This window comes from Alternaria ventricosa, assembly GCF_023758065.1.
Source record: "Alternaria ventricosa strain BMP 2768 chromosome Unknown scaffold_4, whole genome shotgun sequence".
NCBI lineage: Eukaryota > Fungi > Ascomycota > Dothideomycetes > Pleosporales > Pleosporaceae > Alternaria > Alternaria ventricosa.
In genome coordinates, this window is record NW_026055684.1 from 10583 (window position 1) to 150065 (window position 139483).

At 46.3% G+C, this 139483-nt stretch overlaps 34 protein-coding genes across 34 annotated transcripts in view; 16 read left to right on the top strand and 18 right to left on the bottom strand.

The window, feature by feature from the left end:
• Positions 1 to 19434: 19434 nt before the first annotated feature.
• Positions 19435 to 21006, top strand: J4E93_002686 (uncharacterized protein; the record flags this gene model as incomplete). Its single annotated transcript, XM_049340627.1, has 2 exons — positions 19435 to 19894; positions 19964 to 21006. 2 exons carry the CDS (start codon positions 19435 to 19437, stop codon positions 21004 to 21006), a joined length of 1503 nt encoding a protein of 500 aa, XP_049201509.1.
• A 156-nt stretch (positions 21007 to 21162) lies between these two features.
• On the bottom strand, positions 21163 to 22446 carry J4E93_002687 (uncharacterized protein; the record flags this gene model as incomplete). The annotated part of the gene is made up of 1 exon (XM_049340628.1): positions 21163 to 22446. The coding sequence occupies one exon, from the start codon at positions 22444 to 22446 to the stop codon at positions 21163 to 21165; it is 1284 nt and encodes a 427-aa protein (XP_049201510.1).
• A 668-nt stretch (positions 22447 to 23114) lies between these two features.
• Positions 23115 to 24026, top strand: J4E93_002688 (uncharacterized protein; the record flags this gene model as incomplete). The annotated part of the gene is made up of 3 exons (XM_049340629.1): positions 23115 to 23532; positions 23586 to 23800; positions 23868 to 24026. 3 exons carry the CDS (start codon positions 23115 to 23117, stop codon positions 24024 to 24026), a joined length of 792 nt encoding a protein of 263 aa, XP_049201511.1.
• Positions 24027 to 24728: 702 nt separating this feature from the next.
• Positions 24729 to 26979, top strand: J4E93_002689 (uncharacterized protein; the record flags this gene model as incomplete). Its single annotated transcript, XM_049340630.1, has 2 exons — positions 24729 to 25020; positions 25298 to 26979. The coding sequence occupies 2 exons, from the start codon at positions 24729 to 24731 to the stop codon at positions 26977 to 26979; spliced, it is 1974 nt and encodes a 657-aa protein (XP_049201512.1).
• A 439-nt stretch (positions 26980 to 27418) lies between these two features.
• Positions 27419 to 28648, bottom strand: J4E93_002690 (uncharacterized protein; the record flags this gene model as incomplete). The annotated part of the gene is made up of 1 exon (XM_049340631.1): positions 27419 to 28648. One exon carries the CDS (start codon positions 28646 to 28648, stop codon positions 27419 to 27421), a length of 1230 nt encoding a protein of 409 aa, XP_049201513.1.
• A 2459-nt stretch (positions 28649 to 31107) lies between these two features.
• On the bottom strand, positions 31108 to 32299 carry J4E93_002691 (uncharacterized protein; the record flags this gene model as incomplete). Its single annotated transcript, XM_049340632.1, has 3 exons — positions 31108 to 31228; positions 31278 to 32015; positions 32067 to 32299. 3 exons carry the CDS (start codon positions 32297 to 32299, stop codon positions 31108 to 31110), a joined length of 1092 nt encoding a protein of 363 aa, XP_049201514.1.
• Positions 32300 to 36462: 4163 nt separating this feature from the next.
• On the bottom strand, positions 36463 to 39300 carry J4E93_002692 (uncharacterized protein; the record flags this gene model as incomplete). Its single annotated transcript, XM_049340633.1, has 2 exons — positions 36463 to 38780; positions 38832 to 39300. 2 exons carry the CDS (start codon positions 39298 to 39300, stop codon positions 36463 to 36465), a joined length of 2787 nt encoding a protein of 928 aa, XP_049201515.1.
• A 1016-nt stretch (positions 39301 to 40316) lies between these two features.
• Positions 40317 to 43693, bottom strand: CHO2 (phosphatidylethanolamine N-methyltransferase; the record flags this gene model as incomplete). The annotated part of the gene is made up of 8 exons (XM_049340634.1): positions 40317 to 40373; positions 40430 to 40520; positions 40577 to 41544; positions 41613 to 41828; positions 41893 to 42634; positions 42692 to 42763; positions 42816 to 43401; positions 43504 to 43693. 8 exons carry the CDS (start codon positions 43691 to 43693, stop codon positions 40317 to 40319), a joined length of 2922 nt encoding a protein of 973 aa, XP_049201516.1.
• Positions 43694 to 44426: 733 nt separating this feature from the next.
• Positions 44427 to 45392, bottom strand: J4E93_002694 (uncharacterized protein; the record flags this gene model as incomplete). Its single annotated transcript, XM_049340635.1, has 1 exon — positions 44427 to 45392. One exon carries the CDS (start codon positions 45390 to 45392, stop codon positions 44427 to 44429), a length of 966 nt encoding a protein of 321 aa, XP_049201517.1.
• Positions 45393 to 47629: 2237 nt separating this feature from the next.
• On the top strand, positions 47630 to 50857 carry J4E93_002695 (uncharacterized protein; the record flags this gene model as incomplete). Its single annotated transcript, XM_049340636.1, has 10 exons — positions 47630 to 47754; positions 47812 to 47856; positions 47917 to 48018; positions 48093 to 48214; positions 48427 to 48656; positions 48714 to 49845; positions 49924 to 50263; positions 50314 to 50588; positions 50657 to 50738; positions 50791 to 50857. 10 exons carry the CDS (start codon positions 47630 to 47632, stop codon positions 50855 to 50857), a joined length of 2520 nt encoding a protein of 839 aa, XP_049201518.1.
• Positions 50858 to 51683: 826 nt separating this feature from the next.
• Positions 51684 to 54677, top strand: J4E93_002696 (uncharacterized protein; the record flags this gene model as incomplete). The annotated part of the gene is made up of 3 exons (XM_049340637.1): positions 51684 to 52627; positions 52668 to 53522; positions 53837 to 54677. 3 exons carry the CDS (start codon positions 51684 to 51686, stop codon positions 54675 to 54677), a joined length of 2640 nt encoding a protein of 879 aa, XP_049201519.1.
• Positions 54678 to 59433: 4756 nt separating this feature from the next.
• Positions 59434 to 60548, top strand: J4E93_002697 (uncharacterized protein; the record flags this gene model as incomplete). Its single annotated transcript, XM_049340638.1, has 2 exons — positions 59434 to 60168; positions 60249 to 60548. 2 exons carry the CDS (start codon positions 59434 to 59436, stop codon positions 60546 to 60548), a joined length of 1035 nt encoding a protein of 344 aa, XP_049201520.1.
• A 499-nt stretch (positions 60549 to 61047) lies between these two features.
• Positions 61048 to 62589, bottom strand: J4E93_002698 (uncharacterized protein; the record flags this gene model as incomplete). The annotated part of the gene is made up of 3 exons (XM_049340639.1): positions 61048 to 61954; positions 62002 to 62513; positions 62572 to 62589. The coding sequence occupies 3 exons, from the start codon at positions 62587 to 62589 to the stop codon at positions 61048 to 61050; spliced, it is 1437 nt and encodes a 478-aa protein (XP_049201521.1).
• A 3771-nt stretch (positions 62590 to 66360) lies between these two features.
• J4E93_002699 (uncharacterized protein) lies at positions 66361 to 66730 on the top strand (the record flags this gene model as incomplete). The annotated part of the gene is made up of 2 exons (XM_049340640.1): positions 66361 to 66517; positions 66585 to 66730. The coding sequence occupies 2 exons, from the start codon at positions 66361 to 66363 to the stop codon at positions 66728 to 66730; spliced, it is 303 nt and encodes a 100-aa protein (XP_049201522.1).
• Positions 66731 to 67074: 344 nt separating this feature from the next.
• J4E93_002700 (uncharacterized protein) lies at positions 67075 to 68525 on the bottom strand (the record flags this gene model as incomplete). Its single annotated transcript, XM_049340641.1, has 3 exons — positions 67075 to 67287; positions 67348 to 68094; positions 68148 to 68525. 3 exons carry the CDS (start codon positions 68523 to 68525, stop codon positions 67075 to 67077), a joined length of 1338 nt encoding a protein of 445 aa, XP_049201523.1.
• A 1135-nt stretch (positions 68526 to 69660) lies between these two features.
• Positions 69661 to 71301, top strand: J4E93_002701 (uncharacterized protein; the record flags this gene model as incomplete). Its single annotated transcript, XM_049340642.1, has 1 exon — positions 69661 to 71301. The coding sequence occupies one exon, from the start codon at positions 69661 to 69663 to the stop codon at positions 71299 to 71301; it is 1641 nt and encodes a 546-aa protein (XP_049201524.1).
• A 774-nt stretch (positions 71302 to 72075) lies between these two features.
• Positions 72076 to 72579, top strand: J4E93_002702 (uncharacterized protein; the record flags this gene model as incomplete). Its single annotated transcript, XM_049340643.1, has 1 exon — positions 72076 to 72579. The coding sequence occupies one exon, from the start codon at positions 72076 to 72078 to the stop codon at positions 72577 to 72579; it is 504 nt and encodes a 167-aa protein (XP_049201525.1).
• Positions 72580 to 72892: 313 nt separating this feature from the next.
• J4E93_002703 (uncharacterized protein) lies at positions 72893 to 73902 on the bottom strand (the record flags this gene model as incomplete). The annotated part of the gene is made up of 2 exons (XM_049340644.1): positions 72893 to 73318; positions 73375 to 73902. The coding sequence occupies 2 exons, from the start codon at positions 73900 to 73902 to the stop codon at positions 72893 to 72895; spliced, it is 954 nt and encodes a 317-aa protein (XP_049201526.1).
• Positions 73903 to 93521: 19619 nt separating this feature from the next.
• J4E93_002704 (uncharacterized protein) lies at positions 93522 to 94535 on the top strand (the record flags this gene model as incomplete). Its single annotated transcript, XM_049340645.1, has 2 exons — positions 93522 to 93528; positions 93595 to 94535. 2 exons carry the CDS (start codon positions 93522 to 93524, stop codon positions 94533 to 94535), a joined length of 948 nt encoding a protein of 315 aa, XP_049201527.1.
• Positions 94536 to 94869: 334 nt separating this feature from the next.
• J4E93_002705 (uncharacterized protein) lies at positions 94870 to 97399 on the top strand (the record flags this gene model as incomplete). Its single annotated transcript, XM_049340646.1, has 3 exons — positions 94870 to 95017; positions 95066 to 95377; positions 95427 to 97399. The coding sequence occupies 3 exons, from the start codon at positions 94870 to 94872 to the stop codon at positions 97397 to 97399; spliced, it is 2433 nt and encodes an 810-aa protein (XP_049201528.1).
• A 2895-nt stretch (positions 97400 to 100294) lies between these two features.
• Positions 100295 to 102260, top strand: J4E93_002706 (uncharacterized protein; the record flags this gene model as incomplete). The annotated part of the gene is made up of 4 exons (XM_049340647.1): positions 100295 to 100298; positions 101073 to 101582; positions 101634 to 101794; positions 101844 to 102260. The coding sequence occupies 4 exons, from the start codon at positions 100295 to 100297 to the stop codon at positions 102258 to 102260; spliced, it is 1092 nt and encodes a 363-aa protein (XP_049201529.1).
• A 93-nt stretch (positions 102261 to 102353) lies between these two features.
• J4E93_002707 (uncharacterized protein) lies at positions 102354 to 103548 on the bottom strand (the record flags this gene model as incomplete). Its single annotated transcript, XM_049340648.1, has 2 exons — positions 102354 to 102734; positions 102793 to 103548. 2 exons carry the CDS (start codon positions 103546 to 103548, stop codon positions 102354 to 102356), a joined length of 1137 nt encoding a protein of 378 aa, XP_049201530.1.
• Positions 103549 to 103846: 298 nt separating this feature from the next.
• J4E93_002708 (uncharacterized protein) lies at positions 103847 to 105144 on the bottom strand (the record flags this gene model as incomplete). Its single annotated transcript, XM_049340649.1, has 4 exons — positions 103847 to 104282; positions 104330 to 104792; positions 104845 to 104977; positions 105025 to 105144. 4 exons carry the CDS (start codon positions 105142 to 105144, stop codon positions 103847 to 103849), a joined length of 1152 nt encoding a protein of 383 aa, XP_049201531.1.
• A 1218-nt stretch (positions 105145 to 106362) lies between these two features.
• On the bottom strand, positions 106363 to 107913 carry NMD3 (ribosome-binding protein; the record flags this gene model as incomplete). Its single annotated transcript, XM_049340650.1, has 1 exon — positions 106363 to 107913. The coding sequence occupies one exon, from the start codon at positions 107911 to 107913 to the stop codon at positions 106363 to 106365; it is 1551 nt and encodes a 516-aa protein (XP_049201532.1).
• Positions 107914 to 108408: 495 nt separating this feature from the next.
• ATP25 (ATPase synthesis protein 25 mitochondrial) lies at positions 108409 to 109656 on the top strand (the record flags this gene model as incomplete). Its single annotated transcript, XM_049340651.1, has 1 exon — positions 108409 to 109656. The coding sequence occupies one exon, from the start codon at positions 108409 to 108411 to the stop codon at positions 109654 to 109656; it is 1248 nt and encodes a 415-aa protein (XP_049201533.1).
• A 232-nt stretch (positions 109657 to 109888) lies between these two features.
• On the bottom strand, positions 109889 to 111207 carry J4E93_002711 (uncharacterized protein; the record flags this gene model as incomplete). Its single annotated transcript, XM_049340652.1, has 2 exons — positions 109889 to 110806; positions 110866 to 111207. The coding sequence occupies 2 exons, from the start codon at positions 111205 to 111207 to the stop codon at positions 109889 to 109891; spliced, it is 1260 nt and encodes a 419-aa protein (XP_049201534.1).
• Positions 111208 to 114186: 2979 nt separating this feature from the next.
• J4E93_002712 (uncharacterized protein) lies at positions 114187 to 115913 on the top strand (the record flags this gene model as incomplete). Its single annotated transcript, XM_049340653.1, has 2 exons — positions 114187 to 114326; positions 114380 to 115913. 2 exons carry the CDS (start codon positions 114187 to 114189, stop codon positions 115911 to 115913), a joined length of 1674 nt encoding a protein of 557 aa, XP_049201535.1.
• Positions 115914 to 120094: 4181 nt separating this feature from the next.
• J4E93_002713 (uncharacterized protein) lies at positions 120095 to 123732 on the bottom strand (the record flags this gene model as incomplete). Its single annotated transcript, XM_049340654.1, has 3 exons — positions 120095 to 121662; positions 121708 to 123489; positions 123537 to 123732. 3 exons carry the CDS (start codon positions 123730 to 123732, stop codon positions 120095 to 120097), a joined length of 3546 nt encoding a protein of 1181 aa, XP_049201536.1.
• Positions 123733 to 125701: 1969 nt separating this feature from the next.
• Positions 125702 to 126626, bottom strand: J4E93_002714 (uncharacterized protein; the record flags this gene model as incomplete). Its single annotated transcript, XM_049340655.1, has 2 exons — positions 125702 to 125881; positions 125934 to 126626. The coding sequence occupies 2 exons, from the start codon at positions 126624 to 126626 to the stop codon at positions 125702 to 125704; spliced, it is 873 nt and encodes a 290-aa protein (XP_049201537.1).
• Positions 126627 to 128031: 1405 nt separating this feature from the next.
• On the bottom strand, positions 128032 to 130901 carry J4E93_002715 (uncharacterized protein; the record flags this gene model as incomplete). The annotated part of the gene is made up of 2 exons (XM_049340656.1): positions 128032 to 129350; positions 129398 to 130901. The coding sequence occupies 2 exons, from the start codon at positions 130899 to 130901 to the stop codon at positions 128032 to 128034; spliced, it is 2823 nt and encodes a 940-aa protein (XP_049201538.1).
• Positions 130902 to 131407: 506 nt separating this feature from the next.
• Positions 131408 to 133796, top strand: J4E93_002716 (uncharacterized protein; the record flags this gene model as incomplete). The annotated part of the gene is made up of 2 exons (XM_049340657.1): positions 131408 to 132548; positions 132604 to 133796. The coding sequence occupies 2 exons, from the start codon at positions 131408 to 131410 to the stop codon at positions 133794 to 133796; spliced, it is 2334 nt and encodes a 777-aa protein (XP_049201539.1).
• A 435-nt stretch (positions 133797 to 134231) lies between these two features.
• On the bottom strand, positions 134232 to 135325 carry J4E93_002717 (uncharacterized protein; the record flags this gene model as incomplete). The annotated part of the gene is made up of 3 exons (XM_049340658.1): positions 134232 to 134705; positions 134761 to 135188; positions 135238 to 135325. The coding sequence occupies 3 exons, from the start codon at positions 135323 to 135325 to the stop codon at positions 134232 to 134234; spliced, it is 990 nt and encodes a 329-aa protein (XP_049201540.1).
• Positions 135326 to 136188: 863 nt separating this feature from the next.
• Positions 136189 to 137518, top strand: J4E93_002718 (uncharacterized protein; the record flags this gene model as incomplete). Its single annotated transcript, XM_049340659.1, has 3 exons — positions 136189 to 136220; positions 136375 to 136720; positions 136799 to 137518. 3 exons carry the CDS (start codon positions 136189 to 136191, stop codon positions 137516 to 137518), a joined length of 1098 nt encoding a protein of 365 aa, XP_049201541.1.
• Positions 137519 to 137621: 103 nt separating this feature from the next.
• The window catches only part of J4E93_002719 (uncharacterized protein), a gene marked incomplete at both ends in the record, with an annotated part of 3512 nt that continues 1650 nt past the window's right edge, over positions 137622 to 139483 (bottom strand). Inside the window, 2 exons of the mRNA XM_049340660.1 lie at positions 137622 to 138359; positions 138411 to 139205. Of these exons, the coding sequence (XP_049201542.1) occupies positions 137622 to 138359; positions 138411 to 139205 (1533 nt within the window). The remainder of the gene's footprint in view (positions 138360 to 138410; positions 139206 to 139483) is intronic.

Consider the following 139483-nt stretch of genomic DNA (forward strand, 5'->3'; position numbering starts at 1 on the left):
ATATAATAATACAAACCTCTTAACTAATCTATATATATTCTTAAGATATAGAAAGTTACACTATACTACGCCTTTACTCTTATATACTATTAAGATTATAATAGTTATAAGAAGTATAAATAAAAGTTATAACTATAAGAAGAAAATCTAAAGTAAAGATAAATAGTAATTATATAGCACTTACCTAGAGATTAAAGAAGTATATAGTCTTATTCTACTACTATATTATCTTTAACGTAAGTAAAAGACACTATAGATTAAGTAGAAGAGAATAGCTAGTAAATAAGTATACTCTTAGCTACTATATAATCTTTATTAAGAACGTAAGATTAAGAGTTATATAAGAAAAGCGTAAGTAGATATAAAGCTAAGAAGTATATAATCTAGTTTATATTACTCTAGGTATAGACAAAGAAAGATATTAATACTAGACTAATTCTAGAACTTACTATAGTAAATATAAGTAAGCTTTATATAAAGTAGATATTCTTGTTAATATACTAGTATAAACTCTCTTCTTATTCTAGAATAATCTATATAGTAATAGTAGTAATAGTAGATATACTAATAATAATTCTTCTATCTTCTATAGTAAAGATCTAGCACTTAAGAATAGAATTTTAGTTATTACTCTTATCTTAAAGCGCTATTATAATTCCTTAATAGTAGAATAAACTCTTAGTAATATCTATAACTAAAAAAAGTCTATAATTATTACTATATTAGTAACTAAAGATGCCTTTAATCTAGCTAGTAGTATTATCTTATAATTTAACAAAATCTCTAATCTTAAATATAATAGTCTTATAAGATAGACTATATAAGAGTTAATTAATAGTTTATAGAGTTTATCTAAGAGAAGCTTAACTTATAAATCTAAATACTTTAAGCGCTTTGTCTATTAGATGCTCTAGTATTATAAAAAATTAATATTAGGTATTTAATAGTTATTCTTATACGCGTTAAATAATATTTTATTAAAGAGATAAGAAGCTAGAAGTTTATAGTTATACTAAATAGCTAAAAGTTTATTACTTCTAGATTAACCTTTTAGTTTAATATAGACCTAAGCTTCTATCTTAAGATATAAATAATCTAATAATAGTGCTTACAAATTAATATCTAGTTTAGTAGATAGTTCTAACTTATTAGAGGTAGTAGTTAGATAGTAAAGAAGAGTAGAATATTTTACTACTACTATTTAGTAGGTATCTAGAAGAGCTAGGTAGGTATGTTAGAATATATTATTAAGAATAAGAATTATTATCTAACGCTAGCACTCTATAGCTATAAGCGTTTTAGTAATATATTAGTTATTTATACGTGTAATCTAGTTTTTAAATAAGCTATAACAAAGTTAGTATTTAAATATTATATATAGATACGTCTTTAATTAGCTCTTATATAAAAGAATGTAAGTTAAAAACTCTTAAAGTAAATAGAAAAAGATAATCTTACTTACTAGTAGTAATTCTTTTTTTAGAAGGTTAGAACATTTAAAGTAGATATATACTAGATAATAATATTAATAAAATAAAGAATAGAGTAGATATTAGACGTTTAGCGCTTTTACTTAAAAGTTACTTATTAAGTATCTATTCTTTTGCTTATTTTAGTAGTAAGCTAGATATTAGAGACTTTTTTCTCTTCTCTAAATATTATATTATTAGTAAGTATATTAGTTATATCTAATGCCTTACTATTAATAGAGCCTCTTCTAGGTAAGAAATAGAAGTAAGAGTTTCTAGTAGTAATTACTTAGTTAGAGCCTACTTAGCTAGCAGCGTGTATAGCAAAACTTAAGATATTCTAATAGCGCTTATAGCTTTTAATTCTAATTAACTATACCTAACTCTAGTCTACTTTATATAGCACTAGTTCTATAAAGAGTACGTTAGACTTAGTAATTATACTAAAATAGTAAATAAAAAAGTTAATACCTATATAACTAGTATTATCTTTATAAGACTCTAGTACTATAGTAATAGCTTCTAGGTACTACTATTAAATATAGATTAGAAAAAGCTATTTACGTAAGACTATAGAGATTATAATACTTACTTATCTAAACTTCTATATAGAGTAAGAGCTATAATACCTCTTAATATATAAGTTACGTAGCTAGCTAGATAGAGTTAGAAGCGCAGTAAACTCTTAAGTAAAGGCGTTATAGAAAGAGGTCTTTAATATATCTTTAAATAGATATATAATAACCTAGTATATAATACTTTTAAACTTACTATACATAGTGTCTAGTAGATAGAAATAAATATAGTTAAGAGTAGAGGTAAGAAGTAAGAGTAGTAATAGTTTCTCTAATAAACTAAGCTCTTAGAATATAATATCTTTCTCTCTTTAGCTCTTATCTACTATATACTAGCGCGTTTATAGTATTTTATTATAGTAGCAACTATTTATAATAATATTATACTTTAGGTTTACCTTATTATCTAATCTAATAAGATAAAATTAGTAGAAATATATAGCATTTATACTTTTATAACCTGCGTTAGTCTACTATTAAAGTATATCTCTAACGTATATAAGATAGAGAGAGTATATAGTAATTATAGTTCTATTATCTAGATTAATATTAATGCTAAGTTCTAGGTTAGCTAGATAAACTAGAGATTTAATAACATCTTTCTAGCTAGCACTAAATAGGTCTAGCGTTAGTAGAAATATATTAATCTATTTCTTGTAGTTAGCCTTATTTAGAAAGACCTATTAAAAGTACTTTCTAATAATTAAATAGTGTATATTACAATATAGGCTAAATCTATCTATAAAGGCTATATATAGAAAGCTTATAATATAATAGTTAGATATATATAGTTATTTAAGTATTTTATTATAAGTATACTTAATAATCTTAAGCTCTCTATAGTATAGAGTAGATAGAGTAAGCTTATAAATAGAGAGTAGGTTAGATTTAATAAAGACGTAGTAGATAATATATTTATAAAAGAAATGTTATATATATAGTATATTTATACTAAATCTATAGTTAAGAAAAATATCTAGTTCTTAGCGCTTAAGTTATATTTCTCTAATCTTTATTAGCTTTTTAGTCTTAACTAAGAAGAGCTCTTACTATATAAAGAGAATTAGAAGTATAGTAGATATAGCTAATTACTAAAGATATATAGAAAGAGCGCTAAGCGCATAGACATAATTAATAAGAAGTGTTACCTCTCTATCTATACTATTAGTAATAGCGTTAGCTATTCTGTCTTTTCTAATAGAAGTAACTTATTCTAATTATTACTTATTAGCGTTATTAAAGAACTAAATAAACTTAGATACTAGAATAGGCTGTAGAGATCTACTTACTTTATAGATTATTATAAACTTTCTACTTATTATTTAATTTAATACTATCTATAACTCTAACTTCTAGAATTCTACTAAGTTATTAATAATATTAGCTATACTAAAATGCCTATAGTTGTTAACAGATATTAAGTAAGCTATATACTAGAAGATATTCTACATATTAAATAAATAAATATTATCTATTTAGCTTAACTACGTAGGCACTATAGTTTAGTTAAGCTTTAACTCTCTCTTGCGCTACTTAAGAAGAGAAAGTTAATTATCTAAAGCGCGCTTTATAGTATCTACCTACTTTAGTAGAGTTAAAACCTATACTAGTATAGAGTTAAAAAGACTAAGAATATAGTGTAAGTCTTAATATATCTTATATAAGACCTTCTATTTATTAATAAAGATAGTAAGTATAAGAAAGAAAACTATTATAGTAAAAGGTTATAGATAGCGTAGAACTTCTATAGTTAGGTCTACTCTAGCTCTAGAAGAAGATTATAGTGTAGGTAAAGTATTAGATTCTAATTCTAGCTCTAACGTATTATTATTATATTTATTATTATTAAAGGTAGTATCTCTAAGCTCTTGTTATTTATCTTTAGGTATATTACCTATATCTAGATTATCTATTATATCTACATCTTTAATCTTATTATTAAGATAGATAGAGAGTACATCTATTATAACTTTATTAACCTTATATAGTGCTATAGAGCTTCTTAGCATATTATCTATTATTATAATACTATTAGAGAGTGCTACTATATCTACTACAAACCTATAATTATAGTTACTTCTAGCTAGTATAAGTAGAAGATTATTCTTATTAGATATATTAGAGATAAGCAATTATAACCGCGATTAGCCTAGAGATCTATTATCTCTATCTCTCTTATTATTATTATCTCTAGTATTATTACGCAATATAATATATTAATTAAATAGGCTTTATAGAACTATATTAGATATAAGAGAGGTAGAATTAAAAATTAGGTTTAAGGTTTAAAAGCTAAATTAGTAGATAGATCTATAGTATAAATATTAGCCTAAATATTTAAACTATAAAAAGTTTAGAAAATTATATTAGAGCTGTAATATTATATAATATAGAAAAAGAGAAGAAATCTAAGATTTATACAGAGTAAAAAGGTAGAAAATCTAATAGCTTAAATATTTAGATTATAGTAGACTTAGAAGATAATATCTAAGCTACTATATTATATAATATAGAAATATATTAGAAAATTATATAAAGCTAAAAAGTATAAATTCTAATAATCTATAAAGAAGTAGAAGAAAAAGAAAGAATTTAAGAGTAGAAAGAAAGGCTATATTAGGCTCTAGTAGATCTAGATACTATCTACTTAAGGTTTTCTAGAAAGAGAGTATAAAACTAATCTTTTTAGAATCTAAAGAGTATTCTAGATAATAGAGTATATTAATTAAATTAATAAGAGTATAGACCTAGCAGTCTAAAGAGTAGAAGAAGATATAGAATTATATAGTAGAAGTATTAGATGTTATAGATCGAACCTACGACCTCTATCCCGATTAGGCCTAGCGCTGTGCTAGCGCGTAGCCTGTGCGGGAATATTAAAACTTTAGCCTAAGATCGCTGTTTGTTTAATAACGTAGTATCTTATAAGTAATATAATCTTAACTTATATTTCTACTTGTTATACTATACTACGTTTAAAAGCCTACCTATACCTAGACTCTATACTCTGCTCTATTAAGTTGTATTGTAATTAGTTGTAATAATAATAACCGCGTACAACTTGTATAAGCTAAAGAAGTCTTAACGCTATTACAGTAATTACTATTGCGCTTAGTATACAAATTAGATATATATACTCTTTTAGGAACAATACTATTAAGGCGTAGTACTAGCAACTAAGCTTATAGAGCTCTACTATACAACTATAGAGTAGAACTTATAAGCTTATTAGTTAGGTACTACTAAGAGTGTACTAAAGTCTAGAGCTATAAAAATATAAGAGAGGCCTAGAGAAGCCTGCTAGAAGCCTGCTACTATAATAGTTAGTATTTGTTAACAGAGAATATTGTAGGAGTGTTAGGCTTAGTTACATAAATAATATTAGATTGCAGAGTTAGTAGAGAACTAGCTTATTTTACTAGTAAATATAAAGGTAGTAAACACTTAAGTAAGTAGACGTAGTATACGCAGTTAATAACGCAACTCTATAATACCTATCTACATCTTACACACGCATATACTAGGTTATTACTATATTAAACTTTAACGCTCTAGGCGCTTTTTCTATAAGCTTTAGCTTTAGCGAAGATGCTAGCTAATCTTAGACTATTATAAGTAATACCTAAGAAAGTAGTATATTGCTTCTGCTAGCGCTAACATCTTATTAGCAACGTAAGAGCTTAATCTTTCTACTTCTACTAACTTAGAACGCGAAGTCTTGTTAGCGACGCGAGAGCTTCTTCTAAGTATTCTACCTACAACTTCTCTAGCTATTAGAATTAGATAGTAGTTGCGAAGAACCTAAAATTCTAGATAATAATAATAAGTATATTTATATTAAGATTAGCAACATTACTATAGAAGTACTGTAAGATAACTTGTATAAAGTACGTATTCTCTTCTATAATAGCAACGCTAAGCTCTATAACTAGGTTAAGTTATAGTAATATAAAGACCTCTCTAATAATAGTAAAACTAATGTTAAGTTATTTATAATTTAGGTAGGTTAAGACTGCTCTAATAATAATAGTACATACTATAGTGTAATTATATTTACTATTACTAACGTAGAAAACTTCTATAAGCAAGTTATAGACTAGCTCTGCAACTAGCATTTCTACGTTACTAGACTTCTTACTATTCTACGCAACGCTGCCTATACTATTAAGCTTAAGAATTAGCGCATTAAGAAGCTATCTAACACTATTAATTAATCTTAAGCTATTAATAGAGTTAGTAGTAATATTTATTAGGCTAAGTATATAGAGCTTAAGCTTCTGCAGAAGGTAATAACCTAGCTATAGGCCTCTGTTGCCGCTAATATAAGTAAGATTAGTAGTAACTTAATATATAAGGTAATAGTCTTAGAGCGTAATGCTGCTCTTTTAGAGATTAATAAGCTAAAGAAACGTATTACGGGTATAGTTAAATATAGTATATTTAACTCTATACGCTAGAAGTTTACTAAGGCTAATAATAACACTAATGTATAGTATAACAAGTACTAGCGCAAGACTAAGAACCTTAACGCTATCTATAATAATATTAAAGACTTATGTAAGGCTAAGAACTAAGAGCTTTAGCGTCTCTAATAGTAGCTTAACTAGGCTGCACTTAGCTTATAGAGCGCGTAACGTAAAGCTAAGTAGTACCTTACTAAACTATAGCACTATAAGCCTAACTACAAGCTATACACAATTCTGCAGTATAACTACTAGAAGCGCTTAGACTCTTACTAGAACTACTCTAGCACCTTAGGTTAGAAACGCTCTAACCTAAACTAGACGCGTCTAGACTACTGCTAAGAGTAAGGCACTAAAAGCTATTATACTTAATAGAGTACCTTGCCTCTACGCGATCTTTATAACACACGCGTAAGTTATAACTACTTCTTCTAGAACCTAGAATAGCTCTTTTACTAGTCTACTACTTTCTCTCTATAAGCTCTAAACTTGTATAGAACTACTCTACTAGGTTCTTACACCTATTCGCTGCCTCTATTAGGCTCTCTAGGTAGTGTCTACTCTCTTAGAATAGCTTCTACTTTCTATAAGATACCTAATATCTCTAAGTTTTATAGTAACGCTAACTAAGACTATAAGTAGTAGTAGAAGACAGCTATAGACAAATATCTTACTATTTCTAATAAGGCTCTGCGCGTTAGCTACTTAAAGCGCTATATTATAAGTAAGGCCTAGCTTATTATTAAGAAGATAAAGGCACTCTAGTTTACTAATTACTTTAACGCGCTTAATAGTACCTACTTAACCTATAACTAGTTTAGAGAGGCTAAGGCTACTCTTATAGATAGTAGTCTGCGCTAGAAGCTAAGCAAGATATTTACTACCTAGCAGGCCTGCTTCTTAAGTATAGCTAATGTTCTTTACACCTATCTTATACGTACTCTTATTAAGAAAGCTTATAGTCTTATAAATACACGCCTTAGTAACGTAATAGCTACTATACTTAATAACTATAAGACTCTTGCTAAGTTCTTCTACTACGCCTGTAGTGTTAATAAAGCCTTATAGAATATTAACTTAGGTAAAACTACTACTGCTGTATCTACTATAACTAAGACTTGCTAATAAGCCTTAGGCGACTAGTTGCTAGAGCGTAAGTAGCAGTCTAACTATTATACTAAGCGTAAGGTTTAGAACGCTTATATAGTAGAAGATAAGAAGAAGTATAGAGATAATAACGCCTACTATAAGTGTAGTAAGCAAGAATATACTTAATACAATAAGAACGCACTATATTAGAGTAAGCCTATTACGCTGTCTAGTAAGATTCTGTTCTTAGCTACTCTTAACATTAATAGTAACGCTAAGAACGTTAATAATGTTGTTAATAATAATAAGACAGATAAGAAGAATTTTTAGATACTTCTAATTAAAATTGTAAATAGAAGTAAGACTAGTAAATATCTACTAAGGCCTTATAACGCTAAGTCTAGTAGAGTAAGGTTTAGAAGCTTACTGTCTTCTTCTGCATAGGTAGTAAGATATAAAGAATATATTATATTTTTACTGCTACTATACACGGCCTTTAGGCTAACGTTAGTTACTAGCTTAAATTCTGCTGCGGCTTAAAATAATAATTAGATTTCTAGCAGAGGAACGCTACCTTAGTTAATACTAGAGTAAGTGCTTGCTTTATTAGCTAAGATTAGATTAAGTAGTAGCGCTATACTATATTTACTGTCTCTAAGCCTATCTAGCTAGCTCTAGCTAATAGTAAGAAGGTTACACGCTTTACCTACGCTGCTAATATTACTATTAAATACAGTAATTATATTACTACTACCCTGTGTTATATTATAAATATAGAGAAGTACAACGTTATTCTAGAGATAAACTAGCTTAATTATTATAAGCCTGTCTTAGACTTTAGTTTATCTTACTTAATAACATTTAACTATAAGAACTACAAAGTTAATTACCTAAAAGATAGACTCTAGAACACTATCTATAAAGATTATCTACTTACTAGTTTTACCTATAAGGTTGCGCCTAAGAATACTTCTTCTAGAGACTTTAAGATCTCTCTTATTAGCGCTAACGCTGCATTACTTACTATAACTAAGAACTCTAGCTCTATTATATAGTTAGAACCCTATTACTTTAATAAAGTTAAGCAACTTAAGAACTCTTATACTAGTAATTACAACTTGCAGTTTTTTAAGAAGTAAGTTGCTAGTCTCGCCTTAGTTACTTAGGCTAATTTTAAGTACTATATAGCTAAGATAGAGCGTCTATCTATAACTAAGAAAGAGGTTTAGAAGCTAGTTCTAGCGTACATTCTTAATAAGTTTTCTAACTTGTTTAGCCTGTAGTTAGTAAATATTTTTTCTTCTTAACAACTAGGTGTTAACTATACTATTAATATTAAACCTAGTATAGCTACGCCTAAGCCTTATATCTATAGACTTACTTGTAAAGAGACTTTAGCTGTAAAGGTATACATTAATAAGATAATTAGAAAGAGCTTTATCTAGCTCTCTACATCTCTATACGCGTTACTAGTATTAGTTATTAAGAAGCTGTCTAGAGAACTTTAGATCTGCGTTAATTATTAAAAGCTTAATATAGTTACCTAGAAAAACTATAACGCACTGCCTGCTATTAAGAAGACTCTTGCTCGCATAGCAAAAGTTTAGATTATAATACTAGTAGATATTATTACTACGTTTAACTTAGTACAGATTAAGAAAAGTTATAAAGAGAAGACAGCGTTTCTTACCTAGTATAAACTTTATAAGTACCTAGTAATGCCTTTTAGCCTTTATAATGCCTCTAGTACCTTCTAGACCTTTATTAATAAGACTCTCTAAGATTACCTAGATATTATTTATACAGCTTACCTTAACAACGTTTTTATCTATTTAAATAATAAGAGTAAGTATAAAGACTATGTACTTATAGTCTTAGAGAAGATTAGTAAGGTAGGTATATACCTAGACACTACTAAATACACCTTCTCTATAAAACAAGTTAAGTATCTTAGCCTTATTCTTACTACTAATAGGCTAGAGATAGACCTAAAGAAGGTAGCTACTATGCTAGAGTAGTAGATACTACGTAATATTAAGAATGTTTAAGCGTTTTTTAGGTTTGCTAACTTCTATAGAAGATTTATTAAGGGTTTCTTATTAATAGCGAAGCACTTTATAGAACTTACTAAGGTAGATAGTAAGAAAGCCTTTCTTCTTGCTCTAGATTTAAAAGTACTAGTGTTCTTTTAGCGCCTAAAGAACGTCTTTAAGACTACTAGTATACTTACCTACTTTAATACTAACTTAGATATATAGTTAGAGATAGACGTGTCTAACTTTGTTATAGCTGCTGTGCTATTATAAATACATAATAGAGTTCTTTGCTCTATTGCGTTTGTCTTCTATAAGATAAACCTAGCTAAGTGTAATTATAAAATATATAATAAAAAGCTTCTAGCTATTATCTAGGCTTTTAAGGAGTAGCGTTTTAAGCTAGCAGAGATATTAGACCTAGTTAAAGTTCTCTCTAATTACTAAGCTCTTTAGACGTTTATAACTAATAAGCGCCTTAACTACTAATAAGCTTAATAGGCTAAGTTTCTCTCTAAATTTAACTTTAGTATTACGTATTAGCCTAGCTAATAAGGTACAAAACTAGACGCTCTTACATAGCGCTTAGATAACCTACTAGAGAATGCTAATAACAATCGCTGCTAGTACTAGTAGTAAGTAGTACTAAAGCTGTATTAGGTTAACTCTACTTTTTAGGTTGCTGCTCTTATAAGCTTACAAGAGCTAGATACAAGGCACGCTGTATTTTTTGTATATTACTACCTCTATCGCGTTAACCTCTCTACGCTTAAGGTTGCCTGCTGCATGTATAATAATAGTAAAATAGAGACTATTTATAAACGTAGCGTAGTTAACAACGCGCTATATCTTGCACTACTTAATGCACGCGCTAACAACAACGCTACGCCTAAGAGAGAGAAGAATAACGTAGATAATAAGCCTGCAGCGCCTAGAGATAATACTACTAATAACTTAACTAATACTATATAAGCTACTACTCTATATAATAAAACGCTTTAGGCTATTATTGCTACTAAAAGAGATAGTTTACGTTGTTTGCCTGCTAACTTTAGCAACTAAGACTAACGCCTACGTATTAAACTTAGAGACTATACTATCTATAATAACTTACTATACGTCTAAGAGAAAGTATATATCTCTAACGTTAATTAACTCTGCACTTGCGTCTTAGACTAAGTCTACTAATTACTATACGCTAGTAGATATAGAGGTAAGTATAAGACGTATACTAAAGCGACCTACTAGTACTATTAGCTGCGCATAACCTATAACGTAGCCTAATACGTACGCGCCTATCTTATTTATTACCGCGTAAAGTTATATTATAAAGGCAAGCAAGGGCTTCTCTATTCTCTTCTAATACCTAAGAGGTACTAGAGTTTAATTTTAATAGACTATATTACTTACTTACTACCTTATACTAATAATAGGCGCACGTATAAGAATATTCTTATTATAGTTAACTACTTAAGTAAGAAGAAGAAGTTTATCTCTATTACTAACCTCCGCGTTAACACTCTTGTTAGAGCATTTGTTAAATACGTATAGTAAGAGAAGAGCTATCTAGAGTATATTGTGTCTAATAGAGGCTCTTAATTTATATTCTACTTCTAGACCTGTCTATACTAGCGTCTTAGTATAAAGCCTAAGCTGTCTACAGCTTATTATCTAGAAATAGATAGCTAGACTAAGAACGCTAACGTATTTCTTAAGTAGTATCTCTGCGCTTATATTAACTATAAATAGAACAACTAGGCTCTACTACTGCTAATAGCAGAATTTAAAGCTAACGCTATAGTTAACGTAAGCACTAGAGTCTCTGCATTTATAGCAACTAAAGGTTATATACTCTAATTAGGTATAGAGCTAGTAAAAGCCTTAGACACGTAGCTAACTGCACCTACTTACTATAACTACCTTAATACTAATAAATTCGCTAACTACCTAAATAAGCTGTAGAACTACCTGCGTTACTAAATTATTTAGGTACAAGCTAAGTAAGTAGAGTATACTAATAACTACTATATTTCTGCCTCTAAATTTAAAGTTAGTAATTGCGTTATAGTTAACTTCTGTAACCTAAGAATAATACAACTTAATTAGTCTCTTAACTTTAAGAACTATAGGCTCTTTCTTATTACCTGCGTTATTAATAATATAGTCTATAAAGTAGCTCTTGCGCTAGGTATACGAGCTTATAACGTCTTCTATTCTTAGCTCTTACATTGTATTAAAGAAGAGCTATTATCTAGCTAGGTCTAAGATCTAGAAGGCCTTGTTAAGCTAGCAGACTCTAATATTAACAACAATATAGACTATACTGTTAAAGCTATTCTTAACAGCCGACTTAATAAACGCAAGAAGAACCTAGACCTAAATAATACAAAGAGCCTACTATAATACCGCGTGCGATAGGCAGACTACCTAGATAGTCTAGATAACCTCTTATAGAAGCTGTATATAAATCTTATAGACTCTGCTAACCTAGTTACTAAGTATTACTATTGCTAGCCTAGTAAACTAGAACTACACGTAAAGTTTAGCACACTAACAAGTAGGCAAGACCTCTTAATAATAGCGCTTTATTAGAATAATAATTGCAACTAACTGTAGCTGCGTAAAATAGTTACATTGTAAGTAGTTACGTAACACTCTAATACAACACGTTACTTGCGCATTAGAAAGGCTACCTCTACGTATTATCTTACTATATAACGCTTAACTAGAAATAATACTTATTCTATACAACTTACTATATAAGAGAGCTTACTAGCGTCTTTACTAAGCTTACTATATAACCTAATAATAGAGCTCTTGCTGCGCTATATTATGTAATATTAACTTAGAGATTGTAATTCTGCTAGACTAGTGTTAAGATAAAGGTAGTAATAGCCTATAATAGTATAGAAGTAAGTGTAGGCTACTATAAAGACGCTGCGCCTGCTAGTACGCTAACTTTTATAGAACCTAATCTCTCTACTTACTTTATTAACTATACTCTCTAAAACTAAAACTAAAGCTGCTTTAATGTGCTCTAATTAAACCTATACATAGTAATAAAGGATAGAGAATAGAGATAATAAGAATAGGTTAGTAGAAGCTGCTTTAGCCTATGTAGCTTTTGCGAAACAAGCGTCTTCTTTGTATTTAGATTATACTGCGCTTAAGTATAATATTGCTTTTATAATATACTAATTTTAAAAGTTATTTAGTAAAAGAACTTGTAGGCGTTAGAACTTACCTAAAAAGAGAGGGGGGGTAGTATTATAGATTGAACCTACAACCTCTATTCTAATTAGGCCTAGCGTTGTGCTAGCGCGTAGCTTGTGCAGGAATATTAAAACTTTAGCCTAAGATTGCTATTTGTTTGATAACGTAGTATCTTATAAGTAATATAATCTTAATTTATATTTCTACCCGTTACATTAGATAACCTCTAGTAATAGAGAAGAGTAGCTATAATAGAGATTAATCTAAATATATATATATATTAGTATATACTCTAACGTTTTAGACTTTAGAAAATCTATCTTAAAAATATAAGTATTAAATATAGCTAGCTAGATAGTAAAGGTTTAGAAGTAATATAACTAAGTCTAAGATATTTATTTAGTAGGCTAGCTAGATAGTAAAGGTTTAGAAGTAATATAGCTAAGTCTAAAATATTAGTAGACTAGCTAGGTAGTAAAGGTTTAGAAGTAATATAACTAAGTCTAATATTTCTAATACTAGAAGGTTTAGTAGACTAGCTACTTAGATAGCAACTTAGATTACGTAGAAGAACTAAAATATAATAGCTAAGTTAGAAAAGCTAGTAGAGAAGAAGAGTATAGATTTCTAGGTATTCTAATTAAGTCTATATATATAGCGTACAAAATAGGTCTATTATATAGCTATAGTATATAGGTTTTTATAGACTAATATAGATAGTAAAGATATTAAAGTAAGTTTAGTAAAGTGTTGTACGCATTTAAGTATGTTCTACTAGAATATAAAGTAAATAGATTTAATAAATACTTATAAGTTCTATAGAAGACGCAAATCTAGTAGTATTAGATTTAATAGAATTAGAGGCTGTATATAGACTATAAAACACCTATATTAACTATAGCGTAATAGTAAGTAGAATATAAATATTATAAAGATAAAGAGGTTAATATAGTAGACGCGTAATAAGTATAGAATATATTATAGAATTAGAGAGGTCTATAGAGTATATAATAGTAGAGTAGAAGTTATAGAAAGAGCTATTAAACTAAGTAGAGAAAGAGTAGCTTAAGCTTAAGTACAAACTACTCTATAGTGTATTAGATATATTATCTTCTACTAGTTCTATTCTTTAACCTTACTACTATAATAATTACGCTACTATACGTTCTCTATTACACGTGCTATTTCTTTAATTATTTCTTATCTATTTTTTTTTTCTTTCTCTATTTATTCTACATAATAGCTACTATAAACTCTTAGTAAACTACTTTACGTAAGTGTAGAGCGCGCTATTAGCTATATACTAACTTTACTAATAAAGCTATTCTATCTATTAAGCTTAAAGCTTAATCTAAGCGCGCCTAAACTAAAACTACTAAAGCTAGAGAAAATTAAAAACTATTTAGCAGCTCTTATAGCAGCTCTAAAAAGCCTCTTAATACTTAATTAGCTTTACTTTACCTAACTCTATATTATTTAGAAACTTCTTAATCTAAATTCTCTACGTCTATAACACTATACTTTAATATATAACTAGCACTATTTAGAGCTAGCGTATTAAGTAAGAGTAAAGATATAGAAGATAAGAAGATAAGTAGAGTTTTAGTTATTAAAAAACTAAAAGTAAGAAAGGCACTAGTATAAGAGAAGGCTTTATAGGTATTAGCTACTACAGAGTTATAAACTATATCTATTTTAAGTTTTACGCAAGAGTTTTCTCTACTACCTACTAGTAATAATAATACTAATATTACTACTTTACTTAAGTTATCTATATCTTCTAAAGTTAAAGTAAAGCCTAAGAAGCTTAAGAAGAAGGCTAGCACTATATACGCAAAAGGTTATAGAATTATTAGTAATATTTATAGTATTAAGACTATTAGAAGTAGTACTAATAATAAGAATAATAAAGAGTTTAGTAGTAAGCTAAGTAAAAACAACGCTATGCGCATAATAGAAGAGTAGAAGTAATACTAGTATCTCTCTCTAGAGCCTTAAGTAAGCTAGGTAATTAAGACTTAACTAATAAGAGAATTATTTAATTAACTTTGTCTAAAAAAGTTAATAGATACTATACTAGTAAGTAAAACCTTTTTTATTTCTCTTCTCTTCTAATAAATCTAATAGCCTTCTAATACTAATAAACTCTCTAAGCGTATATATAATAAGAAGAATATACGTAATATATCTAAAGATATTATATCTTACCTTAAGCTTCTACTGTAATACGCTAAGCCTTACTACTTTCTAACTCTTAACTCTAACGTTATTATCTTAATTACTTAGAAGGTGCTAAGTAAATTCTATAAAAAGCCTAATACAGCTTAAGTTATAGAGATAGGTATAAGTAAGATCTATAGTAACTATTACTAATAGAAGAGTAGAGAATTATTAAATATAAGAGTAAGCTTTCTTAGTCTACTTATAATAGACGTCTACTAATATTTTAAACTTAGGTTAAGGCTCTACTTAAGCATAGTAGTTTATATAGTATTTAGTGTTATTATAATCTAGTTAAACTCTACTTAAGAATTTAGAATAAAGTTACTGTCTTAGATTTTAATAAGGTTTTTACGTTTATAGTAAATATATATAACTAGAAGTATTCTACGCCTATTATTAAGTAGTATACTAAGAGTAAGTAAAAGAGTTTACGCTTTTAATAGTTATATATACTAATATACTCTTAGGTATATTTATTATAGTAGTAGCCTATACTAAGCTAATTCTAGACACTAAGTTTAGTTATAAGAAGTAGCTAGATCTACTACACACTTATAAGAGTCTTATTAACACTTTTAATATATATTTATCTATACTAGAGTTTATAAAGTACTAACTAAGTATATCTAATATAATCTAGAGCTTAAAGTACCTAGCCTATAACTATAAAAACTAATCTACCTCTAAGAATTGTCTTAACTTTGTAAACATAGAACTTATAGATTTTTCTCTACTACTAGAGGTAAAACTAGGCAAAGACAAGCTCTATAATAATATTAATCTATTTACTAAATAAAGCTCTACTCTATAAAATACCTAGCTAAGATAAGTAGCTTTATCTATATAAAGTTTCTACGCCTCTGCTATATAGAAGTTTAATATCTATACCTTTTCTTTTTTACTCTTTATCTAATTAGATTTATAGCTATTCTTAATATAGATTATTTATTTTATTATAGTATAGTTCTTTATAGCTTTATATAAAGTATACCTTATAGTAGTAGTACTTTTAATATAATATCTTATATATCTAGTATCTAGGCTAGCCTAGTTATATCTTTTATATTTTCTACACTTTCTTATATCTTTCTAATAGATAGGCGTTTATTATATCTACTAGTAATAATACCTACTATATATATATGTAGCTTCTTTATCTTAAGATCTTAATATAGAACTTTTTTTAAATACCTTTCTTTATTTTTCTAGTCTATAACACTATTATAAGGTAATTATTATATAGATTTACTATAAAGTGTAGCTTGTATAAAAAGCCTTTTACTAGCGTTATAGTACTATAGATAAAAGACTATTATAGATATATATTATCTATTAGTGTTAAGTTCTACTCTAACTGTCTTAGTAATACTAGTATATCTAGAGTAGAGTAGCTAGCTCTACTTACTATAACTCTTTAGGCTATAATAAGCAGGCTATACTAAGATAGTATAATAAATACACTATAATAAGTTATTATATAATATCTTTATAATAGCTATACGCTTCTTCTATATATAGCGAGTTTAATAAAGTAGTAGATAAAGTTAACCTAAGAATGCGCTATTATAAGCTAAAGAAGATTTTATTATTTCTAACTATACTATCTTTACTATATCTAATATAATATATATATAGCTATTACTATATATTCTATATACTAGTAATTATATGCGTAATAGCTATCTAAATTCTATAATTAAAGTTATAATTTAGAAGTGTTTGCTATTACTTATAAAACTTATTAGTACTCTATTAATCTTAAAGACAATTATAGGCAGAATAATATTATAACTACTATACTATTATTATTAACACTTTTTAATATAGTTAGAGCATTTATATAATATCTTAAGAAAAGTAATTACTTGTAATATAAATCTTAGAACTACTAGTGCTACTATTAATACGCTTATAATATATTATTATTAAAAAGACAGCTATTTTTATAGTTATGTGCTAACTATAAGATCTATTATATAAGATATCCTGCTAATAGGTATTATTAAATAATTTTCTTTATATTTAGCAGCTATTATACATAATAGGGATTTATTATACTAATATCTACAATAGTAGTGTTGCTGTTAAAGGCTTTTTAGGCAAGTTATAATGCTAAGAATAATTATGTAACAACAGGCTAACTTTAGATAAAAGGGCTACATTAGCCTATTGCGATTTTAATATGCTATCCTACCCCCCACAACCCCCCCCCCCCCCCCCCTAGTGCGCGTTACGGCAGCAAGCTGAAACCCGGTACATGGAGCTGCCACGAAGGTATTGTGCCATAGCAAGTCAACACAAAGGCTCGATCGCCAAACTCCAGCAATGTATTCATCGTCTGGTCGTAGTGACTGCATTATCCTTGCAATAGCGGCGATTGCTGGCAAACGATCTTTGCTGTATGTGAGTCTCCGTCTACTGTATAGCTCTACCATCCGATGCCACGCGTATGTAAGATCAAGATCTTTAGATTGAAGGTCCTTCGTTGCGCAACTTATCATGATGAGATCGTTAATCGATGTTGATGGAATCCGCTCCAGCTCACGACCTTGGGACTTGACTGCGTGTCGACATTGCCATATCACTTCATTGGGACCAAAATGTACTACTCGGGGAGAAAGCATAAGCTCCTGGAATACCCATGCTCGTCTCAACAGCGGCCATGTATCGTCCTCCGAATCCGTTGTAAGCCTTACATATACTCCTGGGTGACCTGGAAGTGGTTCTCCCACAAAGCTCGGGTTGGGTGTCCGAAAGAAACCCTTTGTTGGATTTTCAGAAGTCGACGCGGCGACTGTGAGGATAGCGTTCGCATAAATTTCGGCCATCTTTGCGGACTGGTTACGCCAGTCTTCGTCGCTGTCTTGGATTATACACAAACTATCGATCCACAAGTAGAAGATCTTCAGGAGCCGGCAGATCTTTACAGCGTCTTTGAAGGTCGCAGGAAGTCTGCGCAAGGGGATCCCTTCGTCGAAGTGGTCTTGGTAATTGGCGAGTGTTGTCCGGAGAATACCTTCCCCGTCTCCCCAGCAGTGACTTAGACAAACATACTGCTCAGGGCTTACCCCTTCCAGGAGTAGCAGCCTACTTTCTTCGATCTGCAGAAATCTGGTGCCTCGATGACCGCTGCCACATACACCAACCATAGATCTTGCGCAATGATCGTGATTCATCACACATTCCTCCAGCCAATTCTCAATGGCGAGGAAAGTGCTCTCTGAGTTAGTCGAGTTTGGCAGCAATTTGCCCGATACCGGAGAGTCCGCTGAAAGAGTTAGTGAGCACGCTTCAACCCCGGTCATCTCGCATACCATCAAGATCGAATATCTCTACACAAAACGACGTCGGCCCTCGGACTGCTTGAAAATGAAATGGACTGTAGTAGTTATTGCCCGTCCAATCCAATTTCAGGGACAGTCGTGCTGAAGCCCAATGTATGCAAGCCAGTCGTACACGGGATAATGGACATCGCCTCTTCACTCCGAATTGCAGTTCGTGGATAGTTCCATATGGCGCTCTACAATTATCGCATTGATGCCCGCCGCGTACGAGTTCGAAATCGTTACTTTGCGATGCCATTGGCAAATGGCTTCACAGCCCAAACAGGCCCCTCCAAGTTTAAAGGACGTAAATCTGAACTCGAACGTTGGCCTTCTCGAAATTGAACAAAGCCGTAAATCTGGAAAGCTCACAAAATGACTTCGATGGCATCGATCATCGAGAGCTGTTGATAGTCACTGCTTGTTTGTATAGAACAGAATCAGAAGGAACAGAAGGAAGTCGCAAGTTGCGAAGCTGCTGGTCTTACGTCATTTAGTCTCGTTAACTTGAACTCATCTTCGTGTGACGTGCCAAGACGTCAATGTCGTGTGTGTGTCCGGAGCTAGGGGACCTTTTTCGGCGAGAAGTCCGCTATGCAGGTTGAGGCGTCCCTCCTTTGTAGGGAATGTCCGTGGCTTCCACACCACATCGAAGCACAAAGCGGGGTGGGAAAGTCGACTGGACGCATATGGACTGGCCCTCCAGATCTCAGGTATGATAGAAGTGATCGGCATGTACGCAGGCACATTAACCGACGTTTCAAGCTGACAATGCAGCTACCCAGAACCAATAGGTTGCGCCACCAGAATGCGACTCCAATCAGAAAAACTGCTGCTATCACGATGCATGACAGTACGAGAAATCTCTTTGGGCGTCGGTTTCGAGAAGCACAACCTGCGCCCGGCTTACGTTGCGCACGCTGGTTCCTTTGTCTGCTTACCTCCTCTTCTCTGCTCACCGACTTGACCTTGATGCTCCTGTGAGACGAGTCAATTCTCCTGCACATGCTTCAGCCCGCTTCAATGCCATGGCTCCATCATGGCGCATGACATGTAGCTTCACTTTCAGCCTTGCTGCCCTTCTCTTCTTCCAGCCTCGCCTGATAGCAGCACAATGCGATATCCCGCCTCTGACACTCACCTGGTCGAACATCACCGTCACACAGGATGGCCTCGGTGTCGCGCGTGGTATTGAACTTGGTATCGGCACTCCGCACCAGATCTTTGCTTTTCGACCGTCGACTACGCTCAACAACACGCGCATCAACAATGTTATCAATTGCGGATCTGCGAGCAACGATAGCTGCATCGGTGGTCTAGGCGGTGCTTTTGACGCGCCAAAGTCTACATCGTATGCGGTTTCCATCAAGAGCCAATGGAATGGCAGCCAAATCGACGCTGAAGACAGTACCGGTGCATACGTCTACTTCAATGATGATGTTGCGTTTCAAGAGAATGGCAATGTCGACGGCTTTCCATTGGTCATGGATAGTGAAGTCTGGGGAGGTAAGGATCCCTGAATGCGCCTCGTCCGATGCGGGTTGTCGAGCTTTAAACGAAGCTGACTGATCGTAGGTGTGCAATCTGGTCTACCTCTCGGAACCAACTCTTCCTTCCTCCGCGCTGCAGTCGCTGGTGGTGTCGCGCCATCTCAGGTATTCGGTCTCTGGAGTGGTAGCAGGGGCATCGATCCGCACGACGGTCTACTCGTTGTAGGAGGATATGATCGCGCGCGGGTTGACCCTGCATCCAACTTCACCACTTTCCCGATCGGCGAATGGAACCTCGAGCGGGCCTGCCCCCTACAGGTAACGGTCACAAACCTGACGTATCAGGATATACCGCTCATACCAGACGGAAGCGATGGGCTGATTGCTTGCATTGAGCCATCGACTCAGCGCTTCGTCTTTCCTCCGGCGATTGCGCAAGCATTCGGAAACTCTACTTACCAGAATGAGACCGCATATCCGGGAAAGATGCAGTATAGCGTCTCCGATCGTCCCGGCGGCGATCTCGTTGTGACATTGGCAGGCGGCTATCAGTCTAGGATACCTAACAAGGAATTGTTCGCGCCACTACGCGGATCTGACGAGTACGGCCGGTATGCCATTACCAACGACAGCACACTCGAAGCGTTCGTGTCGGATACGCGACAAGATGATCCTGGCGATGTTGATAGTACCCTGGGAGGGCTATTCTTGACCTTCAACTATCTTTTAGTAGACTACGCGAAAAGCGAGTTCCGACTCGCGCCAGCTGTCGCATCCGATGCGAAAAACGTGTCGCCAAACCCTACCACAATCTGCACACCTACCGACATCACGCCTGCGAGCCCGACTCCGACAACCGAAAATACGTCGACCAATAAAGGTGCGATCGCAGGTGGTGTTGTGGGAGGTGTTGCTGGACTGGCCCTGCTTGGGGCCATGGGCTTCCTGCTGTTTAGGCGGAACCGCCGAGCCAAGAACCCTGCTGTCAGCGAGATCGATGGGCAAACAATTGAACCAGTATCGCGGCAGCCGTCAGAGATGATGGCGCATGAAGTTACACCTGTGCATGAGATGTCTGCGAGTCGATACGCAAGTTTCCGAAAGCCTGAAGGGAGGGGATGGCATTGAGCGTGGCCGTGGCAGTGGCCGTGAGAAAAGGGGAGGCGGGCAGATCCGCTTCGGCTGTGTAATGACATAGTTCTACACTAAATTTCTGGGCGCTATCTCGAGCAGTCCATTGTTCGCCCAAGTCGCCCTTTTCTTCCCATCATGCCTTTCGTCCTTTCATGGCAAAAGCTTCGCTTTCCTAGTCGGCTCATACACGGGAACATTCATAGGTACCACATCGCTGTCGCGACAATAGCCCACTTCTGCCCACCTCAGCCAACCCGCATACGTCCTATTGGCACAGTCGCTGCCACGATGTTTTCTCCACAACATACCGAGAGTGTCGCCTCCGAACAGCTTCGCCGAAAACCCGTGCCCAAGCTTCAAGCACCAGCTATCCGCTACGACTTTCTCCACGATACGCTTCGCAAGTGCTTGATCGTCTGTCTCAATCTCGCTCTCCTTGGGTAACCGGAGACTCAGAAGATCAAACTGCCGTTGACCACTCCATCCAGTCATCTGCTCGTGTGCGAACGCCCCGTCCATCATGCTGAGCAGCCAGCACTTCTCTCTGACATACTTCGGCCCGTCCCATCCGTCTTCTTCATCCACCCAGCCTTGCGCCGATCCCATACATTGAATCTGAATCGCGTAGTCGGTCATGGCTTCGTCGTTGATCACCATCTTCTCCTGTCCTTCTTCTTCTATAACAACCTCTTGTGGCACACGCATAAGCGGGACGTGGGACACCATTGAATGCGCATGTGTGCCGATCGTATTGGTCTTGCCTTCCCAGACCTGGAGCAGGATATAATGTGCGCGTTGCACAAGCGGGTTGTTCGCTCGACACATGAGCGAGAAATTTACAATTTGCGGCTCATCTGCTCCCAGCGTGAAGCCGGCGAAGTCGTAAGGCGAATCTGGGTTGGTGATGTGTTCGGTCCAGAGACGATTTAGGTCGCCAAATTGAAGGATGCCAACGTCGAGGTACACACCACCGTACTTCAACAGGAGCGGATAGCGGATGAGATCTGAGGTGTGTTGTGCGGCATACTGCCCGTCCAGGGTGCCGTTCGTGAATGCCGCCGGTACAATCGAGGAAGACTTGGTGTCAATGTAGTTTCCTACATTTAGTGGAGAATTTGGCACGTTGTCGAGGACATAGATAGTCCATCCCAGTGGTGAGAAGCGGCGGTACCAAGCAAGGACGTTGCGTAGTAGGACGGGTGGGACCGTTCGGATGCCAGAATGCCAAAACGCGAATATAGACTTTGAGTCAACAAGAGGTGGTTTCGGCGATAAGAGCTCTTCAGGTAGGGGCCCTTCTGTTGATATAGGCTCCAGAACCTCGTACGGAATTTTTGAAGTTCCTGGAGTAAACGGGTAATCCATGATTCGGCTTAATCGTAGACGGTCGATCTTGATCTCTGAATTACTCTCTTTGTTGACAGGTAACTGCATTGTGAGTGCCAGTATAACTTTGGTGATATTTATCTGGGAAGGCACGCAGGAGTCACTGTCCGCCGGCCAATGGTCATTTCGACTCATACACGCTAATCTACGCGTGACGTCATCGTGCATATATTCTTCAGCATCTTTGCGAAGCATCAAAACGTGGTGTCGCGACATTATCACTCGATATTTGCTTGGCTAGACACGTCTGAGTAAGATTGGTCATTCTCTGCACTCTGGTCCGCCGAGGAACATGCCTGCCACCAGCACACGACAATGTGTACCGAATCGACGATCGAGACCAAGAGCCAACTCGTGTATGGTGCAAGATGATCGGATATCATGCGCTGACGATTGAGAAACTGGCTGGAGACAGGCTTGAGTCTCAAGTCTTCGGTCGCTTACTTGTCTACGCCAGTCTGTTGGAGAATTGATCACATGCGTTGGGTAAGCTCATTAGAGCAACGAACAACACGCAAGACTCCAGAGAACGCACAGCAGTGTAGATACAGTAACTTGGTCATTTTGGCGAGAAATTGGACTCATTCGTTGTCACAGTCGTCACCGCGCCATCGAGTCGCGACTTCCGTTTACCGCCAAGCACACGACCAAATGCGCTGAGTCTAGACTGCTACCTTCACTGCCAGACTCTCGGCCTCCATCGACACACCATCAACATGCAGCAACCCAGATCCGCTCTCTCGCCCCTTCCCGACATCGTGCGCGGCCCATCTGCACCGCCGCGACTACCACCTCGCGCTTCCCCACCACCGCCTGCTCCAGACTTCCTCGTCATCGGCTTGTTCGCCCTGCGACTCACCAAGCGGTTGATTGAAAGCCTCGAGTACTATCCCGGTCGTGATGCTGACATCATCTGGCTCGTTAACTTCCTCTCGCCCTTCCACAATGAATACGAACTAGCCAAGATCTCAGGTGCTCGGAGAGATGACTATCTCGCGACGTATCAGAGCATTGTTTCACGGATGAAGAAGCAGCCAAAGTACCCTATGCGGTTCATGCAGATGAATCCGGATCAATCGGCGCAGCCAGCAAGGCGAGGCAGCGAGATGGAGCGACCGAGGGACATGACCGATGGTGAGTAGATCGCACATGCGCTATCTCTGGAGAAACATACTGATGCAGACTAGCTGAGCGACTGGAGATCATCAACTTCTGCGATGCAGCAGGCGAGTGGGGATCCATCCTCCCGATACCAGCGCGTGAAGCAGAGAGAATGGTCGAGCTAGCTGACCGAAGAAAGATCGCCGATCTCGAAGACTCTCGTCGGCAACGACCGCAATACGAAGATAGGGAGGAGTCACGAGATCGAATGCAATCACGGCGCGAAGATAGAGAGGAGCTGGTAGATCGAAGGCACCCACGCTTCGAGCCGCATTCTTTGCCTTATGATATGAGACGACCATTGCAAGAGGTCAGGCAGCCGGAACGCGAGGACAGATATGGACTACACAATACTGGGGCGTGGCGTGGCGACGAATATCTTCCGCCTGATGAAAGGCAACAGCCAGTGGATACGAGAAGGAGACGGCGGGTATCCTTCGCGGACGATAGGCAGTACTACGAGGTAAGAGTTTTGCATTCACATGGAATTTGTGTATTCACTGACTTGACTAGGATGAACGCCGTTAAGAGGATGTGCGATGGCGCGAGCGTTAAGACTTGAGTAACCGGGTGTGCGCTGGAATGTTAGTTTCCCAAGATTGTCGCGAAGGTGTCTGATCCGCTTGTTCTGAGTCCTGCACATCTTGTCTAACTTGATTAGACTTGTGCAGTGTTAGTAGTGATGTGTCGAATGAAAACATTGGATACTACCGATTGTGCAACTCATGCCTTGTCTGGAAATAGTTCTTGACGTTGGAACGCGTCTTGCCCAGGTGAGATCCAAATTGTATCGCGAACCTGGCAACCCGCTAATCAGGTCAGAGGTCTAGACGAGAGCGCTTCGCACCTTCCATCTACAGCTCTTTCGGGACTGATCGTTCACTTTTGCGTTGAACTTGGAAGGGGTCCAGAGGAAGCGGCAGGCGCGGCTTTTCGCATGATAGGGCGCAGTCCGGTCTCTACCATGGTTTGCATCCCTCGCTTGAACGAACCTGGAAGTCGAAAAGTCGTCTACGATAGATGCTGAGCTTATTTCAACATCCTAGAACAACTTCTTTCCCGAGAACATCCAATCAAAATAGAAACAATTTCCAAGGAGGGCACAGTGTGACTACCGCTGCAAAGCACGATCAGCTACCACCAACCGCGCGAACCACCCACCTGAAAGAATGGCGCACCGCGACCCTGCCAGCACTGATATTGTCGACTATTGCATACGCGGCGAGTCTAACCACCTCTATGAAGAACCAGATGTCGACGAAGACATCGTATATCGCATTGTTCCCGGCGATGCAGTGACGGACGAAGAACTGGACATTTGCGCTGGCAACTTCTCTTCTAATTACGGCGTGTGGAGTTGGAGAGCGCATCTTGAAATGGGGATGATGGCCGAGTACGGTAAGTCCTCCGGCATGGTTGGAGTGCGCATGTCGGCAGCCAAGGACCGTATCGCTGACTCTGGTATAGGTAAACCAATACATATGAGTCGCGTAAGACTAAGAGCCCAATGTCTCCCTGAAGGTGCGAACAATATCCTAGTGACGGTTGTTACCAAAGACGATCGGCACGTTGGGCACTGTTTCGTGAGCCAGTGGATGCATGGCGACGATCGAGTGTGGTGGATAACGCAACTGCTCGTGGTGAAACGTTATCGCAACCAGAGACGAGCTACACGAGTGAGTGTTTATCCCGTATTTTGATCAATAATTTGCAGCTAACATGCAATAGATGCTACAAGCCCTGGTCATGCACTACGATATCGGCAGATCTACCCAAAGAGATCTTGTCGGAATGGCAACCGTGAACCCCTATAGTCTTTGCGCTATTCTTCGCGTTTTTGGCCGCGGTATCGAAGTACTGCCTTCGAAGCCTGATTGGGAGAAATGTCGCATTCGCCACACGCCGCTGCTCAGTTCCGCATGTGAGCCTATAGTTGGCGCCGCACCAGTCAGCTACATCCGCAATGCCAAACTATCGCAGGGGAAGTTGATTGCGAATACAAAATTCTTTGTAGATCACGCCACGTCCGAAGGAGCGATGAAAAGGATCCTACATAGCATGAACCAGCAGGTGTCTGGGCCGTGGGAGTGGCTATTCGGCTGCTTGGAAACTGGGTACGAATATGTGTGTATCCTTGATTATTCCTACGATCAGGAATACAAGATGGATCTGGCACTGTTCGACACGCCATCGGTTCCTAATGAGCCTGGTTCGGGAAAGCACGCTGCAAGCCCGTCAAAAGCGCTGTTTAGAGCAGCTTTTGGGAGCTCCAGGCCGCCTGAGCAGAGCCCAACCCCGGTTCGATATGCTGACATCGATCGATACTTGCTCGAAGTGCCTGAGAGTTGCGTCCTTGATCCGAACCTTAGCAATCGTGCCCATGCATCCTTGCATGGCAGTATGAGCAAGCTTATCTATGAAGCCAAAGAGTTGATTGCAAAGCATTTGCGTGTATTGCCCACCATCATGGGCGCAAAACAGATACCAAGAGATCTTCGAAGAGCCTATCAGACGGCGAATTTGATCTTCCCGTTACCAGGACAGATACAGACGTGGGGAGATTTCGTGCCGTACGTAAATGAGGTCTTCGAACACGGTATCAACGCTGAAGCTCGCATGTTGATCCTGCAGGCGATTCATTTCCAGGAGCTCCGTGAGCTCGATGAGAGGGAACAAAGAGAGAGGGCGAAGAATGCCTCGGCATTAGCCAAAGTGACCAGGTCAAAAGAGAAAAAATGGTCGTTGATGGATACGAAGGAGAAGCCTGGGATTGAACCGTTAGCATACGCCGCATACACCCTCAAAGACGAAAACGAGGGACTATCCGCAAAACCACGAACGAAACGTCAGCTCACGCCCACAACGCCTACTAGAAAGCCTCTGGCTCCGAAGTCTCAAGGGCTGTTTGGAACAGCCAAGGCGACAGCAAAGACACCCACATCCACTCCTAGATCTCGAGCAACATCAATGTTCTCATCCCTGAGTCCCTTCCGAAGATCGAAGAGATCAAAGTCTCGATCCTGGAATTCTAGCATGGCGATGCAGGCACACAGCCCTACACCAGCCACACCCGAGACGGCACCTAAACATAAGTCCAGTCCAATCGCCCAGCCCACCGTCTGGACGCCGGCTTCTGTGGCTGTCAAAACACCCATCTCCATAGCTTTTGTTCCTCAAGGACAAGGTGAGATACATACCGCGACAACACCACCCACGACTCCACCATCCGCTGAATCGCAGCCGGGTCTTCCACACTACATGACCCCAACCGTGGGCTCAATGCAACGGTACGAGACCTGCAGTCCTCAGCTTTTCTATGACGATGAGTCTGATGGGTGCAGCAAGTCGAATGTCTTTGGCCGGTTTTCTCTGAAGAATGGCGCGAAGACGTTGGATCGGACGCAGGGTATGAGGGGATGACTTGTAGGCTGGGTTGAAATAGGTTGCGAGCCGTCTTAGTGGCATGGTCTTCTTGGTTGTTCGAACAATCATTGATGGCAGATGGGTATTAGTTTGTGAATTCCCACAAAACAAGAGGCTGGTGGAGGATGCGGAGTCAGGAGCGATGCTACGGCTGAGTGTGGGGCATGACGCGTCTTGACGAGCTAGTGCGTGGATGGCACCTTTCTTTTCTCTTCTCGATCAATGTACACTTCACTTTCATTATTCGCCTCGATGACGCTCGGAGTACTGTCAACACAAACCCATCTCATTCTCTAGGCATATTACAAGACCTTAGTGTTGCGAAACCGGTCGCTCGAACTAGGCACGAGTGTGATCCACTCGCCACTCCATATGAACGCACTCATCTATCTTACACTGACGCAAAGAAATATAGTTGTAGAAACCTGATCTACGCTTACAAGGCCCAAGCAGCGATAGCAAAGACGACCGACAAGCCCATGGCCATCGAGTTCACAAGCGAGACCGAAGTAGCAGCTCCAGCTCCAGTACCGCTAGGGGTGGAGGTGCCAGATTGCTGAGCACTCTCGCTTCCACCTTCACTTCCGCCATTGTTACCGTTGTCGCTGTTGTTACCGCCGTCGTTGTTGTTGTTGCCGCCAGTGGTAGTGTTGCCGCTTGAAGAGCCACCAGATGAAGTACCGTTGTTAACGGGCTCCGCCGATGGCAACTCCTTCTGCTCCTTAGGGCAGGTGATGTCGAATCGCGGGGTGGTGGAGAGGTTGTCAGAGACGGCGAACTTGACCTTGTTCGCGGGGTTGGCGTCGCGGAGCGTGTACCAGAAGACGTTCTTCTTGCCGAAGAGCGCGCAACCGACATCCTTCCAGTATGTCTCGGCGTTGTCCACAGTCGACTTGGCAGCACCAAAGTCCGGACCGCTGTATGCCCAACCAGTCTCGGTGACCCACACGTCCTTGCCTCCAGCAACACCCTCGGTTGCGCTGATAGCGCTGCTCAAGAGCTTGCCAGCGTTGTCAATCTTGTTGTCCAGCTCGGACTCGTAGAAGGGGAAAGCGTTGACGGCCAAGAAGTCGATCTCGTCGATGACAGCGGCGTTGGACTCGTTGACCCAAGCGGTCCAGGTGTCGACGTGGGTGATCTTGACATCCTTGAGAGGCGTGTCGGCAAGACGCTCGCGCGCGGCCTTGATGAACTCGACAATCTTCTCGGCGCTGTTACCAACACCAGCCTTGTTCCGGATGCCGGGCTCAGACACGCGGTAGAGATCCTCGGAACCGACCGACAGTCCAATTACAAGATCCGTCAGCTTAGTGCCGTACTCTTCGACGGCAGAGTTCAATGCCTTCAACTCGTTGTCAATATCTTCGGTTCCCGAGGCCCAGATACCGAGAAGGAGCTTGGAGTTTGTCTTGATGGCGGCAGGGAAGGCGGCGATGGGAGTGTCGGTCGTCTGCCACTGGATGTTGGAGTACAGGCGGATGGCGGTGAAGTCGCCCGGCGCGCCCTTGAGGTTCTGCGCTGTGGTGAACTCCTTCTCGAAGTCCGCCTGTGTCTTGGCCTTGCCAGTGTCGTCGGAGGCTCCCGAGTTGAAGCCTAGGACGAAGTCTTGCGCAAGGGCGCCGCTGACGGTGGCCGCCGCGACGGCAAGCGCTGATACGAAACGCATTGTTGCTAAAGTGGATTAAGGGAGCGACTGTAGTTGAAAAGTTGAAAAAGATTGCAAGAAGAAAGGAGTCAGAGAGTGTGGAGAGAGTGTGGAGAGAGAGATTATTCAAGAGAGAGCAGGACAAACCCCCGTGTAGGTTCGTGCAAACACGCGCTGACGATCATTCACGAGCGGCTTACCCCGTAATTGCGGTCTCGGCGTCCGGGGCCGTTTGATTGGGCGGCCGGCAGCACCGCGCTGGTATCAGCCTCAGCTGGGCCTTGGCGCCAAGAATGGCAAGTGAGCCGTCGCTCTTCGTTTGGTGAGTCTTTGGTGCACAGCCACGCGCCTGAAACGGCGCGTAGAATGAAAGCGTTTCGGAAGCTTTTGGACGTCACGTCATAATAGGCTATCCTCCTATCGTCCCCAGGCTCTGGCGCGTCTTATTTCCGCAGCACGTACTAACCCGACATCATGTCTACAAAGCCAATGCATCGTTGAACGAAAACATTCGCTTCAAGGACGCATCAGACATCAGCATGAGTCTTGCAGGATGTGCCAGCACCTATCGCTCACTGCTACGACTCAGCCGTTGTACGACCCTCATCGCAGCTGACATGTGTTACGATGCAGTTGGGATACCCATACCTACCTACGAGCGTGTTCCTCCAGAGACTGCTCAGGTAAGGATGGTGAGTAATTGACCGAGTGAGTTCAGTAAACATGGAAGACGTCAAGCAAACGCCATGCCACCGGAACAATCCCGGAATACCTCAAGTCTTCCAAGGTTGTGCTGAGCTGTACGTCGAACATGTTGGAACACCCCCCTCTTCCACGTTGCACAATCTCGCTCCATGATGTAGCGAAACAGCTGCTTACATGGTAACACTCGGTATAGCTTATGCCAAACTCATCTAAGATGCGCTGTTCTAACAGCCGTGCATTCCGCTAGGATACAATACTAGTTTACATTGCCCAAATATCACTGCATAGTTTACCATGCGTCTCTTGATATAGACCCCATAGCTTCCTGCCTGACTAGTCATCGTTCACCCAGTTCAACTAAGCGATCTTCCCAACTGGTAGCCGACTATCAAGGATTCAGATAACCGATCACCTGGATTAGGATCTCAGGACGCCACCTTAATCTAGAAACTTTACATTCATGCGCTTATCAAGATGATTCAAACCGGGCAGGAGAACTGCCAGTTGGAAGTGGGGTCCAACTCATGCAGGCAGGGGACAGATCATGGTTATTGGCGCACTCGTCACCATGGGATTGCTTGATCGGGACTAGATCGCTACATACAAAGCATGTGGTGTGCGGAACTATGCCGCGGGAACGACAATAGCGACCGAGGATACCTCCCTTCATTTTGCTCCCTGCGAAGCCATCAACATGACTAGCAAACAGATTCACAGACTATATGAGCCGTAAAACATCCACTGACTACCATTTCCTCTTTTGAGACTAGCGTTGCGTGAAGGACCTGAAGGACGATCTGAGGGGTCGTGATGTTCCAGCACGCGGACGAGGACGTCTGTGCCACTTCCCCGCTTGATTGCTGTGCGACGTCAAGTAAGCAGGCTTCGTTGGGCAGAGTTGAAATGTTCAAAATGACCAGTAAGCGCTGAGAGGAGAATGAGGACTTCTAAGGTAAAGTTCTGGAGCGGCACAAGAGCGCTAAGACTACACGATTACTCGCATCACACTGCCCAGGTGGTTACTACTTACCAAGCGCCACGGTTGGTCAAGCTGCAATCTGTTGTCTACATGTGACTCGTCCCTGACGTGCCAACAAACGTTTCCAACCGGAATACCAGCCTCAGATGTCCCGAACAATGTGCCTGACACCCGCTGTACCCGTTGTACAAGCACAACATCCACCTAGCGTCACCAAAAACTGTAGAACAAGAGCCCGACATTACGCGCTGGGAAACGCCACTTCATGCCAACCCCAGCAGATAGCAAGTTGACTGGTACAGATATACATGCAGAGGTTACACGGCATTGCAGAAGTTTCCTCGGGAATGTACATGTACAAGCGATGAACGAAGGTGCAGTTATGACACTACGTCGTTTGGCTTACACGTCATCTTCATACATGCTGAGAGATGGGAGAAGACTTGAGAGAATTTAGCGTACGTGTGGCTTTTTGAGGCCGGTACTGTAGTGGAACCAATACCAAACCGGTGGGCAGTAGAGGGGCGAAGTATGAAGGTGGGGGCTGTACGACATGTTAATGCTGACTTGTTTCGAAACGCGACCCCCAGCCGCATAGTATTGATGGCGAGCGCGGCAGTAAATGGGTTATGGCCGTGAGCCCACACGTGCAAGTACAGGCGATTGACTGCCCCTGGTATCACTGTCAAGTAGAGCATAACACTGGTGCAAAGACTGGGCAAGAAGATCTCGAAAGAATCGGCAACCGGTGTATATTATCCTGTTCGAGTGTTGGCACGCAACCGGCACTGCACTCTCAGGTAGCCTCAGCTGCAGATGGAGCCGAATTGTCATCAACATCCATCGCTCGCAGCTTAGCCTCCACGGCCGCGACGACCTGGGAATCGAAGTGCTCACCTTTCTCAGGTTTCCTGACACTGCAATATGTTAGCGATATGCGTGACTTCATGCAAGACGTATACTCACGGTGATCTTGTACACTTGTCACATCTCTCATGCCCACACCCAGGACATTGCGGCGAATTGTTGTGAAAGAGGCCATTGCACTTCTCACACTGCCAGCGCACCCTAGTCCTCGGCTTTCGCCAGGTCCGTCTAAATTTCTCCAGTTGTTTCTCCACCTCCGTCTCGCTGTCAGGCTCAGCATCGCCCGGGTAGCCATCAGGCCATTTGCTGAGCTTGGCTGGCTCGCGCGGGCATTTCGTACATCGGACATGCTGGCATGAATTGCAGACGTTCGCCGTTGCGGGAACGAACAAATTCTCACACACATGACAGTTACGTCTGATGCGTTGTCTTGCGGGCTGATATACCAACTCATCGCCGCCACGAGTCCGGATGGTGAGCATTCTCTTTCGCTTGGGTTGCTCCATGCCTTCTTTCTCAGCTTGCTTCTCCTCCGGCGTCTTCTTCTTGGGGAAACGGGGGCACTTCTTGCACCGCTTGTGCTCGCATTGCAGGCACACCTTGTCGGAGCCGTAAAGGGTTCCGCAGCGGTGGCAGCTGCGATGGACACGCATACGGATCGACTTCTCGACACGCTGGACAGTGGGCTTTGGAGCTGGTGCAGCGATCCACTCGTGCGACTCAAGAGTGAGGCCGTACTTGGCGAACAGGGCGCGGGCTCTTTCCTGCTGCATGGCGTTGCGATCCATCTCCTTGGTAATCGGAGTTGATGGTACTGACACGGCGGGAGTGATGGGTCTTGTTGAATTAGTACACATGTTTTCAACGATACCGCGTTATGGAACTCACGTGGCAGGTGCGGCTTCCGGAATGGCTTGGTCCGGCTGCGCAACTTCCTTCTCGACGGGCTGTTGTTGCTCGACTTGAGGAGTTGACGATGCCTCGGGGGCCAGGGTCGGTACACTTTTGTTCGATTTCTCCCTCTTGAACACAGTGCTCATTCGCTTCACATATTTCCCCAGGGTGCCGCGTTCCACATTCTTGCCCTTGTCCGCCGCTCCAGTATCTGCTGGTGTCGTCATGGCTGCCGTCGCAAAAATGTGTATGCGAGATCTTGATGCAACAAAGGGGCGCTGCTAACTTATGAATAGAGTTGGCTTGGACCCAAACACATGCGATCCGGTGACGAGGTTGCGCCGTTGAAAGTCAGCCCTGCATGCAGCTCAACTAAAAATCCCTGGAGTCTGGCCACTGGAACGTGTCGGGGCACCGAAGGTTTGGTAGGCGGCAATCTATTCGACGGCCAAGGACAACCCTGAGAAGTGTAAACGGCGTACTGGCAGTTTTAACCGTTTGTCAAAGCTGCCTGGCGAGACCTGGCGATGGCGATGTGACGAAAGGTGGCGGTCCACAAGTTATGTATGTATGCGCAGAGCGGTGCGCATCAGACCATGACCCGGCTTCCCAGTGCGCTGGAATCGACCCCGAACTACACAAGCGTGGCGTCGAAAAAGCGCGAGCGGTTCGTTACAAAAGCGGACAATATCAGGGCACTGCCTGCTGGACTGGATGCGACTTCTGCGGCTGACTACGGCGAAGGACTTTTTATCGCAGTGAAAACCGCCGGGGAAGGCGAACAGCAAGCAGTCCAGGGCTCTTGTTGTGCACGGGGAACAGTCGCACACGACGGCTGCATGCATTCTGGCTGCAACCGAGCCTGCGTCGCTGTTTGGTGCCCACGGCTCGATGTCTGCTGCGGGATCGCGGCGGCGCTGCGTCCATTCCAGGCATCGATCAGTCGGCTTGCCAGCGGCCACCATGACGGAACGAGGGCCTGCGCCGCTCCGCGGAACATTGTGCCCGCATCCTGGGGGCCTCCACCCACCACAGCAAGACAGGGCTCAGAGCCTCTGAACCCACGCATCAGGTCGACACTGTGGCACGTTCACGTTGGAACTCTGCCTCAGCAGACCCTTTCACCTTCCACCGGGGAACACCCAATCGACTGCTGGGCACACCCCACACGGTGCGGCGTCGCACTGTACAGACAGCCTGACCCAACACGCTTTATCCAGCAAATGAGCGCCTGGATTCCGCGACGTATATTGCATCTATCTGCAGCGCTGGATTCAGCAAATCCATGCTCAATCACATCGCTCCATCGGTTGCATCGCACCTGCCAAGAGGCACAGTGCAGCACCCTCAGCGGCCGGCTTAGGACGCTACAGTCGGTAATGCACTTGCAGACAATCCGCTTGCTGCGCTGGCAGCCTGGCACACACCTGGGCACGTCGGCCGTTTCGTCCATGAGATGAAGAGGCCAAGCGACGATGTCATCGACGCTGCAAGAGGTACTGTACCGCCGAAAGTCTCGCCGCCGGTGGGCTTTTGGGCATGTATGCAGCTCTACCCATGGGCTGGATCGGGGCTTACGGCGGGCAGTTGGGAAGCCATGGTGCCATATCGAGTCTGGCAACGACAGCTTCCCAAGTGCAGCGACGATCTGTGCTGTTTCGACCAGCCCATGCCATCGGTGGAGACGCTTATGTAATTATGGCTGGCCCGATGACCTGGGTGATGTGGGGATCACGCCCCTCTTCGCTTGCCGCAAGAAGAGTCGGCAGCAGCAAGCTTTCATTAGCAGTCAAGCCGAACTCTAACTTTCCCTCCCCGGTGGTTTCTGGGTCTTCCATCAACAGCCCATCATTCCTTGCTGGTACCTTCTGCTGCAGCACGTGCGGGCGTGTACCGCGCGCGCATGCAATCAACGGCAACTTCCGCCGGCCGAGCCGGCATCACCGCTGCTGGCCGCCGTTGCTACCCTTATCGATCGCAGTAATCCAGCATTAACATGCCTCGGGCCTTGCGCGACGCGTACTAAGTCTAGACGACTGCGACATTCCAATGCGACATCGAAGCCGCTTTGCATCTCGGTGCACAACGCCGAAATTGCATCCCATGCAGGTGCTTTGCGAGATTGACATGGCCTTTGTCTGGTGGAGACTCGAAATCATTAGGTTTGAGTGAAAACGCATGTTGTTGATGCACTAGATTAGAGAACTCAGGAACAGCAGAAAGGCCCAGGAACTCCGATATCGCGGCACAGGTCCTTCGGCTACGCATTACAATATGCAGCGATCCTCTAATACTAGAACCCCTCAACATCACACATGCCTCCTCTGGTTCGACTGACTCTTCACGAGATCTTGTCACATGCAAAGCTGCCGGAACAGACTCATCACGACGTCTCACGATAAGCAATTACCCCTCAAAGCCAAGTGTGATCGACTTCGGAAGGAGCAGACAACCTTGCGAACAAATGAATACTTCACATCGAACCCGGGTATAGTTGTTGGTTGTTACGCTCCGTCGTGAGGCTACAACATTCGTCTACCAACGTCGCCTCGCTGTGCAAGATTTGTTGCAGGGTCTCTGAAACGCCAACAAGTACCGTGGTGGAGATGGCGGTACGGCAAAGCTTGACTCAGTCGTCTGGGCCAGAACATCACCGTAAGAGTAAGTTAGGGGGCAGGTCCCCGTGCGCCGCGCAGAGCTCAGTCCTCTTCCGCCTCCGCACCATTCCGTCCCACCCTTTCCCGGTATTTTGGGTTGCAACGGTTGGGTGTTGAGCTCGCTTTCGGAAGCTGCTATAGGAAGATCATCCAGCGTATCGCTCGAACGGGCAGGGTCTGTCACCGAGGCTTCCGGAAGGGTGACGCGTGCTCGGAATCGCCCATCTCCGCTGTGCAAGGCGTGGAGAATTGAGTGGCTCGCAAAGTGTTCGGAGATGCGACGATGAGGAAGCATCACCGGTTGGCCGCTACGACTTCGGTCAATATTCGATATGCTTCCATCTCGTGGCCTTCCGAAGCAATGATATCGGTTTCAACGATTCCCAGTCTTACATCAGGTTCCCTGAAGTCATGGCGGTATTTCATTCGCGTATCCATGGTATGCGCAATCAAGAAAACACAATAATGAGATGATCAGGAATACACGATGACAAACACCTTCAATGAAGATGACACATGTGGGGTACAGGCACTATTGCTATCAGAGATCTGTTGGCTGTACGGGTCATTAGACCAATTGTCAACATTAGAGTTTTGCAATCGTGAGTTCAACGGACTCATATCTGAGGAGTTTCCACATCACAAGGAATGCGCAGTTTGTAAACTATGGCGACTTCGGAAAGAACAAAGGCATCGCTGGGGTCACTTCGGCGCTAATGAAAAATATGGTGGGCCTCGTAGTTTGGAGACGGCATGTCGCATGGCAGAAGATGTGTTACGTATATGTCTTGAGCGAGGTCGGGTATCTTGCTGCGATTGACTAGAGCATGTCTCTCATCACGAACTTTGTATCTAGTCATGGACCATGAATCTCATGTTGTGTGAGCCATAGCCTACCCATCTGCACTTTCGAGATATTTCGCGTTTTGGCACTCTATTTCGCTTTGAACATAGTCCGCTTCTATCTAAAAGACATTTGTATGGGTTTCACAATTAGTGGATAATAGCACAAGTGAACGAACGCGAGAGTGTTCTAGACTCGCAACGTAGACCGTTGCTGCGAGTCTAGCATAGCTTTTGAAATCGTTCATCGCGCTGGGTTCACGAAACAACGCTACCGAAGTCTGGAAAGGTGTTTGGAGAGCCAGAACGCACTATGATCAGCACATGGAGTTCCTTGAATGAAAGCATTCATCTACGTCTTCATAGGACGAGTACGGATATGCTTGCAGGTCGCCAGCAGAAGATCCAGGCATTCAGTCACTTTGATGGATTTTTCCCACCCTGGACAGTCGCCTATGCTACTACCAGGGTGACGGGCATATTTCGGAATAAAACGATGTGACATCCACTAGATGACTGTATGCCCGGGCAGCAGGAAGCTTTCTTCGTTTCAGCTGATCGCGTGATTCGTTGATTGGAATTGAAACGATCCCACTCATCACAAATCGTGCCTGAACAACCACTCTTCACGAATTCACAATTTGACGAGCAGGACAGCAAGGCTAGAGAGAAGTATCTGAAAGCATATGAGAATTGAGAGTGAATAACATGATACACAACGGGCAAGGCACAGCAGTGATGGATAATGTGAGAGATGTGAGTGAGTATAGGCAGCTAAAACAGTATACACAGACCGATAGTAACGAATGCAACGCTAAATGCAAGACACCAATCCAACTCCTTTCCAACCCCACCGAGGCCCATCACTCAGACAATCTACAATCTACAGTCTACATTCTGCTCTCCCACCCCCTCCTTCCGTCTTCGCCCTCCCATCTCTCGGGCCAAACCTTACCCAAAGCCTCCCAGATGTGGCCGACAAACTCAATCTTGAGACCCTGGGTAACTTCTAATGGTAGATCCCTTGCATCCTTTCTGTTGCCCTCGGGTAAGAGTACTCGTTCTACACCCGCCCTCAGCGCTCCAATCAGCTTCTCTTTGATACCACCGACAGGCAGTACCCTTCCGCGGAGGGAAATTTCACCAGTCATGGCCAGTGTAGGCGGAACGGGCTGATTAGAAAAGAGGGAGATGAGGCCGATGGTGTGCGCAAGACCAGCACTGGGGCCGTCTTTGGGAATAGCGCCAGAGGGGCAGTGGACGTGGATGCTACGACTCTTCATAATGTCTTCGTCGTGACTTGCACTCAGACCGAGATCGAATGCATGGGCCTTCACCCAAGTCAAAGCTACCTCTACACTCTCCTTGAGTACGTCGCCCAGCTTGCCGGTGAGCTGAACACGGCCTGAGCCGGGCATATCTGCAATCTCGATGAACAGAATAGAGCCTTGGCCGCCGGTGCTATATGCGACTAGCCCTGTGATGACACCTGGGCGGGAAGATTGCTCAGTGAGTTCTTCGGCGAACTTCTCAATGCCGAGCGTGGTATCGAGATCTTCCAAGGTGACAATAGGAGAGTATGCTGCGAGAGTGTTTGTGTCTTTCGCCGTGGCGTATTCGACGGCTTTGGAGCGACAGACGGAGCCGATCTCGCGTTCGAGGTTTCGCACACCAGATTCGCGTGTGTAGGATGTGATGATCTTGTCGAGCACGTCGGTCGGGATGTTGAGGTTCTCGTGGTGAAGACCATTGCTGGTGATCTGCTTCGGAATCAAATGTCTTGATGCGATATGTCTCTTCTCGAGTGTAGTGTAACCGGAGAGCTGGATGGTCTCCATACGATCGAGGAGCGGTGGGGGAATGGTATCGAGCGAGTTGGCGGTGGCGATGAAGAGCACCTTGGAAAGGTCAATAGGAATGTTAACGTAGTGGTCTGTGAAGGTATGGTTCTGCTCTGGATCGAGCACCTCGAGCATGGCCGCACCGGGGTCGCCATTGTGGTTCGACATGCCTAGCTTGTCGATTTCGTCGAGCAGGAAGACTGGGTTGGCAACGCCGACCTTCTTCAGTCCGTTAACGATGAGACCAGGCATAGCAGCGACATAGGTCCTACGATGGCCGCGGATCTCTGCCTCATCGCGTACACCTCCAAGCGAGATGCGATGGAACTTGCGACCAAGCGCGGTAGCGACTGACTTGGCCAACGAAGTCTTTCCCGTTCCTGGCGGCCCAACAAGCAGCAGGATTGGCGACTTGTCGACCATGCGCTTCTTCTCCAACAGCCGCAGCTCGGCCTCGGATGGTTCCTTTGCAACCTTGTCTTCGGGGTCTTGTTCCTTGGCCTCCTCCTCTCCCTCTGGTGTATCGGCGAGAGCGCGGATCTGATCGTCGATGGTCCTGTTTGCCTGCTCCTTGAGCTTGAGCACTGCCAGATATTCAAGTAGCCTCTTCTTGATCTTCTCAAGACCGTAGTGATCGTCGTCGAGCTGCTTCTTTGCCCTGACTAGTGTAGTGGCATCGAGTTGGTCGACTGTCGTTTTGGTCCAAGGGATTTCGGCGAGGTTCTCGAGGTAGTTCCTGCAGACTTGGTATTCTGCTTGGGCGGGGTTCATCTTCTGCAGCCTCGACAGCTCGCGCTGAGCCACCTTGTCAGCATCTGGGGACAACTTGGCATCTTGAAGCCTCTTCTTCAGCTCGTCAATCTCGTTGGGCTCTTCTTCACCGGCCTGTTGCTGGCCACCGCCTGGGAAGCCGCCAGGAAATCCGGCTGGGAGACCGCCACCCATCTTGCCTCTTCTTGTCAAAGCTTCCTGCTGCAGCCGTCGCAGTGTCTCCATGTCCAAGCTGCCACCCTGTGTCTGTGTTGTTGTGACCGTCATGCGTGTGTTGCCTTGGATGCTGCTAATCTGGCGCTGGAGAATCTCGATGACCCTGTCCACTCTCTCCTTGACGTCTACAGCTGCCAGAACGCGCAGCGTCTCCTCGTGTGTACTTTCCACCACGTTGGCCATGAAGTCGGCCAGCGCACCAGCCTCTGAAAGGTCTTTCCTTGTAATGTACATCTCGAGTCTCCGCGCGACAATGGGCGAGAGGGTGACTTGTGGAGTGCGCGGTAGAATGGCGGAGAGGCGGACGAGGGCGAGCAGCTCGCGCGACAGCTGCTTGAGGAGGTTGAACTGGTTCAGGAGGTCTGCGCTCGCGATGTCGACTGTGCTCGTCAGTATGCGTCCACTACCAATTCAGACAGTGATATACGTACTGTACTCGTCGACGGCCATGAGCTCTCCCTCAAAGTACGGCCTCTCCTGGACGACATCGACGACCTGCACCCTCTCCAGGCCCTCGACCACCAGGCTCAGATCGCCCTGCCGCCGTCCTTGGACACCGCTGACCTTGGCGATACAAGCATATCCATAGATGTCTTTCTTAGTCGCCTGCATGGGATCGCTCTCGAACGCCGTCTTGTCCCCCTGATGGCCATCGTCGATCAGCAGCTGGCCGTCCGGACCCAGCGTGTTCGACTTGAGCGGCACACAGGCTACCGTGATAGCCGCGTCGGGCTTCGCGGTAGGGCTGATGCTGTATATCTTGGCGAGGATGGCGGCGACATCGGAGCGGTTGGTGATGGGGATCTTGAGTGTTGTGCCCGGGAGGACGGCGAGCGGCGGCGCGAGCGGGATGAGCGGGAGCACCTTGGTGCTGGTCTTGGAGGAGCCTTTTCCCATCATGAGGTGCTAACGGCGAGGTGCTGGCTGGATGGGACGGGCGTGTGAGCGTGGAAGGCGCAATGTCGCGTGGTGACGTGCGGACCCGCTGGGCACTGTCGCTGGTGCGGACTCCCGAAGGATGAGAGGCTACCAAATGGACGGTGCTGAACAAAGAGACGGCGCACCAACGTGTTTCACGTAGACAAGTACACCAGAATGTCGCTCTCGCAAGCTGGATTGTTCTGTAGATAAAAGCGTCAATGCGACGGCGACATGGTCGGCGGAGGAGGCGTGATAGCTTCCAGAAGATGCTCTCACGGGCCAGACCGAGGTTAAACCAGCCGGCGCGAATCACGCCCATCACGACGCCATCGCAATCTCCATCTGATAAGATGGCCTCCGCATCCCGCTCGCAATCTTGCCGTCATCGCACAGCCTTGACACCTTGTCCACAAATGCATTGGGCATTAGTTCTCGAGCCATGCGCTCTACCGTGCCTGTGTCGTCACGTTTCAGCACTAAAGTCGATATCCATGGGCGCGCGAGGGAACAGCAAGCCCAAACCGGGCAACGAGTACGGTGCTACCCACAACCATATGTGACTAAGCTCTGCATACGGTCTCAGAGTCTCTCACATATCACTCCTTGGGTTATTATCATATAGGAACGATTGGCTACGCGAAGGTATCTTGTTGCAAGGTGTAGCTCAAATCGCATGACGCTAATACAGTGACGTTTATCTAGGTACTCAAAATCAATCGATTCTTTTTATGCTAATGTACACCTTCTCCTCTACACTGTACATCGCGTGTATTCCCAACTCTAGCACACCCTCCATGTACATGGGTCAACCGCCCCAAGGCGCACGTCGCCGTCTATGTGCGCCACGTCTGTCTTCGCAAGACGTGCATGGCACCCTACCCTTGTTCATTACCGAGACGAAGGGCCATTTTCTAGAAGCCTCCTCTATCAAGACAATGCCCAGCTTCTACTATTGTCTGCATGAACCAATCGGGGGTATGCCGTACAAATATTCTTCAACCCATGGTTGGGGTGTTCCTACCGTGCGTAGCGGACGACATACTGTAAGGGGCCTGCCGATACGCCGTTAGTGATCCAATCTCCTTGCTGTAGCTCGCGAATGGCTCACCAAGACTTTCTTGGCATTCAAGATCCTCCAGGCCAGATTTTTGACCGTGCCATCGGCTTGTACCACCTCAGGAGCGAACTCGATACCGAACCTGGACATCGTTAGTCACATGATCCAAACGACAACGCACCAATGGAGATAACTTACATTTGGTGGACTGCGAAGACAACACGTCGCGCAAATTTGCCATCCCGCTCAACTAAACTGCCAAAGGTCTCTTCGGCGGTCGATGGCGCGATCTCAGGGTCGCGGTCAAAGCAGTTCTGAATAACTGGAAGCAGCGTTTCCTCCACCGCACGCTGAATCGTACCGTTGGCGTCCGCTTCAACGTCATGTTCATCAAACTTAGGAATTCGGATCTCGAAGGCTTGTGAGAGTGCCATGACGTGATGTCGACCACCATGGTGATACCGGAATTCGAAGACACCAGTAGTCCACCAGAGCTTGTCTCCACGGAACTCGACCTCGCCGGTGTAGCAATCAGACGACTCCTCATCCGTGGTGTCGGCTGGTACGAGCTTGTCCGAGACCAAGATACCATCGTCAGCTCTCGTAGAGTCAAAAACATCGGGGTTGGTGGCTACCCATCGCCCATTGGAACTGATGCGCGTAACTTCCCGAGACTGGTTGTCAGCAACCATGTACAGGCCAATCCAATCTTTCTTGCTGTGGTTGATAGGTGCCTGCCAGCGGACCCTGATGGGTGCACCGTACTCAAGGATCAGTGTCTTGAAACCATTTGTACGAACTGCTGGTGTTCTTGCCAACTCTCCTTCGCGACCACCGCTCTTTTGCTGTTCCACTATCGGTGGGGAAAGGGTTCCTTCAACCTCGAGCTTGTATTGCTTCGCATCCAGACCTACGGGCTCCGACGAACGGCCGCTGACGGGAATGCGCGTGGGGTAAGCCTTGAATCGGCTTGTTGTATCCTTGATCAAGGCATCGACATGGGCAGCCACTTTGGGCCTTACATTATCCAGAAATTCTTCGATGAATTCCATAGTAGAGTTGAGATACTTGTCGGCTGCCGACTGCCACTGGCGTACTGGGTCTGGTAGTGCTTGGCGTACGGTTTTACTGACTCCCGACATCTCACGTAGGTTTCGCCCATACAACTAAGCATAGACTGTTAGTAAAGTGCTGGTCAAGGTAAGATCCTTGACTAAAGGAATGTCGAACCTACCTTGATGACATGAGGCTTCTCGACAAACTGGAGGAACGCGAGGTTGAGAACATGGGCGGTCGTAGCAAGATAGAAGATCGCGGGGTTCCAAGTAATGAGAGCTACGCCCCAGACGCCAGCCAACCCGAGAACTCGTTCAGGATTGTTCAGGAAACGGTAAATACCGGAGTAGGTCAGTGACCTTGAAGGCGGATCGAAAAAGAAGTCGCCACAAAACTGCGAAGAGAAAGATGCATTGTTAGCGTATGTTCATGATTCACTTCAAACTTCCAAGACTTACCCATCCAAACTCGCCCAAAGACTCGTAGGTGCTCATGGCAACCCAGAGCTGAAGTGCAATCATACCAGAGCCAAGGACATGCCGGAAAAGTGTGAGACCATTAAGCCCATCAGCAGGAAGACTGTACATCTTCCATGCTACGGCGAGAAACGAGGCGTGACTCATGGTCATGCTCATATGGTATAGGGATTTCCATTGGCGCCAGGCTTCCTCCTTCGTGTCGCCGTACTTGATGAAGTGTTTGGTCCAGTTCTTCTTCTTCGACTGACGATCTAGAATGTAGCCTAGTCCTAACGCGTACCAGAGTCGCCACCCGAAGGCGTTGATGAAGAGAAATGTTCGTACCAACCAAGTGTTGGGTGTTAGCGTCGCCAAGCACATCATGTAGAACGAAAGCAATACTACCGTGAGATCAATAGATCGATGAAGATCCGTATTCAGAGGCCCTACAATGTGGTGCGTTTGGGCTGGTTGGTGCTTGGTGGGATCGTAGGCGGCATCAGAGAAGGCGACATCAGACTGACTAGTTTTAGGCCGGTCTTCGAACTGGAGATCTCCAGAGTTATGGCGCGTACGGCGGGGAGGCGGCGGATTGTACAAGCGGTTTATGTGAGGCTCCTCTACTATGGAAAGGAAGGCAAATTGGGCTGCATGGGCGATAATCGAGATTGCTAGGACTTTGTAGCTTGCCATCATGAGGGCGATACCATAGTATCCAGCATAGCCTATCGAATACATGGGACTGGTGGACCGGCGAGTTAGTGTCTATTTCAGTTGAAAGTGCCATAGAGCCTCTTACTGCGGTGCCATCTCAAAGACGCCATCGAAGGTCAGGCTTTGATCAATGAGGTAGAAGAAATCGCCCCAATACCTGTGGCGCATGTTAGACGTCTATTTTTCAAAGACAAGTAGGGGTCTCCAACCAAGCGAAGTCCTTGACAACCCTGTGGGCGTCTAGCTTGACCCACAGGTTGAAAAGGAATAGAACAATGCCAGTTGTCCAGCGCAGAACCCACAAGAAGAAGCTCTCTTGGGGACGGTTGAAGCAGGCGAGGGCGAACAGGCAGTATGAAACAAAGTCACACATGAGTATAAGGTCTACTACACGCCTAAACACGAGCCACGTGTTGTACTCAAGCGGCGCTTCGTCGAAGTTATAATCGTTGGGGATCTTGGTCTCTAGTTCCCGCTTGAGGAGCTTATACAGGGCGGGGTGTGGATTCTTGCCGGATTCGGGCTTTTCGAAGACATGGCTTTGTTTCGCCCAGAGGACGAGACGATTGTGTTTAGATTGGCCATCGAGCAGCCAGCCAATACCGGCATTGTAACCGGCGCGCCAGAAGAGGAAGATGATTGCGAATATGGGTATGCGGGCGCTTTTGGGCAGTACGAAGAAGGTCAAGATCAGGGCAGCAAGCACGGCGAGGACTGCTATATCGGACAGGTTCTTGGGTTGCGAGGGCGAAAGCAGCTGCGAGACCATGTCGTGAGTCTGTGGAACGATGAAGACTAGGCGTGTAGTGTTAGTATGAGTAGTTCGTGGTACAAGCGGACACGCTATGCATGCATGGTAATTGCTTTTGCTTGGGTGCAGCACAAGGGGAGACGTACCTGTACCGTCTGGAGTTCTTCCATAGGTGCGTTTCTTGCTGTCGTCTTGGTGGTTCTTGTCTTCTTGGTCGTTCAGCTCCAAAACCTTCTGCTTAGCATCGTCTGCGTTGTTGAGATGCAGCGGCTTAGCCGACGGCCGCTCGCGTAGCTGGCCATCGTCGGCGCTGGACCCATTGCTAACATCAGCCATGTTGGATGAGACGAAGCAGTGGAAAAGGTGTCGATTCTTGCAGCACCCGCCAGATGAGGGGTTCGCCGGTTGATATTGCTGCGACGGCTGCGGCGCGAGCTTGCCGCGACGCTATGCAAGCACTGCGCAGTGGTCTGCTGTATGAACTGCCGGGATGGAGTGGAGGCACTCGTTGGAGCCACACAGCACGGCTCTAGGTTCCGTCTTCTTAGACACCAAGAAATCGCGCTTCTCTGCTTTGGGCCAACGGACGGGCGTAGAGTGTTGAACTCTAGCTAGCGTGCAGATGTTGAACGTGGATCTGAGGGGAGAGGTGGTTCGGTTGTCTGCAAGTCGCGCAAACACGGGTGCGCTCTGATGACGGCACAGTGTGGGGCAGCCCGCTTCACCAAATACGGCAGCGATGGGCCGAGGCCAGATGACAAGCGCAAGCAACTAAGTCTTGTATTTCACATGGTAAATATCAACAGCTTGTAGTTACATCGTTCTCTTCCGCTCAAATAACCTATCCTGCATCTTCCCTGAACAGCTTTTGCTCCGATGAACCCGCATTCGCCAACCGTGCCTGCTGCCGCGTTGAAGAAAGGCGCCATCGGAAGCGATCGAACGTGATGGAAACGTGTGGATCCAATTATATATACTGCTGACCGCACCAATGAGTGTGGGACCCTGCCAATAGTATTTTGTACCGTGGGGTGTTATGGGACCTGCCTAACATGCCAGCGCGATCTCATCATAGAGAGCCTCTTCTGTACTTGAGCTTGCCACCCGTGACAGTTGCGTCCGTGCTGGAATTAGCCAAGTACAGGCTACCCAGGTCATCTTCTACATTCCCGAGTGAACCTTGCCGTCGTGCTAGGCCCATACCTGCACAACTGACAAGGCATCTGTCCAGAAGCTCTAGTACCACCGTACTTGACGTTGTGACTGCCATCGCCGAAGAAAGGTTGATTTCGGCTAGTCGTGTAGCTACACTCCCTTCCCGGTTCGTATACGTGGTCTGAGGGTGGAATATCGGAGCCTCGGGGCTCAGCAGGAGATGTGTCGGCGTGTTAGACGATGCAGATGGTATCGGGTTGATTTTTCGCGTATGCTGGGCATCGAGTGGTTGTTTGTAGTCATCCGATATCGTTCCATCGGTACTTCTGGCTTGTAGATGCTCATCCGGAGCGACATCGAAGCTGAAAAAGGGGCTGATGCTTTCTCTCTGAAATGGCGAGAGGGCCGACTGATCCGTCCAACCGTTCCAACTCGTTTCCGTAGGCGCCGATTCCAAGTCTCTTGGGTACGAGCATCCTGTCGAGATCGAGCCAGAGTCTGGTAGCGTTGATGATATGGCTGTAGATGGCAGAGAGACGGTCTCGGCGATGTAAATGTTTGCTTTGCAAGCCTGGAGGTTGTTGAGAAAAGCCTGTTCATCCTGCTCTCGGTGCTTGATCTCCTTCTCCAATTCACGTTTGGCCTGCTGGAACCTCTTCCTCTTCTTCCGTGGTAATGAGGGATCCGTGACCAGCCGACGTTCAGTTCGGGCTTGCTTCTTGCGTAGAACCTGCAGATAGGTGACACAGTTGGCGAGTCCATCCTCCAGGATTTCCTTCTCGGACTGCAGTGTCGAAAGATCGACATTCCAAGTAGGAAGCTCGTTCGTAGGGAGGAAGCTGTTGGTGATGGGGGTGACCCACAGCTGAGAGGGGCCCATGTTGCGGGTGGTACAGTAGTCGCTTTTTTGCAGGCTTAGTGAGCAATAGACTGGGCCACAGCTGTAATTCAGCACATGAAATTGGGAATGTTGCAAATACAGGGCTTCCACTTCGTCTGTTTAAGAGACTTATTTGATCGCGGGCGAACTTAGTAGACCGCAACGTCTAGGTTGAATGAAGACTAATCACCTTTAGCGCGGGCTTGTCCCATACAATATGAAGGCTGTCGCGAATAACGGGAACAACAAGTGTGAGCAAGGCTCGGGAACAGCAGTGGCGTAACGCCCGACTCGAGTGTCAGCGCGGTTGGCGGCCAGACGCCCATCTCTTAGCCATCACAGAGCAATAAGACTCGTAACCCGACTGCGACAAAGCCATCTGCCCGGAGGCAATTGCAACCTTGGAAGGGCCACCAAGGGGTGTCGGGAGGCTTGCCGCAGCCAGGCTCTGTGCTGCGCTCTTCTATCATGGGCTGCTCAAGCCGCTCAGGCCGCTCAGGCCGCCAGACCCATGAAGCACGACATTCATGCGGGGTGCGAAGGTTTGCACGATTGCTACTTCGCCGCCTTTGTTGAAAACGTCTTTAGCCCAGGTCTGATGACCGTGTCAGACGCATTGAGACTTCGTAAGCATTCGTGTGAACTGGGTTACTTGAGACGTTTCAAAAGGCATGCGGAGATGGACGGTGACGATGGAATCAGGTACGGCTTTAGCGGATGCCGTTCGTTTGTCCGTCGTGGTATTGTGATGCCCTATGCAAGGGGGAAGCCACGATGTGCTTCTGTGCTTGGAGCGTAGCGTCGTTCGAGGCGACTCAGCATCGGTGAGATGATATGACAGCCCGTATGCGCACATCAAAGGGGAGTCCCATACGAGTTGTGTTTGCTTGAATTCTTCGGCAGCCCTCATCTCGTAAGAGGCGTTGGATATCTGAATATTGGCAAGCTGGTGAGTAAGGAGCGAGACGCATGCGCCTAGAGAACAAGCATTGGCTCTTTTGCGCAGCGCGACCCAGAGTCAGCCATCAAATGCACTGCGATCGTTTCGTGGTATGAGTGCTGAGCGGATATTGAAAGGGAGCGTGATTGATCTCAAAGCGGGACAGCGCGCGAGTGAGAGCACCTACATGCGTGTCATGTCACAGCGGGTATGCAGACGATCAAGGTTGTTGCCTGGCGTGCGGATCATGGCTTTTCAGCACGACCTTCAGCGGGCGATTCATGGACAGCAGGCATGGATGGTGAATGTGCACAAAGTCAGATGATCGCTTTCTGACGCGCGGACTTTTCCGCGCGCTGCTGTTCCGCGCTGGTGCTGCACCTCGCGTCATCGTAATTTTATTGCCCAGTCGTGGAGCCAAGGCCCACAGCCGATCACGTGATTGTTCTGCATCACACGGTCGTCACTGTTGCTGCCCTCATGCTTCTGCTCGTTAATACGCTTGTACCTGACACTCTCCATGTCGCCTACGCCAATGTCAACCGCGTCCAGCAAGTCACTCGCCTTACCAATCACATTGCCATGCCCAGCCATGATTGAGCGCACGGTAATGTGTCAACAAGTTCGCGACTCCACTGTGACGGCATCGCTTATGCAGTAAGGCATCGACCCCGCAGCAGGCAGTGTGGTCATCCACGAACATGTTACGGACGGCGAGAGTTTGCGACCGAGGAACAGCCTCAGCCTGCCCTGCAGCATGTTCCTGAACGCTGTGGTTTGGCGTCGGTTTTCGAGACCTTCTTTGCCTCTGCTCCCGGACTTCCGTCCTTTCCCTAGCCGGCACACATTGACGTCATCATTATGGTCTCGTAGCAATGCTTGATGTTCCAGCTACCATGCCTACGGATGGCATTGGAACAGAGTAAATTGGCTCGGTGGGGTTGTTGCCGATGATGTGCTCGACTCGAACAGGCGTTTCCTCGCACCGCCGTTGACCGTGAGAAGGAAGCGTGTCTGATTTGTCGCGTGTTTGCAAGTGATATTACCACCACAGCCGCTAGCCAAACAGTACATGTTCTGACGGAGCAATGCATTCTACACTATTCCGTTTGAACAGTTACCGGCCCTCTAGTTACCGTCAGCTACCGCACGGCATAAGCGTCCGAGTACCCACATTACGTACTTTTACGCGCTGTATAAGTATCGCGCGACCCTCGGCATAAGACGCATCTAGTAGACCGGCTCTTGAGGGGCATACCGATTGACTACAGTATCCAATACCAAACATTCCAGAGAGATGGCGACCAAAATAATCGACATACGCACAGACACTGCCGAGTCGGATATCCTCGCGGATATCAAGAAGGGCCTCCGCCCTGAGGATGGCGGCGAAAAGAAGCTGCCTACGTTGCTGCTTTATGAGTAAGCAACAATTCAGCCAGCCCATGATGCGCGCTAACCTTTTGTTTCTTCTCTTAGCCAGGAAGGCCTTCGTCTCTTCGAAGAGATCACGTACCAAGAAGAGTGAGCAGCTTCATCCTTGGTTTATATGAACACCAAGCTGATAGATGTTCGCAATGTTAGGTATTACCTAACGAATGCCGAGATTGAAGTCCTTGAGACGTATGCGGAGAAAATCGCCGAACGAATCCCGACGGGGTCCATTGTCGTGGAACTGGGGAGCGGGTACGGTCCTGGCTCGCACTTCGCAAGAGATTGGAAACGAGCCCTGTGCTTCGTGAATACTAATGTATTTGCAGCAACCTCAGAAAAGTAAATATACTCTTGCAAGCCGTCGACCGTCTTGGCAAGGACGTCGAGTATTATGCTGTCGATCTTTCCCTGCCGGAGCTGGAGAGAACATTTGGGGAAATACCTACAGGTGAGGGTTCATTCTATCATGCTTGATATTGAGGGGAGTCGTGGGGTTTGTATAGTGCGACACGTTTGCATCACTTTCCTGTGAATGTGGCTTAGACGGACGCGAACCTGCATACATGCACCCAAGATAGTAGTGGCTCGGACACTTATCTCCTTATCATTGCACGATACGGGGCAATCCGACCGCCCGAAACTCGCTAATCAAGCATGCAGAAGGGTACAAGCACGTCAAATGCTTTGGCCTATATGGCACCTATGATGATGCCCTTGAGTGGCTGAAGACTCCCGAAATCGAAGCGAAACCGAAAACCATCCTTTGGCTGGGCTCCAGCTTGGGCAACTTCAAGCGCCATGAAGTCGCGCCATTCCTCGCTGGATTTGGTGCGGTTCTCCAGACTGGTGATACCATGCTTATCGGTATCGATTCGTGCAAGGATCCCGAGGTAAATATCTTGTCCCCACAGGCATGCAAACACCCACTGACCTAGTTCCAATACTAGCGTGTTTACCATGCATACAACGATCGTAGCGGTGTAACCCACAGGTTCATCCTCAACGGGCTAAAGCACGCAAACGCACTCATGGGCGAGGAAGCTTTCGACATCCAGGACTGGGAAGCTATTGGAGAGTACGACCAACAAGCCGGAAGACATCACGCTTTTGTCGCACCACGCAAGGACACTGTCGTTGACGGTATCCATATCAAGCAGGGCGAGAGAGTTCGTATCGAAGAATCCTACAAGTACAGTCGCGAGGAAGCAAAGGAGCTTTGGGAATTGGCCAAACTCGCAGAGAACGTTGTGTGGGCAAACTCGAAGGGCGACTACGGCCTGCATTTCGTCTCAAAGCCTGCAATGTTCTTCCCTACCAAGCCCGAGGAATACGCAGCGAAGCCAGTGCCATCTTTGGCCGAGTGGCGTGAGCTTTGGACGGCCTGGGACGCGGTCACGAAGGACATGATACCCGAGGAAGAGCTACTGTCCAAGCCCATCAAGCTTCGCAACGAGTGCATCTTTTACCTTGGCCATATTCCTACATTCTTGGACATTCACATCGCCCGTACCACCGATGGCAAGCCGTCAGACCCTGCCTACTTCTGGAAGATCTTCGAACGTGGTGTTGACCCTGATGTTGAAGACCCAACTCAGTGTCATGCTCACTCCGAGGTTCCGGAAGAGTGGCCCCCGCTGGCGACAATCCTGAAGTTTCAAGAGACTGTGCGACAAAAGGTTGAGGCGCTGTACACTTCGGGAGAAGCAGAGTCGAACGGTCGTGTATCGCGAGCATTGTGGATCGGCTTTGAACATGAAGCAATGCACCTGGAGACGTTGCTGTACATGCTGATTCAGAGCGACAAGGTCTTGCCACCTCCAGGAACCAAAGTTCCAGACTTTGCGGCGTTTGCGGCGCAATCTGAGACCCTAGCAACCGCGAACGAGTGGTTCACAATTCCCGAAGCGGACGTCGACATTGGTCTCGAAGATCCCGAGAATGACTTTGAGACCAAGCGTTACTTTGGCTGGGATAATGAGAGACCCCGCCGCTCAGCACATGTCAAGTCCTTCCGCGCAAAGGCTCGGCCAATCACAAACGGGGAGTATGCCACATATCTGTCTAAGACAGGAAAGACTGGTATGTAGCCACTGCAGCGGGCATTATCGCATGTATTGATCGAAAGTCTGAGCTTGTCTGCTAACTTGTCGAATCCAGCCATACCTGCGTCGTGGTGCGAACAGCCATACTCAAATGCCAAGGACCTGAGCACTGGCAAGAGAGACAGCGTGCTAAACGGCCACCATGAAGGTGTCAATGGCTCATCCCGGAGCATCACCGAAGGAAAGTTCGTACGCACTGTCTACGGTACTGTTCCCTTGAAATTCGTCATGGGTTGGCCTGTAGTTGCCTCCTACGACGAATTAGCTGGTTGCGCGCATTGGATGGGCGGTCGCATTCCTACCCTGGAAGAGGCACGAAGCATCTACAGCTATGTCGACAGCATGAAGCCCGAGTTTGAGAGCTCGCTTGGAAACACGATTCCAGCCGTGAACGGGTATGATGCGTATTACCCATCCTCGTAGACTCTTGACTAACAGTCCACAGCCATTTGATCAACGAAGGCGTTTTTGAGACGCCGCCATCCCAAGCTTTGTCAAACGGCGACTCTGGCGCAGTATCTAGTCTCAACCCACGCAATCTCTTCATTGACCTTGAGGGAACGAACGTGGGTTTCAAACACTGGCATCCAGTTTCAGTGGTCGAGAAGGGCAACAAGCTCTGCGGCCAATCTGACCTGGGTGGTGTTTGGGAATGGACTAGCACTGTGCTGGAGAAGCATGACGGCTTCGAGCCGATGGAGTTGTATCCAGGCTATACAGGTATGATGCAATGCGACGGGCTTCTGCTCCCCAACACATGGTGAGACGATGTCGCTGACAGCAGGCAGCCGATTTCTTCGACGGTAAACACAACGTCACGCTGGGTGGATCGTGGGCGACGCATCCGCGCATCGCTGGGCGCAAGACTTTGTAAGTGGACGACAGTGGCTGCAGCTGAGACCACATGGCTAACGTGTCGAAGCGTCAACTGGTATCAACGCAACTATCCCTATGTCTGGGCAGGCGCGCGCATTGTGTCGGATGCTTAGCAGTGGTACCTGATTCGTGGTTCTCGCGTTTGTATGGTGTCAAAATCCTGTCTAATCCTGGCCGTTATGATGCAACAACGCGAAACCTCGCGGATGGTCGGTTCGCTGCATTCTTCACCGCAACGACGACGAGTCGTTTCCCCATAACGACCCGGAGGCACTCTTTTTAATCGGACACGAATGATATTTGCGCAAGTCTTGTTGGTTGCTGTCTCTACATAAGTCATTTTATTGTTGTGTTGTCGCAGTCACTCGCTCTTTCCGCACAATTACGTAGTCAGCCTCGGAGCAGCCCTGAATACGCTGTTACACCAGTCAACAGCCATTGCACCTCGCCCCGCTACACTACCACCAACAATCCCAAACAATTGCGCGTCTTCTCCACTGCACTCCGTGCCCAAGCAGAATTATCGACTCAATCGCGCGTGCATTCCCCGCTCACAATTTCAAAGCATCCAATTCTAGCTGCTCTGCCTTCCCGCCACCAGCCTACCCAGGTCGCGATCGATCTCGAAAGCGCAGACTGATTCAAGATGGTCAACAGTCTTCTCTTCAAGTGGGAGGATTCAGAGGCACTCAAGTGAGTCGCTGGTCCGGTGTTTGTTTGTTTGGGCCACCGGGACGCAGTCCGGAGGCAACCACCAAAAGCAGACGGTCGCTAATAACAATCCAATAGACACCACTGCGGCTTTTGCGAGCGTCCGTTGAGCCACCCCGGCGCGAGGGCGTCTTGTTTCGGCAAGCATAGCGAGCCATGCGTGCGCTTCCATCAGGTTCGTTGCATGGGACATACCCCCGGCGAACGATGCACTAACCTCTCCAGGCTATGTTCATGCGACTTCGCGGCCATACTTGCAAGTACTGCATGGGCATTGATGAGCAACACTACAAGCGTCATCACGACGTTGCCGAGCGCTTACGAGCCGTCTATGAGAGTTGTGGCGAGGTCGACTGGAACATCGTACCGGACGAATCTGAGCTAGACGAACGTGGAAGAGCGAGAGATCTCGGCGATGACGACGCTCCATCCTCGAAGCGTGAGCGGAAGGATGCAAAGCGTCTGGCAAGAGCGGCGAGTAGATCCAGAGTCATCACGCAGGAGGAGATCAGATACATCGACTCGATTGTACATTCAGCTGAAGGCATAACGAGCAACGACGCGGACGGGCCGCGGAATCCGGAAGAGATCGAGGAGATTGAGCGACAGCTTCGTGTAGGTGCTGAGTTTGTCGCTTTGCTATCTACTCTGTTCGAATTACTGACTACTCCACAGTACCACGCCCATGTATACAGCACGCAAGTCAGCCGCAAGGGAATTAGAAAGCTCGCCGAGGCACCTGCGGAGGCTCTAGACGTTGACTTCGAAGCCGAAATGGACCGCATCTTGGAAACCTTCCGTATCAACGAGCTACTTAGGCGTAACACCAAGACGAAGGGTCTACAAGGGAAAGAACTCAAGATGTTCCAAGGTCTCGTCGACACATTCAAGCAAGCCATCCTGGAGGACATCGTTTTGGTCAAGAAAGACAATGCCGAAGTGCGAATGCGACGGGCAGGTTATCTCCGATACACTAGTAAGACCGCATACGGTATCGTAGAAGAGAGGTATACTGGAAAGGACTGGAAAACTGGCGAGAAGTTCGCGTCTAGTCTGAGTGATTTCAGTGGCGTTATCACCCCCACAGATGAGACTGCTCCACTAGTCAGGTTCGTTGCCCTTACCCTCATCTTTAGTCTTGCGAAAGCGCCACAAAACGCTGCCGAAGTTTGGTGCGCGATTCAACCATTACCAAAACTGACAGAGACTTAGTGATCAGGACGATGACCAGTCGCCGCGGCGGTCCAGTGCCCTTGACACCTCTGACCGAAGGCATCTTGAGAGCAACCACAAGCGCGTGAACGGCGATGACGGACTCTACCATGCAGACATCGAGCCATATCATACTCCGCTATTACCTTTGCCACCCGCTCCAACCTTGAACAGACATCCAGCTGCGGTTCTGGTGATCAACGTCAAGGCTTCGGAGCGGGGGCCGACTACAGTGCCTGGCCGGATCAAGAAACCACAACCAGCTCCCGATGGATGGCAGGTCGTCACAAATGGGGTAACACCAACAAAATCGGTAGCAAAGACGCGCGCTTGGGGTAACATTCCAAGTAAGCCTCCGGCTCGTGCACCTCGGCCTGGACCGACTCCGTGGCTTTCCGACTTGCGCGACTTCCCAGATCTCTCAACGACGCGGAGCTCTTCAGATGAGTCTTATAGCCAAGCTCCAGCAGTCAAACCTCCAAAGACTTGGGGTATGTCAGCGCCCGAGAGTTTTGTGACCGAGGCGGAAGACTCTGTCAACGGCCATCCCGCAATCTCGCAGAGGAAGAAGGCTAAGAAGGCACGAGAGGCGAAGCGCAAGGCAAAGAAGCAGTCTGCACCGGAGTCAGCTATCAGTCCTGCTGATATTCGCAATGAAGCCACTGAAGATGTCCATGATGTGGGTGACGTTGTAGCACAAGCTGGTTACACGCCGCCTGAGACTATGCTCTACACCAAGGACCAGGTCAGTTCTCAAGATGCGCTACCGTACATCTCGATCGCCGGTGGTCACGATGCGTCCACCGAGGCAGTATCAGAGCCGGTCTCTACGGACACGGCATTCGCTAAGGGAGTGTCTCCAATACCTCTGCCTAAACACGTACTACCTATCACAAAACACGGCAAACATATGCACTGGATTAGATTCATCCGTCAATTTCTCAGCGATCAACTCACAAATCCGTTCCCGCCGTCATGGAATGGCTGTTCACACAGCACATCATGTTCGTTTGAAAATAACGACATCCTTGATTGTCCCTTTCATGAGCCTCGTAAGTGCATCGCAACTGGCACTTAGCAGCGGATACTGACTCTGACGTAGACTGTCCCTGCGTTGATCCTCTGGGAGATCAATGCTACCTGGTGATGCCATGCCTAGACTTGTGTAGCACTGGGCCTTTCAACCGCCTCCGTGGAGAGAAACTACTATCACTGTACGAGAAGGATCATCGGACCAAGGGCCGCTTGATGCTGGTAGACGATGATCTGATCAACTATCTCATCGAAGACCCCACTATGCGAGCACGCAATCGCAACCCAGATGGCGTACCTGATCGTCTGCAGAAAGAGTACGACGACGTTAAGATTGGCCTCAACCCCGGAGCACTAATGGCTCAAGAGCTTCGATTCGAGCGACTCTATGCAAAGAACGGATTCAGCAAACAGAAGCTCACTCAGGTCATGTTACAGGATATCCAGCACAACGAACTCGAGCGTCTGGGTACGGAGTGCATTTGCTACTGTCGTGCTACCGCACCAAAGGGTGGATTACCCGCGAAGGACACTGTCGTCTGCTCACACCGTGACTGTACTACTACGTACTTCCACAAGTCATGTGTAAAGAAGCTAGGTGTGGAGAAGGTGTCGCGCTGGTACTGCACATCATGTGAACAGCAGATGAAGATACTTGCATGTCAGACGCTACGTGGACTAGGCTATACCGATATCCCCATGGAGCATCTTTGCAGCTCTTCACATGGGCTGAACGCGGAAGAATTCGAAGAGATGTTTGATGAGAAGCTCAGGCAGATGATGAACTCACCCGACATGGACTACCTTACATTGCTACCCCCCGAGATTAGAGAGAAGGTCAAAGAACTTGGCGGGCTATCTTCCATGCCTGCACAGTTACATAAGCAACTGAAAGAGAAGGTTAGGGCTATTGGCATCAAGTTCGCGGGAGCCGCTGTTGATTTCCCGATGTCTGATGAGATGCGACGCATGCTTTGAGGCTTGTACCATCCGAGTGGCTGTTTTGGCCTACATTCGGTACATCTGACGTAAAGTTCTCGCTTCCAATAGGAGATGAGGGATGAGTAATGTGAAATAGGAGATGGCATGTTTGGGACCAATGTATGGGCATATGAAACACATCAAACCAAGGTACCTTCATCAAGGCTCCCATAGTTTGCGGGAAAATAAAGCCGCAGCTTTTGGAATCCAAATCTATTATCAGTCGTGCTCTCTTTCTCTTAATTTTGATTCTCATATTTCCGCATCCCTTCTCTACCACACTCTACTTGATCTCAGCCCTTCACGCTACCGGTTATCTCCAGCCTTGATCAAAGCGAGAGCCATATCAGCTCTCAACTACTATCGAGCACCTTCAATTTCCAAAATCCAAAGACCAAGCGCATATTACGCAGACATGTCATCTCCCACCAACACCGTACACAGCCGTGTTCACGCTTCCACATACCCACTCACACGCTGTCACGCAAGAGCGCCTTCATACTCACCGACAGAGACGAGATACAGCATAACGGAAGAGGAAATCCAAGATGCTGAGAACACCTCTACATATCCACTCACACGGTGCCACGCAAGAGCGCCTTCGTTTCCACGACCAAAGGCACGATACAACACAGCGGAAGAGAGCATCAAAGATGCTGAGTACACCTCTTCCCTAGCTCTCCATGCAATCGACAGTCTCGTCATCGAGAGACGAAAGAGGACGAAAATTGGACTTTGTCTTCCACAGAGCGATCTAGAAAAAATGTGCGATGGGGAATTTCCGGAAGAGGACGAAGAAGACGTGGACGTGGAAGGCTTGGGTGGTCTTGCTTTGCGCACGATCAATAGCATCGACCTAATCCGTCAGGATAGCGATAAGCTGAAGATGGGTAGCGCGAAAAGCAGGATGAGTAAGAGGGAGAGGGTCAGGAGATGGTTCTTTGGGGTATGGTATCGCGCGTAAAGATTGAACATTCCATGGTAACAAGATGGTTTGATTGATAAGCGAGTCATTGGTTGGAACTATATTATGATGACGCAACGGCATGCGCGAATGTGAACAAAGAGTCTACCAATAAAGCCAAAGGCATTCGCAACACGCACTTTGCTCTTAATAGTACTTGCTGCCGTATGCCAAGAGCGAAAACCATTTGGATTGCTTTCCCTTCCTCTCCCTGATGAGCTTGTAGCGCCGTTCTCCGCTATCCGCTACTGCTCGAACAGTCCGGTTTGAGCGTCCACTACTACCACCCTGAGCATGTGCAGTCGAACTGTGTTTGTCTCCATAGTGAGTGTGGTTCCCGTTTCCATGAGCGTTATCGTTGTGCTGCGTGATTTGGATGATGTAGGGTAATGTGGTGTCATGATGATGATTGGCCGGGGAAGGTAGCGATCGTGGGCCGCCTGGGCCTTGACCTGTCAGTCGGATCACGTTAGCACCAGCGCCAGTGGCAAGATTGCGATCATCGAAATTGATGGCCTGCGATGTGTACCCTGGATCTGGATCACTGGGGTCTCCAGGCTGTGTGCATACTAGTGGACCTGAGCCGTGGTCGAATCGATTGGAAAGCGGGCTGCGTGGCCGCGGGTACATGAATTTCGGAGATCTAGGGTGTTGTGGAGGCACGTTCCACATGTCGTCCCTGGTAATTGAGCGTGACGCCCCGGAGGGTGACCAGAACCCATCAGCCATACCTCTGTCGTTACAGTCTTGCTCAAGGCGTCGATAATTTGGTGGCTGTTGGGGGTTGATACGGAATGTTTGTGGCTGATGTTTGATGGGATCCGCATTGAAGGATCGTGCTTCGTCCAATATTTCTTTTCGGATAGCAGGGTCCAGATGTTCGCGGGTGAGATTTTGTTCCAGTTCGCTGATGAACAGTGCTGTGCGGCCAACAAAACATATGAGGAACTTTTCGGCATGACTATTCGCCCCGACCTGTTCTCGGAGATGCCGGAAAGCTTCGACAAGAGACCCATCGGCCGTGCACTGCCAGCGCCCGTCTGTTTCGCTCCCGTCAATGATGCTGGCATGGACTTTGGTCATAAACGATATGAGCTCATTTTGCAAGATAGGAAGAACAAGTCGCGCTGCTAGCGCCCACGTTTCAGCGAAGAGGAGCAAAGGCGCACTGCTGTCGACGTGACGCGCGAAGACCGCCGGAAGATCGTTGCCGTCCAGATAACTCGTCACAGCCTGAAAAGGCTTCACATGCACTTCTGGCAGTGTGGTACCTGAGGGCATTGCGTTGATTGTCTCACAGCTTCTGAGTACGCGTTCATTGAGTTTGATCGGTATAAGGTGCCCGTTGTCGGATTTGACCGTGATAGTGACACTTCTATTCGGAGTCTTGAAAGGCATGTTTTGGTGTCGTATGGTCATGTGAGTCGCTGATGGTTGCGATGTCTCCTTCGAGAAGACATTGGGCTTGTGAGATACCTGCTCTTTTAAGCTATCGGTCACAGCACCATCCGTTTGTACCACGTGAAAGAAATGCACCATCTGATGTTTCCGATGTAAACACGACTACCCATCTTTTGGAGCGATGTGAAGTTTGATAATGTTTGTGTTCTTTGTCCTAATGCATGTACTGAAAGGAGTGTCCATCGTGGATGTGGCTTGTTAGGACTCTCGACGCCGTTGTAAATTGTCTGGAAGTTTGCTGCTTTCCAACTGGCCGTTTGATTCGTCCCTCATGAGTTCCAATCCCCAACGATCTAGGACTGTAGGCGGCGTTTCCAGTGGCGCACTAGCGGTTTCCAAAGGTTTGTTTTACCATCAAAGTATGAATATGCTATGCCAAGCATTCCGCCGGCGAAATGAGCCTAATGATGTTAGTAAATCCCATGGAGTCATGCGCGTTGAACTTACTGCGTGGCCAAAGTTCACGAAGCTGTAGCCGCGAATGATGCCAACGAGATCGAAAAGAAGGATCGCAGGCAGTACATATTGCGCATCGAAGTGTACTGGAATAAACAATATACCTATTCCAGCGTTCGGGTATTGCATGCAAAACACTCCTAAGATTCCGAAAAGTGCCCCTGACGCACCTCCGGACTTGATGAAGATCTCGGGGATGGGCCGCCGATGGAAAGGTATGCGGGTACTCCACGTCTGCCAGTGTTGAGCAAAGCCCGACAAGACACCTGCCGAGAGGAAAAACGACAACGTATGATATGGGCTACCCTCGAACAGTCGCGAGTATCCGACTGGCGTCATGAAGTTGTTCAAGAAATACATGTTGACGAAGAAATGCAAAGCTCCAGCATGTACAAACATGGATGTGAATTGAGTGTAGTTGACGTTGCGAGCGGGTGTATGCCATAGTGCATCCCAGGCTTTAGGCACGAGAAAGCTGCTGAGATGAACACCGCTATTGGCCCCGATAAGTCCGTACGTGACTCTCGAAATGGGATCGAGACCGGTCCACGCTCCAGTTACGACTTCAGTTGGAGTAGGAGGTCGGCGTTGTGTTGTAGTCCATTGCGGTGCCTGAAACCACCCTCCACCAGATGCCGGCTTTGATTTAAGCTCTCTCTTGGCCTCTAGGTAGGCGAGACCGTAAAAGATGCCGCAGGATACCGAGAGAGCCCAAAGTGCAGGGCGAAGATACCTAACCCTCGTAGGACTTTCAGGTGTTGCGTTTTCGGTAGTATGATCGATGGGCGAAGATACGTCTACCAAGACAGATGGTTGCTCGTGAGTAGACTTTTGGGCATCGTTCCTTTGCTGGTCACGATGTACGCGGTTTTTGGAAAGGCGACGGAGCTGTGATACAGCAGGACGGAAGGTAGAAACCGCCGGCAACCGAGACGCGTAGCACGCGGACCGCAATGATGACCCGGCAATCTTGGATGCAAACATGACGCGCGAGTAACTGTTGCGCGTGGTTGAGATGTAGGGGCAATGACGCGAGGTTTGCATTTGGCATCGGGCCGACTAGCACATGGTCCGTGCAAAGTCGTCTCCTGGATCCATCCCCGGCGTGCCGGCTACCTTTGCCCTCTTCTACATCTGAGCATCAGCCCCCGTGACCGCTGGACCTTTGCAAATTGAGAGTGCACTCCTTCGCGCAACAACTGCATCTGCGTGTCCGTAGCACCGCCTTATCCTCAATTGGGATCCAGCAATCGCTGTTGGTAACTTCGAGCTGCTCATACGTCATGCAGCAATATCTTACTGTGGCTCCTACAACACCATGCTCGCCGTGCGATAACTCTTCACGGATGTTCGATTGATCGGAAAACCCGGATGCCAGCATTACACAGCGGATGAAGTTTGCGGTGCTACTCACGCAAGGTGTTGTTTACACCCATCTTCAGTGTTCGCAACATCTGCAGGGTACCCGTATTATATGGTTTCCATCAGTATGGAGACTGTGCGTTTTCATTCACAGCATGTTGGAGTACATTTGAAAATATGTACTCAACACTTGTGAGCTTCTATCAATGCCCTACGCCAGACACAGCTTGAAATAGAGCAAAATGTGTAGAGGATGAAGCGAAGCATGTACCTTGGTTCGTTCACCACTGAACCAGAGGAATCGTGGAGTCTCTACCTCTCAAGTCGTAGGCCTACCCATGGGATCTCACATACAGGTCATGTGTATTAATGCTGCACCATTTTCTCATTCACTTCTCCAGCTTCCAACAAACATTAGAGACTGGTGGCACGATCTACCCACCGCAATAGTCTACTTCTACTATCCCACGCTTTCAACCCGAACAGGAAATTCCCAATCGTATCTTGACAATGGTCACTCCACTTGAGGCGACACTCGGCGATCGATCTCACTTCAACGGACGATACTCTACAAGCTCCTCAAATACAGATATACCTACTGTCTATACTTCTCCAGCGAAGGCGCGCATTAGAACTCCGGTCACCAACGATATCGAAGTTCGAGTGGGTAAACCACCCCATGCCCGCTTTATCCAGATCCCTGGCTCGGCCCTGAAGGCATGTCCAGTACTGCGTGCGCGTCTCGTGCAGGGATGCAGGATTATGAACACCGACGCCGCTGTCTTTGAGATCATCCTGGACTACATGGGTAGCAGCACTCTTTTACGGCGACTGCGACCAAGTGCGAAAACCCCTTTAAAGCAGCTCACAGGTAGCTGTGACGCGATGCTTAAGCTGGCCAAGGCGTGGCATCTCGCAGACATGCTCGACGATGTACGATTACAAAACAAGCTTGTAGATACTTATCGCGCATTCTACCTTGAGCTACTGGACGCTCACGCCCAAATACCCCTAGAACACGAACCCTTTCGATATTTAGAGGACCACATTGGCACTCACACGAAGATCGAAAAGTTCATGATAGACTTCTTCGCCGGTCTCACTCGGCATACGGGCGACTTCAGCGCCGAGGAACTCCTCCCATTTCGACATGATGTTGCGCAGTCTCTAAAGCTACGACGTGCGCAATTGGTGGTACTGAGACTTTCTGACGATTTGATTGCTACCGGCAATGCATGCTTCAATGTCAGTAACTTGGACACGACAAAGCATGCCGCTCTACATGTCACAATGCCAGTTCAGGTTTTGTCAAGCACAGATCTCAGCTCTTCATCATCAAAGCGCGGCTGCTCAACATCTACATCGTCATCCTCGATATGTCCTTCCGCAACACCAAGGGCTCCTATCTCCGTCAACTCGCTCACATGTGGCCGCGGACATCGAACGCGCCTGCCACTTCCAAGGAACACGGATTTGACCGGAAAGTCCGAAGTCATGATGTCTCACACGGTCATGAGTGCGTTACAGCCGAATTCCGTCGCGGCTCTTCGACCTTCTCACACACATTCGGTGTCTCTAATGACTTCACTCCCCAGCAGGGCGCCCTTCATGGGGCACCGACCTGACGTCAGACGTCGCCAGACCGTCTTTGAGTCAGATGATGATTCATCAGACGAAGATACAGTTTATGATCTGTTTCCTCCAAGATTACCGCCGCTGCCACGTAGCATCAATGAGTTGTTCGGGAATAGCGCAACCTCAGATGCATGATCATCTTGAGAGCTACCGCTTGTGAACCGTTTCGAGAGATGTTGTTGGTATATATAAGCCCGCTGAACACGAGCTACGCTTTCGAATGGGTCAATAGAGGGTTGTACAGAATCATGGTGAATTGTCCTCTTGTACTTCGCATGGACGATACGCACAGTTGAGGCTAGGGAATGAACGACGATTAATATATCTAAGAGTGATAAATGTATGAATTTGATAAAGTCTCTGTCCACATCGTGCAATGATCGCCAGTGGAAGAGCCTTCGTTTGTATGTTGTTATGCAATCTTAACAGCCAACCGCAGCGCTGACCGCGCTGCTCCAACACCTAGTACTAGGTGAATACAACCAACCTTTACGATTGCTTGCCGACCGCTGCCGCAGGAACGGAGGTAGGCACATTCTGACTGCTTGAGCTGCTGACATTCGCCTCGTAGTGGTTCTGGTCCATGATACTCCAGTCGCCAATCTGCTCACCGCCAAACTGATCGTAGTCCAGACCCATCATCTCAGCCTCTGAGGTGACACGAAGATGCATGCCAGGAATGAATTTCAGGACGTACAGAAGGATGCAGGAGACGACAAATGAGTACGCGGCGATGGCAACGATCTCGGCCAGTTGGCGGCCGATCTGAACGCCCACACCGTCCATGCCACCGAGGCCGTCGTAGGGGCCCATGCCGTCAAGGTCATAGATCCAGGCTTGGCCGAAGATGCCGGTGAGGAATGAACCAACCATGCCACCGATTCCGTGGAGCTTGAAGACATCCATGCCTTCATCGATCTTGATCCACTTGTCGACGTTCTGGCAAAGAGAACAGATAGCCGCAGTGAGAAAGCCAATTAGGGCAGCGATCCACACAGAAACGTAACCTGCAGCGGGAGTGATACCGACAAGGCCAGCGATGGCTCCAGAGCAGGCACCGACGACGGAAAAGTGACCCTTGGTACGGACGTACTCAACCGATGTCCAACCGAGCACACCGAAGCTAGCGGCGGTGTTGGTGTTGAATGCCGCCAGCATGGAGCGGACTGTGCCATTGAGAGCACTGCCTCCGTTGAAGCCGAACCAACCAAACCAGATGAAGACAGTGCCTATGAAGACCAGTGTGGGGTTGTGAGCCTTTCCGTGAATCTTGTCACCCTTGTGTAGACGCTTGCCGAGGACGAAAGCGTATGCGAGGGCGGACCAGCCGGACGCGATGTGAACAGGACCGCCACCGGCGAAGTCAAGTGAAGGAAGGTTGAACAGCCAACCGTTTCTATAATCCAATTAGCTCAGTTCAATGATCATAATCGCGACACTTACGCGTTCCATGTCCAGCATGCGATGGGGCAGTACACGATAGTCGCCCAACAGAAGGCAAAGACCATTGAAGGTAGGATGCGACCGCGTTCAAATGATCCACCGATGACGAGCTGCACAGTGCATGCACAGAACAGCATCTGATACAGGCAAAAGACGATTTCGGGCAAGAACGATGAGCCGGGAGATGGCGCAGACATGACGTTCTTGAGGCCAAAGTTATCCATGTTGCCAATAAACGGACTGGCAGTGCGAGAATACGCGAGCGTGTAGCCCCAGAACATCCACTGGAAAGTAACAACTCCCATGACTGCAAAAGACTGAAACAACATGGAGAGGGCCGACTTGCGACGGGCAAGACCAGAGTAGAGGAAACCAATTCCAGGTATGATGAGGAAAACAAGGAAGGCCATAATCATGAGGTAGATGTAGTGGAACTCCAGGCCCGTGTACTGAAGGTTGACATTCTCGACATCTGGGTTGCCGCCGTTGGGCTTCGCCGGATCGAACTCGGGCTACACAATTGTTATTCATGTTCCATGGCAGGTTGTCGTCCTAGCTGAGGATACTTACGGTGGGTGGTGGCTCCATGATTGAAGACATGTCGGTATATCGACCAGGACTGGGACTTCTGGGGTATTCTGGAAAGCAAAGGCGGGATGGGCAGGGGCTCTCCAGACTGATATATCTTCCCACCCGTTCTTTCACGCCATTCCGCCAATTTCAAGGGACCGAGATTGATGCGCCGTTGAGCCCCTGCTCGCCTTTGACGCCCACACATGCGAAGCTGCTGTGCCCCCAACGTCGAACATGGCCCGTCTTGGCAGCGATAAGCAGGGCGTTCCAAATCCCATAGTGATGGAGCCGAGCTTACAATGTGGAGCTTCTGGCTTGGGTGGCTGTATTTGGCCTGGCATTCGGTGCCGCGAAGGAATGCGAAGAAATCAAGCGCGCCGGACTGGATTTCTCAAAGGGCCAAGGGCCGTAAGCCACGGTCGCGCTTGTACCAAAGGGTGAGGTAGAATCTCAGGGTCTTGGTGGCTGATAAGAGACAGGATCAAAGCGGTATAGTCGCTTTGGCCTGAATGATAAGCCAGCATCGGGGGTGATTGGATAGGACGGTCAGCCTGCCGGAGGCCCTACAAGAGTTTACGACATCGTCCTGTGTAACGCAATTTGGCGATAAGATGGACGGATATTATCATCCTACTCTTGCGTGCTGCGGTGCAGCCGTTGTTGGCGGCTGATTTAATCCCGGTGGTGGTCCGTGTATCCGAACACTAGGCCCATGCCAACGCCGCGAGGCTGATCTACTACCTAGGTACCAGCCTTCTCTTTGAATCAGTCCTTTTCAAGGTTCCGAAACTGCGCAAATACATCGGCGGCCGTTGTAGTCCTTGACGAGAGCTTTGCAGCATCGGGCGTTGCGCGAATAATTCGCTCCTTCCTGAACAAGTGCCATGCATTCCAAGTGTCGCCATTTGCTGTGCCGCAAGGACGCGAGACCAGATGTACTGCACGGTTATTACCTGCTTCTCAAACCAACACGCGGTAAGGGGTACCTGCAGAGTTAAAATAGGCTGCTGGTACCGCGATATTCATATACTATGGATGGCGGTAGCTCATCTGCCAGAGAGCAACTGTCCGGCCGCACTGAGCACTAGGGCGTCCTTGACTACTTCTGCCGCAAGACTATTTCCGTTTAATCGTATGATGGTTAGATGTGCCTATTCTCGTGTCGTCTCGTGTCGTCTCGTGTCGTCTCATAAGCGGCTGACATGTTTTGCTGTTAGTAGCAGGAGTCTTAGGGATGCGCATTAGCTCAATCATCAGCACCAGCACCATCAGAGTCTCCTCTTGTAAGGATGTCTAGCATCTGAGGTTCCTGCGAGCCAACTCATTGAGCCAGCAATGTCCTTTCCTCGGAATGTATAGTGAAGCGCGCCGCGGCGTTCAAGGCGAAGAGGGCTACCGATCATGTGAAGATGCATACTGCCAAGTTCTACACGGCCTGTGAATTTGTCTGAATATTCGTCAGAACATCCTGAATGCATTATGCGATGGTACATACGTTGCACGAGAAAGTGACGCGTCCGTCAGCCTGCGCCTACGCTCGTTTCGATGCTACTCACAGCCTTGCTGGATGCACATCAGGTCTCCAGTCAGTTGAGATATGGATCTGCACAATCACCCTAGTACGGTTTACTACAGCGCGTAGCGATGGTGATTGTACTGTTTTGTGTTGTGTTGGCAAGAGGGTAACGCTTCTGGTCGCTGCAAGGGCGCGGTTTTCGCCAAGAGGACCGAGACAGCTGGTGCTGTCGTCATTTGGTTCCAAGGTTGATCCGCCGCTCCCTAACACCAATCTCTCGCCCATTGCAAGCCCACGAGCGCACCCGCCATGTACGCGCAGACAAGACCGAACGGCAGCCTCCGGAGAGCATTCGAGATCTAGAGCACCGTCGACAGTCTCGACGCGACGCAAGAATTGTTATGTTAGCACGCGCAGGATACAAGTCGGATACTACGACTTAGCGGACCAGAACCACTCTACATCAACCACTGCGAGCGAACTCTACTGCTGGAGCCGGCTATCGCAATTACAACATGCATAACGATGGCGCGACACCCCGCAATGCTTTCCTCTTCACCCCTCCTTCAGGCAGCCTCCTCTCATGAGCTGCTTCTCCCGCTTCGCCCAACATCAACAGCAGGTGGGCAGCCCCAATGTGGCCGTTTAATGAGAGCTCGCAGCTGCGTGCCCCTGCTAGCAGCATTGGAAGACATGCGAGAGTGGATGCCTTACGAGAGGAGCTTCACGCCATGACACTACAAGACGCCACAACCCTACCGCCAAGTCCCCTCTCGTCCGATACGGCCCTTCCTTTCTCTCACGAGTCTCCTCGCATTCAGCCTTCGCCTCAAGCCCGAACCCTCGCAGCTATCGCAGACATACCAGGAATACATACAGCGGTACTTGAGTCTGGGCCGCGAGGAAGGTCAGCTCACAGCGGTGGTGTCAGTGATGTACGGCGGTTTGGATTTTATCTCCCAAGCGCTACTGCGAGCGAGAACAACCTTGTGCTGCATCGACCTGGCCCATTCATGCTTCACGGCTTACATGAGCGCACCACCAGCCTCCCACTCGCTTCTTCAGCGGCAGCGTCAGCGCTTGAGCACGGTGTTCCATGTCGACCTCAAACATCCCCGCACCGATTCGACGACGTAACCAACCATGATCCGCCGCCAAAATACGTATCATTCGATCCCTATCCTTTCTTTGGCGTCGAACCAAGAACCCGTCGCCGATCAACTATACAGGTCATCGAGACCGTCTGCAAGGATGGTTTCAAGGCTACAACAGGCAAGGTGGGCAAGAGTGTCGTCAAGCACGTCGAGGATGTAGGCAAGATAGCGAAGGACGTACCCAGCGCCTTGAAGGGGGCTCAGGTGAAGTTGAGTTCGAAAAGGGCCAAGGGGAAACTTCGCTGGTTGGAAAAACGCAACTACCTGAGTGGGCAGGAGAGGCTTCTGACGCAAGCTCTCGTTGGTTGAGGTGTGATCTTCTCCTTGGTAGATCCCCGGAAATATATCGTGTCTACCAGTCACCATGTATGGGAGGATGGGAGAAATGAAGAGTGCATGGAAGGTGCTCTCTGCACTTTTCAGTCAGTTCGCCACAGCGGAGGGTATCTTTGGCAAGACAGATTGGATACCGTCGAGGGGCTGTGCTGTGAAGAATGGCTTCTGGATGATTGTGTCGAAGCTGTTTGTCTGTCAAGGCTATCGACTCAATTCCTTGAAGCGTGCGGGTGAACAGGGAACTTAGTCTGTCAATCAGAGATATCAGCTAGGTTGTTTTAACCTGAACAAGATAATTGCCGTTTTTTCTATCGTTCTTGTAGATCTATTCCCTTCTACGGCTTGATCGATTGGGCAGAGGCAGTCGGAAGAGCGGTGATGTTCGCTGTTAAGAAGGTCCCGAGGCTGGCTGTGTGGCTGAGGCCAACGCGCCACTCACGCGTGCCTCGAACCTTTCATTTGCTTATTTGGAGGGCGATGAGAATGCGCGGAGTAGGCACGGAGTAGGCACGGCTCCAGATGCGCTGCGTGTGTTAAGAATAGTGATATACCGTCCCTCCTGCGGGATGATGCATGTGTACCTTGAAAGAGTGTCGCGTGACAATGGGATTTCCTGTGACGTAGGTCCGTGCGGACATCAAACAGCTCGAGCTCCGCCCCGCCGCTTTCATATACAAGGCAGCAGCCGTCAACACCGCAACACTCATCTTCCCTCTCTCACTGCACTCATTCACGCCTCATCCTGTCCATTCCAGCCTTCCATCACCCATCACCGCCATCATGATGAACTTCGTGCTCTCCCTGCTCCTCCAGCTATCCATGTTCATGCTCGCCGAGGCAGCTCCCATTACGGCGCAGTCGGCTAAGCCCTGGCAAGCTGGCACCGGTGGTGGTATCATTGGATTCATTGTCCTTGTCCTCGACATTATCGCGTGGAGTAAGTACCCACAACGCCCTTGACAGCACGGTTGTCGCGCATCGATCAAAGCTAACATGTGCTCTAGTCGAGATCTTCAAGTCCAACCGTCCCGTCCCGAACAAGGTGCTCTGGGCCCTCGTCGTCTTCCTCTTCCCCGTCGTCGGCATGATCATCTACTACCTCTTCTCCAACCGCCAAGCCCACAACACCTACGAGCCCATTCCGGCATAGACGAGCCTGATAGCCTACGCGCATACAAGGCTTCACGCTCCCAAAACGACAGCGCATCCGTATACGCTTACGCGCCTGCTGGGACGAGCGCATGTGCCGTCGTAAGGACACAGCTGAAGAGAACGGCTGCCAAGACATCCTACACATGAGGATTGGCTGCCGCTGATGATGTATAGGTTTTCATTACTGGTATCCGGCGTAACGGGTTCAATGTTTCATACCCTGTGATATGACAATCAATTCAATCTATGACCACCTAATTACTTCCCTTCAAGCTGAAGCCGCTACGTGTAGGCTAACAATCTTCTTCACCTTCCACAAAACAGAGTCCTCGCCACACCCTTTCACACCTTCCCCAAGATACCTTCCGTGGTGGCGAATTTAGCGGACAGTGCAATGAGGCCACCCATCAAACTCATCACGCCACTGAAAATCGACACTTCCTTGAACCCGGCGTACCGATCGATGAACGCGCCATTGATTGGAGGGCCGACGAGAACAGCGAATGCTGCAACACCCATACCCATACCCATGTACGTGCCAAGATTCCTCGGGTCCTAGAACGGTGAAGAGATGAAGTCAGTGTATGTCTTATGCATTTCGTACAGTCAAATTACCTTTGTACATTTGGAAATGGCTGCTGAGCCAGCCGATATGATCGTACCCGACACAAAACCGAACATGACGGAGTAGACAATGATACCAGCGTTAGTCGTTGGCTCGTTGATGCAGAACACCACAATGGCGGTGCCAATGCCGGCGAAACCGAACATATTCATCCCGCCCAGCTTATCCGCAAGTATCCCCGGAATAATACGACCAAACGTGGAGGACCCGTTGATCATGGCGAGGAGGTACGACGCGAGCAAAGGCTTCATGCCTCGACTGACGGCATAGACCGGGAGGTAGAAGACCGGTATCCACATGCCCATCATCATGAAGAACAATCCTGCAACGAGCAGTACGTATCGCTTCATCTTCCATGCTTCGCCAAGGAAGACTGTTGTATTGCGGGGTGGGATGCGCGGCTTGATGACGAAACAGGCAAACATCATGAAGGGAAGCATGATGAAAGCGATGATACGGATGCACCAGCCAAAGGACAGAGACGAATCGTTCAGAAGCTTGGACAGGACGATTGGAAAGATGACACCACCGATGGAGGACCCTGATACCACGATACCGAGGGCGGCGGCGCGTCGCTTGTCGAAGTAATGTCCCATTACTGCAAAGGCAGGTGTTTGAAGGAAGACTACGCTGGAGCCCATGAGGACAGACTGCGCGAGGAAGAACTGGTAGTACTCGCTGCACAACGACAACATCATGAGGCCAAGAACATATGTAAATGTCGCAGGCCGCATCATCTTTCCGTTTAAGTCAGTACGAGATCAGTGTCATGCCGCTGGAGCATACGCACCCAAACACCAAAGCGATCAAACATCGGGCCCCCGACAACACCTCCAGCGAACTGGATGAAACTTGTGAGACTGCCTATCCACGCAATCTGGTCCATGCTATGGTCTCTCAGTTGATGAGTAGAGTAGTATTGTTGAAGGACGCCGAAGCAGGAGGTAAAGCCGAGGCAGCAAAAGAAGATGCAGAAGCCGCCTAGAGCGTTCAACCAAGCTGTTAGGCCACCGTCAGGAGCAGGACCCAAAGCGGCGATTTCGGCGTCGATGGTTGCTTGGCCGTTATCGTGGGTTGATTCAACCGATGCTTTCTCAAGATCGTAGGAGGGAATGGAAGGAGTGCTGGTGCCAACAACCGCGCTGGGTTGAGCTGTTGGTGCGGACATCCTGGCTTTGTATTGGAAGAGCTTGGATTAGAGATCTGTGGCTCTAAGACTGTCAGGAAGTTGATGAGGGCTACAACAATCATCCTGATGGTGTATATATACAATCTTGTCGCCTGTCATATCGTCATGAGAAGGGAGGTCTCCAGCAAGATCGGATATACTCTTGGAAGCTGATTGGTCAGATACTCCGAAAAGGCGTCGTTTGGCGTATTCAGGGTAAGGTACATGGGTATTAGGCGCGCCACTAGTTAGATGATCCAGCTGTATCCGAGAACTTATCCCCGCTCCGCTATTATTTATACTTACACCGACTCCCTCCGAGCCGTAGATCTACCTTCCGTTTACCGAATACAATACCTACACGCACAATGACTGACTTCAGCCGCAGACGCAAGAGGCCCACTATGTGAGTTCATCCGGTCAACCTAGGGAAAGGCTGAGCACCGAGGAGCCTACATCGACGTCAGGCCGCCCCCTCTGCACGTCTTCACCTTGCTGTAGTCTGCATACCTATTTAGGTTCTTCCTTGTATGAAGTGCTAACCGCATTCAGCTCTTGCACACTTTGCCGAAAGCGCAAGATACGCTGTAATCGGGAGACGCCATGCAGTAACTGTCTGAAGAGCAAGACCGGATCTTGTGTCTATGAAACTGGAGTGCCGGAGAAAAGGCAAGTAACATCCGTGTCTGACTTGACATGAGATATTTACTGACTTGGTGAATCGGTCTTCAGGCCTGCCACAGCGCCTTTCACACCCATCCAACCGTACATCAAAGACACATCCAGGAGCATAACTAGCATACCCTTAAGCTCATCCGTCACAGCGCCCAATACTAGCAACACCCAGAGTCCTTTTGAACTTAATACTATGAGAGCACGCATCGCTGAGTTAGAGAACAAGTTATCCCGAGCTGAAAGTACCACCAATTATAATTTCTCTTCATTAGCTTCGACTCCTGCGTCGACGCACACTGTGCAAACGATTAGTAGCTTTGTCTCCACTGTTGGTGTTCTCGAGGACACTCGGATGCCTGGCGGTACAGCTATTTCGCGCGGAATCGCACACAAGAACCGGCTTTTTGGCCAGAGCCACTGGATGAACGGGTTCGTAATATACCGTGATATATTCGAAACGATGGAGCCCTATTTACAAAGCGGGAGCTCTAGTGTGAACACAAGTTTGCACCGAGCCAAACCTTTGGCCCGGATCATCAAGTCGCAACGTTCTCCAAACTGGCCTACTCAACCAACACGAGACCTTCCTCCAAAGCAGGTTTGCGATGAACTCTTCGCTATCTATCTTCGAACCACAGAGACTATCTACCGCGTGCTGCATGTTCCGAGCTTCCAACGCGTCTACAACGACATCTGGACAGCCAATTCAGAACCCAACATGGCTTTCATCATGATGTTGAAACTGGTCTTGGCCATTGGGGCCATGTTGTACGATGACAAAGTGTCTATGCGAGCCGACGCAGTGAGATGGGTGTTCGAAGCCCAGACCTGGCTGTCATCGCCCGTTTTCAAATCAAAACTCGGTATTCAATACCTACAGATCAGCATCCTTCTCCTACTTGCAAGAGAGCTCGTCGACGTGGGCTCTGAGCTTGTCTGGATTTCAGCAGGTACAGTGTACCGAACAGCGGTATACATCGGGTTGCACAAGGATCCATCGCAGCTGCCGGGTATGACGACACTAGAGACTGAGATGCGCCGCCGGATATGGAATACCATTCTGGAGTTGTCGCTTCAAACGAGCATGGAATCAGGTGGCCCGCCATTCATTTCATTGGATGACTTCAACACTGTCCCACCAAGCAACTTGGATGATGAGCAACTTCTGGATGCGGACCCCATCGCAAGCGCAGACCACGCGTATACGCATACATCTATTGCCATAGCTCTGCGCAAAGTTCTTCCGGCTCGGCTTGCTGTTCTCATGTTTCTGAACAATGTCAATTCGAACGGGACATATGAAGAGACGCTTCGTATCGACTCGGACCTGCGAGCTTCACACAAGCTTTTGCGTCGCACCCTACAAGCATACACATCACGTACCGACTCGTGCCCGTCGCAGTTTACTCTTCAAGCTGTAGAGTTCATCATGCAGCGCTACATTACCTGTTTACATCTACCGTTCTTTGCTTCCGCACTCAAGAATCCGGTCTACGCCTTTTCGAGGAAAGCTGTTGTAGACTCCTCGCTCAAGATCTGGAGTATGGCTTGTCCGAACTCAGGCGGTAATTCATGTCCTTCGAGTGAGGTCGACCTTGCTCGCATGTGTAGGTGCACAGCAGGCTTCTTCCGAATGTATACCTTCCACGGAGCGACATTTCTGGCTGCTGAATTGCGCATGCGAATACAGGAAGACGAAGATGATCTAGACGCGATGCCGTTATCACTGCACAACATCGTCGATGAGGCTGCCGATTGGTATCTCCGATGCATACAAGCCGGCGAAACAGGAATCAAGGGCTACCTTCTTTTACGGCTCATCGGCGCTTGTATGGACGCGGAACGAAACCATGTAGAGCGATCGGAATTCCCTGCACTGTTGGTGGAAGCTTTGGAAAACGCTGCTCAGGTTTGCATACCGGTTCTGGAAGCTCTGGCAGGGTGTGAGGAACCGTCTCTTGGTGCTACGGGTATGGAGGGCAACGGTATGGAAGGGTTTGATTTCCAGTTCTCACCAGAGTTCACGGAGGATTGGGACATGCTTATGTCAAGGGAATTCAGTGTGGACACCACGGGGGTCTTCGACGCGTTTGTGTCGTGATGATGCTAGCTTATTGAGCTATCGAGTTGGGAGCGTGTATATGCCGCGTCGCGCGGCCTGAAAAGGGACAGTGGCTCTGATCAAGTAATTGCCGTTTCGCACAATGACAGCGGCTGTCACATATCAGACTGAGGACGCCAAAGAAGGAGATTTCTGGGGCTGTCGCTGGACTCTAATGCATAAAATATCCGTGCGCGGATGACGATCATCCGCACTAACGCCGCTCCCCAATCATTTCATCATCACGCCGCAACCCATCTTACCGCCACAGTCTCCATCGCGACTAACTAATTCATTGCAGCCACACTCTGTAGCTCCGCCATTGACCACTGGTGCCTATGCCAATAACGGCGAGTGCGCGCGATCCATTGAATGCCACGAGGCACCCTAGCGCCTTCCTAGGGGCGCTTAAGAGCCTCCGTGTGACCTGACACACCATGAGCCTCATAACCACCCCTTATCCGGCAATCCACGTCGCAGCGCAGTATGAACGACAGCCGTTGTCGTTCTTGCGGCCTCATATATCACGGTAAAGTGGCCTGATTTTTTTTGTCTACCTTGTCGCCTTCTTTCCTATCCCGAGCTTCTGGTATACCTCAGGCAGTGGTACCAAGCCTCACCACCAACGATCTTTCTTTCCTTTTCGTTCGTCCATTCATTCACTTCTTGAGGCGTGCCGGTCACCAAAATACTCTCACCTAATAATACTTTACTTCTTTTTCTTGTTGTCCAACTCCCGAGGAATCCGCTCACGAAAACATCGACAACGACATCATGCATTCTTCACTCCTCACAAGTCTCTTCCTCGCCCTCTCGGTCTTCCGTCTAGTGGCTGCAGGTCCTAACGCCGTTCCTATCGTCCCCGGCGGCCTCCTCAATACCAAACTCCAAGTTCGCCAAGTCTCCGCCACACCCTCGCAAGCCGATCTATGTCTCGACTACGAACGCACAGCCAACATGTCGACAGTGGGCGCCAACGGCTCCTACCGTACAGTCGTTATGCAAAAGGCTAATGTCGGAACGCTGACCAGCGCGCGCATGATGGATGCTGCCATCGCGAAGCTACCTGCGCTCACGGCCGATCCGGATTTGAACAACCGATGCGGAAACTGGACAGAGATCGCACTAGCGGAGGCGGAGAAGAACTTTACACAGGGGATTGTGGCACAATTTACTACCGAGGGCTTACCTGTTGGCATCAAGGCTGGACCCGAAGTGTTGGTCATCGTGGGCGTTATTGCCACGCTCATGTCGATCGTATGGGTGTTCCCTGGTTAATTTAGGACAAATGCAACATGCATGCTGGAACAAGTGGGGAAGAAGAGATCGGGGCGCACCAGAAGAGAATCAACTATACCCAAACGTCAATACTACAATCAATCGTCACATGCATAACGCTGCGAGAGCTTCTATTGATGCTCATATCTAATATTGAAACATGTTTAGGACCAACAGTTTGATTGATGAAATGTAAGTATATACACGAGTAAAGCTATGTACAGGACCGAAACACGCAACCGCTTTAACGCTCCTCCCTCTGGCCAGCCAGTATGTATTACTAAGGCTGTATCCCCTCATTCCTCATCATGACTCAAAAGGTGACAACACCCACACCAGCGCTCTTCTGCACAATAGCGCAAACACTGGCCGCTGGGTCCACAGTGTACTTGTAGCTCGGCGCGAATGAGCCCTTCTGCGTGATTTGAGTAGGACTGTTGGTGAAGATGTTGTCCTTCTCAACCGCAAAGCCCTCCTCGTCAGAGTCCAAGTTGGTCACAACAGCCTTGTCGACGTTGGTGAAGGAGTTGGCTTCAACCAAGACTTGGGCACCCATGCGCGAGTTGACACCAGAGATACCACCTGAGTAGCAAGAGCTGTAGATGTGGCCGGTACCAAAGCGGATCGAGGGCAGACGCGAGTTGATGCCGGTAAAAGAGTTGTGATGGTAGGTTACGTGGAGTTTGCCCTTGTCCTTGGAGGCATTGTTGTCAGAGTGACCGACTAGAGAGCCCTTCCACTAATAGGCGTTAGTACTGACTATCATAGAAGCTTGAGAGTGTGATGGACACTCACGTGGTCGTGGAACTTGTTCCAGGAGAAGGTCAGCATATCGGCTCCAGACTTGGCGTCGAGCAGGCCATCGTACGTATCCTTGTCGCCAGTCACACCCACACTAGAGAAGTCGTTGTGATCGACCCAGACATTGGTTGAGGCCTCGATGTCGATGAGATCCTTTCCCTTTGGCGCACGGTAGAGCTTCAGGTTTCTGATGATGATGTTGGACGTCTTGAAGACCTGGAGGCCACTGTCTGTGAGACCGGCGTCCTTGCCAACACCGAGAATGGAAGTGCCTGCGGTACCGACACGGATGATGCCACACCCAGTGAGCATGCCCTTGATCTTGATCACACCGCCGGCCTTAGCTGCAGCTGTGAGCTCAGCACAGGAAGTGACGGTGGTTCCAGCTCCGCTGCCTCCTCCGGTGGTGCCTTGGGCGAATCCAACGAGCTCGTCGACAGCTGCAGCGCGCTTTTCCATTGGTGCACCGTACGCGGTCGAAGCAGCAGTCATGACCACCGTGGCGATCTCAATGAAGCGCATCTTGGTGTTGTTTGGGAGTTTGACGAAGCTGAAGGTAGAAGAAAGAACGTGAAGGAATGGATAGAGGTCTACTCTGATCGGATGAAAGAAAGTATGAAGGTGATGATAGTTGATGGTCTTAGGGATATCTTTATACTAGATGATCTAGGCAACTTGGATCTGTACAGGCTCCATGATCGCCAACTTGGTGGCCCTGTAATAGGTACTGTGAGTCGCGGCACCAACTCTAGAATGCCAGATGTGGAGTTTCTCCGCGAATATACGACTTTCGCCTTGGCCTCCAGGGGATGCCCGAAAAAGCCCCCATAATCCACCAAGGAAGTCGATGTATATCGGTCTCGTGAGCTTGTACGTGGTTGTGGCTTGAAGACCGAATATGCATCGCGAACCTGGGGTGCATACCTGGGGAAGCCTCAAAAGCCGACGGCCCTCGATCATTGCATTAGCGCTGAAGTCTCGAAAGAGTTCGTGAAGCCAACTGAAAGAAGAATACAATATACAAGTCGGCGCTACTGTTTGACAGCGTCGTCCAGAATGCTTGGCTGACAGTGGAGAAAAAGACCACCAATGGGATAAACTTGAGAGGCAGAAGATCGCCATCTTCGTCAAAAAGAGGAGTACGGTGGCTGTACTTATTGGAATGATCTCGACACCTAGGCACTGATGAGTGGGCGGAAGAATTGTCGATGCGCCACAGTACCTGACACATGAGGATGTGGTAAGGTCACTGTAAGCCGTGATGGAGACGGGAAGGAACGGTTTGTTTGGGTCTAAGCTGCATCGAGACTAGTCTCGCGAACACGCCTGCCCAGTGTCGAAACTCCCAAGATATCGCGTCAAACGAAGAAGAGTAATCACGTTCAGCCTGTACTACTGCCTGTACCCGTTTCTCTTCAGAACAGTTATTTAAATGCATACTTCACCTACTAAGGTTCTTAGAGATGTAATACTTCTCTCTTTAGTAGAGTATCTTCTTATATATAAGTTATATAAAATATAAGAGTTATAGTTAGCTTATTATTTCTAAGTTACTTTTAAGTTATTATTATAGTACTATAAAATAGTAATACTAAACTATAAGCTTTAAATTTTATATATATAGTAATAAGTTAAAAGTAAAAGTATATAAAGTATTCTATAGTATTTTTATTACTTTTATAATATATATATTATACTAATTATACTTTTTTTTTTATAATAGTAATTATTTTTATAATTATTTACTTTAATATTTATACTTATTTAGTCTACTTACTAAACTTATATTTTACTAGTAAACTTATTATAAAATACTTAGTATTTATTAGTAACTTTACTTATTATACTTAGCTTAAAAAATATAAAATATAAAGTTATACTTACTTTTTTTAAGTACTTAAATAAGTATATATAATACTTATTTATTAAATATACTACTTACTACTTATTCTCTACAAAGCAGAGTCTTTTAGCTAATAAATATAAGATAGAAGTGTAAAAGCTAATTAGTTAAGCTTATAAGATCTAATTAGCTATTTAAAATAAGGTAATTAGAGGCTGTTATATAAGAAACTTTAAAACTTCTAAACTCTACGCGACCTCGCGTTAGACTAATAATAATAATAATAATTATAACGTAATGTAGTTATAATACTATATAAATATTCTTATGCGTAATACTAAGTAATCTTATAGTTAATAATATAACGCAATAAAGTTATAATATTAAGTAGCTCTCTATAGAAGCTTCTAGAGAAGAAACACTACATAATAAAGTTATAATAGTTAGCTAGCGTAGTAAAAAGAGCCTTCTATAGAAAAAAGCCTTTTATAGAAACCTCTAGAGAAGCCTAGCTAGTAGGCTAATATTCTTTCTCTTAACTAAGATAATAACTATAGTAGAAATAGCATTTTTCTATATACTAATAACTTTAAGACCTTACTATTAAGTAGCCTACTACACGTTATAGTATAATATACTTTAGCCTTAGTTTAAGTAGTCTAGAAGACTAGTTATACCTTGTAATCGCTACTATACTACTTAATATAATAACTCTTAGTATAATAACTCTTAGTATAACGCAGTTAAGCTTACTAGTAATACTTTGCTTATTAGCCTAACTAGTAACACCTTACTTATTAGCCTAACTATTAACATAGTAGTAGGTAGGTACTAAGAACTTAAGTGTTACGATCTAACCTAAGAGGCACTCTAGAGGTTAGCGTAATTACTTTAAAGAATTATACGTTATAGTTGTAGAATTATAGTATAAGACTACGCTATAGTTACGTAACTACTTATCTATAAGTAAGATAACGCTAGACCTATATAAGACGCTTATTAATAAGCATAAGTAGTTAAGCTAATAACTAGTAAGATATATTATTACTTATTTATAATTACTTACACGCTTATCTATAAGCATAACTTTTATTAAGTATATAGCTTAGGTACTAAACTCTTATAGCTTAGTATATTTAACTTTATATAAAACTCTAGTATTTAATCTAAGAATTATACTTCTTTCTTAACTTCTTATAATATTATATTATTCTACTAAACGTGCTATTATACTCTTGTACTATTACATTAATTTTCTAATTATACTAGTATACTAACCTATTTTACCTTACTTACTTACTCTCTAAGAACTAACTCTTAAGTTATCTTAGAATAACTTTTACACTTTAAACACTTTTAAGATAAGTAATACTAAAATAGATACCTCTACTTTTTACGTAATAAAGGTTACTAGTAAAAGTAATAAGCTTAATATCTATAATAGAGAACGCTATAAGCTTAAAGATTAGCTACTTTAGGTTAACTATTACTTCTACCTTAAAGGTAACAAAGTTAATAATAATAATATAGTTATCTAAGCTACTACGTTTCTACAAAGTAACGCTAGAGAGTAGACTAGGCTAATTATCTATTAATATATAGATAACGCTATTAAGAATAATAATAATAAACACCTAGTTAAAGACTAGAATACTTTTAAGATTAGAATACGCAAAGTCTTTTTACTCTACTAGAAGAAGGTAATTACTAAGTAGAAGATTTAATAACTACGCTAAACGCAGTCTACTACTAACTATACTACTCTATTCTAATAGTACTAGGTAGTTATTAAATAGAATAATAACGCTTTAATATAAATATATAAGTAAGGTCTTAAACCTTAGGTACGCGCGGAACTTATAAGAAGTAGGTCTAGTATTAGTACACTTTAGAAACTTAAGAATAAAGCTATCTATATTAATAATAAACTCTATAAACTAAAGTTAGAAAAATAACTATTTATATAAGAAACATAAGCACTAGAGAATATAAATAGAAACGCCTAAGTTTACTCTAAACTTTACTATTTATACTCTAACTAAGAATGTTAATAAAGCTATATACTTAGAATTCTAGAATTATACGCTACTAATAGCTATAAACCTATATACCTTAATAACCTTAATAAAGAACCTAGATAACCTAAGTTTTATAATAAGAAGTAGAAGAAGAAGAAAAACTTTAACTACTATGTTTATAGCAAGCTAGGTTATATAGTATAGAACTATAAGAGCTAAGGTAAAGTTATATAATAGCTAAATATTCTATAACCTATAGATTCTAATAACTAGAGAGTAGTATAGAGTATTAACTACTATTCTTAACATAAGTAGCTGCAAAGTCTAACTAGTAGACTAAGTAATATATCTATTATAACCTCTAATAAGACTACCTAAAAAGATATCTTTTTAGATAAGTATAGCACCTTTAAAGAAAAATCTAAGAAACCTAGAAAAGTTATAAAAATTAACTAGACTAAGTTTAGAAAGATAGAGCTATTTAAGAATAATAATAGACTACTTATACTATACGTTTAAGAAGACTAAATAATCTAACTCTTATTACAAATTAACTAACTACTATAATATCTTAATAAACCTAATATTAAGTATGCCTATAAAACTCTAGATATTATAGCTAAGATATAAGAGAACTATTATTATCTCTTCTAATAAGTAATAGAAGATAAGAAGAACCTTCTACTATATATTATTAATATTATTTCTACCTCTAAATAACTAGACTAGGTCTAGCAAGCTATTAAGAACTATAAGAACTCTATAATTAGTAATAATAAGATTATTATCTAATACTCTAAAGAATTAGATTTTAAGATTAATACGCTACTTATATACCTAGAAAAACTACTAAAAGAATTCTCTAAACTAAAGAACTTCTTTAACAAGTTTAAAAAGTTTAATAAATACTATAATCTTCTAGAGAAACTTAAGAAGATAGGCTATAATAGTAAAGAGATATATAAGTAGACTATAAACGCTATAGTATTATAAAAGAACTAACCTACGCATTATCTTTTAGATAAGAAATAAAAGAAAGCTAGAATAGCACTTCTAAAGCCTAAGAAGAAGTAACCTATAAAAAGGCGCCTTACTAAAGTTAAGTACTAAATAGACTATAAAAACTTCTTATATAATAAACTTTTATAGATAATATATATTATAAACTTCTATCTAATCTACTATAGTAATAAGAATAGAGTAGAATAGAACTCTAGACTAAATAAGATAACACTAAAGTATAAATAGTCTTAGTTTAAATATACTATAGATAAGTGCTTAGTGTACTTATAGAATAAGTAAACTACCTTTTATTTTTTTAGATATGTTAACCTATAAGAGATTCTTTAAATGTAATTAGTATTTAAGAAGAATATTAGAGAATAATTAGCATTAGAGTATAACTAAAACAACTAGTACCTCTACCTATACTCTAACTATAATAAATATATAATTACTAAAGATTTCTATAGATTTAGAAAAGCTTTTTTAGACTAAGATTTCTAATAGAAGAAGCTAGTAAGAAGATTAATAGTATAAACTTCTTAGAACTTATTAGGCTTCTAGTAAAGCTTAATAGAGTATAGATAAAGGCATTTATAGACTTAGAAGCTTAGGCAAGCTATATCTCTATATAAATAGTATCTTATATAGAGCTTAAACTACGTAGAAAAAAGAAAAGTTATACTTTATTTATTACTAATAAGCAACCTATGCTAGGTAAAATAGAGATTACCTACAAAGTTACTAGAGTAACGCTTAATATCTACAGACACTAAGAGAAGCTAGACCTAGACGTCTTTAGATTAGCTACCTATAATATTATATTAGACTTACTCTAGTTACAAGAATATAACCTACAAATTAACTAGAAGTTAAGAGAGTTCTTATTTAACTACTATAGATTAGATATAACTATAAGCATGCCTACGCATTATATAAAGCTAATAGTAGATAAGAGAAAGATTAATGTAATTATAGCAAAGTAACTAACTTTAACTAAGAATATCTTTAAGAAATAAAGGTTTAACTTAATAAATATAGAAAGAGAATTACCTAATTATAAAGTTAGAGTTTAGAAAAAACGCGTAACTTCTAGTATCTTAAAAGAGTATAAAGAATTTAAACATCTCTTTATAGAAGTAGTAGATAGTAATACTTTACTAAAGCACTAAGATTAGAACTATAAGATTGTCCTAGAAGAAGAAAAGAAACTACTCTTTAGACTAATCTATTTCTTATTAGAAATAAAACTTAATATTCTTAAAAAGAAGCTAGTAGACAACTTAAAGAAAAGCTACATTAGACTCTCTACTTTACTAGTAGAATTTCTAATACTCTTTATTCTAAAGAAGAAAGAAGACTTACTAAGAATATACATTAACTATTAAAAGCTTAATAATATTATAGTTAAGAATTAATACCTTCTACTAAATATTATAGAATTATAGAATTAACTATTAAAAGCTAAGATCTTTATAGTAATAGATCTTAGAGACAGCTACTACCTTATTAGAATAAAAAAAGATAAAGAATAGAAAATAGCGTTCTATATATAATATAGATACTATAAATATACTATTATACTGTTTAGGCTTATAAACGCCTTAGTAATATTTTAGACACTTATTAATAATGTATTAAGAATATACTTAGACATCTTTATTATTACTTACTTAGATAATATTCTTATCTACTCTAAGAATAAAGAAGACTATATTAAATATATTTATATAGTACTAAGGTGCCTAGACTAGTATAACTTATAAATTAAGCTAAAGAAGTATATATTCTATATAATAGAAGTACTCTTCTTAAGCTATATTGTAGGTATTAATAGAGTATAGATAAGTAAAGAAAAGATTAAGCTTATTAAGAAATAGCCTTAACTAACTATAGTTAAGAAAATACAGTTCTTCTTAGAATTTCTAAACTTTAACTAATAGTTTATTAAGAACTACTCTAAGATTACTATTCTCTTAACTAAGCTAATATAAAAGAATACGCCTTTTGTCTAGAGTAAGAAAGTAGAAGACGTGTTTTAAACGCTTAAAAATATAAGTATTACACTACTATACTTCTATATATTCTAATTAGAATAACTATTATATTTTAAGACTAACGCGTTAGACCTTATACTTAGAAGCTACGCTAGCTAACTATATAAAGGTAAATAGTACCTAATTACTTATTACTTGCGCAAGTTCTTAGAGCCTAAAGAATAGTATAACGTTTATAATAAGAAGCTTCTAGCTATTATTACCTACCTAGAATATTAGAGAGTATACGCTAAAAGCTGCTTAGAACTTATAATATTTATAGATTATAAGAACTTAGTTAACTTTACAACTACTAAAGAGCTTAACTACTAATAGGTTTAATAGTTAGAGAAGTTAAGCTAGTATAAGTTTAAGATTGTGTATATACCTAGAAAAGATAATAGTAGAGTAGACGCTCTTAGCTGCAGATATAATATTATAGAAACTAAATTTATTATAAATACTATAATACTTAAGGTTAATAATAATAAGTTATTAGAACTAGCTAAGACGCTAAACTTAATACTATAAGTTACTAGCGACGTACTAGAAGAATTACAAGAAGTAATTATTAAGTAATACTATAATAACTCTGTATATAGTTACTCTAGTATTACTAAAACTATAGAACTTATTTAATATAACTATAAGTTTCTATATATAAAGAACAGAATTATAGCTTTTATTACTAAGTACGTAAACTATTAGAAGAATAAGTATAGTACCTACGCACTCTATAGAGAAATGTAGGCAATAGAGCTACCTAACTAGCCTTAGTTAGATATCTCTATAGACTTTGTTATAGGTCTACTAGTCTTAAGAGACTCTATAACACAAGTATTCTATAACACTATTCTTATAGTAGTAGATTATTTTATAAAATAAGCTAAGTATATTATCTTTTATAAAAGCTTTATAGTAGTATAGCTTATACATATTATTAATAATTGCATTATCTAATACTATAGTATTCTAAAGTTAATTATTAGTAATAGAGATAAGCTCTTTACTTTAAACTTCTAGACTACGTTACTAGCTACTATTAGAACTAAGAGAAAGCTATTAATAGCTTATTATCTATAGATAGATAGATAGACTAAGTAAATAAATTATATAATAAAAGCCTATCTACGCATCTATATTAATAAATAATAAAATAACTAGGTATTATTACTACCTATAGTATAAATAGCGTATAATAATAAGCTTTCTAAGTCTATAGAATAGACTCTGTTCTACGCAAACTACAGGAGACACCTAAATCTCTTTATACGTACTTTTTTTAGTTAGAAGATAGAAGTAGCTATTACTACTACTAATAAGCTAAAGATAGTATATAAGTTACTTAAAGTAATACTTAAGAAGATATAACGCTAAAACATTTTATATATTAATAAGAAACAAAAAACAGCACTTTAGCTAAAAAAGAGAAATAAAGTTTATTTACTTATAAAAAATCTTCGCACTAAGCGACCTAATAAAGGGCTTAATAACGTTAAAGTTAGACTATTTTTAATTCGCGACTAGAAGAGACTAGTTATATTTATACTTAACCTTCTACTTAACGTAAAAATCTACCTATAATTCTATATTAGTATATTAGAACTAGTAGACTTTAAGATACTACTCTAGAAAACCTTTTACTTTAAAATAGAAGAAGATAATGTCTTTAAGGTTAAACAAATTCTTAAATATTAATAACGTAATAATAAAATAGAGTACCTAGTTAAATAGTTAGAATATAATAATAGTAATAATATATAAAAGCTAGATACAAACCTTATAAACTACTAATTGCACCTTTAGAAGTACTATACCTAGTAACAGAGGTATTAATTAACTTTATTATAGTCTATATAGCTAGCGAGAACTCTATACTAATAGAAGAAGTAGAATAGTTAATATCTTACGCTGCTTTAGTTTTGCTAGCTACCTCTATATTAGAAGCTAAGCAAAGCGCTTTTCTACGCGCTTATTTCTCTACCTATTTTAGAATTTTCTTATTCTATAGTAACTACAAAATTACTACTACTAATAACTTTTTATTATTATTAACTTTCTTTTAGTACTTCTTCTAAGTATAGTCTAAGAACTTCTAGAACATATTTATATATACCTAACCTAACTAAGTATACTTAGCGCACTTTAGATAAGAATCTAGTATAATAAAATAAGTAACTTCTTTAAGAAAATAATAGTTATAAAAAGCTTTAGCAAAATAGTTAGCTTAAGTAATTTTAGAGCTAAGGCGTAAGCAACATTAGTAGAAAAAGAATATAATAACTACCTTACTTATAACGCAGAGTAAGTTTTAGTTATTAATAGAATAATAAATTAGTTACGTAATTTAAGAATAAATCTATAGAGAAAAAGAATAGTATTATAATCTAACTTAAGAGGTACTCTAGAGGTTAGCGTAATTACTTTAAAAGATTATACGTTATAGTTATAGAATTATAGTATAGAACTACGCTATAGTTACGTAACTACTTATCTATAAGTAAGATAACGCTAGACCTATATAAGGCGCTTATTAATAAGTATAAGTAGTTAAGCTAATAACTAGTAAGACACATTATTACTTATCTATAATTACTTATACGCTTATCTACAAGCATAACTCTTATTAAGTATATAGCTTAGGCACTAAACTCTTATAGCTTAGTGTATTTAACTTTATATAAGACTCTAGTATTTAATTTAAGAATTATACTTCTTTCTTAACTCTTTATAATATTATATTATTCTACTAAATATACTATTACACTTTTGTACTATTACATTAATCTTCTAATTGTGCTAGTACACTAACCTATTCTACCTTACTTACTTACTCTCTAAGAACTAACTCTTAGGTTATCTTAGGACAACCTTTATATTAAGATAGAGAGAATAGCGCTAGTAATATTTTACTAGTAACGCCTCTAACTTATCTATAAATAAAGCCTTACTATCTACGTCTAACTATAAGCTTAGAACTATTACTAAGAAGTACTCTTACGCCTCTATAAGATAAGCTAGCGCTAACTTAGAAACTAGTAAAGATAAACTTACTCTATTAGTTTATCTAAACTGCAAGATAAGCGCTAGCCTACCTTTCTTAATATCTTACTAGCAACGCTTAAGTTGTTTATTAGTCTAACTATTAATATAGTAGCTAGTAGATATTAAAAACTTAAGATAGAGAGAAGAACAGCGCTCTTAAGCTCTAGAAAAACAGTAGCTCTTCTATTAACATAGAGGTAGGTAGGTATAGAGAACTTAAGACTAATATTAAGATAAGAGAATAGCGTTCTTAAGCTCTAAAAAGATAGTAGTAATAAAGTTACTTTTACTTATACTTCTATCTAATACTCTAACAGCCTTACAGAGCCTCTTAGAAGAGCCTCTAGAAGAGCTCTTAGTAGAGCTACTAGAGGGGCCTAGCTAGTAAGCTAATATATCTCTTCTAAACTATATAAGCAAATTATATTCTCTATAATAGTAATAGTAACTAATAGTTATAGTAGAAGTAAGATTAAACGCTTTAATCTCTTTTTTATTACTCTTTATTACGCTCTTATACTCTCTATTATTCTTATTTACAAATATAATATAGAAGAAAATAAGTAGTTATTTACGTAGTAGTAAGATAAGTTAGTAAGACTAGTACGCTTCTAGTATTGCGCTAGTGCAGTATAGAGCCTAATTATTTAATAAAGGTTTCTCTACGTAGCTACTTAAGATCTTATAGTAACTCTATATATCTAACCTTATAACTATATATTACCTTCTATACTATTAACTATACTACTATAATAACTACTTATTATAATAGTACTTCTATAGAGATTAATGTTAATAGTAGAGTAGGTATTTGCTAGGTAAGAGTAACTCTAGTAAGAGTAATAGTAGCACGTTTTTATATATAGATAACTTTAAAACTCTATCTTTAAAAGTAGTACGTCTTTATATATAGATAACTTTAAAACTCTACCTTTAAGAGTAATAGTAGTATATCTTTATATATAGATAACTTTAAAACTTTACTTTTAAAAGTAATAGTAGTACATCTTTATATATAGCCTTCTACTTCTATAACTCTATACTATAAACGTAACTTCTTAATATCTCTCTCTATCTCTCTAGCCTTAACTTAGGCTTACTTCTAGAATAGTTGCTACTACTACTATAGAGAGGCCTTCTACTTCTATAACTCTACACTATAAACGCGACTTCTTAGAAGTAAGAGTAAGATAGCCTTATTTTATATTAGACGTTATAATAGAGATATAGCTAATTAGCTTAATACTTATTAAAACCTCTACTATACTAAAGACTAGCTAATCTATTATAGGAGATTTTAGAGTCTACTATAGCTTTCTATCTCTTAGCTATTCTAGCTACTATAGCTACTACTCTCTATCTCTTTAGCTATTACTACTCTACTTCTCTAAGGTATAGTTATTATAGCAGGACATCCGCTTATTACCTTAGGCTTACCTTAGCTTATTACTTCTAAGAAATAAGGTAGTATCTATAAAGACCTTCTAGCGCAGTTTAGACCTAAGAGCTTAGCCTAGTTAGAGTATTAGTTACTAATAATATTAAGCTAGCTGTCTTTAACCTATTTATAGAGTAGATATACACCTAATAGGTTTCTATTATTTAGACTAACTACTCTTATATTATAGACTAATTAGCTAAGCTACTAAGAGATAACGTATCTTAACGCTAATAGTCTTAACTTAGAAGCTACTATATCTTCTTAGCGTTAGATAGTTACATTATATATTATAAATATTTAATATAATAAACCTACCTACCTATAGTTGCTCTAGCTTATTATTAGTAATACTCTAGCTTCTAGTAAACCTTTAAGGCCTGTGTAGACATCTATAGGCTTCTATTACGTTAAAATATAGCCTATTTAGGTAATTCTAGAGTTTTTACTACTATTCTTATTATTTATAACTCTCTAGAAACTACTAAATTACTACTAAGACTTTACTTACTACGCTAGCGGCTAATAACTATATAAACTACTTATTCTCTGTTCTCTTAACTATAACTTTAGAACTATCTATCTTACTAGAGGTAGCTATAATAATTAATACCTAGAACACTAGGTAGCGAGTATTATAGTAAAACAAACGCTCTATATTATTAAGTCTAATTAACTCTTTCTATATACCTATACACTACACCTCTAAGTCTACTTAAGTAGTTATTAATAAGTTAGTACCTATTACCTTTAGGTATCTATTCTAATTTAGAAAAGTTCTATAGGCACTACTTTTAGGCATCTATTCTAACTTAGAAAAGTTCTACAGGCACTGCCTTTAGGCATCTTTTAACTACCTCTAGGCATCTTTTTTAACTTCTAGAGTAGCTATCTACTACTTTATATTATCTATATACTATCTTATAATACTTAGTTTAAAGCTTTAGTTTAACTCTAAATATCTTCTATAATACTAAGTCTACTAATTATCTTCTAAGAGAGATATAAGTTAGCACTTATAACTAGCTATAATAGGCTTATAAGACTTATACTTAGTTAACTTATATCTAACTCTTTTAATTACCTATCTTATCTTTTATAAAGATAAGAAGTATAACTCTTACTTAGACTATTAAGAGGTATATTTAACTCTCTTCTATTACTCTATTACCTACTACTATAAAGTTACTATCTAGCTTAGTAGTATTCTTTAAGTTTAGAGAATATTTAAGTTCTAAAACTTAATTACTTAAGGTTATATATAACACTAGAGGTTATTACTTCTTCTAGCTTACTAGTTAAGTAAAGACCTTTACACTTTTATCTTACTATTTAAGCTATTCTATTCTACTTTATTTATGCTAAGTAAATAATATATACGTAATTTAGCGCCTTACGCTAAGTAGTAAATAATATAATATACTTATAAATAATATATAAATTCTACATCTTAAATACTACTTTATAAACTACTACTTTGCCTTAGCTTTTATATTACTACTCTCTTATTCTATATTAATACTACGCTTACACTTTTTAACACTATAGATACTACTACTATCTCTATAAGTAGTAGTAAGCCTCTATAATAACCTAGTAATCTATATAAGCTGCTTTTACCTTCTAAGCCTTTTCTCTATTTTCTCTCTTTAGTAAATAAGAAGAAGTACAAGTAGTGTAGCTATAATATAGATAGTTACACTAATAAGAGTAGAACTAGTTATTAGAAGTCTTAGTACAACTACTATAAGACTAGTACACTATACCTAGCTAAAGCTAATAATAAGCTAGTAAACTTCTCTACCTTATTAAAGTAAAAGAAGAGTGTTATTACGCCTAATAACCTGCTTTCTTTAAAGTAGCTTAATTAGAGTGCAACTCTACGCTAACTATCTTAAACTTATAGTAGTATTAGTAGTCTATATAGTCTTACGTAAACCTTTAGAACTAGTACTTATAATCTTCTCTATATATTTAATTCTAAGTCTAGATATATAAGTAATTCTTTAAAGTTAACTATATCTCTACTATTAAGTTAGCCTCTACTAGTAGATACTAATTCTACTTCTACTTCGCGACTATACTTTAGTCTATATAAGCCTACTAATAAAGACCTAGAAGCTCTATAACTTAAACTAACTTCTACGTCTTATAGATAGAGTAGTAATTAATATAGTTCTTCTCTATTCTTGTCTATAGCTCTATTCTTATTACTATATTACTTACTTGCACCTTTATCTAAGCGCTCTACTTTAAGTTCTATATTATCTCTCTCTATTCTCTAATTTAAACGTTCTATATCTCTTACTTATTTAATTATACTTATAGGTAGCGCAGAAGAGTTCTCTAAGAAACTAGATAATAAGAAAGAGGTTATCTAGTTTACCTATAAGATCTATAAGCGCAACTAAGCAAAGATATAAAAAGCTAGAGTAGGTTATATATACTACGTAGATAATATATCTATAGAGTAACGTAGAGTATAGTGCTATTTTCTAGGTTATAAATAAGCAGAGTTAGCCTTTACAGATAGAGACTAGATAAATAATAACTATAATTACTATTATATTAGTAGAATAAATATACCTACTATTATAAACTTTTATTAACGCAAACTATTCTTATTAGTATTACTACCTTAGTTACTAGTGTCTTAGGCGTATTTCTTATCTAATAACTATCTTATTTTATATAGCGTACACTACACTAGTACTATCTATACTAGTAAGTTAAAGCAAGACTTAAAGAATACTAATATATAACTTAATAAATATCTACCTACTCTCTTAGTTAAGTTCTATAATAATAACGTTAAACGCCTAAACTTTAAGAACGTTAACCTTTCTAAACTAGCTATAACTAAGAAGTATTAGAAGCTAAGAGATTGTTTTTATAAAGTATTAGTAAAGAAGAAGTTAGATACTTACTCTAGCTACTAGAAAAGATAGTTTAATATAGATATCTTTAATTACCTATACAAGCGCTGTAAAAAAGATAATAAAGATATTTCTCTCTATAGTGCGCTTAATAATACTAATTCTAGTAATATACCTAATCTTTCTATTCTTAGCGTTATTAAAGAGATACTAATCTCTTGCGTTTATATAGTTGTTAATATATAATAGTATTATAGATAGTAGTTTAAGTATACTAGCTATATCTATTACTTCTTTTATAATACTAGTAAAGTCTTTCTAAAGCTACTACTTCTTCTAGAGAACCTTAGTGTTATTATTTTAAAGCTAAAGAGAAATGCTAATAAAAAGAGAGTTAAACGCTAGTTTACCTAAGACTATAGAGTGCGTTACTAACGTGTTTAGTAATAGCTTTACTACCTTAAAGTAAATTACCTAGGTTACTGTAATATTAAGATTATTCTAGAGAACTTATCTAAACTTCTAGCTAATAACTCTATTTATAAGAAGCTTCTTATTAGTATTTATAATATTAATAAGTTACCTAATAGTACCTCTCTTAATACTAATAATAATTAGAGTCTAGAAAAGAGTGCTATACTAGACTTACTTACTAATTAAGAAGCTATTAATACTCTCTACGCTTAGCTCTAAGACAAGCCTAAGTTATTAGTCTCTACTATTGCTAATATACCTATTAATAAGTTTAATAATACTATACCTCTTATATTACTAGTATTTCTAATACTCTTCTCTTAAGACTAAGCTAAGTACCTATAACTACGTCTATAGTTACTTCTATTTCTAGACTTAATACGTTATCTATTCTTATATAAAGATAGACGTTTTACTTACTACTTACGCTTTTATTATATTATATTTAATCTTATTATATATAAGCGCGTTTATAAGTAGTTAGACTTTCTTGTATAAAAGCTTTATAATAAGAATATTAGCATTAATAACTTAAGAACTACTTTTAAGAGTAATACTACGTAGACTAAGTCTATTATTAACTATATTATATATAGTGTAGGCTGTCTCTAAAGTATCTACCTATTTTAGTATAGTAAGAGTAAATAATATAAGGCTATTATTTGCTAGATTAGTTATCTAAACTTCTTTAGTACCTAGTCTACTACTAACCTTTACTAGAATAACTTATAGAGAGTAATACTAAACTATAATAATTAAAAGTCTAGTATATAGGCTAATTAAATGCGCATTGTAAGAGATAACCTTTAAGATAATCTATTTATTAGCGCGTTCTACTTTAACTATTACTTCTAGATCTTTAAGCGCAAGGTAATTAATAAGCTATTTAATATTAAAAATTACTAGCGTTATTCTAAATAGTAGAAGCGTAGTAGCCTCTATATCTATAGTCTATACTAGAGCTAAAGTATACCTAATCTAGAGCTACTTCTTAGTATTTATAAAGGCTCTACTACTAAAGCATAGAAGAAATAGTTAAAGGCTTTTAGTAAGTTCTATAGTATTTATATATCTACTATAAACTCTTATAAGTATAGTTAACCTCTAGCTTAAGATTAATATATACCTATAGCTTTTCTCTCTAACTAGTAGTTAAATAACTTTAGGTCTTTTGCAGACCTTCTTAACTACTTCTAAATCTATTATTATACTATAAACTACTATCTTTAGGCACTACGCTCTTATATATAGGTTAAGAGAGATATTCTAAAGTATTAGTTTAGAGCACTATAGCCTAACGTATCTTCTTCTTAGGTTACTATTACTAAAAGAAAGAAGTACTATAAGTTCTACTCTATACGCAATAATCTAAGAATAAATACCTATAACTAGCTACTAGTAATAGCGTAGATAGCTAATATTAACCTATAGCTATACACTAGCTCTTAAGATATTATATAATACGTTATAGCTTATACTATAAAAGCTAAGAAGTAGTTAGACTTATACAAGAATATAATAAATAAGCTTCTTCTATACCTTTCTAAAGTATTTCTATTATATAGCTTAGTCTTAAAGACTATAATAAGGCTTATAGAAGAGTAGAATTAGTTAGTATCTAAGGTTACATTTCTTCTACTTAATTTACTTCTTATAAAGTTAACCTGCAACGTTATTCTTATAGACTATTATAAGAAGAACTAATAGCTAACTATATAGTATAGAGAAAAAGATAGTAACACTAAACTAGCGCTAACTAAGTTATTACTCTAGCTATATAAGAACTATTCTAATTAACTTAAGAAAGTCTTCTACCTTAAGTTTCTCTACTATTATAAGCTAAAGTTATACAAAGAGCATTCTTATAGAAAAAAGTAAGTGTTAAACTTCTTTTCTTACTATAATCTATAGAAGAAGAACTAAGTAGAGAACTATTATTAAGTAAAGCTTATGCTTTATTATCTCTTCTGCGAAGTTAATAACCTCTTTACGTTACTTAATAGTAATTATAAGTATTTAAGCTTTAAGAGAGCTTAGAATAACTATAAGAATATATATAAAGTAAGTAAGCTCTATTCTTTTAATACTTATAATAACCTAAACAACTCTCTTAAGAAGAATAATAATACTATAATAGATATAGATCTTAAAGTAGAGAACCTTAAGCCTTACTAGGCTAAGTTATCTTATTAGCTACTTACTTAAGAGAGTCTTACAGTCTCTAGTAACTCTAACACTATTAGTAACTAGATTCTTAATAAGTAGTATAACTAGAATAAATATATTAGTTACTAGTATATAGCTAGAGATTAGTTAGAGACTATAAAGGCTAGCTACTCTATAGAACTTTAAGCTTAGGTTATTAGTACGCCTACTACGTTAAATGTAAAGTAGAGGCTATTCTATAATACTCTAATTACTTATTTTAAGGTCTAGTTAAGTTATAGGTTATATTAATAGCAACGTCTAAAGTAATTACTTACTTACTTAGATAGTAAAGCTAGAATAGGTAAAACGTATATTATTCTTATAGTTAGCTATAATCTTAAGAAGATAGCTATAACGTACCTAAACTATTCTAGTATATAGGCTAACAACTCTATTCTCTACGCTGCTCTATCTAGAGTAGCTGCTTATAATATTACTAGTCTTACTCTTTACTTATTATTCTGTCTACTATTAAACTTTAGTAAGAACTACTAAACGCTAAGTTAAAGTGTAGTGTAGACACTATAGACTATATTCTATAGTATAAGCTACTTTATTATTAATAAGAAGTCTATAATAGACCTAACTACATTAGTATAGATTTACTACTAATATTGCAAAATCTTTTCTATAATAGCTAAATAACTATTTAGTAGCTTATATATTATTCTTATAGAAGACTTCTTCTAGCTACCTTCTATTAGTAGTAAAGCTTTATTTAGTACTACTTCTAGCAATATATATAAAAGTGTTAGATAATAGCTTTACGCTCTCTTTAATAAGACTATTAAGCTAATAGATATTATACATTAACTTAGAGATAGTAAGAAGCTATTCTATATAGCTCTTAATAGTCTGCGTAATAGTAAGCTAACTATTAATAACTAGTCTATACTAGCAGTATAGGTATAATCTAAGCTAGAAGTTATAGAGTAAGCTAAGTTCTATAATACACTATTACTACTACTAATACGCGCTTAAGTTTAAAAGTTAAACTATTAAGTTCTCTAAGACTCTAGCGTTACTATTATAAACTTAGTATATAAGCGTAAAGAACGTAGTACTACTTAAGTTACTAAGAAGAAGGTAAATTTAATACAAATCTTACTACTATAGATTAGAGTAAAGTACCTACTTAATAAAAACTTATAGATACTAGCTAGCCTTATAAATAGTACTTATAGTGTCTTAAGAGACATTATCTAGCGCGTAGGTAATAACCTAAGTAACTCTACCTATTAACTATACTATCTTCTTATTACCTTTAAGAGCTATAGTAGCTCTACTCTTACTATTTCTAAGACTCTAGACTACACTAACTATAAGCCTTACTATAAAGTAGTGCTAATATTCTCTTCGCGCTATAAGTAGTATTATTAGAATATACTATGTTTATAGATCTAGTTCTCTCTAGTACTAGCGTACGCCTTTACTATTTATAAGAGTTAAGGTCTCTCTTTTAATTCTATTTACTTAAACCTAGAAGATTAAAAGAACTTTAGTAATAGTATAACTTATATTATAGTGTCGCGCGCTTATACACTAAGTAGTATTCTATTTAAATAACTATTTAACTATAAGCGCCTTTACTATAGTAATAATTTACTCTTTATTTAGATATATAAGTTTAATATAGCTAAGCGTGTAAAGCAGCAACTTACAACTTCTAAGCCTAAGTATATAGACGCCTTACTAGACTTTAATATTAACTTACTATATATAATACTAGATACTTAGACTAATAATAAGGCGAGCGAGAGTATAAGTAATAGTAGTACTAATACTAGTAACTACTTTATTTAGAGTAGAAGCAAGAATAGTATAGATAGAATTAAGAAGCGTATAGAAGCTATAAGTAGTATTAAGAAGAAGAATAAGAATACTAATAATAATTCTAAGCTTATAGTATATCTTCTAGCTATAGCTAACGCTGCGTATATAGAACCTACGTTGTTCTTAGAGCTATATAACTAAAGCTATTATAATTAATACTAAAGTTATGTAATAGGTATATTATTGTTATTAAGTAGAGTAATAGCTAGAGTAGGTAGTAACAGACGTTTAGAGATTAAACTTATAGTAAACTTTAAGTAATAAAGAAGGTTAAAAGACCTAAAGCTTTGCAGAGTCTTTTAGCTCTATACGTAGAGCTGTAATATAATTTTATAAAAATAACTTTAGTAGCTAAAGCTTTTTTTTTAGCTAAAAAATTAGCTATATAAAGCTTATTTTTTTACTTTTAATAATATACTTATATACTTACTTTAGTAAAAACTACTTTTATAAGTTAAATTAGCTTTTATAGTAATATTAAATAATATATAAAAATTAATATTATTTTTATACTTTATAGTTTATAAGTTTTAATATAGTATAGAGTTTAAGCTACTTAAACTATTTTAAAATAGTAGAAACTAGTATATAAAAAGTAATATTACTTAGTATAGAAACTAGAATTAAGTAATAAATTATATTTTAGAATAAATTTAACGTATTTAATTGTATAGGGCTAAAGCCTTCACCTACTAACATGTTAGGCTATGCCCGCAGCAGAATCCACAAGATCACAGTCAGGTCCGCCATGAAGACAAAGGCAAGGTTAGGCAAAGGAGATGTTCGGCCTTTTGGTGCGTATTTAGCGTCGAGTCGGGATGCTTGAGGCATCCGAAAGCCCAAGATCGCCAAGGCCGTATCTGACAATCGTCGAAACACCCGTTCCTAGGCGCATTTCCTTCCGACGCCAGGTCGGCGGTTTACTCTCCGCGCCTGAACATCGGCTATACCACGGTGAGTGAATCCTTTTGCAGCTCTGCCGGACAGCGCACTTCCCTTAATGAATTCATCGTCGTCCTCCTCCAAACATTGCTTCGCAGCTGGCGAGGACGAGGCTGGCGTTGGCTGAGTTCGGTGCCACCTGCGTGTTTTCACGAGGCTACGACATGCGCTCCAAGACCTAGCTGAAGATAGCCACTGTCGAGATGCGCAGGGCGATTAAGAATGCATCGTTGGCAGAATTTTTCGTCAAACCGTTTGCGCAACTTGGCACAGCGCGTTCTTGTCATTGCTCATTCACAGAGTAGATCAAGAAACAAGTATTCACAAAGTTGCATGGATACACCCAGTCGCGAAGAACCTCTCTTACCACGTTTTCTACTCCCGCTGACCGGAAGCCCAAAAGTCACCTGCAGATCATAATCGTCCATGGCTGGTAACGTTAGCAGATACCTGCAGGTATCACCAACGTGCTTTCTTTGTAACAGAGCTTTCGGTCCAGATCACGCGCCGGCCGCATTACGAGCCTGTGGGCATATTTTTGGCTACCGTTGTCTCTCGATCATTCTCAACGGTGGCGACGTCGACTTGAAGAGCACCTGGCCTGACATACCCAGCATTGGAATAAAGGGTGCTGAATGCCCAGAATGTCAGGTTCCGATCACAAACCTCGATAGCGAGCAGAGAGCGCTGTCGATACTCGGCGACATTAGCTCTGCTATACCGGACCATCGGGACAAACTCAACGCCTTCGTCGAACAGCTACGCGATAGCGTCGCAAAGACCGATCCTGACGTCGAACGTCAGGACATTCTACACTTCTTTAAGAAATGCTACACGAGCGACGGAGACGACATCCTACAGAAAGCTTTGCAGGATGCAGCAAGCGCCGGAGATTATTTCTCGCCGTTTCACGACGCCATCACCGCCTCTCGCGGTGTCAATCCGCAACCCATGGCTTTTCCGCTCATTAGATTGTGCTTCCTACTCTGGGACGCTCACAACGCGATCGAGAGGAAGACAAGCCTGCCGATCAACATACTACTGTGGGAAGCCAACCGTTGCTTAGGTGTCAACAACCCACTGGTTCAGTGGGAAGATGTCGAAGAAGCTGCCGATTTGGAAAATGCTCGACTCTTCCCATTGCTACATGGACTGACGATGCTGGTGTCCCAAGCCCTTGCACGCAATGGCTTGATGAACCCCTGGCCTGAAGAAAAGAAGCTCGATCTTGCGCAACAGTTGGCGTGTGAATGTATTGGTCCGCACTTCGAGGGCAAGCCTTCGGATGTGTGGCTGGGGAAGCTGGCGCTGGTTGTGAACGAACTAAAACGTCATCAATTCGAAATGGGTAGGAAGCCATTGGCGGGCAAAGCAGCCGAGAAGAGCATCGTTCGAGGATGGTGGGCGATTGCGCATGCAGAGATTGATGATACTGATTGAGCTGGGGTAAGTGCTGCCTCATACATGTGAGCTACACTTTGGATAGAACCTCATTGCGTAAACAACATAGGTCGTTTATCGCAATTCTCTCCAGGTCTCGTGTGAGGCTGATTCCGGGCTCAGCCCGGCGTGACGCGTCTTGGAGCGCTAGGATCATGGAACAGGCTAGACTTGCGGGAAGATCCGTGATTCCACACTAGCCGTAGATGGGTCTTCGTATATCGTATTTGCGTAATCTGCGTATTCCGTGGTAAAACCATGATGATAAAAGTCGCCGGCTGCCAGAATTAAGGTCAGAAGCAATACTTTCCACTACACCCAACTGCCCTTCATCATGAAAGCAAGACCAGATAGCACCCAAGCGCCGATACCAGTAGACTCTGAACGCGACAATGACGTATATCATTGGGTCGCACCACCGCCGTATACCGCGGAAGAGCTGACGGGCTCAATACCACAGCCAGGAGATACTGGAGTGACGAGTAAGCGCAGCCCGTCCCACCATCTATAACTATGCTTATTGGGGTTAGATGACGGTCGCATCGACATTGACTTGAACTCGCGACTGACCAAAACACTCGTCAAGCTCGTACCGAAGCATGACAAGGATGAACCAGAACTAAGCAGAAGATTTACTGTTAGCCGACTATGGAGTATCCGCTTGAACATCGTCATCCAAGTCGTAGGAAGTCGAGGCGATGTACAACCGTTCATCGCTCTCGGGCAAGAGTTACAAAAGTACGGCCACCGTGTGCGCATAGCGACACACAACACGTTCGAAGGCTTCGTACAGGAGTCGAATCTGGAGTTCTATCCTATTGGCGGGGATCCTAAAGAGCTCAGTATGTTGATGCTGTAAAGGTCCGTTCGTACCTCGTTAACATGCAGCAGTGGCGTACATGGTCAAGAACCCAGGGTTAATACCGTCCATGAAGAGCCTTCGCGAAGGCGATATCCAAAAGAAAAGGGAAATGATCGCCGAGATGCTCTATGGCTGCTGGCAGTCATGTATTGAACCGGACATCAAAACTCAACAGCCGTTTGTGGCAGACGCAATCATCGCCAATCCGCCTAGTTTCGCGCATGTACACTGTGCCCAAGCTTTGGGCATCCCACTCCATCTTATGTTTACCATGCCTTGGAGCAGTACCCGAGCCTTTCCGCATCCACTGGCGAACTTCAAGAGCGACGAAATCTCGACCGCTCTCATCAACTATGCATCGTATGGCGTCGTCGAATTTCTAACATGGCAGGGTCTGGGTGATGTCATCAATGGATTCAGACATTCCTTGGACCTTGAAGAGGTGCCACTATCAGTCGGACCTGTACTTGCTTCTGCACTCAAAGTGCCCTTTACGTACTGCTGGTCTCCGGCCTTGGTCCCGAAGCCAGCTGATTGGGCAGCGCATATCGATGTTTGTGGTTTCTTCTTCCGCGAACCAACGCCGTACACGCCGCCTCCGGAAATTGATCAGTTTCTGAGGAATGGGCTTCCACCAGTCTACATCGGCTTCGGGAGCATCGTTCTCGACGATCCTGCAAAGGTGACATCAAGCATCCTGGAAACCGTGCGCGCCCTAGGTATCCGGGCGATCATCTCTAGAGGATGGAGTAACCTTGGGGGTGACTTACCAAACGACAACAACGACGTTCTATTCATCGGCGACTGTCCCCACGAGTGGCTGTTTCAGCATGTTGCAGCGGTCGTACATCACGGCGGAGCAGGTACGGCTGCATGCGGACTACGTAATGCATGTCCTACTGTTGTCGTACCGTTCTTTGGAGACCAGCCGTTTTGGGGAGAGATGATAGCAGCAGCGGGAGCCGGTCCACAGCCTATTCCCCACAAACTTCTGACGACCGAAAACCTTACAGCGGCTATCCACTTCTGTCTCACGCGCGAGGCAAAGCAGGCCGCACGGGGCTTATCTTCGCAGATGGCGAACGAGCGAGGCGTCGAGGCAGCAGTACAATCTTTCCACACCAATTTGCCTTTCGAGACTATGCGATGCGCACTGCTACCTACACAGGTGGCATCGTGGAAGGTCAAGAAAGAATCCATCCTTCTTTCCAAATTAGCGGCACAGATACTCATCGAGAATGGTTCCATCGTTCCCTCCGATCTCGAAAATCATGAAACGGCTCCTTTCATCATCACCAATCCACGTTGGGATCCCATAACAAGTACAACTTCGGCGTGTGTTGGCATTGTCGGAGACATGAGTATGGCAATGAAGGGCATGGTTGTGGATCCGTTCATTGAGCCCAAACACCCTGCTATGTCCTCGGGCGCCTCACCATCTTCCGAGAGGCCGGGTTCAAACGGCGTGGCTGCAGCAGGTCGTTTTGCAAAGGGCTTTGGTAGATTTGTAGGTGCATTCTACAAAGGTGTCGTTGTCGACCTCCCCCTCGCTACCGCAGAAGGTTTTCGCAACGTGCCAAGGTTGTATGGTGAAGAAGTCAAAGACCATGGGGAGGTCACTGGCGCTCTTTCTGGTTTCCAAGTTGGTGGCAAGACCTTCATCCATGGCTTCGCCGACGGTCTCTCGGATCCCTTCCGTCAAACGTACGAGGGCGGTAAGAAAGAGGGCGCGATCGGGTACGCGAAGGGCTTCGGCAAAGGAATGTCCGGGCTGGTTACGAAAACTGGCGCAGCAACCCTTGGGATCATAGCATACCCTGGAGATGGCATCGTGAAGAGTATGAAATACTTGGCGAAAAGCGGCACGAGAAAGCGCATCAAGGCGGCAAAGCGGGTAGAGACTGAGTGGATGGGCCGAAAATCCGAGGCTGACCTGAGAGCTGTGGAACTCGTTCAAGAGTTCGAGAGGCTAAGGAAGGGCAAGACGAAGGTGAAGACGTAAGGGGCGGGATGATCTGTGGCGTTACGAACTTTTGAGTCTGGACATATACCCTATTCGATTGATTATTTCTTTACCTCGCGAAACCAGAGGTGCCTACTCACCTTCGTTCAGACGTGTGGTCACGGCGAACGGCCACTCCCTTGCTAGCACCTCATAGAAGAAAAAGGCCGAAAAGGTCTGGAGCCTACATCGGCATTAGGTCACGTACTCTGCGTGTTTTCATGTTGCTGTAGGCTGCAGACCTATCCAGTTTTTTCCCACGTTGACCTGCCTGGGAGCGCGCAACGAGAAGGTGGGTCCACTGGGCTGCCTAATTTCCGTAATCTCGTAGCGCGCTAAGGGAGGTCAGGGGGGCCGGGGCTGAATCCCGTTCGCACTCCGCCGCCGTCTTACCAACCCCGTCACTGGTCTTCTTCGCATTCAGACTGATTACCTGAAATACAGTCAACATCCTATCATGGAAACGGACGCAGTAGGCAAAACTCCTGCGCCGTACGGCCAGGCGTGTAGCAACTGCGTGAAAGCGAAATGCCGGTGTATGTTACGCGACGGCGGTATTTGCGACAGGTGCGCCATTCCTTTGATCAATGTGCTCTCTTTGGTGCAATCTTACTCGGAGATGGGAAGGAGTCTGCGCATCGTGTTACGACAGCATCTCATACAAGAAAAAACTTGGATAGGTCTGGGGCCTACATTGACGTTGGGTCACCTATTTTGCATGCTCCCATGTTGATGTAGGCTCGCTGGTGTTCAGTGTTTTCCTTAAATGAGGTGACAGTGGAAATGAACGACAGTGGAGTTCTCTGTCGCTTCCATTTGCTACCCTCTGCGCGTACAGCTTATCTCGGGGATCTTGAGGCTAAATTGTAACAGGTGTCATCGCCTAGGAAAAGAGTGCAAAGCCTCATCTGCTGTGCGCAAGAGGGCACAAAGATCGAATCTGCCGCCCAGAAGGTCGAAATTGGAGGACAAACTCGATGAAGTCGTCTCTTTGCTTCGAACACAGCGCACAGCGGCCCTCACGACATCACCCAATGATCAACTCGTGCTAACACCCGACTCCTCTACGATTCCTCACCAAGAGACCAATGGTCTTGACAACGACGAACACTTGTCTAGTGATCAGTTGCACGACTTCCGGATGAGTTATCTGTACTATTTCCCCTTCATCCCTATGTCAGAGAATGCTACCACAGATGAGATTTATCTCAAATACCCGCTATTTTGCCATGCTATCCGCACAATGCTCACCAAAGCAGCAACAAAGCAAAGCCAGTTGAGCAAGCACCTACGAGAACAATTGGCTTCCAGGATCATTGTGCAGGGAGAACGAAGCATCGACTTGCTCTTAACTATCATTATGTGCATAGCTTGGTAAGGAAGCAGGTTGTGTGTAGTGTTTCCAACTTTAATGCTGTTAGGTCACCGTACTTCACCCATGGAAAACAGTTCCTGGGCTCCATGTGCGGTCTTGCAAAAACGCTGATTAGCGATCTTCGACTCGACAAGCCCACACAACCCACGGGATGTCCAAGCCTAGGTCCTCGTGTGGATAACAAGGAAGTTCGGAAGACCGAGGGCAGTAGAGCATTTCTATCTGTTTTCATATTATGCGCCAAGTAAGTTTGCAAGTACACTCATCGTGGCTCAACTGACGCTAGAAGTGTTGCTGTTATCTTCGAATATGACCTGATGCTCTGGTCGTCGCAGATCGAAGATGCATGCGATCACCTCAGTAAGAACAGAGAATGTGAAGGAGACGTCATACTGGTCGCCGCTGTGCGCCTGGCAAAGATTGTTGTCAGTGCCGCCGAGGTATCACGAAGAGCTTCGGATGATCACAATACAGCAAGGCATGCTATGATGGCTATTGACCCTCTAATATTGGCGCTCAACAACTTCAAAAGTTCACTTCCTATTGAGATTCTGCAGCACTGTAAGATCATCGTTCCGTCACCTGTTTCAGCGCTCAAATTACTCCAGGGTTAATTATCGGTCTCACTCAAACCGCCCAGGTTGCCATCTACGATCTTGCGCTCTTAACAACGCCTACAGATGAGCTATCAGTGTCGCATCTAGCCTTCGAGCCTAGGCGCATCGAGTATTTTATGGCGCTTCTAGAGACCAGTAAAGCCTGCCGAGAACATGCTTGGAATGGCGGAGTCATAGGTCTGACGGCTCCATCGATGCTCGTATTCTCGTATTGTATCAAGACCTTGTACAGATTCGCCAGCCTGAAAGGAATCCCAGACTGGGTACCACCCATCGTTCAATCAAGCTTTGACATCGTGCAATGTCTAGAGAGGTTTGCCGAGATTGCTGAGCAGGCTAATACGGAATTCAAGGCCAAGACAGGCGAGGATTCTCTATTTGCTGCGGCTGCGGAAACGCTAAGGACTATGGCACCAAATTGGAAACTTCCCACGACGGAGCACGATGATGACATGGGTAACACAGCGGATGGATGGAGTGGCGGGCTTGGTGATTTTGGGGCACTGGACTTTTCGAGCGACTTCTGGATGCCTAGCGTTTTCAATCTTTGAGCTTTTCCGAAACCCGCTCTGCGAAACCCGCGCAACTTCCGAAACCCGCACACGTGTGACTGTGCGACTTCCTGCTATGTATACCGTTCAAATTTGCTCTTGCCTGATCATTTTACATCTTCATCGCTCATTGTCCTTTTGTACACAAACGTTTTGCTGCCTTCCGCCCTAAAACTACCACACCCTGGACCGGTTTTCCTTGCACCGCAACATACCTACATAGTAGCCAGTCAACATGGACAGCGATGACAACACTACGCCGCCGGTTCGATATCTTAGTGGTCTTAAACTCTTCACCCTTCTCGGCAGTCTGACGCTCGTCACATTCCTGGTCTGCCTCGACACCTCCATCATGGGTACTGTATGTATCACCTGCGTCGCTGGTATGATGTTCTGATCTTAATGATATTAGGCAATACCACGCATTACATCCGAGTTCCACTCGCTTCCAGATGTGGGCTGTAAGTGTAACTGCGAAACCGCGATGTGAGACGCGTACTGACTTTGTATACCTGTACTTAGGGTATATCGGTGCTTTTACGCTCGCTTCGTACGTCGTGTTCTTCAAACAACTTTTTGTTTCCCTTCCGAGTCTGGGTGAACATTGTCGAAGCCTTTACTGACATTGCTAACAGAGCGACATTGCAACCGCTTTCCGGCAAACTCTACACACACTTCAACACCAAGACTGTGTTCCTCACGTTCGTATCTTTATTCGAACTCGGTTCCCTACTTTGCGGTGTCGCCAGCTCCTCGGCCATCCTCATCGCAGGAAGAGTGGTTGCCGGCTTAGGAGCGTCTGGCATCGTGAACGGCGCCATGACGATCTTAGCAGGGGCTGTGCCTACGGAGAAAAGTCCAAGTATGTTCTTAACTCCATGGAGGTCAGAAGGTTCATGCTAATGGTATGCGACAGTGTACACCGGTATAGTACTTGGGAGTAAGCGTGCTGTACGATAGAAGTCGGCATGAATGGATGCTGACGAGATGATAGCTGCGCAGATGGGCATTGTCGCAGGGCCACTCGTCGGAGGTGCTATTACTGAGCATGCGGTCTGGCGTTGGTGTACGTAATGTATCTTGTTGCATCGTGTTTTGATCTTCTGAAGCTGACGGCGACGCGAATGCAGGCTTTTACATGAACCTACCCATCGGTGGAGTGGCTGCCGCCCTCATCGCTTTCGTCCCCATTCCTGAACGCACGACGAAGCCGCGCATCACCCTGTCCCTCATTCGCACGATTATACCCGACCTCGATCTGCTCGGCTTTGCGCTCTTCGTTCCTCCGTCTGTTATGCTGCTCCTCGCCCTCCAGCTAGGCAGTGGTGGCAAGTACGCCTGGAGCTCCTCTGTCGTCATCGGACTATTCTGTGGTGCTGCAACATGCGCCGCCCTCTTCATACTTTGGGAGAGAAGAATGGGCGACCAAGCTATGCTTCCAGGTAAGCTGCTGGGACAGCGAATCGTCTGGACGAGTTGCGTGTACGCCAGCTGCATTATCACTTGTATGATGACAGCGAGTGTTTGGATGCCGACATACTTCCAAGCCGTGAAGGGCGATGGGCCGACCGACAGTGGTGTACACGTACTACCGAGTATATTGAGCCAACTTCTCGTTGTCATCGCCACGGGTGCTGCAGGTGTGTACCCGCATTACCAAACTCATGCTTTCGGTAGCTGATTGTTCATAGTATCTCGCATGGGCTACTATCTTCCCTGGGCGCTCGTCGGTGGTATCATCACCGCAATCGGCAACGGCCTCGTGTCAACGTTCACAGCATCTACGAGCGCCTCGGTCTGGATCGGCTATCAGATTTTGTTGGGCGCTGGCCGAGGATGTGGCATGCAGATAGTAAGTCCAAGTCCTGCACAAGTTCGGGTCGCATCATTGACACTTTCAGGCCATCATTGCAGTGCAGAACGCCGTATCTCCCGCCCAATACCCAGTCGCGTTAGCCAGTGTCGTCTTTTTCCAGAACCTCAGTACATCTATCGCGGTTGTCATTGCGAACACGATCTTCACGCAGACACTGCGCTCCGCCGTCACACGCTACGCGCCCACAATATCGCCCCAGGCGGCGGTTGATGCTGGGTCGAGTGCCAGTGCCGTACGAGCCCTCGTCCCGCCAGGAGAACTAGATGGCGTGCTGAGAGCGTACTCGGAGAGCCTTCGAGATGTCTTTTACTTCTTGGTAGGCATAGCATGTCTGGCTACCCTTGCCAGCTTGGGTATGGGTTGGAAGGATATCCGGAACAAGCGCAGCAAAACGGACATGAATGTGGAGATGGATGAGAGATGTGAGGAAGGGAAGAAGTGAGCGGGCCATGTAGATAGCTGACTGGAAGAGTGGTTTGGTGACTGAATTGGACTCGAGACGCTGGCCATGAATATTAATTATCTGGAGAGGAATCTACTTAGCAGCCACCATCCAATCGTAGATACGTTGCCAGATCTCATCACTGTTCTTCTCCATGAACATCATATGCCCATTGCCACGAATACCGACCTTTCCAAGCTCAAGATGATCAGCCTTGGAACAACCAGCTTGCTTGAGAAAGTTGACAGTACAGTAGTCGTACGGCGCGTGGTAGCTAGCTTCTGACGTAACGGTGAGAATGGGCAGCGGCGCAAGATTCGGAAGTCGTCTCGGGGCTGGCTCGGTTGCTTGCAACACGCAAGGAACAGTGGCATTGTTACTTGTCAGGTTGGTAGGCTGATAAACTTGTTGCACTAGGTCGACCGTGGGATCGGTCACTGGAGGCGAATAGTTCATCGGAATGTCTGTCAAGCCCTGTAGTTGTTGAAGTCAGCAGCTGTCTCGGATGCGGCTGGAATATTGGTAGACCTACCCATTTCCTCGCTGCTGCAGATCCAAAGACTGCTTCCTGGAAGGGCGGGCCCGTCGGCTCCAGCAAGAGAAGGCCTTTCGTGAGATGGGGCCGTGCATCAGCGATGAGCAACGGCAGAAGACCTCCTTGGCTGTGGCCAAGTAGCCAGGAGGGCGTACCGATTAAATCTAAAAGCTGTGCTCCTGCTGATTGCATGGTGCGTTGTTGATATGTGGCATTCGAGATGAACTGGACATTGGAGGAATAGAAAGCATCGAATGTAGGATCGCCCATGATGCCTGTTCCTGGCCATTGAGTGTGAAGGGTAGACTGAGGCCAGAGGCGGTATTGCTGTGGAGCAGTGAAGCGTTGTTGGATGAGCTCAGCAGAATAGGTCGACGGCGCATCAGCACCAGCCCTCGGTGCCCAAGCAGAGCGTCCGCGGAAGGTTTGATCTACGAGGTAGACGGTGTGGCCAGCCTCGAGGAATCGTGAGCTCCATGATATTCCTCCGTCCGGTTTCACGAGAAAGTTTGTGCCCGTCTGCCCTTGTCCGTGGATCAAAACGATTGGGTCCGTATCATGTTGTTTGGAGGACATTGGCGATAACTTTTCGACATACATTTGGTCCTTGAATATATGACCGCCCTTGCCGTCTTCGCTATAGCCACCCCCAACGTAGAAATATGTCCGGACTGCGGGTGTTTCCGTTTCCGCATGGTGATAGCTGTGCGCCGTCGCAAAAGAGATAAGCAGCGCGAGGTGGGGTAGCAGCATCGTGGCCTACTGATTTGAGTATTTCGTACTGAAGGAACGGATATAAGATGGCGATGAAGGGTGCGACGAGCCATTGCATCTGAGGTCGATTGCCGTGTGGAGTGGGCTTGGCTTGCAGCTTGTCGAGCTGTGCCTCGCTGATCTTTCTTGCAGGGGCCCAGCAGCTACGAGCCACACCTGGCATCCTCAATGCTGAGAAGTCGAGCGTGTCGGACAAAGGAAGTACCGAATTGCCACTACACATGTGGATGTAAAAGTCAAAGTCAAAGCCATAAGCTGCATTTTTGAAACATGCTGTTCAGAGTCTCCGCGTTCTCTGATCCTGCGGTTGTACCTCTACTCGCATAGCAGCAAATCTGCCATCCTTGCCCGTCTCTGGATCGAATCCGCTATACACCGCGTCCTGCTCTTCGCTTGTGACCCTTGCCAATTCCTCCGCACTCCCCGTACTCTTCAATGACGTGTTCCTGACCAACTCGAAGTTATCGCGACTATCGTTGGGGAGACGTTCGTGGTGCGTGACGCGGACCTCGTTCGTGACGAAGATTTGGGTCCAGGAAGCCATGACGGTAGGCCAGAATATGGGCATGGACGCACACATGATGGCGAAGTCGATTTCGAGACAGGAGATGATGAGGACTTCAGGGTACCACCATGTGAAATCGAAACTCTGGGTCATGCTCTGGCTGTTCTTGAAGGTGCTCCAAAGGCGGAGGATAGCCATGAGTACGACACTGCATCCGTCAGTGATGATGCTGGGGTATTCAGAGTCTGGACTTACATCGAACCGAGAGCGAATAGTCCAGTCATGGCAAGCACCTGTTTCCGTCTGAGATCTTTCCTAAAGTATTCGGTGATCGGGACGAGGAAGACGGCAATGTCGAAGGCCATATTCGTCGCAGCAAACGCGAGTATCGTGAATTTCGCCTCATTGATAGTGCGATACCCGAAACCGTAGCATTTAGAGCCAGGTTGTCGATCCCAGAAGTTCCTTACTGGAAAGCAGGGTACCCAAGCCATGAATGAGAAAGTCAGACCCCATATTATCACCAGCACCAGGAGTACGATGCAAATGATGCGGCGAACGCCCTGCTGGAAAAGTCTCAGGTACTGTAGAAGTAGTGATATCTTGATGAACATAGTGGTCGTATGATATGCGGCATTTGTGATATACAGCCAGATCATGGTTGGTTGCAACACTCGTAAGCTGTAGATGAGATGGTGACCCATGCCATAATTGGTGCCTGTGCGAGAAGTCAGCATAACGTCCACGGGTTCGAGATCGCATAAGCCTACCGTGGAGAAAGGATATGATTGATATCAAGTTGAATATAGCCGCTAGGACTACAAAGAGGTCATCGAGGCCAGGTTCACGAACAACTCGCAGGCGAGTATGAAGACGGAAGCCTACGACAATCCAGCATAGGATCTATAACAGTGAGCTTTCAAAACATTATACTGTCGAGACAGACCTACGTGGAATGGTATTGAGACGCCAAACATCGTGCCTTTTTCGTTTGCCAGCGGTAGTGGCGCATTTGGATTCGGGGGAGTTAGCATCATCTCCTCGACGATGCGAGTAAACTCGTCGGCCATGGCGGGCAAGTATCTCCGCTGAGCTTCGTTAAGATAACTAGGTGACAGATGTCGTAGTCTGCCTGCGTGCGAAAGGCATCGATTACTGAACCTGCGAACTGAGGAATTGCGACTTGCGCATCAGGTCATGTCCCTAAGAAAGGCTCTACCCCATGTTCACAAGTGGCAGAAACGCCCTTGTGCATGCTGGTCTTTCAGCCGGCTTTGCTAGCGATGCCGGCTGAGTCGCGTACGGCTATGGACGAGGGCGGCCCTTTCTCCGCCAAAACTTAAACTTCTGGAAACTCAAAGTTGACCCTATACGACTCAGTGGAGGGAGGCCCGCAACCACGTTCGAGCGCGGTGGGAAGCCGTTCGGACGGGAACGAGTCTTATTTCCTGAACTACCTGGGATTGCGTGTCGCCAGGATAAGCTGGCCACGATGGTGCGACACGCGAGGCACCGGTAGCCAGAAGAGCCGAAAAGCCAACTCGCAGATTGCGCAAGGAACTGTAAATTAGAATGACAGAGAACAATCGCGGAACACTATTTGGGCATTGGACTTTCGATCTCATGGAGAATCTCGATATCGCCACTTAGGTGTCCAGGTGGTTAGCTGTTGAGTCGACCGCGCCAACTCTTTCGCTGTCCTTGGTAGCGCATGACACATGGCGCAACCCTCAATTGCAGATCCGGATCGCCTGGAGCATCAGCAGTAGGCAGCACACATCCGTTGATGTGACCAAGGACATCCCCGCGGAGAATGCTGGGCGTGGGCAGGGGGAACTATCAAGCTCTGATCAAAGTTCAGAACCGGGCCTATCCGTGCCGATCTTGTGTAAACTGTTGAGCTGTGTGAGGCCTGAAAATGAACCTTCAGAGAGGCTTGAAGCAAGCTGGTGAAACCATCGCCATCACTACCAGCCGCCCTTAGCTAGCGATGCGGCACCTACGTCGCCGCGGTGAGGCCACGAGAATCATGATCGCGGATGATCTCAATTATTGCTCTCACCGGCAGCAGTGAATTGTCACAACTTCTGCAGCCACAGCGACGAGCGAAATGACGAAGTGAATGAAAGTATTCTGAGATTGAAGGACAAGATGCCCAGTCGACATTGGATGGAATCGACAATTCTATAAACCTGGTACTTCCCGTCCCTTTTACCCGCCAAACGCCCGTAGATGCAGCAAGCCACAACGCCATAACTCATGCGACATTGATCTCGTCATTTTTAACTTCAGTCGTGCATCTTCATTTCCTCGAAATCATCCAGCAGTTGTTCCATCGGAATCTGCAGGCCTTCATCCTCGTCGTCACCAAGACTACTCTCAGTCTCCATGGCATCTGCATCGCGCTGCTTCTGTTCCTGCTGCGCCTTGTACAGCGCCATAGTAGCGCGCAAGTCTTGGTCCTCCTCGACGTCCTGCAAGAACATCTCGAAGTCGCGCTCCATCTTCTCTTGATCTTGCTTACGGGGCAGCATCTCGCCTTCATCCTTGTTGATGCGCTTGACGCGCCAGTTGCGCTTGTTCTTGTTCTTCTTGGAGCGCTGGTAGTACTTCTTGACAAGCATGACATCTGGGATAGCGGCCGCGTACTTGTTGTTGTTCTCGAGAACGTCGAAGAGATCATTGTTGAAGTTGGTGTTGCTGAGTAGGTAGCCCATGACCGAGTCGCCAACGTGCAAAATACCGCCGAGATGTGTGCGGCAGTAGTATGTTGTGTCGTTGACGCCCATGTCGGAGGCGCGGGCTACGGTGGCTTCGGCGAGGAAGTGGCGGCCCACTGACTTGCCTAGAGGCTCGATGTCCAGAACAATGAACTCGGTCAGTTCCTGTACGTCTGCGAGGGGTCGGAAAGGTGTGCGCCAGTAAATGTCCGTGGCGACATCGGCTGTCTGGAGGGTTGAAGGGTCGAGTAGTTGTATGGAAGTACCAATGCGGGTGCAGAGTGTGAGCGGCGAGATGTTGCCGATCTTCTTTGCGAGGGGAATAGGGAGGACTACAAGATCGTCTTTGCAGATGGGTACGATTTCGCAGGAGAAGGAGAACTTGTAGTTCTTGGTCGAAGTGTGGATATCGTGTGAGATGAGTTCCTCGGAGCGCTTGATGTTGACTGGGATGACGGCCTTGAGGAAGTCGCAGAAGGCTACGGCATGATTTCTCTGGGAGAAGAAGAAGTCAATACCGTCGTGAACTTCCTTGATGTTGATGGTGTCCTTGTGGGCTCCGTGCTTGAGAATCAACTGCTCCAAGTACAGGAAGGTCCTCTTGTGTGGCACCTTCTGTCGGATCTGCACACAGGCCCTCCAAGTGTTGTGGGTGTAACTCTTTGCGCAGTCTGGGCACTGGTTGTAGTTTTGTGTGTATTCCACCTCGAAGCTCTGCTGCATGATGGCGCCCTCGTTGATCTCCGATTGCACGGTAATCTTGACCTTGATCCTCCTGCTGTGCGGCTCCGTCCAGATGAAGCCGGCATCGATGATCCGCAATTTGTTCAGTCCGCGCAGTTTCTTCAGGCAGAGAGCGAGCAGTTCGCGCGATTCGGGGGCAGCGACGACCCAGGTGGTGGGCGGGGAGAGCCATCGGTCGCAGTCGCGGCACATGAGCAGGATGGCCTCGCGCTGGATTCCGCCCGTCACGTCCGTCTTGAGTTTGATACAGTCGTAGCAAAAGGCGCCCGAGAGTGTGCCGTCGACAGGCGCGCCGCAGTCTGCGCAGAGAATGGTGGCCGAGTTCTTGGGCTCAGGCGCGAAAGAGCGCTGAGCATCCATCATGACGCCCTCCATGTGTGCGGTGGTGTTTGGATATGAGTGGTTTCGATATTGCGCGTCCCTTTAGGTATCAGAGGACCACAGGAACAAAATATAAGGAGGGAAGTAGCGGTCGGCGTGAGTCGGACAGTCGTGACTGCTTTGAAATTGGTGCCCCGCGTGCCCGACGATTTTCAAAAGTTCGCCGCAAGCCCTCTTTCGCCCCCACTAGCTCTCTTGGCAGATACATCCCACCAGCGACCGCGACGTTATCTCAGTGTTGAATTATAGATACACAATGAGCAAGCTTTCACTCTGTAACCATGCCGCTTATGAACCATGCCACAAACACCCTATATACACCACAGAGTGCTGTCATTATATGCTGGTGGTAAATGGCGAGACATGTGATGGGGAAGTTCACAGGACGCTAGTAGGGATCCACAGTCGGTGCTGCGAAACACCGATGTCATCGAGAAAGTTGAACTGCGCAGCGCCATGCCACCATTCGTGTCTGCTCTATCCTTCACCATGTCTTTCTCTAGGGCTGCCTCTTCTAGGTTCATCTGCAATGCCTGTCGGAGTACCCAGGTCCGCCAATCCACCCCAGTGTCTCGATCCAATGGCGCATCCTTGCGCACCGCGCCTTCGCCAGTATCACGATGCGCCTTCAGTACAAGTGCACTTCGGCGGGTAGACAAGAACGATCCTTCCACGGACGATCCCGGGTTCGCCTTTCTCGACGACAGTTCCAAGCCTGTTGCCGAGGATACTGTATCTCAGGAAACCACGACAGACCCTTCCGAGGGCTCGAAAGAAGCTGCGCCAGAAGTCGCGACCGAAGCCTCGCCATCTACAACGCCACCTTCTAAACAAGACAATGCGATCCCGTGGTACCTCAGACAGCAATCATCGGTTCCTTCACCCGCATTGAACCCCGCCCAAATACCAGACCTCCCACCGAACCCGCCACCTCTCCTAGCGACCCTTCTCGAATATGTCTCCATCACGGCTGGTCTTGACGACTTGCAATTGCTCGACCTGCGAAATCTCGACCCTCCGCCTGCGCTCGGCCCCAAGCTGATTATGCTCATCGCGACAGCGCGCTCGGAAAAGCATCTCCACGTAGCAGCCGATCGATTCTGCCGATACCTACGACGCGAACACGGGCTGAAGGCGAATGCAGCTGGTCTATTGGGTCGCAATGAGCTGAAGATCAAGCTGAGGCGAAAGGCGAAGCGCATGAGAATGTTGGCAAACGTGGGTGGCTCTGCGCCCGAGGGCAACATCGACGACGGCATACGCACCGGCTGGATTTGTTGCACACTTGGGAAACTGGAAGCGCATCCCGATGACACGCACATGCCAGGAGATGATGTGAAGCAGTTCGTCGGTTTCAGAGACATCAAACCTGGCGTCAACGTAGTCGTGCAGATGTTTACAGAGGAGAAGAGAGCCGAGACAGACCTTGAGACATTGTGGGGTGGAGTGCTAAGGACACATCAGAGAAAGGACAAGACTGCCGACGAGGCGCTTAGGGAACTGGAGCAAGACATTGAAGATCTGGAAGAGGATGCCGAAGATCTTGATTATCAAACACAAGAATCGCCGCAGGCAGTCAATAAATCGCCTGCCGAGTCTAGCAAGATTGCCAGCCCGCCAACACCTGCGCAACAGATACACCGACCCCGTCCCACTCCTGGTGATTTCTTTCCGCCCGCTTCAAACCCAGAAAAGAGGAAACAAATACGCCGGTTACACACAGTTGGTCTCAGATGAGCGCACGAACGCTACGATTAAACGACTTGTACAAAATGTAGAAATACTGTAGAATTCGCTGCTGTGCGAATTGAAATGGTGCAGGACGTTACACTAAAAGATATTTGATGAACCGTTGTAGTAGTGTGATGGATACAAAGCAGAGTAACGCGCACATGTAATATCGAGTATAATACATATAAACTAACAAAAGCAGAAAGTACATGTTGTAAAGAAGACACCATCAACCCCCTCACATCATCACAGCCATACCCTGAGCGGTCTTTCCTGCCATGCCACCCAAGTCGAAATGCTGGACCTGCTTCATCGACCCTTGACCCCCAGAAACATCCAGCACCGTAATCGCCGCATTGGTCGTTCCGTTTCCAGGGCTCAGGGCGTAAACAAAGTCTCCCGCAGCGCGGAGATCAATGAGACCAGGATCGCCATTAGCAGACAGATCTAGCTGCATGATGATGCTTGCATCTTCCAGACTCATCTCAACGACACGGTTGACGCCGACGTCTGTAACGTATGCGCTGTTTGTTGCATCGGAAATTGTCGCCCAGCAGGTTGCTGCTTGACCGTCAATCTTCTGGGTGCCTTTGACTGTCGCCTGGCCTTGAGAGTCAACCGATAGGACGGCAGCGCCAAAGGAAGCGTCTGTGACGAAGAGAGAGGATGGGTCATTGGGCATGACAGCTGAGCCGAACAGCACGGCGGTTCCTTCGGGTGAGCTGCGAACGTCTTTCTTCGAGAGAGCGGCGGCGCCGTTGGAAGCTTGCACTGCGTAGGTCGAGAGGAATCCTGTGTTGTTTACGGCTGGATCACCCTTGACGGTGGTGAAGAGAGCAGACTCGTCGGATGAGAAGAACGTCTGGGACACTGTGTTCAGGGGTCCAACAGGGGGAGTGGTCTGTCCGAGGTCGAAGGGCCGGAGGTCGTCCATCTGCCCAAGCCCTTGCTCGGAGAAAGGTGCGCATGAGATTCCAGCTACCGCACCCGTTGTTCCTACGCATGCGAGCTTGTTCTTTGCGGATGCTGCGACGGTGTTGGGGAATTCTCCGGGTATGGCCACGGGTTTGCCGGCGCAGGCGAGTGATGTGGGATCGTTGGATGATATGGTCATCATGGCAAGAGTGTTGGAGCCAGCGTTCACGGCAAACAGGTTCTGGAATTCGTCAGTCCGATATTCTTATACAGATTTTCCAGAGATATGTATGAACTTACGTTTCCAACGACAGTCAATGCCGACTGGCCAACCAATGCATCAGGCGTCGCAGGCTTGCCCTCTGCGTCAACAGCAACGGATCCGGCACCGCCCGTCTTCATGACTTTGCCCTGCGAAAGCATACCATCGGCTCCAATGGGCAGCGCAACGACAGCGTTCTCGGCATCGTTAGTCAACATGTAGATGGCTTTGCCAACAGCAGGGTTCCCAGCACTCTGCTGCTGCATGCAACTCATGCCACCTTGTTGCTGTCCCTGGTGTGTGCCTGGGCGGGGTCGTTGGTGTGGTGCTGCTACTGCCATCGAAGGAAGGAGAGCGAAGAGGAACGATTTTGTAAACATGTCGGCGGTGTTGAATACGGTATGAAAACAGAACAGAGATTAATGGCGAAGTGTAGGTAGGTGATTTGGGAGCGAATGTATGGAGAAGGTAAGATAGAGAGTCCAGCTGATCTGTTGAAGGCAGCATCATCAAAGATACTCCCTTCTCTTATAGTAACAGCCTCCAAATCGAAGCCTCATACTATTACCTTCCAAGAGACCGCGATTATTCGATCAAGAATTCCTAATCTGGCATAGCGTACCATTTCGGAGGACGACAGGGGGAGCAAACCACTTCAGCAGCCTCAGGCTGAAGATTACAAGGATTCTCCGCACCACCCGTCGCTTGGTTTCGTGAAAACTGCAGCGCGAAGAGATGGCACATATCGGGTATGCGGTAAATACGAAACGGTGCCTGTGTCAAGCCAGCGCGACGCCGATCTATTGCCTGAACAAGTAGATTTGATTCTGAAGCAATTACTACAGAGGGCTAGCCTGAAATTCCCAGCTGAGGACAGGGCCAGGGCGCGCAATCTGACTTGTGACACCGTGTCTCAACTGCGCCCGTCAGACATGTCAACCGGGCCGTTGTCATTGGCGCGACATTTGGGATGGATACGGCATAATGGGAACACTAGACTTGGCATATGCGCAGCACGTGCGACCTCGTCGCCTTGATCGCTCTTTCCATTCGAGAGAGATTGATTACCTATCGGGTTCCTGCACACTGGGACCATAAGCGCAGGTCCATTTCCGGTCTTCCTATCGGGTGGCTGACAAAACAACACATCTGAACACCTGGATACCATAGAGGCTGTTCACGTGATGAAGTTTACCTTCAAGCCTTTCAAAGGCGACAAGAGTTCTCCCGATGGTATGTCCAATCAGGACCTATGAAGCTCCAAATGCTGGTCGCTAAGCATGCATCTCGTTGTATTCAGACGATGGCGACACGCGTAATCCAGGACAAAGGCGGCGAGAACAGGTTCGACGGGCGCAGAAGTACGTTTCGCTTCGATGTTTGTACGCCAAGTGCTCTACTGAACTGATGAATCAGAACACATCGCGAGCGCAAGGAAGCATATACGGCTTCTCTCGAAAGCGAAGTAGTCCAGCTACGCGCAAATGAAGCTCGATTGTCGCAAGAAACCAAGGCGCTGTATTCTGAGGTCGCTTTCTTGAAAGGTCTGCTGACTCAAAACGGCATTGCGATACCCGATAGAACAAGAGTAGGACTAGGTCAACATGGAGAGGGGGCGAATATAGACAGTGAGAAGAGAATTGCTTTGACTGTTGGGCAAGAAGAGAATAAGAAAAAGAACCGACGGAAACAGATATACGTACAGCAAGTGCCTCAGGAATCGTTACGTAAGTACACCACGGCTGGATTACGACCAGTGTTCTCAATCCGTGGTAGCTGACACTTGTCATGCAGCCGGCTCGGCACAGCTCATAAGTCCGCCGTTGTCTGGCTCCGCATTATCAGGGTACACATCCACCACGGGTTCGCCTGGTGGCTCTGCGATATGCATGGGTAACATGGACCCAGAGATCGTTGGGATGGACTTCGTCTTGACGTACGAGCCCCCTGTTCTCTTTCCTCACTGCGTCGTCACTAAACTCCTACGTATAGTCTCGAGTCTCCTTGTTTACCACATATCGATGTGGCTTCGCCTAATACTGGCAGCTCCGACACAGATACTTCTGCTTCGACCGGCCACGCCTTGACTGTCTCAGCTTGCCTCTTTCATCATCATCCTTCCCCACCTGGGCAACGACAGTTCTCTCCTTCGACTTGGGAGGTTCCACAGGCTAGTATTGATCAGCTTTTGGCACTGTCTAGTTCTATTCCGCTCCAAGACGGCGAGGTCACGCCAGTGCAGGCGTGGGATTACATCCGGCGACAAGAAGGATATGCGGGACTGGAAGCATACAGGTGGGAGAGCTTGAAAGAGAAGTTGGTGGCATTGGTGCGATGTTATGGCTTTGGCGGTGTGGTTGAAAGAGAAGCTTTTGAGAACGCGGTCTTTGAGGCTTTTGTGGTTGGGAGGGTGTTCTGAGGAAACGGGGGCATCTGAACCGATTCTTTCTTAGTGGAATACGGATCAAGAACGAAGGTAAATTGCGTACACGATTACGTCGGCTCTTTCTGCGCATGGAGATGGTAGTGCGATGGCTGCGAGGTGAGGGCTGCAGGGCCGCAGCTAGTTGCCGTGGTGAGGATGTTATTCCCGAAAGGCCCCAGTCATCACCGCTGGCAATTGGCACGGGGGCGGTGGTATACGATACCTATTTCTTTTCACTCAGTTGGCATTTGTTCCAATGCATTCAAGTCGCCGATAGTAACAACATTGCCAAACGAGCCTGCTCCCTCTCTTTACTGTTTGGCGGACCTCGGCACTGAGGAGCCATCCTTGCATCATCCACCACAACAAGCGAGATACGGGGTATGCGCGGCTGAAAGGTTCGGTTGGTGGCGGATCTCTGGACCTGCGTCGCGTGTCGCTTCCCCAACTTACGCAGCACGCATCAACGGACAAGTCAAATGTCTGCCCTATTTTGAGCACCTGGAAAAGCACAGCGCGACACCAACCAAGATTGAAGAAAACTGGGGACGGCAAACCCACTAAACGCTCCCGAAAAGCTTAGCCCTCGACTAATCGATAGATCGCCCAATCGCCAGCCCCACACCAAACAACGACAGCAGCGTCATCAGCGCCTACGTCGCCACCTCGGGCCGGGCGACTTGTCAGCATAGCCACCCAAGTGATTGAAATAGTATAGTACCTGCAGCCACCCGTAACCCGTAAGACACGCGTCTCGGGTTCCTAAAACCAAGGAAAACAATAACTCTCCGGCTGCCCCGGAAACACTGCGGTCCTTTGTTCATTATCCACTCACTCCGCAACCAAGCTTTTGCGCACTGTATACCAAGCACTGCGCTGAGAAAGCTTCGACGATCCATTCATTCATTACCTCCATTCGTTATCGACAGTCAGTATGGTAATGTGGAAGGGTGTTGTTTCTGCTGCTGTGGCGGCGCTAGCCACCAGCGGGGCAAGGGCAGCCAGTTACGACGACATACCAGACATTGAGGTCTATGGCCAACATTTCTTCTACACAAACAATGGCTCGCAGTTGTAAGTATATACGCCTTCCGCCAGTCTAGAGTACGATACTGACAGCTACCAAGCTATCTGAAGGGTGTCGCATACCAGCAGAACTACTCTCCCAATGGCTCGACAAGCGCCGACACGAAATACACAGATCCATTAGCCGACGGCGACGCCTGCCGACGAGACATTCCCTACCTCAAGCAGATCTACACCAATGTCATCCGCGTATACGCTATCGATCCGACCCAGAACCACGATGATTGCATGGAGCAGCTGGCCAGCGCAGACATCTATGTCATCTCCGACCTGGGAGAGCCTGGCACGTCGATCGAATCGAACAACCCAGAGTGGGACGTCACACTGTATCAGCGATATACAGGGGTTATCGACGCGCTGAGCAAATACAGGAATGTCATCGGGTTCTTTGCTGGTAACGAGAACGTTAGCAGTGATAACCAGACTGCTGCTGCCGGATTTGTCAAGGCTGCTGTCCGCGACACCAAGACGTATATTCAAAACCAAAACTACCGCGACACGCTTGGTGTGGGTTACGCGACTGCCGATGTGCCGTCGCGCAATGAGCTCGCACACTACTTCGCATGCCAGCCCGGCGACTCAGGAAACAAGACGTCCATCGACTTCTGGGGCTACAACGTCTACTCGTGGTGTGGCGACAGCAACTACGCTTCTTCTTCCTATGGCGAGCGCGTCGATTTCTTCTCCGACTACCCCGTTCCTGTCTTCTTCGCTGAATACGGATGCATCGAGGGTTTGGATGACGGCCCCACCAGCCGTCCATTCACCGAGGTCGAGGTTCTATATGGCAACATGACCGACGTCTTCTCTGGTGGTATCGTCTACGAGTGGTTCATGGGTGAAAACGACTATGGACTCGTTTCGCTCGTTGACAACGGCGCCAGCGTATCACCATACCCCGACTTCACATCTCTACAGAGCCAGCTCGCCTCCGCGACTCCAACGATTACTCAACGCTCCGAATACACACCCACCAACTCAGCACCTGCCTGTCCCTCGGTCGGAGGATCATGGCTCGCGCAAGCCTCGCCACTGCCTCCCAACGTCAACCCCCAGCTATGCGCCTGCATGGTAGACAGCCTCCAGTGCGTCTACAAATCTGACGATGACGACAAGTACGCCGACGACTTCAACTTTATCTGCGGCGAGAACGAAGATTACTGCAACGGCATCGCGCGCAACTCCACAACCGGTGACTTTGGTGCTTACTCCGGCTGCGACCCCAAAGACCAACTTGCGTTCGTCGCAAACCAATACTACATCGGCCAGAAAAAGCGCGCAGATGCTTGCAGCTTCTCAGGAAGAGCTAGTATCCAGAGTGCAACTACTGCTGGCAACTGTGCCTCGCTACTGAGTGCTGCGGGTAACAAGGGTGATGGCAGTGTACCGGAGGCTACGGGCAAGGGTACTGCGGCTGTTAGTGGTGGCAGCGGCAGCGGTGGTGCAGCAAGCTCAAGTTCTGAGGGTGCTGCTCCCAGCGTCAACGCGCCTGGTTTCTTCCCCCACGGCGATCTAGTCATGGGCGCGTATGCTGTCCTGGCTGCGGGCAGCTTGCTTGGTATGCTTGTACTATAAGTCAGCCGAGGAGCGACGTGGTAATGTAGCATTCTTGGATGATGTCAATGAACATATGCGGTTAAGGTGGGGGATATCTTCTGGCGTTCATCATTTAGTGATACACACGAGCAATGTAATTCAACTTTCTTCTATGCTTCGACAACTGTACATGCTGCGTGTGTCAAGTTGGAGTTCACCTGCTCTATGAAGATGAGCACATGTAGCTCTTTCACAAACGCCTTGCCTGATTCATCGCGTTGTCAGACTAAGCTTTCAGTCAAATACGTATCACAGGCATCGGGGATATCAAGTTGCACCAACTGTCGATACATTCTATGATCTACGAGCTGGCCTTTTCTTCTTGTTTCTTTCTTTCTTCATGTAACTACGCTGCAGTAGCGCAGTACACATTTGTTCTTGCTGCGATGGCATCGTCTCGTGCCTCGTAGCCCCTCTACACATTAGAGTGCCCAAGTGACCGTACGTACATAAAACACTCAGAGACCAGACATATCACATCTGAAATCTGACGACATGCCAATCCTGTCCTTTCCAGGGAGATATCGCTGTAGAAAAGGGAAGGCCCAGACCCAAATATACAGCATCCCCGACGCCGACGCTACGCTTGAAGCCAAGAACTGACATTATAACATTCTGCTGAAATCAATGTAAAGTTGATGGTTGGTGAAACCCGAATACATTCAAGCTCGAAGATGAGCCCTTCAGTCGAGACTGTACGAGAAGCTAGTACATGTTGGGTGGCCCAGGACGACCTGGCTGCTGGCGTGGAGGTCCACCGAATTGGCCATCGAACATCATGCGTGGGTCTTCACCACCTCGCATACCGGGCATTGGGGGGCCGCCATAGCCAGGAGGTGGAAAGTAGCCAGGTGGGCCCTGCATGCCATTACCACCGGGTCCTCCTGGTCCGCCTGGAAAGCCCAATCCGCGGATACTACCACCGGGCGGGAAGCCGGGAGGATGACCAAGCGGTGTGTTGCCAGCTGAGAAGCTCGGCCCTCCAGGTCCCATTTGCTGAGGGTTGGGACCATTGAGGCCAGGTGGCTGGCGCATTGGACCGCCGAATCCTGGTGGCGGAGCGATGTTCGGCCGCTCTTGCGGTGTTGGCGGCATTCCTGGTTGACCTCGTCCGCCCATATATGGCATATCCGGTACTGGCTGCGAAGGTATACCCATGTTGGTTGGCATGCGCGGGTCACCTCCTGTGTTGCGGCGCTGGAGGCCCATGAGTGGATCTTCCGGGGTGGGATATCCCATTGGCATGCGCTGGTTCTTGGCTCGCATGGACTCCTGTTGTTGCTGTTGCTGTTGTTGTAATCTTTGCATATGCTGAAGCTCCAATTGGCGATCGGCAGCCTCACGACGCAGCATCTCGTTCTCTGTGAACATACGAGGGTCTTCCATGAAACCTGGGGGCAGACCGCCACGACCTTTGGCCTGGTGTTGAGCAGGGTGCTGAGGCTGCTGTCTTGGTTGCTCAAAGAAGGGCATGTTATGACCTTCCTGAGATGGGCGAGGCAAGTTGTGACCCTGTACCTGCGGTGGTGTAGCGCGAGAAGGTTGCTGCATCAAATTCAATAGGAAGTCACGCTCACGCTGCTTCGTGGCTTGATCGCGTTGCGTATCCTCGCGCTGACGACTGCTCAACAAAGCTGCGAGGTTTGCATCGTGCGGGGCGTTACGTTGTGGCGGGGGCTGGTGAGGATAGTGATCTTCTGGATGACCAGAGTCAGGGCGTGGGGGTCTGAATTGTTCAGAAAGTGCATTCTCTGGTGACATGCTGTTGAAGCGCGATTGCTGTGAAGGTCGGGAATCCGGTGGACCGGCACGTGGGGCCAGAATGTGCTCCAATATGCTCTGCTGTTCGAGTGTCCTTGGAGGTGGTCGACCGTGCTGCGGATCCGGCGGCGGCGATTGCTGATGGAAGTCTAATGAGACGCCTCCACCCTGCCTCATACCGTTCGTTGGTGTTGGCATACTCGTAGGGGGTTGGGGTCCCGGGGAAGGCCCAGTGCTTACTTGACCAAGCATCTGGAGAATACGCTGGAAGCCCTCTTTGTCGGCGTTGGCTTCCATGGCAGGTGCTGGCGATGCAGGTGCCGGGGCCGGCATTTGGCTGGGCGCTTGCGACTCTTCAGGTTTTGCAAACATTGTCATGAACCTCGACTTCTTATCTGGCTTGGGTTTCGCCGAGATGGTCTCTGCTGGCGGGATCTCTGCCGACTTGTCTCTGCCCCAGTTTCCGAAGAGGATTCCTTGTGTAGGTTCGGCCGCAGAAGGTGCGTGTAGGGGCGCAGTCAACATAGGCGGAGCGGTGATGGAGACAGCCGTAGATATCTCTGCGGGAACCTCTCTCGATTCCTCCTTTTCGCCAGCCGGGGTATCTTTAGCCCTCATTTGCTCCTTCCAGCGCTGGAAGTCCTCTTGCGTGCGAGGCTTGAACTCCTTCTTCTCTACTTTGGTATCCATCCATTCTGGGTCTTCTTCACCACGGTTACCGCCCCTGTTCCACTCGCGGCCGTTGTCTCGTTCACGATCTCGGTCTCGTTCGCGCCAACCGCCCTGTACGCCGGTCTTTGTACCCTCATCTTTATCATCGCGACGACCCCAACGCGGCTCGTTTCGCTCGCGATTGCCACGGCGTGGGGCTACGTCCATCTCGGGGTCCCCCTCGTGCTTGTCGCGGTTGCGATCGCCATTACGGTGAAAGCGCTCAAAGTCTTCCTGGCCCAGACTCTTGCGTCCTTTGACATTTGTCCAGCCCTCACCGTCCTCGCGTGGAACGCGACGACCATTGGCGTAGCCCTTGTCCCGGTTCCGATCGTTTTCGCGGTCCCGTGTCCACCGGTCGTTCTTTGGAAAGCGGTCGCCAACGTTGTCTCCGTCTGTAGAGGTGAAGCCTGTGCGTTCTTTTGCATCGCCTGTGCCCTTTGCTGGAGTGCGCGCCGAGAGGAAGGCTAGCTTTGGCGGACCGAGCACTGTCTCTTCGCCAGGTTCTACAAAAAGCGCGTCAATAGCGGCCTTGATACCCTGAACATCAGAAGACTTACGCATGCTCTGGCGCCGACCGAATTGGCCCATGGGGTTGATCAGCGGCCGCTGCTCATTTGGCGTAGCCCCTTCTCCGTCTCGAGCGGCCCGAGTGCGACGCATAGTTCCATTGTTGTTGGCGTGGCCATTGTTGGTGTTTTGGTCGGCAGGCACATCCATCCATTGCTGGATTGAAGGTAGCCCGTCCGGCTTCTTGACGAGGGGAGACTCTTTCAAAGCCAACAGGTCAGCCTCCGAATAGGTAGGCCCCCGCATTCTCGCGAGCTCAATGCAGCGCGAATGAGCAGGTGTGTGTGGGCTAGGCGAGGCTTGCTTTACTCAGGGACGAGAGGCAGACCGAGAGGCAGGTGGTGCAGTATTTGGTTATTGGTGATGGGTGAGGAGGCTGTCCTGAAGCGGGCGGGTGGTGAATCGCTTGACTCGCTTGCAATTGAACAGTGCCCGCTCTGCAGCCCTTACGAGGACTAAATATGCGGCCCCGGTGACGGTTGCGCTTCAAAGAGACGTGTACGATGGTGTGATGCTGAGCGGTCGCAATGTAAAAGTTGAGTAGACGCGTGCGTGTCGCAATTCGTTGAAGGAGGTGAGGGAGCTCGAGGTGGGATGCAACGTGGTAGGGGTGTGCGGCGACAGAAAGCGGAGAAGAAACAGTTGCGAGCTCACTGCTGACAGCAGAACAGCAGGTTTGGGATGCAAATGTCTTGGAGAGCTCTGGGATACTTGGGGGTAGGCAGCGGGTGTGCGGTTGATAGCGCAGGTGTTTGTTGTGGTTTTGAGTCCAGGTCGCGAGCGGTGCGGGCCTCTTCGAGAGAGCCCTGGGAGATGCGCGCCAAGAAGTGCTGCGGGAACGAGTGCCTAGCAGGTGCGTCATATTAGGGTCCAACATGTGACTTCAGCCTGCACTTTAGCTAAAACCGCATCTTCACAGTAATCACGACATGATTGCGCATGGGAGTCAGACCATATCGCGTGATGGTGGCAGCCTTGATTTCTTGCTAGGCAATCGCGCCACAAATGACCTTCAGATGACCTCTAGATTAGGAAGTCGCAAACAACGCCCTGCAATGCTTCGGGTTGGCTTCCCAAACGCCACGTACGGTTCACAGACATGTACAAAACTACAAAACTCAGACTTTGCAAAGCGAGGCGATCGTTTCGCCTATGCTGTCACTGCTCCATGCAGCTACCTTCTCCCGGTCGCATGTGTCGTAGACACGCCCAGCCAGTGTCCTCAGAGCGCGATGTCGCGGATCATGGCCATCAAGCATCATCTGGATCCACGGGATAAGCCCGCACCTCGTGATGAGCGTCGTACTGCCTTCCACATGTGTCGCTCGCAGCAGTAGCTTCACGATCCTGTCCTTTGCCGACGCTGGACATGATCGGGAGCCGTAATGAGTCAACAGCTGCTCAAATATGTTGCTCCTCCTAAACAGTTCCATATCTGCAGGTGTCCGCAGACTGTCCAGAAGATAGTCGAAGTACCAGTCCACTTCCTTGTGGTAGGTGGTGTCGTCGTCTGGTTGACTGGCAACGATGCGATGCCAAAAGAAGCGCAGTAATGAATGGACATCCCAGGCTGGCGAGGCCGTAAGGAAGTTGTTCACTGTGCTGAAGAGCGAGTGTGTGGGATCCGCTACAATGCCAGCACAACGAGCGGCTAACACACCTCCAACGTAGGGAAAAGCTTCAGCACCTGCCGGATCCACCGACTCCAAGACCTCGCAGAGGAGAAGGTAGAGTTGCTGAAGATCCCAGTCCGGAGTGAGTCCCTGCTGTCCAGTAGCTGTGTCGTCTTCTCCGGCATTGTTACGACTGCTTGTCATAATAGTCGCAATGACACGTCGAATGTTGCTGATGGCTTGTATGCGGATCTCGCGGTGCTCGGAGCAAAGGCACAACAGTAGTTCCCCAATGTCTCCATCATCAATCGCTTCACTCAGCTCTTTCTTCCTCCAACGTGTGAGTCCAGTGTGCTTCTTGTCTTCGACGGGTGGCCTTTCGAGATCGACGGCAGACCTGAGCTTGGCATGCTGCTCAGCCTCTTCCGTAGGCCTTGGAACCGGCGATGTCGATGATCTATCTGAGCCGCTGAAGTCTGCCCCGGTTGCCAGCTTCAAGGCCTCCTTCGCTCTTTCTTTGCCCATTTTCCACAAGAAGGCATCCTTCAGCACCTCTTTGTATGCTACGTTCGCTGATCCCACCAGTGCGTCGCGTACGTGTTCCAGTGCCGTCTCGTCTTCGCCAATCAACTTGAGGAGATATAGAAGTCTCGACAGCCACTGAGCAATGGTATCCGCCGTGTTATTTGTGGCTGTCTCCCCACCTTTGAAGGGCCATTGTTCTACTAGTGTCATAAGCAAGTTACTGAATGGTCCAAGCCCAGTTGTAGATTGCGCGGTACGGCCACACATGACATCTAAATCATCAAAGTACTTGATAGGCACCTTGGTGAACCGCGCACAGCAGTCGTCCAGGAACTCAAGGACGTCGGTAGAAGGCGTCACTGATCCAGAGGTTGATCCCAAACTGGCAATTAGTGCATCGAGCGCGTCGGGCGAAGTTTTGGTCTGCAACATTTCCTGGTCATTCAAAATGTCGCTCAGGAGAGACCTAATGCCTGTATACAGTTCGCTCTCTTTCGATGTCACTAGAAGCTTGAGAAGTGTTACAAATGGCGAGTATTGAAGTGATTCTGCAAAGTCAGTAAGGGCAGTCTAAAGGAGTCGAGATAACGTACTTTGCTTTTGCCACCAACGCATAGCTGGTGAAAGTTTCGCCATCTGTATCCAGTGCTCGAGCTCCATGATACGGAAAACCTTGTCTTCGGGCGAAGCTGTGGGCTTGTCGACCTCTACCAATGCGTTACACAACGGTAGTGAAACATCGAACTTCTCTTGTAGCGCAACTTGGGGTGTGGCTTCGTAGTAAAGCCGCAGCAGCCTGGTGATCGATTCCCGCTTCATGTCTTTCAGACCAGGTTTCTTCAGTGCCAAAAAAACAGTGCGAATCGGCGGGCAGCGTCTGCTGACTTCTGAAACTAGGCGCTTGGCTGCTTGCTCCCACTGTTTCGAGGATTTGGTAGCCCTGGCATTGTTGAGCTCCTGGAGAACGGCCTGTAACTTCTGGAGCGCTACGATTAGAACTCGGATGGCGAATAGCTGGATGAGGTCGGAGTTATGGTTGAGACATTTAGTGAGCACTTGCTGATTCAGAGGCTGTGGAAGGATGCTGTTCATAAGGACAGGTACCGGCGGTGGATGATCGCGGAAGTTCCTCTTCGCGCCGAAGTATTTGGGTACAGGGAGCTGGATAGCTTGATACAAGAATGCGGAGTATCCTATCCATGTCGAAGTAAGCTTTGGATCGTAACTGAAGTCGCGTCGTTTGACAAAGTAGTCTGCCACTAGCTCAGGGCAGGCTCGGAAGATATCGACGACAAGCTCTTGGTGAAAGGTATTTGCGTATGGCCTCTGGCTCTGGATGAACTCTGACAGAATGATGTTTCGCACTTTCACTGTCTTGCTGTAGTTGTCGACTGACTCCAGGCCCAGATCGTTACCATAGTCAGCTGCGTCTTCCAGCTCGCCTTCGTCATCGTCGAAGGTGGACGGGTAGAAGCCCTGTGTTGGCAGCATAACACCATAAGCAGGGTCGGTGCAGACTAAGCGAAGGAAATCATGAGCGAGCTGATCAGGTGCTTTCTGTCCTTCGGAAAGCGAGCCTTCCTGCACCTCATAGCTGTACAGACTGGCTATACGCGAGAGTGCCTTGCCGTTCAAAATCTTACTCTTAGTGTGCCTTGCAATAGTCTTGTCTTGGAAAACATGGCTTGTGAATACATCGAGGATTTCGTAGATGAGGAACGGCGGGTCCGCGCGGATGTGATCGAAGACGGCACGGACGACGTTGGTGTTGGAGAGAATTTCGCTCTTTGCCCGCTCGTCCTGATACCTCAAATGCATGAGAAGATACCTGATGGCTGTAGTACGAATGCTGGGTTTCTTGACATGGTCTGCCGCCGACTGCTCTCTTCCGAGATTGATGTTCCTTCCAAGTATCTTCGGCTCGAGCGTAAAGTCTCTCTTGGCGTATACGGCCCTCGCGTGCGCACCGTCGTTGAACCGAGTAAGCTCTGTGAGCAGTCGCAATGCCGGCGCGATGACGCTCTCCTCCTTGGGTGCTGCTGAGGTACTTCGGACGAAACGACGAGCGACCGATGGCTGCAGCAGAGTCTTGGCCAGCAGTGTGCCGTAATCGAGGAAATCGCCATGGCTGGCAAAAACCTTGAACAGGAGCGCGAGCACAGCTGTTACCTGGGAGACAACGGCACTGTAGTTGGTTTCGACTGCATGGTCCCACCCATGGATGAGGTTCTGCAGGAATGTCTTTTCCTTCTCATCTTGCCCTCTTCCTTTCTGGGAGTCCAGGTATTCACGGAGAATGGCTCGCTTGCGGGGCACGTCGTGGTCATCGGTCGGGTAGAGGATCGAATCGAGGAATCGCTTGAAAGTACTTAGGCCTAATGATGTGAGCCATTGATCATATACAGCATCTGATCGCACCTACCACTTCGAAAGCCGCCTGAGGAGCTCTGGTCGAAGAATAGCGCATTCTGTAAGTCGCGCCCAGTCGTGATATCCTCGGCGGCGCCGTTCGGTCGTGGTGAGTTGCGCTCGTGGGTGTCGTCAAATCGCTGACGCTTCGAGTCGCGGTCAGAGTGCGCACTCTTGGTATTGGCCTCGAAAGCCGACCTTTTGCCCATGTCTCATATCCTGTCGCAAACACGGTCGCATATGTTCGACCTCAAAAAAGTTCTGGAAGTTCTCAGCGGGAGCATGCAGGGATTAACGCGCTAGCCGGGGTCAATGCGCGCTCCCAATCGGCCAACGTCAGTCATCACTCCGCAATCCACATCTCCCACATTTCAACAACTCACCTTTGTCTCATCGCAACACTGCAACATTGGCCATCATTCGACACGTAGCCGCCCGTGTGTCTTAACCATTTGGCGTCTTAAACCACCGCAGGTACCTGTCTGTGACGTCTTCCAGATGTCTCAGAGCCTTGAGCGAGATGAATATGACCTCTCTTCGCGGTCACGGTAAGGGGCATGTTGGCAGGCTGCTCTTTACACAGACCCGAATAAGATTTTCCAGGACGCTAGTATAACTGCGCATAGATTTGAGGGCTTCATTCAAGCCAGACTATTGCTGACTGTCAATCGAGGGCGTCGACTACTAATCTTTCTTACCCACATGGAACTGTTAGCGACAAACATCTATCCAGAAGCGCGCGCTCTGCAAGTGCCCATCGCCAAAAAAGATTACCTATTGGCGATCAACCCTCCAGCTATCAAAGCTTCAACCCCAACGCCGCTCTCGAGCGGCAAGAAAGCGAAAAGAAAAAGCCATACCCGCCAAAGTGAAAAGGGCAAATAGAAAGAAGGGCGCACCCAGTCTCGAACCAGCACCACACTCAAGCCAGAGAAAAGGGCAAAAACAAACCTAGGTACGAGAGGTATCTGCTGGAACCATGCGCCCACGGCATGATCAGCTACTTCACAGAGGCGAGAAAACTGGGACAAGCATCTGGAGGAGTGAGTCTCTGCCATCGCCCTCACAAGTCCGTCGGAATGCCATTTTTTGCTCATTCAAAAATTCCTCAATGTTGTGTTTTAAATAGACAGGGACGGGATAGGTAGAGAGCTTCTGAAGGCGGAGCAACACTGCAAACGCAGGCGTTTGTTTGTGGGGTTGACGCAGACAGCAGTATGTGAGAGCGCGCGTCGCCAGGCGCAACGGAGAGTCACCTTCACCTCGAACCTCAACTCGATGGGAAAGCGCATAATGTAAAAGTGGGAGCTTCTCCAGTCGAATGGCTCTCACAATGCTAAACCGTAAGAAAAAAGAAAGGAGACCGTATTGATATTATGACCTGCTCTCTATAGTTAGCAAATGGGCTCCCATTTGATGAGCTTTCCAGGCAGGAGCGAGATTCTATCACACATCGCAATATAGAGCCTTATAACTGAAGAAACCTACTCCCCGAGATTACAACATGCTGTGAAGATATTAGCAATAGAGTTCATGCGATAGTGAGAGTTGATATGAACAACACGCGCTTCAACTGGCCACCAGAGCCCTTGAATATAGTTCGGCGTTTTAATCGAACTGAACACATGCAGCAGCACACCACACCACACGCTTCTATCATTCTTTCGATTGTTTTATGGTATTTACTATATCATCTACTTGTTCCGAAGCAAAACCACCCAACTTCTCTTCCAATTACAAGATCCTAGGGTAACAAGACCAGATGCGACCGTGACTCTATTGGGCAAACGGGTAAGGCTCAACGTGTTTCTTCTAATGGTGATGGGGGATGGGACAAATACCACGCTCATAATGGTATTGGCCAGGACGGGAAAATGCAGATATACAAGGGAAAAGCAAATGACAAAAACTCCAAATATGCCGCAATGTCGCGATACCATGCAGATGATTTGAGCGATGGGAGATGAAGTCGTCATAATGGCCCGAAGCCCTGCGCAACGAGCAAAGTATGGTCCGAGATTATAACGCCGTATAAAGTTTTGGTTGTATGTTTGCCGCTAAACGAGAAAATCCGGGGTATCATGCAGCGACGTGAAAAGGGAAACAAGAGGTCAAGGAAAGAAAGCGAAAACGGGACAACTGGTGGATTTGGGAATTGATTTATGCGTGTTTTTGGCATTATCGTTTTAAAGGCTTGTGGTACTTTGAGCCGGAGCTTATCGAGTTGTTCTTCTCGCGAATCTGTATCGTCGGGGGTGGTTCTTGGTTTTTGACGGACAGGATGGCGGAGATGGCGAGGGTGATGAGTGTGAGAAGCTCTGCGGAGGCTGCGCCAATGGCGGTGTAGAATGCGACGCCCTAGAGACTGTGTTAGCGGCATGGTGTAGACTCGGAAGGAGCGCTGTCTTACCTGCTCTTCACAGACGGCGCGGTATTGGTAGCGGCCGTTGGTCAAAACATTCGCGTTGGTGCACGAGTATCTTCCCAAGCTGGCCTTGCTAGCCTTGTCCAAGAGGTTGAAGACGACCAGCGCGGTGATCCACATGATGACTCCAAAGCTGCCAGCGACAATGCGGTAGACGTCGCGCGAGCGAAAGGGTCGGCGGAAGGAGCGCTTGAAGGAGAGGGTGAGGATAGCGACCGAGGCGAGGAAGTTGCCGGCGGCAATGGCGAAGAGGATGATGGTAGGCGCCAGGTTGGTATGGGCAGGCCAGACCATGGGCAACTCTCCTTTGCGCAGGTCGATGTAGCGATTGCCGCGGTAGATCTCAAACGTGTGCATGAGCATGCAGACGACTGCGCCGCTCAGGACGATGATGAGCAGGCGGAGACATGACCGGACCCGACTGAGCCAATGCGCCCGCGACGAGATGGCGCGCTCGAGAGGCATTGGCAACCTCTTGAACCTGGAGTCGCCGTGGTCCTCGGATTTGGGGTACGACGAGGAGGAGCCGACGAGGCGCGGGAAGTTGTAGGGAGTTGGCGGGGGCGGCGATGCGGCGGAGGGTAGGGTGGTGGTAGTAGTGCAAGTCTGGGCAGAGCTAACAAGACAGGTCGTCGTGGTGGAGGTGGAGGGATTGGACGCGAAGTAAGCTCTGGCCATGGTCTTGGGAGAGGTGTCGGCACAGGCGTGGCTGCTGGGCGGCGCGCACCCCTCGAGCTGCTAATGTCGCCGTGGAGATGTGCCGCGACGAAGTGTAGAGAGAGTCACGGCGGGCCCAGAGCAGAGGACATGTGTCGGAGCAGGACGAGGTGGAATGGACGCGGCGGGAAGAAGTGGCCGTGACATGCCCCCTAGCCCTAAGCAACCACCTTAACGAGGCTGAGTCCCGCCCACGCTTGTTGAGCGCTGCCGATCGGCTTTACGTCGAGACTCTGCATGCGCCAGACGCGTCGGGCTTAGTATTTACGTGTATTCATTCGTGCGCCTCTGTCGCGAACCACTCATGCATCCATATCTGCGCCCTTCGTCTCGGCGACGTAGTCACTTGCCGTCGAGCATCGTGAAGTCGCTCAGGCAGATTTCGGGGAAGCGCCACCTGCACTAGCGAAATGATCCAGAATAGTCAGATTGCGCCTTCTTCATTGGCCCCGCGTTTCACCCACGCCGCCAGCATATATCTCCGTCATACGGTTGCGCCTCCGTCTATAATCATCCATCGCAGCAGCACCGCAGTCGCGCTTACTTGGAGTACACTCTCTGATGTGCATGCGACAGTGGCCCACTCCAAACCCATGCCGCCAAGCAACACCCTCTTCTACATCACGGGCATCATACTGAGATCACATATCCCCAGCATCGTCTTATTGAGCGTGAGACGCGCGTTCGTCGAAAAAAGGCGTCCAATGGCATCCTCGTCCCCGGCAGGGGTGTGCGGGCCGCTATTGACTCGAGTACAGTAGCCAGCGCCCAGGAACCACTTTCAAGAACACCGCGCGCAGTTTCAAACGGCCCTCTGCCCGTGGGTAGCATGTGGAAGGTTACATTTCTCTATACAGCATCGGTGCAGCAGCCAGGCCCCGAGTTCGTATCTGACCTGACATCTGGGCTGTGTAAACACCGATTACACGCCAAGCTGTCGCCCCGCATAGCCACGGACCCCACGGCAACGCAGGCAGACTTGACGTTGTCGCCTGATGCAACTATTCGCGAATGCCCACTCATACGCTCGACGTGTGCGGCATCGTCTTCCGAGGATAGAACAGCTTCCTGTTTCTGACACTCGATGCATGGCTAAAACCGTTAGCCTGCATGTGGGCCATCTGAATCAATCGCTGCAGTCGGTACCCATGTGCCTGTCGTCACTGTGCAGCAACCACGCTGTGCAAGGATGTGAAGAACTCGATCATCACACAATTTCCATCCTGTTTTGCTGGGTCCAACACGCTAGCTTTGTATGATTTTGTTATTGCCTAACATACTGCACATCACACCGTAAAAGGACGGAATGAATGCAGCCTCTTCTGATCGCTGAGGTACTACTCATTGACATGCAGAGGATGTGTCCTTACTCTTGTCCGGTCACACACTCGCCAAATAATTCCTCCACTCCAGATGAGGCCTGCATCAGATCCTGCTTTTCCTTCTCCCAGACTTCCGCTAGTCCCTCCGTCTCGGTAGCCTGCATAATCGCGTCCAGCATAGCGACCGCTTCCTGTGTTTGGCTTATTATTTCCTCAATGTCCGGACTACCCGCCTTCTGTCTGTCTTCTACACACCGAGCCCACAGCAAACATATGCCCATCATGATTGCTCCCCTGTATCCCAGTAGCCTAGGCCACGCATTAAGCAGTACGCTTTGCAACGCTTTCAGCGCTGAAAGAAGAAGGGGTTTGTGACTAAGTGCGAATGGCTCCTGAAGTATAGCCGAGATCAGAGGCACAAGGTCGCGAAGGTGCTTGACGCAATCAATGCCCATGTGGCCTAATAATACGGGAAGGTGTGACATGATCAAGGTGGCCAATTCCGGGTATGATGAGGGTGTAGGGAAATGTGCAAGAGGGGAGAGGACCCCTTCACGCAAGGTTTTGTCCAAGAAGCGTTCTCGGGAGGGGCCTTTGCTGGGATCTGTCGGAAGGAGCTGGGCGAGTGAGATGATAGTAGGGAACACTTCTCTGAAGAGGGTGACAGATTCGCTTTCCGGTGTGATGGAAGGGATGTAGGTGAACATGGGGAACAGAGCCTCAGTAAAGATGTTGTGATATCCAGTGCGTTGCAGGAAGCTTGTGGAACTTTGCATGGCTATCGATGACTTCTTCGTATCGTCCATTCCGATCTTCTGGTGCAGATTCTCGAGCAGCAGACCGAGCATGTGGCATCCTCTCGCTTTCCATTTCATATCAATGTCGTCCATCATCTTCAGTATTGGAGGCATCAGCAAATGCCATTTCCCTTCTATCGTCTTCCGGTCGAGTGTACTGATCGCCCATTCCAGCAAGTCCAAGGCATATTGATTCCCAGTGTCTTTCCAAGGGGCCGGTTGCCGCGAGGCTTCCAGCGCATTCGACGTGGGCTTATTCTGCGGAAAGAGAGGTGGGATGGTAAGCTGAAGAAAGTGATGTGCCAGGCGAAGGGAAAGCTCACTATCAGTTTGTCCGTCCCTGGAAGCCTTTACGGCCTCGATGGCGGCGGTGGGATCAGTCATGTCGGGATTGCGTAGCTGCCAGGCCATAACGACATCAAGGGCGTCCTTCATCCAAGGACCGGGCTTGGTACCGAGTGCCTTGGCAAGGTCTGTACCTTTGAGAAGAGGTCTGAACGTGTCGACATCAAGAATCTTGAGCTCGGTAACCCGGGCAAGGAAGCTGTCGTATGATCGAAGAATTTCTAGAGATGATTAGCAATGTTTAAGTAGGTAAATTGCAAACACTTACCATCTTTTGACACTCGTCCAAGCACAATCTCGTAGACGAGGTTCATAAAGACTTGCGCCCTCCAAGTAGAGCCCCAACGACGGATAGCCATTCCCAAAGTATCCCTAGCAGTGGCATCATCTGTCGGGTTGATGGTATCCGGTCTCCGAAGGCCCTTGGCGCACCGAGCGACGACGTTGCGGATCTCCTCGCTGTTGCTCAAAGCAGATGCAATGACGTCGCAGATCTTATTTGGGGCCTTGAAACCTTCGCGAGCTACTAGATAAGCAGCGAAGTAGGGTCGTTGTAGTGGCTTCTGATGGGGTATTGTGGGTGCATCCATCCAGGGCATCATGGTTGCGCAAACCCAAGCGAGATACCTCTCGTCCTCGTTTCTCAGCAGGGTATCGGGAATAGCAGCTGGTACATCGGCGTTCTTCTCGATGATGGACTCAACAAAGTTGTATGCTGGCCTGAAGTAGGCTGTGTCCGGTTCAGATAGCTCGCGGGTAGGATCTGTGAAGACTGTTCTGTAAAGGCCGAACTGGTCGATCAGCTCTAGAGCCATACGTGGTCTAGGACCTTTCAACATCTTCTCGAGCTCTATTCCGACTCTTTCACGACTGATTTTGATCTTCAAGACGTCTTGTATCTCTGCGTTGCCCATTGCCTTTGCTGTCTCCGGCTCGATCGTGTAATCGAGGCGGCTAGCAAAGCGGATCAGCCGCAGTACTCGGAGCGGATCATCTCTGAAGGTCTGGTAAGGCTCGAGTGGAGTGCGGATGATCTTGAAAGCCATATCTTTGTGTCCCTGTCCAGTAAAGTCTTCGACCTGACAAGTGTGGAGATTGTAGAACATGGCGTTGACGGTAGCGTCGCGCCGCATAGCGTCCTCTTCCGCTGTACCGAATTCCATCTCTGGGTTACGAGAGACTTCGTTATATGTCTCTTTCCTCAGATTGACAAGGTCCAAGTCGATACCCATGATCTTGGTGGTTGCGGTCTCGAGGTTCTTTGACTTTTCGGGGTTCGCCTCAATCTTGTGCAGCCCCGGTGCAATCTTCTTCGTCTTGTCGCGTCCACTGAGGGCGTCATTCTTGTCGATCAGACCGTGCTTCTCAGCATTGCCTGGTATCTCGAGATACTCTTGCATCTTTAGGCCGAAATGCTCACCAGTCATCTTGTTGATGGCAACGTCGATGTCATGGCTGCCAATTTTGAGAAGCTTGTCACGCACCCACCCGCCAGTCCAACGCAATACAATCTTTTCCTTCACTAGCTCTTCTGGAACCTGCACACCAGTGACATCGCCGCTTGAGGGCGCTTCGTCTATGTAAGCAGCCACGTCCAGTAGAAGCTGCCTGAGCTTTGATTCGACCTCAGTGAGTTCCAACTGGACTGATTCGGCATTGTCCGTCGACGCCATAGTGCCGTAGGGGTGAATGAATTTGGGTGAGGGCCGGGCAATTTTGCGCCGTTTAGCGTTTGGTTGTTGGCCTTCGGATGGTGAGCTGGACCGGGACATACGAGTTGGCTGTAGAGTGAGAGCAGAGAAGGTTCTGGAAAGCAGCAGCGATCGTGATAGTGGCCGAAGTGTGGGTGCAGGGAAGTCACGTTTGTATAGTAGTGAAAATGTCCGCGTTGAACAGATGCAGGCTCGACTCATCAACGACATCCATATGAGTCAGAAGGATTGCTGCGATGAGTTCCTAGCTCGCAAAGCGCCGTAAGGACAGACAAGAAGGTGGAAGTGTGCGTTGTGTGCTATGTCTGCAGACACATGTGCGACGATAGGGAACGGCTGTGTGCTGATGGAGATGCCGCATTTCGTCCAGTCACAAAGCGCAGCGGCCGCAACCGCGATGATGCACCACCCAACGTCGTCACACTCGCGCAGCTACAAACGGCCGGCTGAGTAAAGGAGCGCTTCACTGCCGCCAAGTCCAGCCCACGAGAATCAGAATACATGCCGACTGCCTCAGAACTTCCGCGCGCATCCAGAACCCCGCGGGCGCAGCGCCCTAGCCTCTCATGACGCCGCCTCAGGATGCCACGCCGAAACCCCCAAAGTACCCAGCCGATGTGGAGGCCTCGATGATACTGCCCAAACAGCGCGCATCCCCGGCTTCCTCGCTCGCCAGCCTCCCCTACCGCCGCTCCAACCCAAGCCTCTCCAAGCTGTTCGAGTCCACCACGAGCATATCCACGTCGCGCCCCAACTCCGGCGCCGCAACCCCCACCCAAAGCACCGTACAGGGCTCCGTCTTCTCGCCGGGCTCACGGCTAAGTGGGACAGGGACGCCAAACAGCCTGCCGCCGGGAGTATCGGACGAGTACCGCGCGCTTATACAACGGGCGTTTGTGCCATGCGTCGCTGTGCTTGCGGACGCGGAGACGGAAGAGCTGATTCGGGGCAAGGGATTGGAGGGCGGGCTACTACAACTCCTGCGGCCATTTGGAGAGGCAGTGCCCGGAAAGGTCACGATACGAGACAGCAATGGGGCAAGCAAGAGCTGGGAGGACTTTGGTGTGCGCTTCATAGGCGTAGACGATGCATATCCGGACTTGCGCGTGGACACAGGTGGCCAACGGACTTCTTCGAGCTCCACGCGGCGACCGCGACGGTCAGGAGGCGACGTGTCACAAATCGAAGAGCTAGTCGACCGACATCTGCAGTACTCCGAGTTCAACAAACAATCCCCCGTTTCCGACTACATGAGCAAGGGCGACGCAACAGCCACGCAGACAGACGGCACCGCTTCACCATTCCATACTCTATATCTACGGAGGCTATTATCAGGACTACCGGTAGTGCCTCACGAGACCTTCTCTCACCCAGTGGCTGGCATAATAGCCATCTCATCACGGAACCCACACCCCATAGAAGAGCTGCGCAGGCTCTACAACCGCCAGCATGACGGCGATCTTCGCTTTCCGCAATGGGTCGAGAACGACTTCTTACGATACTACGTTCTGATACATGATGAGGAGACGGGGGATATTGCCAAGTCCAACCAGACATTCGATTCGATGAAACGCCATTTTGGTCTGCACTGCCACCTGCTGCGATTGAAGAGTCAGCAATGCATAGCTTCAGACGATGACAGCGTACGTCTACCGACGTGCGAATGGATGTCTGCAGGGGAAGAGCTAGCAGAAATTCAGAGGCGAGGTAATACTGACAGTGTAAATTTGACACGAACCCTGCGTACTGACTATTCAAACAGAAACCACAGACGACATCACAGACCCAACACCCTACTTCCCCGATTCCGACATCAGCAGCTTGCGTACCTTCATCCGTGAACTAGTCACACAATCCATAATACCCAACATGGAGCGCAGCGTCTCAACCTGGAACGAGCAGATCCTGTCCCGACGCCGCGGTCTGTCTGGCCGCTTCATGTCTCTATCAAAACGTTGGACACCCTTTGGTGGCTCAAGAACTTCCTCATCGTCCTCGACTGCATCAGGAAACTCCAACTACGACAGCCTACAAGGCTTCTACCGCCCCGACGCCCCTGAAGCCATCATGCGACGGCTAGCAGATTACTGCTTCATGCTGCGTGATTGGAAACTGGCTTTGAGTACTTATGATATTCTAAGAACAGACTTTCAAAACGACAAAGCGTGGCGGCATTACGCTGGTGCTGCTGAAATGGCCGCTTTGTCGGCTCTCATGGCACCAACACCACTATCCTCCAAATCCCGCGCCGAGAACATCGATGCGTGGATAGAAGCTGCATCGTACTCGTATACCGACCGCCAGCGCAGCGCAGCGCCGTACTATGCTCTCCGCACCCTCGCCCTCAGCTTCGAGCTCCTGCGCCTCCGTGGCTCCTCCGCCGCAGACGACGCCGCACGCTGGGCAACCCGCATTCTAGAAACAGGTCTCGTAGGCTCGATAGGTCACGCACTCATCACGGAACGCATCTCAGCTTGCTATGCTGTGCGCACTGGCGTGGGTATGTACAAACTAGGAAGCCGGCGTCGGAAGGCAGCGCTCTGGGCTGTGCTTGCCAGCGAAAACTGGTACAGACTGGACAAGTCGCAGCAAGCGGAACGCGCCCTCGACACAGCGCTCAGGCTATACAACACCCAAGCCGAGAACGCCGATGGAGGGGCTGTCAGACTACCATTCGAGGACATGCAGCGATTTGTGGATGAGTTGAGACAGCAGATCATGGGCTTGAGGCTGGCGAATCAGGGCTATGGTAGTGAGCATGGAGAGGGCGATGAGGACGGTAGGCAGAGTCCAGAGGTCGAAGAGGAAGCTGAGACGTTGGATAAGAGCCCACGGTTGCATAGGAAGAGCTTGATTGGGGTCCAGGTGCCACCTGTTGATATGGCGGGGCCTCTGAGTCCAGCGCTTGAGAGACCAAAGGGTGAGGTAGATGCAAAGGGCGAGGGCTTTGAATAGACGGTAGATATGCATAATGCTCATGACGATCAAGACGTACTCATCAATGACTTCACGCATGCTGAACATCTCACACACACAGATCAAGTAGTGACAAGTCAACAGCAGTAATGGTTTCTCATTTCTAGGTTCAGTCATATCCCAAGAGATGAGCCATCATCATCCATGTGGAAACGCAAGCGTAACCCCCAAACGCCAAAGCCAGTGAACAGAGCGCGGCCCAAGCACTTTGGCACCCGTCAGTCATGCTGGCATATGCAACGATGTGTAACAGACAGCCCCTGCCAATGCTCGTATGCTATGCAAAGAAGGAAAAAGAAAATAACCCGGGAATAATAAGCGCACAATGTTATGCTGGGGTATCATCATCAGCGTCATCAATATGAACCGTGAATCGGTGTCCGTCGTCGTAAGGCCATCATGCTACCAAGCCTACTAGGCGGTAGCAGCGGGTGTGGTCTCTGCCACGGCAACACTCTTGGGTGCTGCGGGAGCCGTCTTCTTGGGCTCTGATGGGGTTTGTGTGGAAGGTGGTGCGGGTGTAGGTGCGCGAGAAGTGGTGCAGGACGGAGTAGGGGAGGAAGTATCTGAGGTGCGAAGACCGCGGAGCTTGATGGTGAGCTTAACCTTCACGGGCTCTGGTTGAGGAATTTCGATGTTGGACCGCTGCGACGCTGCGAATCCGTTAGATTCATCTGACGAGCTCTCGGTGCCCTCTGGTGTAGAGTCGGAGTCGAAGAGCGGCAGAGGCGAGCGGCGCTTTCGTGAGCGGCGGCGCTGGTCGTCATCGTCACCGTCGACACTAGGACTAGGTCGCTTCTTGGAGATGACCTGGGGTACGATGTTGACGTCAGGGGGGCCGCTGTGAGGTCCGGCGATATTGCGGACGGAAGAGTAATGCTCCCAAGTCTAATAGGGACGTCAGCACTGTGCCAGCGGGGTAATTAGTGGTGGCATGACTTACGTGGTAGGCAATGTGAAGTGTCTGGCGGCTGTCCTGAGCAGCCAGGCCTTCGTTCGACGTATAACATGTGCGGGGCGAGAAGAGGTAGGTGTAGTCAGCCTGCCAGAGGCGGACGTTGACGTTGAGGGCGGAGGCAAATGCTGAGACTTCCATGTTGTCGGCCCATTCACCGGGCTGGCCCATCTTCTCGACGTGCTCTTCAAACTGCTGTTGCAGCTGCTCTTCGGTGTAGCATGTGGTGTCAAGGCGGTTGGCGGCAGCTGCTGCAGTCTTGCGCTTGGGGTTCCGTCGCACGGTGTTGCAGGCCATGTACTGGCGGTAGAAGTCTGCGCTGTCCTTCATGTGCTCTATGGTGGTGGTGCGCAGCACCTCGTGCATATCTTGGTTGCCGTAGAGCTGGTCAGACAGGGCGTTGAAGAGGCAGTTGCCTTGGGCAAAGTCAGCCTTGAACATGGAATATGGGGTAATTAAGCTCACCATCGCCACGGATCTGGCTGGCATACAGGGCATTGGCCTCGAGTATGGGGAATTCAGGCGAGTTGGCCCGCTGTCTTCGGGTAGCCATATTGGCGGGTGGTGTATCAAGCGTGCGTGTTGGACAGGAGAAGTCGGTGTAATGCAAAGAGGAAGGCACAGGAGTGGGGTGACGGGGTCATGGATGAGGGTTGAGCTTAGGTGCGACAGTTGCTATTGTAGAGAGGGCTGGGCCGGCCACGCCAAGTTGGTGAAGGTCGTGGCCGGTGAACGTGAATGATGAATATCTTTGTGACGCGCCCGAACTCTTTGAGGCTCTCGAAGGGACACGGCGACAGGGATGGCTCAGCTTGGCGGGTCGCAGGAACCGTGGAACAACGATCTCCGCCCCGAGTCAGGACAGCTCGCGCTCAGGAGCCTGGAGAAGTACAATCAGACGTCAGCCAACCAGACACCGGGACAGCGCCTTCTTGTACTTTTCAAACGACAGAAACTAAAGCTCCAGATGGTACGGAAAAATCTTCGGCCTACATACCTCGGAGCCTGCAATGATGTCACGGACCACAGAGCTCCCCCAGCTAGCCGATGGGGCAGGCCCGACTGTTTTTCGCGATATATCGGCGGTGAAGGGCAAAAAGCGCGTGCAAGTGGGCGAGAGCCGAGTTTGCTCAATGATCTGGACAGTAGCACAAAAGTGAAGGGGGCCGGGGCCAGTGTTATAATAGCTTCACAATAGCAAGCAGGCCAAATGGTCAGTAAACAAAGCTCGCATGTGCGCACGCGTTTTGTCTCGTGTGCGGGAAGGAGCCAATAGGCGAGCAGGGGATACAAGGCATGACCCCGCCATCCTCATCAGGCTCCGCATCCACGGTCGAAAGCAAGTCCTGTTCAGTCACCCCACGGCACATCACGGGTGCGTCAAGGCAGCCATCGCTCTGACTCTGAGCTGCCACCATGGCCAACCAAAAGAATGTCGTCGTTGTCGGGTAAGCTCGCCTATCAACCTTGGAATGCTGTCATGATATTTTTTGTTGCCCCTCCACCGTCCCATAGTAGTAATACTCATCCTCGCCTATGACTCTCCAACATGTCTAATCCGTCTTGGGCGGCAATCTCAAGACCGCACTAACACCACCCCAGAGCAGGCGTCATCGGCCTCTCCACAGCCCTCGTGCTCTCCAGGCACAAGGACCTCAGCATTACCGTCGTAGCCAAACACATGCCTGGCGACTACGACATAGAATATGCATCACCCTGGGCTGGGGCAAACTACTTTCCTGTTGGCAAGCCAGGCTCGAATTTGCAGAGGTTCGAGAAAGCTACCTGGAGTGAGCTCGATCGAATATGTCGTGAGATACCGGAAGCAGGCATTCACTACCAGGCGACGAGGGTCTATGGGCGAGAGAAAGATGCAGGCACCGCTACAGGGCAGTGGTTCGAAGAGCTGACCAAAGAAGACGCATGGTTCAAGGACGTTGTGCCGAATGTATGTAGTGCCTATCCCAACTCGGTTTCCATACATTCATCTACGTTGCTTGCGTAAAATCATGCTGATGCTGGTTAGTTCCGCGTACTGTCCAAATCTGAACTTCCAGAAGGCTGTGACAGGGGCACAGAGTTCACCTCTGTATGCATAAACACTGCTGTCTATCTTCCCTGGATTCTGGGACAGTGCGTGAAGGCCGGTGTGACCATCAAGCGCGGTATACTCTCCCACATCTCCGAAGCAGGCAGCTTCCATACCTCGGGGCATGCAAATGTCGTAGTGAACTGTACTGGTCTTCTAGCCTCCACACTCGGAGGCGTCATGGACAGTAGCGTGTACCCTGGACGCGGCCAAATTGTTCTGGTGCGGAATGAGCCTGGTGTCATGGTGACAGTAAGCGGAACCGACGATGGCAGTGAGGAAGCTACCTATATCATGCAGCGCGCAGTCGGTGGTGGGACAATCCTCGGAGGCTGTCTACAACACCACTCTTGGGAATCCCAACCTGACCCCAACCTCGCACAGCGCATCATGCAACGCTCCATCGACCTGTGTCCGTCGCTAGTACCGAAGACTGGAAAGGTGACCGAGCTGAGTGTCATTAGACATGGTGTTGGTCTGCGCCCTATGAGAACCGGAGGTCCAAGGGTGGAGCGAGAGAAGGTTGATGAAGTTGAAGTAGTGCATAGTTATGGACATGCTGGCTATGGGTACCAAAGCGGCTGGGGAAGTGCGTGGGAAGCAGAGAAGCAGGTCCTGGACATCTTGAATGAAGACAGGATAAAAGCGAGACTGTAAACGTGCCCACAGAGCCTTGATTTGGCTGGTCATGACGATAGATAATAAGAGACAGCTATCGAAAGGACGGGCTATAGTAAGAATGTCCCCGTCAAAACCCTACTTACCGGAACTTCCTTGGTTTCTTCGACCCAACAACGTTTAAGACTGTCTTCCTTCTCCGGAGATGACCTGGTCCCAGAGGCCGTGTATCTGCAATCTCACCCTCATCTACCTTTTCCACGTCTTTTGGCTTTCGTTTCCAGGCACGTCGCCCGCGCGAGATATTCGCTGATCCCCACGTAGCGTCGCCCATCGCGCGTACTTTAGCCCACATATACGTTCCATGATATGCAATCGTCAAGGAGAGTCCTCCAATCAGCGCTGTGGCGGGAATGGCAATGGCCCAAAAGAGAGCTTGCGAGCTGCTCATGTCTCTTATATCCGTAGTGTTCATGCCGAAGACGGAAGAGATGAAGGAAAGAGGAAGAAACACGATTGTCACTAGAGTAAATACTCTGATGGCTTTCGAGTTGCTTTCTTCTGAGACTTCAACGTTGTGGCGGAGCACCTCTTTGGTCCTATCAAACAATGCCTGTGTTTCTCTTACGCCTGTAGAAGTTGCTCCCATGTTGACGGGGTTGTTGAGATTCTGGTTCATGAGGGGAATTACGATGTCTCTGTCGGCTCTGAAACATTCTTTGGTGGCTATGCGATAGGTGGAGGGACCGATGATGTCGTAAAAATCACTGATCATGCGGCGTTGTTGAGCGCAGATAGAGGCTACCATCTCGAACTCCTCTTCCAAGAGATACAACTCTCGGAGGGCAAGCTTAGATGGCCGCCGGCTAGCTTCGTATTGCTATGTCTTGTTAGTGTGTAATTATCTGGCTGACCTAAACAGTGCACATACCATTTTCGAAAGATGCTCTCGGTACAAGTCAGGTACAGACGAGTCGTGCAATACCGCTCTTGACCAGAGATGGAAGAAGCATATGAGCAAAGTAACCTCAGGCGTACTGCGGAAGTTTTGTACAGCTCCCCGGTGGCTGCCAGTATGCGCCATGATCAGTAGCTCTTTACGCGCGGACGAAAGCGTAGTAGAAGCTGCTGAGCCAAAGTATGAAAGCAGATCCATGTAAGTCTTGAGCTCCTTCCACGAAATGATGGGCATCGCATCGGCCAGATTGAGTTTGTGCAACTCAACAACACTATACCCGCAAGTATCGATCATCTGTAAAATCATCTCTGCCGCTTTTACAAGCGATAGCGGTAGGAGATACTCGCTCGGCTTTTCGTTTCTCTCATTGGCGACACTGTTGCGGATATCAATTGCTTTGGATCGCAACGTCTCAACGCGCAGTGCCATTGCACTAAGATACTCGACAATGAGCTCGTTTTGCTCTTCCACACCAGCTAGCTGAGATGACATAACCCAGTGAGATAGCTGTGTTCGAGAAAAATGTGATGGTTGATTCGTATCGCTGACGTGAACGCGCCGCAGATGTTCGAAAGCTTCATCCGCGCTCGAGTAGTACCTTGCGCGCTTGCAGAAGTCACACTGATTTATGGAAAAAGATAGATCAGTAAGCTTGTGAAGCCTCGAGTATTCTTTGTGAGGAAGTTCACGGATCGCGTAAGTCGACTGTGGCTCTGACTCCTCCCACTCTTGGTATACAACATTCTTGACGCCCATATAGCCAACGATCTGCCCAGGTCGTGTAAGTAGTAAGCCAAAAGGTACAGCCTTTCGGCAAATTCAAAAGGAGTCATTACCTCGATGATAGATTTCAGTGCACCCCAGCATCTACGCAAGAGCTGATGATCGTAGTATTTTGGTACGAATTGGTCCACGATATCCATAGTAGAGTGAAAAACGCGTTGTGCGTGTTTGTGCATCAAAGCCATTTGCCATTGGGTGACTCTTCTCGCCGTGACAAAGGCCTCCGCTTCCGAATCGATTCTGGCATCAGTTGTAATGTCGGT